The 144,179-nt window shown below is 34.7% G+C and overlaps 1 long non-coding RNA gene and 1 pseudogene across 5 annotated transcripts; both read left to right on the top strand.

The window, feature by feature from the left end:
* The first annotated feature begins 54,892 nt into the window (after window positions 1-54,892).
* LOC144302248 (uncharacterized) lies at window positions 54,893-124,077 on the top strand. Of its 5 annotated transcripts, none has more exons than XR_013369084.1 (9): window positions 54,893-54,994; window positions 58,524-58,624; window positions 61,500-61,585; window positions 66,569-66,724; window positions 67,790-67,856; window positions 69,241-69,387; window positions 98,636-98,804; window positions 121,998-122,153; window positions 123,956-124,077. It is a non-coding gene; the product is annotated as an uncharacterized LOC144302248 (long non-coding RNA). The 5 variants fall into 5 exon arrangements; XR_013369085.1 differs by having other exon boundaries at window positions 58,524-59,327; window positions 66,656-66,724; XR_013369081.1 differs by having other exon boundaries at window positions 58,524-59,327.
* LOC144302247 (anaphase-promoting complex subunit 13 pseudogene) lies at window positions 82,793-82,989 on the top strand (annotated as a pseudogene).
* Window positions 124,078-144,179: the final 20,102 nt, after the last annotated feature.

The following is a 144,179-nucleotide window of genomic DNA, read 5'->3' as shown; positions in this document are numbered from 1 at the left end:
TGTATTTATTCTCAATAATAAGTGAGGATAATAATGGTTGCAACACAGAATGTTTGTTTTGACAGTTCTGAGTGGGGACAATTAAACGAGACTTTTCCTTATCTAAAGGGATATTGTCTTAACCTGTTTGAACTGCCATAATGAAATACTGTAGACCTGGTGGCTTTAGCAACAAAAATGCATTTCTCTCATTTCTGGAGGCTGGGAATCCCAGATCAAGGTCTAGCAGAGTTCAGTTTCTGGTGAGAGCTTCCTTCCTGGCTTACAGAGGGCTCCTTCTTGTGCCCTCTTATGGGCCTTTTTCTCTGAGTGCATAGGAAGAGAAGGGGAGAGCTCCACTGTGTCTCTTCTATCAGAATACCAATCCCGCTGAATCTTGACCCCACCCTAATGCCCTTGTTTAACTTTAATTATCTCCTTTTAGGCCCTATTTCGAAGTAAGTCACATTGAGGGACTAGAGCTTCAACATAGGCATTTAGAAATACACAATTCAGTTAAAAACAGATACTTTTCTATGAGAAGTAATATCATGGCTAAAATCTGACATACTAACTCTATTATAGAGCTTACAACATTGTGGCATAGAGAGCTTGACTAACAGTTCCAAAGTTACATAGGTAGTTCGCGGAAGAAAAAAAATTATAATCAAATAGATTATTTGGCTTCCATTCTCTGGTAATTGGTACTTTAAAAATTATGCCACTCTGAATGGTGTGATCAAGCATATCAATATATATTGTTCATTGACCAGACTGCACTAATACATAAAGGAAAGGAATTCTACTCTAGCTAACATAGCTTTTTCCGGTAAATGTCTTGAAAAGCACTTTGAGTCAGGTAATGTTATAGAAAAAGGGTCATCAAAGTTAACTTCTAACATACTTCAAATTTTGTCTTCTGATTCAGAAATACATGTCCACTCTTAAGGGATTTATTGTCCATAACTCCATGTACCAGCTGAGTTTCTATTTGATATGGCATTTGAGCAGATGGGTCCTACTAGACGAATAAGCATTAGCTGATTGAGAAGCTAAGGGCAAGGCAATGTGGTATTAATGCCACATGCTCTCTTGTCTTCCATTTTTAGATCTCAGAAGAAGTATCTATCATCTCCCAGATATTGATTGAAAAGCTGAGGGTGAACTAACTTTTAAAAGTTCCCCAAAACAAAGAACCTGCAAATATCTAATGTTAAATCAAGATTTGTGGAAAAGCTTTTCCAACTAGTCCATTCCAAAATAGGCTTAAATCAAACTCAAGGATGAGTAAAAAGGAAACATGAATATATTAATAATTAAATAAGAATAATATTTTTAAAGGTTGACATGAAAATGCAATAGTTGAAAGATAAAATATCCTTGAAGCAATTACTTATTTAACAAATACATTTGAGTATCCTCTGCAAAACAGCAAATATGTTAAGTCCTGGGATATAGTGAAGAAAAACACTGAGTTAAGAGTCCAGTGGAAGATTAAGAGAGATACATGAACAATTATAATAAAAGGATAGAAGGGCTATAATGGAGGATATTTATTGTGCTGAGAAGTGTTTGTTGTTGGTTTTTAATTTTTTTTTTTCCAGAACAATCCAGCTAGACTTGCTAGAGTCTCTAGTCAGGAATACTAACCTGATACCCTGAAAGAAGTGTTATCTAGGCTGAGACCTGAGCATGAATGGGATTTATACATTTGAGATGCTTCTTTCAGTCTGACAGAAAAGCATTTATGAAATAGACTCTAAAGTAAGAAAATATAAGGAATTCAAAGATTAAAAATATTTCATTTTATATGGTTAGACCATAACATTTGAGGAAAAGAGTAGCAAAACTAATACCATTTATTACATTATGTTTTGGTTGTAAAGTCTGTGGATTTAACTCGGATAATTATTGTGAGTACAATCTAATATGTTCAATTCTTATTTTTATGGTTTCTGAATATTCTGGTATGTATAGCTTTAAATAAAAGACATTATCCAAAAAGCAATAAAGAGCCCTTAAAGGGCTTTATATGGGTGTGTCCTAATAATATTTTCTTTTTGGAGCACTTTAGATGCAAAGTGGATAATAGATTGTAGCAGAGAAAGACTGGAGGGAAGGATCTCAGCTAGGAAACTCAATGGGAAAAATAATGAGGCTGAAATGAGATGGTGGCTGGATAGTAAGGCAAAGAGGGTAGATTGTGGAAAATTTTAGAAAACAAAATAGACATGAGTTGGTGATTGATTAAAAGATGACCAAAGTTTGATGTCTTGGTTTCCTGGTTTGGGTAGCTGGGTTATTAAAAATAGAGAAGATGAATAAGAAGTAAATTTGTAAGTAAATACTTACAGAATTTAGTTTTGTACATGCTTGTTTTTGAGTGATCTATGCTTAATCCAGTAACAAATACAGTATTGAAGGTTAAACAAATTTGGATTAAAAAATAACTCTCAATATGAAAATTCTATTATAGTACATAACCCTTTAGTTTAAGTATTAAGCTGGTAGATTGTTTACAAAATATATATATTTTTAAATATGGGCAGCCCTAATCTGCCTCTCCTTATATTACACACCCACAATTCAGTTTACTCTTCTTTCTAACCAAAATAGAGGACCATCACTTCTAAAAAAATGCCCAGTGAATTTTGAGAAATCTTCTTTTTCAAAGCCTAGGTCAACATTTACTGGACATGTTCATGTCTGAATCCCAGTGTAATGCAAACTACGACATTTCTTAAACTGACAAATGAATATTTTGAGAAATCAGATAAAAGAACTTTGAGTTATAATCCTCTGCTTCTCAAAGTCTTAAATTATCTGCTACATGCTGAGCTACCTTCTACTTTCTTTAAGCATTTATAACTTTTCTTTATTCCCCTCTATTTCAGTGAGGTCATTCACATTAAGATCACTAGTAATCAAATCTTGGAAACACAATTCTCCCAGATTAATTCTTCTTGCTCAAGATTGCTTTAACTCTTCAAGATCTTTAGTGATTCTATACAAATTTTAGGATTTTAAAAAGATTTCCGTGAAAAATGCCATTGGAATTTCGGTAGGGATTGCATTGTATCTGTAGATTACTTTGGGCATTTTAACAATATTAATTCTTCCAATCTGCAAATACAGGATATCTTTCCACTTGTTCATGTCTTCTTTGATTGGTTTATTTTTGATTGTTTAAATAAAAATGCTTTACTGATTTAGCAAAAGAAATGCATATTCTGAAATTTTCTTTTTATATCTCTGTGTGAACTTTTGATGGTTTCATGGCTTAACAAATTATTTGAGGACAACCTACTTTAAAGGAATACCAGATAAAATACTAATTCTGGACACATTCCCAAATGTTAAAAATGTTTAAAAGAAAAACAAACTCTACCTTTTCTTGTTGACGTTTTGATAGATGACATACTAGAAAACCTCTGGTCATAGAATTTAAGATACTGCAATGAGTGACAGTTTCTACTCAGCTAATTGACAACCAGGGACAAAAATAAATCAAAAGAAGTGCATTATGATATCACTCAACATGACCTGTTAGGAAATGTTACAGTGTTTGTTTTTTGAAAGTGAGGCTGAATTTTTGTATTACAACATTGAATAGTTGGTTACCTCTTGTAAAGAAAAATATCAAGTAAGTCTTTCCTTGAAGTATTTAACATGTTTCTGTTTAAACGATTTAGCATAATTCCATGCATTTTCATCTTCCTCTTTTTAAAAAATATATTATTTATTTATTTATTTATTTATTCGAGAGAGAGATAGACAGAATGTGAAGCAAACTCTGTGCCAAGCACAGAGCCCAACATGGGACCCAATCCCACAACCACAAGATCATGACTGAGCCGAAACCAAGAGTTCAGAGGCTCAACCAACTTAGCCACCCAGATACCCTAAGAATTGTAAGCATTATATTCAAAGAGATCTTAAAAATTATAGTCAATATTATTGTATAATTTTATAGTTTCAATATTTCTATTAAAGTATAATAATTACCAAATTTCAAAGTCCCATAAATATGAGTATCATGATTTCCACCCTCATTGTTTTTCCTTATAAATGATAGAGATTCAAAAATAAATTGCATTTGCTCAAACAAAAATTGTCTGAGGAGACGCTGAATATTAACAAAGGACTCACCTTTGAGTCTCATTATGTGATATAGGAAATGTAATAAGAATAAAAATAAGTGCTTATATCTGTACTGGCCTAAAGAGTGAGTAAAAACATTTAATCTTTAGCAAAGTAAAATAATTTTTCTCCTGAAATTTTCTAGCTAATTGCACCATTAGAAAGGAGAACTAATCAGCCTTGAACACCTGCTCTATGGTTTATATTATGCTGCACGCACATGGTTCAGTTCATGATAAAATATTCAAAAGTCCAAGGTTAAATGAGAACCATGTAAATTAGAGGGTTTTTTAAAGGTGAAATATGTTTTAAGTTTATAAGATCCTATTTTTTTAATGCTGAGTTTATATAATTTCTTAGTGTTAAAATGATTTCATTTTATTAAATGATAGAACCTGATAGATGTGGAGTTTGCTTTCACAGTTATTTGGAAGAATGTAGAAACCCTCCATGAGTTGATAGTGGTTTGAGAAAGTGCTATAGTTTCATGGAATGTGAAATTATGGAAACTATGATTGAAACTTACAAGATACCTTCACAGTATTTACTATTATTCTAATAGAATGGATGATAAATGGAGGAAAAAAAAAACAAAAACAATAGAATGTTCCAGGTCATCAGACAAATAATGAAGAGGTGATGGCAAATTCAAAGAGAAACAAACGGAAATCAGTTGAGTGTTGATGTATTAATGTATTGACTACCATTGATTGAACTATTACTGTGTATTCTTTCCTCTCTTAGACGGCTTTAAAACCATCTTTAAAGCTGATACGTTGAATAATTACTTTTGTCATATTTCTTACAGTCAGTCTACCACATTTAAATGTGGCTTTTTGCATGCTCTTCCTGTAATGTCTCTTCTTATTTCTTTCCTAGATGGATTTAATGGCTTGACAATAATGTGGATCTAAATAACAAAAGATGCAAAGAGAGGTTTAGAAGAGGCTGTTGTTGAGAGGAATGGATTGTCCTTCTTTGGGAGAAAGACCAGAAGTAAGTTTTAAAATTAAAAATAAATTATTAAAATATGGAAAATCATGGTACCAAATGAGAAGGTTTGCATGCAAGGTAATTCGCTAAAGTTTAAGCTAAATCTCAAAACTATAGTGACCGTCACAGTGGGAGAAAAATAGTTATCAGTGAAAATCTAAGCAGGAGGTAAGTGTAGTGAGGCCGCAGCTCATGATGGATAGGACGGGCTTATTTGTCTGAGAAGTTGTGGTTTAGGGAAAAAAAAAAAAAAAAAAATCCAGTCTTGAGAGGCTAAAGGTTCAATATGGAAATCAGTCACAAAGTATAGCAATGGAAATCATTGAGCCAATTGGATAGTCACTGTCTAATTCCTATCTATAGAAAAAGACTTTTCTGATTTGGAGGTAAAACTGGATGATGAAAGAAGGTGGGCTGATGAAAGGGCCCCTTGCAAAAGATTTATTTAGTTCCTAATTTGGAGTACTGGTTCTTAGCTGATTTGCACTTTAGCCTTAGTTAGATTCTCTTTCCTTCTCTCTCACTTTCTTCAAAATGTGCATGCCTAGAAAACAAGACTGATGGAGTACCTAGCTATGTTTTAGTGTGTTTTTTTGTTTTGTTTTGTTTTCTGTATCTTTGGCATCCTTTATGAAATACAACACGTACAAACAGAAGGGAGCATTTCTAGAAATGGGTATTGATCATGCAGAGTGTATGATCATCCTCAACTCTTGCTTTTAGAGGGTGTCGCTCACTTATGCTGTGTCCCAGGGATGCATGCTCTTCCTGATGCATGTTCTTCTGGAAGGAAGCTTTTGTAAAGAGGCAGGATGCTGTGCTGGTAGATTTTCCACTAGAGGTTAAAAATGTCTGGAGCTGGTTGGCCAAACTGGAGCTGTCCTCCAAAACTGAGCCAGTCTGGAGGTTGTACTTGTAGTTCAATGGCTTCGTGGCCTCCCCAAAAGTGGACTACCTTCACAGTCGAACCGAATCGTTGGAAAGCAGGGCTGTAGGTGTACACTGTGTTACTACTCAAGTTATAGATGAGTGGTAAATGCTTGTGGATGTGTGCCTTCAACCAGCTACTGAAGAAGCTATTCAATAAGCCTTGATCTGCCTCATCAAAGCTTGTACTTTTAGATGCACTTCCATCTGATTAAAATCTTGGTGTAGAGGGCAGTTATTAGCAATTAGAACCAGAATGTGATTCTGATGTATAACCATTGCTAAGAATCCTGAGAATGTTGCAGGCCTAGGGAACTCAGTAACCCTGTAAAAAATAAAGACATTTTGGAGTTCAATATATACAGATTCAAACACACAAGTATAGTTACATTGATCATTTTATTATTATGTTCTTGGATTAAAGACTTCTGGTAAACAAGATGCAACCTATAAGACAGTTGACCCTTGAACAACATAGTGGTTCCAGGGGCTGACCACCTCCCCATCACACACAATTGAAAATCTATGTATAACTTTTGACTTCCTCAAATCTTTTCTAATAAACACTATTGACCTGTATCAGCCTTACTGATAATATAAACAGTCAATCAACACACATTTTGTATGTTACTTGTATAATATACTGTGTTCTCATAACAAAGTATGCTAGAGAGAAGAAAATATTATGAAGAAAATCATAAAGAAGAGAAAATACATTTATAGTATAGTTCTTTATTGAAAAAAATCTGTGTTGGGGATCCCTGGGTGGCTCAGTGGTTTAGCGCCTACCTTTAGCCCAGGGCGTGATCCTGGAGTCCCGAGTGCTGCATCGGGCTCCTGGCATGGAGCCTGCTTCTTCCTCTTCCTGTGTCTCTGCCTCTCTCTCTCTCTCTCTCTAGGTCTATCATAAATAAATGAATAAATAAAACCTTAAAAAAATCTGTGTATAAGTAGACTGACGCAATTCAGACTAGTGTTGTTCAAAGGTCAACTATATTTTCAAAATTACTTAAGAAACAGAAAGATATTGGAAAGTGACAACAGTGAAATAAAAAAGGAAATTACCTACATGGTACTATGTTAAATATGAGTTCATAATGAACTTCCATGTATTTAAAGTAAAATAATGAGATTTAAAGCTGGCATTGCACATTAAAAAGTCCATCAATTTGGGTTATACATAAATAGAGTGTGGTGAAGAATAGGATAATAGTATTTATGAATGAAGTAATTTTTATTTATGTATTGCTTGTATTGTATATATTGTTTATATATTATATATTATTTGTAGATAGTATATTTTGACTAGAAAGTCTCTAGGCTAGCAAATTAAGAGATAAGTGGGTTTATAGTTCAGCAGGGAAAGGAAAAGATATTTATTTTATGGTTTTAATTTTTTTAATTTGAAATCAATTAATTCAGATATGGTGTATATTAGTTTATGCTTTTAATTTCTAATAATATTAGTGACCTACTCCTTTCCCAGGTTATTTTCAGATATTGGGGACAGATTATGTGAGGCACAGATGACAATATATTATTAATATATTATTATATATATTAATATGCTTGATGAATCTAAACCTGATGGTCTTCTGTAAAAGGTATACTAAGTAACCAGTACTCAATTTTAAAAACATATGGAGACATTTAATAATAGAAATTTCAGAATAATCTTTTTTTTATTTCTTTCTTTTTTAATTTTTATTTATTTATGATAGTCACACACACACAGAGAGAGAGAGAGAGGCAGAGACATAGGCAGAGGGAGAAGCAGGCTCCATGCACTGGGAGCCCGACGTGGGATTCGATCCCGGGTCTCCAGGATCGCGCCCTGGGCCAAAGGCAGGCGCTAAACCACTGCACCACCCAGGGATCCCCAGAATAATCTTTTAAAGAAATTTATGACAGCAAATTATATTTCATGAATTAATTTTGCCATCTTCCAGCTTGAAACTTGAGACTTTATTAATCAAAATGCTAGTTATAAAAAAATGGTACAATTTGACTTGTGTGTTGGGAGTGTGGGTATAGAATAATCTGAACATTTTTGGAACACATTTTCCAGCTTAAGTCAAAACTGCATTTACTGTAGCAAGCCAAAAATCATGGGATTCATAATTATCAATAACTAATAGTTAATTAATGGTTAATCATTTCTGTTTGCTCCAAGGATTCTGCTATGAAAAAAATCTCAAATTTGTTTCAGAACAAATTTACATAAATCTTGGAAGGCTGGAATTAGATGATCCATGATTTGTAATAGTTTGACACCATTTACTTCAAAATGTGAAAGCAAGACTCATTCAATAAAAAAACTGTACGTTGAATTTTGAATGTTGAATTTTGGTCTTTCCCCAGACTACTGATATGTGGTATGATACTCTCTTCTGATGCTGGGCAGGGACAGTGAGCAGCAGTTCCCAGTCAGCCATATAATCATGACAATAAAGAACTGACCAACTTTCTATACCCATACAACCATTCTGTTTTTTACTTTCATTACTTTGCTTAATAAATTATATGAGATAACACTTTCATTACTTTGCTTAATGAATTATATGAGATAACACTTTATTATCAAATAGGCTTTGCGTTGTTTGATTTTGCTCAACCATAGGCTAATATATGTGTCTTGCACATGTTTGAAGTAGGCTAGGCTAAACTATGATGTTCAGTATTTTAGATGTATTAAATGCATTTCGACTTGATATTTTCAACTTATGATGGTTTCTTTTTGGGCCATAACTCATGGCAAATCAAGAAGATCTGTATTCTAAGAGCTGTACCTATCTAATAATTAGGACGTATTATTGCCTGTACTCATGGGAAGGGGTGCAGTGGTAGAACCTGCAAAACAAACATATGAATACTTGCAAAAAGTTTTATAAAATCCAAAGAAACCATGTCTATAAAACGTCTGTGTGACACCAGAAGTGCAAGGTGTGAACATTAGTCCCAGCATGAATGGTGGGACTAAGATTGGCAGCAGATTCAGCAGAATGGTAGTCAGTGCATTGACAACCAAATAGTAACACTGGCTGTGATTACAGCTATTTTTCACCACCTTAACATTGGAAATTGATACCCTTAACCCACTCTTTTAAGACTTCGGCATCTACAGATTTGGAATAGATGGTAGAGGCACAAACTCATTGGTGCCTTTAGGGTATCTTGACATCATATGTTCTACTTTTAATATCAGCAGAAATCAGAAACTTCCTAATCCAGAGCAAGGGCAATAGAATATAAAAGTAGAAGTCCTATCTTTAGAGGACTCATTTTTGGAGCCCAATCCCTCTAGATTGACAAAACTACTTTGGAGGAACTTCAAGGATCTGGTTTTCCTACAAGTGGAAGAGATAGAGCCACAGAAGTGCTTTGTAGCTGACACTGATCTAAATGGAAGACCTATGAAACATATATAACATCCTTTTTAAAAAGTCTATTTACAAAAATGTACTTTATATATGCTTTATTAAACTTTTATCATTAAGTAATATCCCAGAAACTTAAAAATCTTAAATGAGAAGGGAGTGGGGAAATTTAAAGAATCTGCCAGAGTGATGAATCCCAAAAGCTAAAGCATGGAAATAGCTACTTTTGGTTTGGAACTCACTTCTGGAAATTAATATTATGGCATTTTTAAGGACAAATGGGAATATTTTAGAATCATGTGACAATTTCTTTTCTATAATTACAGAGTATTTACACTAACTAGACATCTGAATACATTTTTATGGTTTATTTCCACTTTGTTTAATTATGCTACTAAAATTATAATTTGTTGATGGAGGTGAGAGCTACAGCAAACAGAAAACTGAAGATACAATGTAAGAATTCCCCATCAGCTAGATTTTCCTTAGACTTAAATATTATGCCATCTAAGTCACTGATAATAATTAATCATTTATGGAATGCTTAATGTTTTCCAATGTCATCATCAACATTAAAAAGAAGTTATTAACTTGCTCCTAATGCTTTTAAATTAGAATTATTGACAAAGAGAATAATGGATCTGGCCTTGCCATTACTTTCATGTTTTGGTAGAAGATACATATCTTTCTCAAGGATAAGCTAGGAGCTCAGCTGAGCTGGGAGAGAGAGAGCTGAACTCTAAGATGTGAGTGACTACTATAGCAACAAACCAAAAATGAAAGTTAAATCTTTCATTACTTGCTCTGATGGTAAGCCAAGAGTCTAACACTGAAGGAAGCACTGACCACCACCACCCCTCACCCTGTTCCATCTTCCCCCAGGAACAATGAAATTGGCTAAGAGCAGTTGAAGCAGCTCAGTGGTCATTTTACTCTTTAGGAACCCCTGAAAAAAGGCTCTGGGGTAGAGGTGAGAGCGAGAGGGAAAAGTTTAGAATGTAAAAGGACTGAAGACGGAGTTGTAGTGGAAAAAAAAATGTCTTTAGGATTTCTCCCTCCTCCTTGAGGTTTCAGCAGAGGCAGGTGAGGAAGATCTCTACCCAAAGCCTCATAATCGTGAATGTCTACTTCTTCTACTTCAGAGAAGGAGAGATATAGAATGGTAAGTTTATACACTCTCTAACCATCAACATTCAGAATTTCTCCCTTTCCTTAATGTTTGCTTACAAATCTCATCTTTTGAGGTACCTGGGTAGCTCAGTCAGTTAAATTTATGATTCTTGAGTACAGCTCAGGTTGTGTGATGGAGCCTCCACACTTGGCAAGGATTCTTTCTCTCCCTCTTCCTCTGCCCACGCCCCTCTCTAAAAAACAACACACAAAAAAATCTCATCTTTCATGTTTACTCAAAAAAGAACTTAGCTTTTTGTTTTACTTCCATTTCTGTAATCATCTAATGAATAAAATATATTCACAAACATAATTATGTAAATTTTACTTATTTTCTACTATAATTTCCCAGTATGTTCTAAATTTTTAAAAAAGATTTTATTTATTGATTTATACAATTTAAACTATTAATAGTTATAATCACAAAAAGCAAAACATTGAAACACATATGGAAGATGAATGTTTTCTTGAATCTTTTTTACCTGTCTCAGTAATTTCTATGTGAGTATTTTCCACAAAGAATAGATTTATGGAGGGGATACAGTCTGTTTGATTCTATTACATTGGCACAAACAGAGTAATTATATCTTTCAAAGGTTAACTAACCAAGACAATAAAACCAGGATCTTGAAGGAGCAAATTGATGTGAATAGATTTCACTCACTGGCTGCCTTCAGGAAAATGTAGTAACCAACTCTACCCTGACTGGATAATGATGCCACACAGATTAGACAATATAAGAAGAGACTGTAGGCCTAAAATCCTAGGGGAAAGCTGAATGCAGGATAAAAATCTGTGATATTATTCCAGTAAGAAAATGTCAAAACTCCATTGACAAATTTGATGACAAGATACAAAAATATACATATTTTTTGGATCAAATTTAAAGTTCAATACATATTATATATTTTATAATTGTTTCTAATGATTTCCTAAAAAAACCCATGATTGATGTAGAATAACAGCAGATAGTTGGCAATTACTGTAAAAGATAAGTAGATAAAATCTGAGTAAATTAAATAATCTGTTTCATTATTTTTCTCATCATTTATTGGTTCTTGAGGAACTGAAAATTAAACCCAAAATTTAATTGACCATAAAAAGTAAGCACAGTATTAAAAGATATAAAAGGCCGATTTTGCACACAGTGTATTCAGGCTTTCTTGTTGTTTTTTGTTTTTTTATGACAATCCACATTACAACCAAAGTTATTATTTCTATTTAAAAGTAATTTTTTTTAGTGGTTAGAATTTTAGTTACTCTGCAATGTGTACCTCTGAGAGAATTCTTCCTTTGCCAGTTGTATTAATTGCTCCTTTTCCTTTGGTAAAACTTATTTAACATGGCTTTGACATTTGGTTCTTACTTAAGCCAACTCACTTTATAAGAGAAAAAAATATCCAGTAAGTTCATCCTTCCTTTTCCAAAAAGGAATATTTAAAAATTGGATAGATTTCTAAGTCCTTCAATGATACAAAGGTGAATTTGATATAATCCTCTAATTTTATAAAATATCCCATCCTTTATTATTAAAAACATTGTTTATCAAGGTAAGAGTCATAGCTATGATTGGAAATGTAGTTCTATTTTCAAATCAATATAAAGATATTCTGGGAAAAATCACATTATCACAGAAAATATTTGACTTTATATCACTTACCTATCTATTTATCTAGATATAGATTTATAATTTTGAGCCATTATTTAGCTAACTCAGACAAAATCTAATCTTGGGGTTGCATAAAATATGATATAGACATATGTGTTTGATAGTTCTTAACAACTTTGGAATACCAAATAAGATATTACATTACTTGTCACCACTTTGAGAATTGTCCTTTGGGGGTTATTTTCACCATACATTTCCAAGGATCTCTGGTATTTTCTTACTCAATCCAAAGTAATTAAGTGTAGATTTCTGTGGCTGAAAGTAGAAAGTGAAAAGACCTGTTCTTAATTCGTTTTTTGCTGCTATTACCCTCTCCAGCCTCAGTCATCCAGGGAAGTACTCTCCCCCTGACTGTATCCCAGCTTTTGAAAATAGCAATATCCCTATCCAAACCTAGACCAATTAAATCTGAGATTCAGGGGATGTGGTTAAGCATCTGGTTTTTAAAAACTCACCAGGTGACTCAAATTTGCATCTAGAGTTTAGGCCTACCAGTCCAGGACATGGTACTGCTTAATAATACTATGACAGTTGCATGAGAGCTGGCTCAAGTCCTAATACAAGGAAGATTCTCTTATATTAAACCTAATATTTTGGTTTCCTGGGATAACAGTTAATGAAAGACATTATGGTTCAGATAAGGTAGTCAGTTTAGTCCATAGCACATTCTCCAATAGACATGGCCTCCATCATTCGATTTTTTAAAAAATGCATGTTTGGGAGCAGGAATGGGGGGTATTCTACACTATTATCTCCTTACTACTCCCTATGCCCCCCACCCCACAGAAACTACTTTTTTTATGGTAAGAAAGTTCTCTCCACTTTTTTCTAAATTGTAATCAGGATGATACATGCATCCTGAATCATTAGCATGCACATCTAGCCCACTGCACCTGCACCTAGATTTAAAATGACCTCACAGGTTTTTCTCAGAGCACTGTGCAGGCAAGCAATAAACATTTGTTTTTACTGAGGTACTTATGTAGAGGATTTTTCTAAAGCAAGTCTGCTTCATGAAACTATCACTTTAAAACAAAGCAAACACTGAAACTGAACAGTGACTAACACCAGGCATGGCTCTAAATGCTTGTGTTGACTCATTTATTCTTCAAAAGAACACTGTAATGTAGGCTTTCCGAGGATCTTTGCAGGTAAGGAAATACAGGCATAAAGATATTAATAACTTCCCAAGGTTGTAGAGGTAAGGAAGGGCAGACTCTGATATTTAACCTGGCAGTCTGGCTGCAAATCCAGGCCTTACCCACTGTGTTCCAGTCTCTTCTGAGCCTTCCCTTGCGTGAACTACTACCAGCAGCTTCCCAAACAAGTGCCTCTGTCCTGGCACTGAGCATTTCACTAGTTGGAACTGAAATTCCAGGGAAATTAAATACACATAGTTAAATGCAGATAAGAGTTTTAAATTTTGGCTAAATAGCCTTTCATACGCATTTAAAAAATGGAGCCCATGACTCCATGGGCTGATCCCACTGCTGAATGACTAAAAGATAATTTGTGCTTGGTTATTGCATAATTCTGCTATCAAAATATCTGATATATTTCCTTCTCTCTTCCTTTACAAATTGCCTTTATGTTTTATTAATAATATCTCATCTTATTGTGTTACATTTTTATGGTACCTCCACTCATTTGCTCTTTGAAGGTAGATGGAATATAAATAAGCAAATACCTTGATTTATACAAAAAATTACCTTGAATTATAAATTACTTTGATTTATAAAAAATTAAGTCAATTATGTAGAAGCATTTTCTACATTATGACAAACAACTAAAAGTAGAGAAAAACTTCCTGATGATGGAATTTTTTATTAGTTTTTTAAGTGGCTTGGTGTCAATTTGCCATTGACTAATTTGGTTCCTGTGATTGAGCAGGGCTTTTTATATTTGCAAAGAATATAATTATATTTATGATGACACATTAATGTGGAAAAATGTATTATTTATCTCATTTTACTAGGGAAGGAACTAAATTTCAGGAGTTTAGTCGATGTCAGTTCCCACAGCTTCTAAGTAGCAAAATTAGTGGTTGGGACAAGATATTTTGATTCTAGACTGAATACAATTTTCATATCAGGAGTAAGGATAAATGACTCAGCTATTTCTTTCTGTGACATTTAATTTCTGAGTAGTGGTAGAGTACAGGAGAAATTTCAAGCAGGGAAATCCAGAAAAGTCTAGGAAATAAATAATAGGTCAGAATTTGTACACATGATGAGTACAAATCAGGCAATGGTGGAATTGTGGACTGGTGAATTATACGGATGGAAATTTAGGCAAATCCCGATTACTCAAAGGTATCTAGTTATCATTGCCAAGAGGGTAACCTACATGATACATAAATGGCAAAAATAATGCATGTAGATTATGACAGTTCATTTCAAGGAAACAAAATCAACAAATACCATCCTTCCTTGCTCCCACTCAGTATTTGAGAATTCTCAGTTTTGAAAATTACTAATGTATAGTTAGTGAGGTGATGGCTATATTCAATGTCACAATTGTTGTTCTCACTCTCCTAGAAAAGTCTTTTCCCTTCTTGATCTGAAATATCATGAACATAACAGTAAGCACTTTGCACATATAATAAATATGATTAAGGTGTTAATGTCTGCTCCCAGGCTGGTCCAGATTGTCTTCCCATAGTTTTATGTTTGTCTCTCACGTTGCTGATGTCTCACGTTGTTCAATTGTGCATCTATAACCTTTCGGATCATGCACAATTCTAAAATCAGAGGTGAAACAATAAGCAAAATTAAGTGAAGTCATCACTCAGCTTCAAACTGCTTGGTCTATTACTGAGAGTCCAGGAACTTCCTGTTTTATACAAATATTTGGTAAAGTGATAGCCAGTATTGGTATTTTGCCCCATAATAGATGAAGACACATTCTCCTAGGGAAGTTCTCAGTGACTAGTTTGGATTTTATTTTGTTAAGAATATGCTCAGATTAGTAATCTTAGAATAAGAACACACAGATTAGGTCAATGAAATTCATAATAGAATCAGTTAAAAATTGCCTGAAGTATCAAAGTGCACATTGGGAATGATAAGAATCATTTTAATGGAAATGGGATTCTTTTTTTTTTTTTTTTTCTAGCTGGCTAGGATGTCCTCTTCCCTACTAACACTGATAGGGCTGCTATTTATCTCAATTTTCCAACCCTGGTTTTATGGTAGTCCACTTCCTCTCTCCTTTATAAATCCATTCTTTCTAAAGATGAATTAGAAGTTCAGTGGCATTGCAGTTCCCTTGGGAGGTATTTGGACTCCCTCAGGTGACTGCATTTCTTTGCTTCAGTTCATTATACCCAAATTATACCTAGTAATTTCACTTTATTTTTTTCTTTTTCTTTTCTTTTCTTTTTTGTAATTGTTAGAAGAGAAGAGAGACATATAATAGCTCCTGAATTCTGACAAAACTAATAATGGCAAATATAACTTTTTGTTTAGTTAGTTCAGTTTCATGATATTTTCTGCTTTCCTCCAAGAAAAATTGTCTATAGCCCCCATTATATTCTGAGATCCTTGAAGAGAGACCCTACCAGTAATCATCTTTGTATACCCACTGTCCAGCATGGCATGTCATGGTAGGCAACCAAAACACATGCACTGAAAAAATATCTACATTTTATATATATACACACAAACACACACTCATACTATTAATCATTTTTTATCTGCATTGCTGTTAGTTTGTGTATATGTGTGTGTGTGAATAGTTCTACTTTTCCAGAAGTGATTATATATCAGATGAACAAAATGTAAAGTAAAAACAAGAGTGATCTGAAACAACAAAAGGAAATACCTTTTCCAGAAGAACAGATGGCATCACTTCTGATACTTCCAGATACTTATATAGCAGCTGGCCAGATTTGCAGCAGTAAAGGGAAACATTTATCTATAAATAAGGATACGGCACTACACACTGGAACTTCCTATAATTGCTACATACATTAATTAGGAATTGAAAGTAAAAACAGCCATTGAAATGTGTTTTGCAGATTTTAGCAAATAATTTAGAATTTGGTGCAATATTTTCTTCCCAAAGTAGTTTATTAACAATTGTATTTCTTTCTGAAACTCAATCTCTCAAATATGTATTTACCCAGAATGGTGAGCACATCGTATTATGACACCGTCCAACAACATTTAATATTACAGGATAGCTTGTGTATCATATTTTATCAAGTTAGATTTTTGTTATGATGTGCATTCACATAATTAAATTACACTCATGTCTACTCTTAAAAATAACCAGTAAGAAACATCTTATGATTCCTAGTATCAGATACTGTAACATCATGCTCATATATTTTGATGAGATTAGTATTATTTAATATACGATGAGACATCCAATAATGCCAGATGGACTAGGGCAGATCAACAAGTCCTGAGGGTATATTACAATCATGTAGAGGAAGAAATATAATTACAAATTATAATTATATTTAACTTGAGTTTCTCAAGGAAATGAATAAAACATAATTGCTGTTTAAGTATATACTTGTAGTTAATGAAAGCGGGTTCATGAAAGGAGAAAATGTGAAGGGATATTTTACAATGAGCACCAAAGGCAAGAAAGTGTGAATTAAAATAAGGAAGCAAATGTGTGGCAACAAATAAGATCTTAGATTACAGCTACTCATAGAAATGCCAGTGATGATGCAGACAATGGTTTACCTCTAGATTCTGAATAAGATCCTGGGTACAAAAGCAGTTATATAAATGAAACACAATGCTTCAGTGAATTGATTATTGAGCAGCCGACAGATTACCCAAATGTTTGGGTACGTCTCCTATCATACCAATGGATCATTGTTCTGTTGAATTTCTTGGGACTTCTCACAAGCACAATCAAATGCCCACAGGTTGTGATAAAATCTTCAAATTGTGATGGTGCTACGTGTTCTGGTATTCCTCAAATCAAAAAATATAAACATTTTTAAGTTATAGAAGAATGACAATCACAAAAAAAAATCTGTTACAAGAATTTTGTTTAGGGAGAATTATGAGAAAGTTTTTCCTCCTGGTGCTGACCTGGAAAGACAGTGGCAGCTCTGAACTCATCTCTCTTATTTCCACTATTGAAAAACAAGCCACGATGTCAAGGGGGAGGGGCTACAGTTTTTGTCCTTTTATTAACGCCCTAAGGGCAACAAAACCTGCAAGATGGCCAACCTCCATATAGATTTGTGTAAGATGTTAGCCATCTGTAGTTCCTAACCTTATAACTATTCTGAAATTGATCTAACTTCTGACTTTGCTATAATTATCTGCAAAATTTATCTCTGGGTATTTGATCTTTGTTCTGTAATTCCTTCCTTTCTTCCTCTCTTCTTTCCTTCCTGTCCTTTTTTACCTTCCCAATTCCTCTAAAGGACAAATTTTATTTAATTCTTTGCTTTTACTTATGAAGGAGTTCAGTGTTTATGGCAAAGAATACTTCAAGGGCTTGGGGACCCTGCTGCTATTTTCTTTAGCTGTTTAAAAGCAAAAACAGACAATTTGAGGGAAAGTACAGTATTATAGATGGTGGATTCCAGCTTAACAAGCACAATTTCTGCCAGAACAGTTGCATGATAATCCTTCACGTCCTCTGGAGAGGATCTAGAGATCCAGATTCTGAAGATCTAGAATCTGAAGAAGCTTTGAAAAAACTAAAATTGGCTATAGCCCCTCCTTTAGCTTTGAAAATCCCAAGTTTTGAAAAATCTGGCCATATCTATCTGATATCCCTATTCATGTTGCATATTTGATAATGTTAGTGATTGGTCATATACCTAAAATACGTATTATGTAATATATATATATATATATATATATATATATATATATATATATAATGTAAGTTTGATGTCTAATGCAACAGAAAGAAAAGTTAAATAGAAACTTACCTACTTAAAATGAAAACTTAATATCCAATGAAAAATTTATGGCTGCTTTGCCAGAAACTTTACAACTGCCTGTAAGTCACTGTAAAGCTCACAGGTCAGAAGCACTAAGTTTCTAAATCAGTGATTTTGCTGATACAGCTGCAAAAGCTGTTGCTTAAACATGGCAAACTTCAAACTTAGAAACTCCACTTTTAATACATTGAGAAACCATTGTTCCTTTTTAAAAGTATGCTTCATGAAAGAAAATATATTATTAAAGGGACTAGAAGGAATTTGGCCAAACTGTGGGCATTACTGAACAAAATAATTTCTACACTACAGTCTGTATTTGCTTGGTTAGTGTTTTTGTGTCATCAACAAATAATCTGAATAAAAGAAGGATCTTGAAGACAATAGACTTTAATTATGTTTACTGAAAAATAACCCTTAAAATATATTAAAGAGATCTGTGATTTATTAGAATTTTTACAGAATTTTTGTTGCAGAATCTTTACTCTCAAGGTAAGCACAGGAGGTTTTCCCTAATCAACTTTACCAGAAAGTTCTAAATCATTGAACTAATGCTTGTAAAGTTAAGAGAGACTGTCTAATTTTGATGTGTATTATGGCTGAATAGTCTGAGGTCTTCCCTTCTTCAAAAAGTGATACTACTCAGTGGTAAAGGGTCTTTTAATCATTTCCACTTTGGGGCACCAGAACACTTGAATCAGACAGAAAATTACCTTGTGTCTTCTATTCTATTTGAATCCTGCAAATGTTTACAGATTCCTATCCTAAGTAGTGCCCATCTAGAATTCAAATTTCAGCCCAAATGTCACCAATTTGCAACCCTCTTTACAGATTTTAGGACAATGTATCTTTTCTTCATAGTGTTACAGTTAAATTCTCGTATATGTGTATTGGTATTTTTGTGTATATTAATGTTTATGTATGTAAGTAGATTATATATACTTAAAATCTAAATTATACATAATTGGAGTTTATAAGTCTCTAGACTAAAACTTAAACTTCCATAAGAGCAGAAATCAATTTTGGTTAATACAATGCCCAGCAAAAATAAATGCTTAATGAATATTTAATAAAGAATGGGTTTATGAATGAATAATTTACTCTTTCTGTTTTTACCACTAAACTTACTTATTTGACAGAGGGGCTAGGACTACAGATACAACTCAGCTTCAAATTCAACAACTGGGTGTGTCTTTAAGTAGACATTTTAAAAAGTGCATTAAGTTATTAATTCAAAATTGAGCATAAGAGCTCTCTTCATACTATTTACAAATTTAGAAATGCTGGTGAAGGTATTCCATTTAATTTAAATATACTGATATCTAATAAAGAAGCTCTCTTGCTGTTTTCGTAGTTAATACGTTACACATATCTACTTCAGGTGGCAAATAACCAGATAGAAAGAAAACTTCCACTCGTGGAATATTTTTAAATACTCGCAGAGATTTGTGGGCTGCTTTATGTTTACTGTGCTATAAATTCTTCCATAATTCAATGCCTTTTTTTCTCTATAAGTACTAGCAACTCTGATTTCTATACTGTTCTCCTGTTCCAATATTTCAGTATATGTAATTCCCTGGTTTCCTGCTTCACAGTTTTCCTCTTCAAGCATACATGCTCTCTTGTTCACTCAAATGAACATTTGAAATAGGAAAAAAAAAAAAAAAGTCCCAGCAATGCTACCTGACTTGTTTCCTCTGGCTGAAATAGAAATTGACTCTTTAAACTTCTACTTAACAGTGAAAGCAAAGCATACCTCTGTCAAGTTGGAGGTGGAGGAGGCTAAAGGGGCTTTTATCCTTATAAGTTCTGGGACATTTTTTTCTGATGAGAAATCAACCTCTATTGTGGGGAAAAGGAGCTACATGAGGCTTTTGTACTTCTAGGCATAAGGACTGAGATGGAAGTGCCCTAGATGTAGAACAGAAAAAGAAAGGAAAAGTCACTGGGCTGTGGATCCTTAAGGCTGCCAGAGTCAAAGATCTTCCTGAGCTAAGTTTCAGGCTGGTCCAATGACTGGCAGTTTGGGGCCCCTTGGAGAGTTTAAAGGATCAGTATGTGTCAGCGCTGCAGAGACCAGAGGTGGCTGCTGCCCAGGGGAGTCCATCTGAGCTTTGAGTGCAGGCGATTATCAGCCCTTGAACACTTGCCAGGATTTCACTTCCAATTCATCACAATCTGTTATAAGTCAGTATCTGAGGAAGTCTTTCCCAAATTTGCCCTCTGTGTACACCAACTACCAATCTGATTATAGGAGCTCTTAGGGTAAAAAGTAAACAGTGGGAGTTTGTGTGTAAATAAATAATTTCTAAAATGTCCAGAATTAATGAAAGAACCTGCGTATTTTAAGTACCTACCAATTGTCCAGCCTCCAAGCATTTAAGAAACAAAGACGAAGGGAAGGAAGGAAGGAAAGTAGAAGGAGTCAGGCTAAGGCACAGCATCAAAAATGTTAAACCATCTGAAATAAAGAAAATATCCTAAACTATTTCAGAGGTTATACAATAAACAAAATAAGCAAAAATAAATGGGTCATATTAAAAGAAATTGCAGTGGTGTCTTCAGTCTCAGTGTCAGAAAGACAATGGAGTAATGTCTTACAAATTCCATAAATAGGCCATGTCACTCCCACTAAATCCCATCAGTGGGAACACACATACACATGCACACATGCACACGCGTGCGCACACACACACTCATGTCCTCCCTCCCTCACCCCCCGCTGCACACACTGGGAAGATGATATGAAGGTTACGGGATTAGTATAAACTAAATCCTCAGCCATAAAACAATAGTATCAATACCATTTTTTAAATTGACAAATTTTTCTGATAGTATAATTTTAAAAATAGAGATAAATATGAAAAAGAACACATCAAAGTAAAATAATAAATTTTGGAACAATAGCACTGTGAAGAGGTACAGTCTTGTTTTTCTTATAAATCTGTAATGCTGTTCATCCTTCAAAATTATATTTGTGAATTATTTGATAATAATAAATATATTTCAAGGAGCTTAAAATTTGGGGAGCATGGCAATCAATCACTGTTTAACTAGTTATATTAAGAATTTTCTAATATAACACTTAGGGGGCTATTTTGTTTTGAAAAGAAAATATTTGTTTATTTGTTATCATTTGGCATAGAGGTAAGGGTGCAAATTCCCTTTACTGCCCTTTTTAGTTAACTAAATAATCTATTTCTGGTTATTAAAAATGATGCCAATGCTGTTTACAATTTATAAAATTATAATAATGCATACATGTAAATTTAAAATGGGCTATAATTTCATAACTTGCTAAATAATCATTGATTTATTTTATAGTATATTCCTCTATTTTTCACAACCATTCTTATTTGTCTTTATATTTTTACACTTACATTCATATATAAACATTCAGGTATAAGTGTGCTACAAATGTACCACACTAAACATAATGACTTGTTGCTGGTTTTGTGTTTTCTTTTCTCTTTTTTTTTTTAATTTATTTTTTATTGGTGTTCAATTTACTAACATACAGAATAACCCCCAGTGCCCGTCACCCATTCACTCCCACCCCCCGCCCTTCTCCCCTTCCACCACCCTAGTTCGTTTCCCAGAGTTAGCAGTCTTTACGTTCTGTCTCCCTTTCTGATATTTCCCACACATTTCTTCTCCCTTCCCTTATATTCCCTTTCACTATTATTTATATTCCCCAAATGAATGAGAACATATAATGTTTGTCCTTCTCCGATTGACTTATTTCACTCAGCATAATACCCTCCAGTTCCATCCACGTTGAAGCAAATGGTGGGTATTTGTCATTTCTAATAGCTGAGTAATATTCCATTGTATACATAAACCACATCTTCTTTATCCATTCATCTTTCGTTGGACACCGAGGCTCCTTCCACAGTTTGGCTATCGTGGCCATTGCTGCTAGAAACATCGGGGTGCAGGTGTCCCGGCGTTTCATTGCATTTGTATCTTTGGGGTAAATCCCCAACAGTGCAATTGCTGGATCGTAGGGCAGGTATATTTTTAACTGTTTGAGGAACCTCCACACAGTTTTCCAGAGTGGCTGCACCAGTTCACATTCCCACCAACAGTGTAAGAGGGTTCCCTTTTCTCCGCATCCTCTCCAACATTTGTTGTTTCCTGCCTTGTTAATTTGCCCCATTCTCACTGGTGTGTGAGGTGGTATCTCATTGTGGTTTTGATTTGTATTTCCCTGATGGCAAGTGATGCAGAGCATTTTCTCATATGCGTGTTGGCCATGTTGTGTTTTATTTTCTATTCTTTGGTAAATTTTACTTCTAAAGTTTAAAGTATTTATAATTCTATGGCTCCAAGTATTAAAGAGTAGTTTATTGAAATCACTGTTAATGCATGACAAAATTCCCAACTGGTGAACATTTGCTTCCTTTAAATATTTTGCTATTATCAACAATATTGAAATGAACATTTTGTAATTATTGCAAGTGCTTCCATGTGACACTTTTTAAATGCAGAAATGCTTGATTTGATTATGAATGCTTTAGATCTTGATATATAATTGCTAAATTGTTCTAAATGGTTATATCATACTGCGTATCCTCCAGAAATGAGATTGCTTTTTTCGCCAAACTCTGCCACACTTGTTTTTAATTTTTTGTTGATGTTCACAAACCTGATCAGCTAAAATAATATATTTTAATTATTTAATTGTGATTATTTAGTTAGATACATATCTATATCTTTATCTACTATTGTATTTTTTTAAATATAAATTGGCCACTTTTATATCTAGTCATTCAATTTTCCTTGATTTGTTGGAGTTCTTTTTTTTCTAGAAAATTAGCATTTTGTCTTTTTAAAATATTTTCCTCAATATGTTAACTCTTTCAAATTTATTCATAGCCTCTTTTAAAGTTTAAAAATGTTTAAATATAATATTTTCCTTTATGTTTCAATCTAGAGTGAAGCAAAGAAAACCGTTCCATGATTCTAGTCATAAAAATAGCCTTGCTTATCTTTTTTTCATAGAACTCTTTTTGTTTGTTTTGTGGTGGATTTTTGTTTGTTAGTTGTTTTGGTTATTAGTAGAGGCCTAAATTAAAATCAGTGTTCTTCAAGTTAGAAATTGAAGAAATAAAAATAAAGGTGCAAAGAATGGATCTAATTTTCCTTTCTCTCCTATAGTAATATTATGAATCTAACTAATTTAAAACCCAATTTATGGGACACATGGGTGGCTCAGCGGTTGAGCATCTGCCTTTGGCTCAGGGCTTGATCTCATGTCCAAGGATCAAGTCCCACATCAGGCTTCCTGCGAGGAGCCTGCTTCTCTCTCTGCCTATGTCTCAGCCTCTCTCTCTCATGAATAAATAAATAAAACTTTAAAAAAATAAATAATAAAACCCAATTTAAACTTTTTATAACACAGAGAACATTGACTTATAACACTTAAGAGTCCAGTGATGGGTCTCATCTAGTTTGACCTTCATCTCAGAGCTTCAATGGCCTCCATTCTCAGGATTCAAATGATGCTGTTAGAAAAGTCTTTTTAAAATTTTTCATCACTTGAATGTTTCATGTGTCTTGTTTATTTCTAGTACGTTTTATAACTACAAAATGGTTATTACATTTTTATCAATTTGAAACTGAAGTTGTTAGCATCCTTTGGCTGCTGTGCCAGTTAAAATTCATAGACTCTTGTTAAATTTAAGTACACTGAGAACATCAAATGTGGAGGAAACAGCCCGATAAAAATAGTGGCCCAGTAGTAAAAAGAGTGATACTCTGCATCTGGGCTTGACCATTGTCACCCGACTGGACCCGCCCTGGGGTTTAGGCCTTGAAGGCTGGACTCCTGGCATTTAATAACTGTTCATCTAAGACAGCCAGTAACTTGTTTATTTTTTGTTTTAGAAATAACCATGTTTCAAAAAATACACAAAAGCAAAGGAAAGAATATTTAATCACTGCACAGATATTAAATACTGTTGATATTTTGGTGCATGACCAGTCTCATGTTTTCTATAAATAATTTTTTTATCAAAAGTGAAGCCATCCTCCACTCATACTTATAAGCAGCTTGTTTTGCAACATGTTATTTTCCTGTGACATTAAATAATTACATAAAAAATAAGATAAAATTTTCATGTCTTAGTTTTGCCTTGGCTTCACTTCAGACTCCCGTCAAATTGGCTAATGAATCCTAAGTTTACAGCTTCTAGTTTCACACCCAAAGGAAAAGAAATGATCATTTCTATACCTTGAACGAAAGTCCCAGGATTAATTCTCATTGACTCATACTAAGTCTAAAGCTTATTCTTAAAGCAAACATGGTCTGGCTCAGGAGATGTTGCTGAGTGGACATCTCCCCCTTAAAAACTGCATGCACTACCCCTAGAGTGCATGAGACTAAAGTTGGGAGAAATTTTGAGTAATTTTACAAGAGAAAAGAAAATGAATTTGAACAGCAAGAAAAATAATTATTCACTACCAGAAACTAATTATCCTTTCACCCTTTTAAAATGCAATGAACCATTTCTAACACTGATTTGAAATGACATTTAGCACAAAGACTAAATTTCTATGTGTTGGACTTCTTTCCCCAAGCTCAGAAAAGTTGTTCTCCTTGGTGGGAATGTTGTTGATCTGCTGGGTACCTTGAAAATGAGAGATATGACTACACTGTTTGAAATGTAAATACCAACAAAATAACCTTATATAGTATGGATAATAGATGCTGTCAATGTCCTGTTCATATTCTTCAGCAGACACTGATCTTTTACATCTTGTCCTTTATATATCATGTAAAATTATGTTCTTTACAGGTCAATGGCTTCTACTGAAAGTTATCCGAAGGAAACTTATCGGAAAGTTATCTGATAAAGTTATCCGAAGGCACCAGGTGTTAATGAAGAGCATTTCTCAAAAATCAGAGATAGGCGTTATTAGATAAATACTTCAAATGCCTTGCCCGAGGGTGGGACAACTCAAAGTAAGATTATACTCACTTTCTCAGAAATCCCTAGTGGGATTGAGTCTTTGCTGCCCACAGCAGAATCTGTTCATGAACCGCATGTATTGCCTTCCTTCACTTCTCTGTCTCACTTCGGCACTATCCCACTAGTGCTTCCAAGGAGTCACTTGGCAGATCAATTGTGTGAACTCACATAATTATCAGCTTCTCTGAAAATCCAACCTAAAACTGCGAGATTTTATTTATTCAGTCGAAATTGCACCACACAATGTGCTGCATGAACTTGGAAGTTTGCGTAACCCGTAGTACATAAAGCCCAACATTTAGTGTTCAAATTTTACACTTTCAATGTTATCTGCTGAAGCATGAATTTATATGTGAGTGACTTCCCTTCCCCATGCAATAGTTAATGACAGCTGTGGACCGCATAGTGTAATATTTCCCATTTCCCTTTAGTTTTCCTTGAGCAGAATGTCAAAAAGGCACATACATAATTTGGAAGTTGATAAAACAGTTCTTAATGCCGAAACTTGTAATTTTAAATGTGTCCAATACAAAGGCTAATCCTCATGTAAAATACATTTGTTAGAGCTCCCATTTCAACCGCAAGCTTTTGGAAGTCCCATTTTGTTGGTTTTTTTTTTTTTTTTTTTGGTCTTTTAGTCTATTCTTGCACTGTAGCTCCCAAATCAATTGCTTTAACTACTGAAATTTTATTTTATTTTATTGATTGATTTGAGAGGGAGGAAGGAAGAACCACAGAGGAAGGGGGAAGAATCTTAAGCAGGCTCTTCCCAGGGCTTTATCTCACAACCCCAAGATCATGACCTGAGTGGAAATCAAGAGTCGGACGCATAACCGCCTGAGCCACCCAGACGCTCCTGACTATTGAAATTTTAAAATTAATTGGAATACACAGCATGTGTGTATTCTTTTTCAACACTTTGGCTACTTTAAACATCCATCACTCTATTTTAATCTTATTACAAATTCATCAAGTTAAAACAACAATAACAAATAACAAAAGCAACAGTATAAAGATTCTGAATGAAAATGTATTAATCTTGAGGTAAAATGGTGGGCTTATGGTAAGCAGCTAACAGGGATGAAAACAAGTTATGCATGGCAGCAGATTTTAAAATCAGGTTTTCCTCAAATTATCTTTTTTTTTTTCGCACCATCTGATAAGCATCTTGATTCACCATGGCGTTAGCAGCAGTAAAATGGGCAATTTCAAACAGGACTCTCTGGAAACATTTATTTCAAGATTTAATTCAAGATGGAGTTTTATTTGTGTTTGTCATAAATCTATGTATTCTCATCTAGCAGATGACTATAGTTATTAAGTGCAGTTCTTAAGATTACAGAGGAAAATTTCAGGGGTTTGAAGGTGCATATGCATTTTCTTTGGTTCATTCATTCCAGTTGCGAATTCACCCTTACAAGTATCTCAGCTCCACAACATTCTCATCAGTGGGTCCACTAAGGAAAGGAGTTTGAGCAGTGTGAGAGAAGCATTTGGGGTCTGATTTTTACTGTGAGCAGGACTCTCCACGTAGAGGAAAACAAATGTCAGCTGCTGAAATGTCAGGTTGTTTTGATTTTGTGATAAATACGGAGAGAAAACCATGATTACAACAGTGAGTGACCAAGAGCTTAACAAGGTCAGGGCGTCCACCTCAGGCTGTCCTGTGTCTTTGGCTGTTAGGCGGGATTTGCTAATAGGGAGAGCAGCATCTTGGAGACCAAGATCAGTGACTGCTGTATTCCAGAGTACTGTCTTTGACAGGGGAATTTTTATAACTTATCACTGGGGATGGGCACACAAGATATATATTTGTCCAAATATGACCAAATGGGTCAGAAATCTGATACCCAAGCAGCTATGGAAGGGCTCCATCAATCCTTTGTTAGCTACTTTGGGGATTGTTTAGGATATAAATTCTAGCAATGTTCTCTCTTATTCCTTGAAATAAAAGGTTCTTTGATCCATTCGATTACTTCCTATAGATATGAGCATTACTGAATATAGTCTGAATTTTTATAAGATACTTTACTGCAAGGAAGGATGCATTTCTAAATAAAACTGAATGACTTGAGTGCCTTTTAGGTGGCTTAAAATCAAATTGCGGTGATTTTAAGAGCCTCTCTCCTCTCCCTTGATACCTAGAACCCTGCATTAAATTTATAATATTTACTATTTCACACACATAAAACCACAAGCCCCACTCCTTGTGGACTTGGGCTAGCTGGATGCAGGTACAGCTTGAGGACAGCTTGTCTCAGGCCCAGGCCCCGTGCCTGTCTCACTCCTGGGTTTGTGAGTTGATCTCCACTCTGGATATGGATTTGCCTTCTCTGAATGTGCTATTTCTGCCAGCATCTCTATCTTGCTCTCCTAGGTCACAAGGGAGTCTAACATATTGACATAGTACCGTGTACAACACTGTCTCCTGCCAGAAGATATAGTTTTATGGCAAAGGAGGTGATCATAGGCTCCATTCGCTTTTTTTTTTTTTTTTTCCCCAAAAAGAGATGCAGCTAATCTAGTAGAACATGAGGTCCAGGATTAGAGCTTCCTCTTCAAGGGAGTGCAAAAAAGGTTTTACTGAATGTGAAGCCACAACTAACACCTGGTCATGTTGAGGTTCTTAATGCTGATAATCCAGCAGGCACAGAAAAAAGTTACTATATTGGCAGGAATACTTGATCCCTGATTTCCATCAGGAGACAGGATTGCTGAAAGACAGCAGGAGCTTGGAAAACTATGTTCTAACATAGAGGAATAAGTGACAAATGTGTAATTAAAGCAATCACCATTTGACAGGGTAAAGCACATAAAAACCCAGATCCTTTGGAGATAAAGACAAAGAAACATGGGACAGTAGGGATGCTGGCTGAGGGTGTAAGCAAATACAAATGGGTGGTGGAAAAGAAAGAAAGATGAATATCTTCACAAACAAATATAGCAATGAAGATTTGTTCCCATAGCAACTTTAAATTTTTTCAGGAACTGACCCTGGACCTTTCCCTTTGCAGCAATCCTGTGATGAATTAGACTCAATAGAGCATATGAGTGTATCTGAGTTACATCAGAGTAGTTGATATGGAAGCTCTCTTGTGAGCAATTTAAGATGCTCTTGGCCTCACAGTATTCTTTCTTCAGGAAGAAGAAAGAACACTCCTGTAACCAGTTGATATGATCCATGTTGCAAAATTTCTCTTGCTTCCCCCCTGGGACTTTGCTGTGCAGCTCTTGGATTTCCTCCACTGGTGATGTTTATGCCCCATGAGGACAATGTTGACCAACAGTGTATAATTTTCTTTTTTATTTCTCTGAGAGTCAGTCTTAAGATGCATTTTATATAGCTCTTGAGAAGGTCCTTTTAGAACGAGCAAGCAATTATTGGCCAACTGCATTGTGCATCTTTGTACTGGCTCCCTCCTTTCTTATACCACATATCTTCCTCACTTTTGTTCCCTGGACTACATTTTGTATTAAAGTTCTTTCAAACTGTGTTTCCTGGAGAAATCAGCCTCCCACAGACTCCAAGACATACCTCGTTTGATTGATTTTTAAAGTTGTGTGTTGTTCTCCAGTCCAGGAAAGATAGTGCTGAGTTGCTCACTGCTTGGTCTTTGTGGTGTATCTGGGATTAGCTGGTTCCATGGCTCAAGGAATCCACTTCCTTCACATGCCAAGCTTAGAACCAGCATTTTCATCACAATTTTGAGGGTGCTTAATGACCAATCACCAACAATCATTGCCTTTACCTCAGCTTTCAGGCCAGCATCCTCTGTGGTAATGGCATATGTTTTCAGCCACTCATCACCTTGTCTAGGAGGATTCAACTGTCTCTGAGATCTGGCTCCTTGCTCTCCTTCAATTCTTGGCAGCACTCAAGGATAAGTTGGAGCAATTGCCATAAACATAGCCCTTAAATATGTAAGAACTTTCCAGTAGATCTTGGGATAAAAGTCAAATTTCTCAAGTCTTCAAGCTTTGACTACTTTTATTCTCTCCTAAGGACCTTAACCTGAAGAAATAAGACAGTTAATTTCTCATCTTTCTTACTTCACAAAGTTTCAAGGTAAAACAATATCTATTTATTTTTGGTGAGGTGAGAAGAGTGTTAGACTTTGAAACTAGATATGATATAACTTTTATGTCTATCTCTTTCTAAGTATATGTCTCTAAACAAGAATGAATCTTAGTTTTCTCACCTTTAATTCAGGAATAATATCTATAATATAGGATGGATCTGGGGATAATAAACAGTAATATTTGTGGTAACACTTTGTTGATAATTTATAGAAATGTAGGAAGTTTTCATTATTATGGTTATATAATATTCATGTTGGCAGAGTGTTGACTCAATTTTTTTTTTCCCAAAGAAGGAATGCTGTATATTAAATAGCATTATTGTAGTGGCTCAGTCTGTTAAGCATCCGCCTTCAGCTCAGGTCAGGATCCCAGGGTCCCAGAATCAAGTCCTGAAGTGGGCTCTCTGTTTAGCAGGGAGTCGGCTTCTCCCTCCAACCCTCCCCACTGCTTGTGATCTCTCTCTCTCTCTCTCATGCTCCCTCTCTCAAGTAAATGAACAAAATCTTTTAAAAATGCATTTTAACATAACACAATAACAGAATCTATCTCTGACTCACTCAAAATGATGAAAAATGTACATCCACATCTCACTAAACAAGGGCCAGTAGAAGGTGTCATTGAAAAAGTTAGGGGTAGTTTTTCTAGGTAATTGAAGATTATCCAAAGTATCCACAGCACACATTATGCTATATAGCGTCAGTATGTAGTCCTACAGTGCCAATATAAAAGGAAATGGACATGCATTAAAACAAAGAAAATTAGAAGTATTGCTCTCTATATTAAAAATCATCATTGTACTATCTGATTAGACTTTAATATTTACTCTTAGATTTACTTATCTATAAAATTGGAATGGAAACATCTACCTCAGAAGGATTGATTTCTTCTAAATAATTTCTCACATGGCAAAATGTAATACATGTTCAAGAAATGCTTCCTGAAGGGGTTTATGATGAAATGTTGGAAGACCTCAACATACCAAGAAAATGTAAAATATCATTATCTTTTAATGTATTGTAGTAATCCTTAATGTATTCTCCATGGTCAAAAATATTTAAGTGGGATTATTAAATAATTGGACTATATAAAATGAATTTAGAACATCATTTTTTTTTTACTTTCACATATATTTCTTTGATACACCACATTTTCATTACATTTCATCAGTAAAGAGGATAGAGGAACAACATAAGTAAAATGGATTCATCTCATTTCATTACTACCCACTCCCGACCAACCTCACTACTTGAATGTAGGCTTTCATTCTCATTTTCTTTAATAGCTTTAAGGGCAATCCAGATATTCATGGATGAGAAATGAAGTGGACTGCACTTTTGAACTCCATGAAAGCATCTAGAATTCCAAATGATTTGTAGATTGTAGACAGGAAAGCTTGAAAGGCAACTTTCTGCACCAGTTTGGGGAGACAGAGTATGCCTTGTATTTTGTCAACAGCATAATTAAATTTGACTCCTATTTACAATGCTCATATCAGTGTAGAGAAAGAAGGAGCAGATTTTTAAAAAGCACATGTTATGTTCCTTGAATGTCATCATTCTACATGGTCTAAATAGATTATACTTTCTCTTTTATCAGCATTTTTCAAAAAGGCAAACAGGCTTTCCTATAACCCTAGAGAAATTGCACATTGCATAGATAACCACAGAAGTTAAGAGAGATTATTTTGCCCTGAAAATGTACATTACATATTGTATCTGGATTATTTGGGGAAAAAAACTATCAAAGATAACTTTAAAAAATAAAGTTGCGCTGTTTCAAACATTAATGATTTTGCCTCTTTTTTGATAATACAATCCACTAGTGAAAAGACATTTTTACCTTAAAAATATACAAACTTACAGAAAGGATTCAAGAATAATACAGATAACTCCCATCTACCCTTATCTAGATTCATCAGTTGTTATCATGTTGTTACGTTTTATCTCTCCTGAACACAGGCACACACACACACAATCATTATTCCTTCAGAATCATGTGAGTACTTGTTGCCATGATCTAAATTGTAGCAAAAATATTTCTCTGTGCATGAAAATTTGATCTTGCATGAACTCCCTAGCCCTGTTCTTCTGGTTACCTGATAAATGTTGAAATGTCAATAGTGTTACTGGATGCTTATGGCAAAGAATGATTTCTAATTGATACGCTGCATGCATCCTTGATAGTAAGCCATATCTCAAATTTCCCTGAGTGTGTTCACTCTTATGACTGGCACATCCTTTCCAGGGCCCCTGGAATCACTGCTAATGGAGTTTTTATTAGAGATAAGGGGCCTGCGGAGCTAGACGCTTTGAGGCTAGATCAGCTCCTGCAACCACCTTGATTTGGAGTATGTCTCAGCCTTTGCAATGTTGGGCTGCAGTGAGGAGCTCCGGGAAAAAGCAATGTCAGCCTCTTCCCTTCCAGCAGCCTGTGATTCCTGTCCTGTGGCTTCTGATTACAGTGGTGCCAAGTGTGGCCTGTGAGGCTCTTGTGAGTCTGACTGATTAGCTGAGTCGAAGAAGAGCTTCAGGTTCCATGTGTTGTGCCCCTTGATCCTTAAATGTTTCAGTGCATATTTCCTACAAACAAGGAAAATATTTGCATAACTACAGTATACTTACCAAGTTCAGGAATTTAAAAAGTGATACAATAGTCTTCTTTTTTTTTTTTTTTAGAAGATTTTATTTATTTATTCATGAGAGACACAGAGAGAGAAGCAGAGGGAGAAGCAGGCTCCATGCAGGGAGCCCGATGTGGGACTTGATCCCAGGACTCCGGGATCACAACCTGAGCTGAAGGCAGATGTTCAACCACTAAGCCACCAAGGTGCCCCTAAAAGTTATATAATAGTTTTATCTAATTTATAGTCTATATTCCAACTTTTTCTATTATCTCAGTAATATTCTTTTTATAATTTTTTTTTCCTTTGATGAAGTTCAGGATCATGTGTTGCACCTGGATGTCATTTTATTTATTTTTCTTTCATCTGGAACAGGAACAATTATTTTTTGGTGTTTCTCACCACTGACACTTTTGAAGAATGCATACCAGTTGTGGTATAGAATATTCTTTAGGCTGGAATTGTCTGATTCCTCCTCAGGGTTAGGTTCTGGTCAAATATCCTAAACCAGAAAATTTAAAAAGTTATATGATATCTTTTTCAGGGTATCACTCATAACACAACCCTGTTCTTCATTGGTGATGTTAATTCTGATCACTCAGTCAGGTGGTTGTTTTCCTCATTGTATAGTTACTCTTTTTCTCCTAACTAATAAGTAGTTTCTAGGGATGTACTAGGAGACCGTGCAAACACCCTACTATCCATGAAAATCTCAACCCTCAGAGATTTAGCATCCACTGATTGTTTTTCCTAAATTTACTTAGATGGTTGTAAACTATCTAAATGTATGTACATATGTATGTATTTATTTGTCATCTGCTTCTTATGGACTTCAATATGTTACGTTCCCTCAATATTCATATATTGAAATTCTAACTCCCAATGTGACTATATTTAGATATAGAGCTTTTAAAGAGATAATTAAGGTTAAATGAGGCTCTAAGAGTGGGACCTTAAGCTAATATGACTGCTGTCTTTATAAGAAAAGAGACACAAAGACCTTACATGCACAGAGAAAAAGTCCATGTGAACACACATCAAGAAGATGGCTGTTTACAAGCCAACAAGAGAGGCCTCAGAAGAAGCTGTCTAGGTCTTGATTTTAGACATCTGGCCTCCAGAACTATGAGAAAATTAATTTCTGTTGTCTAAGCCACCCAGCTTGGGGTATTATGTTTTGGAAGCCGTAGTGACTAATACTTTATCTCTCTATATTTTCTATCTATTTAATATCAGTGTGGACTTATGAATTGCTATTATACTACAGGGTTATAATTACTACTATTAAAACTATTACTATCTTGATTAGTTTGAATTAACTAATTATAGTTTCTACTTACTATTGCCCCTGTTTACTGCTGTCTTCATACAATTTGTTACTGTCCTTCCTCAATTTGAAGCTAAGACAGTTGCAGGTTTGGCATTAGCTATGAACTCCCAAGAAGAAAAATGTAAAGAAAACCATACTTGGACATAGCTTAGTAAATATATTGAAGACTAAAGACAAATAGAAAATGTTTAAAGTTTAAAGAAAATAACTTTCCCCCAAAAAAAACTTCAAACAGAATTTTATATTGAATGAAAAGAGTTATAAAAGTAAAGCCAAAATAAAGATAAATCCAGATACACAGCACCTTTCTCCCACTGAACTCCAGTCTCATCTTTGTCATAAATTGAGTGAGGATATCTTTCTATATTCTCTTAGTCTGGTCATTTGATCTAATTGTATTTGCACTAAAGCACAAAGTCTTTTTTTTTTTTAATTTTTGAAGATTTCGCTTATTTATTCACGAAAGACAAAGAGAGAGAGGCAGAGACATAGGCAGAGGGAGAAGCAAGTTCCCTGCAGGCTCAATCCAGGACTGCAGTATCTCCACCTGGGCTAAAGGCAGACACTCAACCACTGAGCCACCCATGCACTCGGGTGGCATTTTTTAAATGTAACAATTGATAACTAATGTACCATAGCTGTTCCTGACCCTTTGCATTTCCAAATAAATTTTAGATTCACCTTATCAGTCTCCACCAAACAAACAAACAAACAAACAAACAAAAAAATCACTAAACTGGGTTTAGGATTGCATTTAATCTTTACAATATTAAAACACTGAAAATTTCACAATTTTGGCTAATATCCATATTTCCCAAACAGTGTTTCACTAAAGATTATTACTCTTGTTAAATGCTCTAGTTCTCAAGGAAGAAACAAAAAACATAAATATGGTAAAACAAATGTGAAAAATCCTGGATGCCGTATATAAAATATTATAGGCACATTAAGATATTACAGATCTTGGAAGTTTATGTGAGAATAAGGAAAACAGGTTTACCCAGCATAATGGAACATTCCTGAAGTTGGGTCCTGCAGGAGGGAATATATATATATATATATATATATATATATATATATATTTTTTTTTTCTGGAGGAACTGGGAGCTTTGAAACAGAGTTTGAAAAACCTTCCTCATATATTAATTCATGTTGTTCCTATGACAAATGTTCAAAGTAGCTGTGTGTATATTGTTAAAGGTCATAGAAGTACTTAGATATGAAGTAAAAGATTTGTTATTCATGATCTAAAATTTTTAAACAAAAAATTCAAACTTTTGAAGTCAGAGAGAAAAATAGAAAGGAGGTAAAAAGCAAGTACATGAATTCAAAGGTTTAAGCTTGTGAAGACTTAGAGATACCTGGGCAGTCCATTGCCTATTTCAGTGTTGCCTGTCTTTGGCTGCTTATTATACTGTTTCTCCATAAATATAAATAATATTTCTGAGATAAATTAACTATAGATGTAACTTTCTAGCCAAAACCTTTGGGGATTCTAATTCCAGTGTAAAAGTCTCTAAAGCAGCATTTCCCAAACTTTTTCATATTATCGTGCATGTAAAAAATAATCACATTTATATGGTAGAGGAGCAAATGAGGTTCCCTGGGGCTGGTAGTGACTATACTGGGACATTTGACCATCACAGGACCTGCTTGGCTTCCCTGGGGGGAATTTGTGTACATAATTTATGTACACTGATTGTACAAATTGTTCTTTTCTCTTCATTAGGAGAAAATAAATTAACTTTCCTTAGCCTAGAATTAGGTGATTTATACTTTCACAGTTATATTTTTAAACAGAATTTTTCTTTAGTTTTTTAACAATATCTGTATAGGAAATAGCTGTTTTGGCACTTCTTGAGAGAAGAACTTTTTCTGCATCATCTTAATACATGGATCCTAGCAGGTTGCCTTGAACTTGATACACACTCAATGAATATATGTTGAATGAATTAATGATTAACTCTTTTGGAATACTGTAAATAAAAATGCCTTGCAAAAGAAAATTGAAAGTATTCCTGTAATTTCTTTTCTTGTCTCTGTCAAGAATTAAAAGAAAAATTTCACTGCATGTATTAGTGCAAATATAATGGTATTTTTCAGTTTATCCTGGACCTTTCAACTAGCATACTCAATATAGTGATATTATGTATGCATCTAAAATCACCTTTTAAATTATTTTCACAGCTCCTTGAATGATGCCTGCAAATAATAAGTACTCAGTACATCTTTGTTGACATATTGAATCAAATCTGATCTTAATTGTTAAAGTCTAATAAGACTGAAAGTTCATGATCTTTCCAAAATGAGCCTAGAGGGGACTTATTAGTATTCAAATCATCAGTAGACAGCTTGAGTCAATTAAAGCATATCTTTCACAATCTGCAAAGAGATTAAAATTCACACTACTTTAGAAAGTCATTAATAAATCAAAAACATGTTTGAAATTTCTTATCCTCTAACACAAACTGATGGTAAATATCAATTTACCCATATTTAGAAAATTTATATTAAGCACTTACTATGTGCCAAGCTCTCATCTCTACAATATGGAGCCTATAAAAGTTTGGAAAGCATGGTACTTTAAACAATGCTAATTTTGTATTTGAAAATTTAGTGTTTTCCATTTATATAGACATAAGTATAGATTTAGCATTTTCTACATATATTGAAAATACATATATATCCACTTATTTATTTAATTATTCATTATACAAACATTTATTGAATGTCACCATGTGTCAAGCATTGAGTTAAGTTCCAGGGATATAAGAGAAAACAAAGCAGACCACGTCCTTGCCCCCATGTTAGTAACATTTTTGTAGGAAGAAAATAAAATAAAATATGAAATATATTGTATGTCCAGATGATCAGCTTTAACTGTTAGGTTGTGATAATAATTCTGAAATCACTGTGCCTCATATCAACTCAGGTCAGATGCAGTTCTACTCTAACAATCTGGGATGAAGCATTCTCATAGCAGACCAAAAAGTGCAAGGAACTAAACAAAATTATAAGCTGAGTAGTATAACCTTTGATCAAACTAGAATATTACCACATCTGTTCTCATTTCATTGGTCAAACAAGTCATATAGCAAAGTGTGATTTCAATGAAGCCGAAAGTATATTCTTTCTGCAGGATGGTACTATAAATCACATGGCAGCAGGTAGGACCATATAATCCTCTTATACCTAATTGGAGTGAATAATTGGAAAAAAAAAAAAAACAACAATTCATCTCCTACTTACTGTGTAAGAGGAACTTATGCCAAGAACGAGGGTGTGAGTGGATAGAATTATTGTTATGTATCATCTCTAAGGAAGGCCTCAGTCATAAGGTAACTTATGAGGAGAAATGTGGAGAAAATAAGAGATTGAGCTGTGCCAATACTTAAATTAAAAATTTCCAGGCTGATGAAGAGAATGAATAAGGAAGAAGAACAGAAGGTGATGGGATCAGAGATGTGGGAAGGTGGTTAGTTTTCATAAATGCTTTAAAAAGTTAACTGGACACTGGAAAGGAACAACAGTAAAACCATGGAGACAAGTTAAGAAGCTAATTCAACCATTTAAATAAGAGACCAAGAAGGTTTAAGTCAAAGTATAGAGATGAAAGTTGTGAGAAGTCAAAAGTTTAAGAATGTACTTTGAAAGTAGAACCAACACATTTGGTTGGTATATTGGCTCTAAGAGGGGACAGAAAGGGAAGAAAGAGCTTGTCCCCAAAATCTGTGATCTGAGCAAGTGGAAAGGGGAAGTTGGCATTTATTTGGATGAGCAAGCTGTGGGAGGAACACATTTGAGGAGAGTAGGTCAGGGATTGAGTTGTTGACTTTGGGATGTCTACCAAAGTCCTAATCCCAAGTATTTAAAGGAGTCTGACATTCATGGCCATGCTAAGGTGAAGATTGCAATGGTACAGAGGTGATTTAAATTCACTGTCCTGGATAAGGACAGAACCCTCACATGGTCAAGTACTAGTAGTTCATTAGGTTCAGTGAGTGAAATGATCTAAACATATCAATATTACAGATGAGATAAGTATTATAAAGGTTAATCAACTTTTTCTAGTTGAACAAGGCTGAAAATAAGAAATGCTATAACCCAGCAGAGAGGCCAGGAATTAGTGTAGGAAGAAGAATGGATTTAGAACAATCAGTTCTACTATATACATGGATACATACACACACACATACACACACATATATGTGTGTGTATATATACATGTGTATAGTCATGAGAGACACAAAGAAAGAGAGGCAGAGACATAGGCAGAGGGACAAGCAGGCTCCCCGTGGGGAGCCCAATGCTCCACTCAATCCCAGGACCCCAGGATCACAACCTGAGCCAAAGGCAGATGCACAATCACTGAGTCACCCAGGCATTCCTGATATTTAGATGTTAAAAATCAATGACACCAAAAGGTGACTCTTTGAAAAGAAAAATATCAATAAGCTTCTAGCCCGATTAAATGAAAGAACACAAGTTATTTAAACAGAAACCAAGGAGGAAACATCTCTACAGACCCCACAGACAATACAACACAATATTGACATAGAAAAAAAAGAAAACTTGGAAAACGGATACTAACCAACTTCAAGACTTTCTAAAGAGTTGCAGTCATCAAGACTTTAGTAAAAGAATAGACAAACAAATGAATGGAAGAGACTAGAGAGCCCAGAAATATACCACAGAAATATAGTGAGCTGATCTGTGACAAATAAAAATTAAAAAAAAATAAAAAAGCAAAAGTAATACAGTGGAGCCAAATGCTGCTGAAACAATTGGGCATCCACAGGCAAAAAAAAAAAAAAAAAAAAAAAAGGATCATAGACCTAAATGCAAAATGCAGAACTATAAAACTCTTAGAAGATAACAAGATAACATAGGGGAAAACCTACATGACCTTGGATATGGAGATGACTTTTTAGATATGATACAAGAAGCACAATGAACAAAAGAAATAATTGATGAACTGGATTCAATTAAAATTAAAACTTTTGCTCTATAAAAGACAAGATCAAGAGAATAAAAAGACAAGCCAAAGGCTGGAAGGAAAGATTAATAAAAAATATATCTGATAACAGGATTATCTAAATATACAAAGAGTTCTCAAAACTCAAGAACAAGAAAATGATATGCTTTAAGAACTAGGCCAAAAAAAAAAAAAAAGAAAAGAAAAGGAATTAGGCCAAAGACCTTAAAAAATTCCTCACCAAAGAAGATACACAGATGCAAAATAAGCTAATGGAAAGATGCTCCACATTACATATTTTGAGGGAAATACAAATTAAAGCAACGAGATACTCTTTACACAGCTATTAGATAATTAAAATACAAACACTGACAATACCAAATACTAGTGAGGATATGGAGCAACAGGAGCTTTCCTTTTTTTTTTAGGTGGAAATGCAAAGTGATGAATACAACCACTTTGAAAAACAGTTTGACAGATTCTTACAAAACTAAACACATTCTTGCCATATGATCCAGTAACTGTACTCCTTAGTATTTAGCCAAAAGTGTTAAAAACTTCTGCCTCCACAAAAGCTACACACAGATGTTTATAACTTTATTAATAATTGCCAAAACCTGGAAACAACCAAGATGCGCTCCAGTAGGTAAATGGGTAAATAAACTGGTACATCCAGACCAAAGAATATTAATTGGTACTAAAAAGAAATGAGCTATGAAGCCGTGAAAGACGTGGAGGAACCTGAAATGTGTATTACTAAGTGAAAGAAGCCATTTTGAAAAGCCTTCATACTACATGATTTCAACTCTATAACATCATGTTAAACACAAAACTATGGAGATAATAAAAAAAAATCACTGGTTCTCTGGGGTTGGGGAATGGGGGACAGATAATAGGCAGAATGCAGAGAATTTTGAGGGCAATGAATATACTCTGTATGATCTGATAATGATGGGTACGTGTCATTATACATTTATCCAAACCTATAAAGTGTACAATACCAAGACTAAACTGGAATGAAAAATATGGATTTGGGTGATTATGATGTGTTAATGTACATTTATTGATGGTAACACATGTACCCCTGTGGTGGGGAATGTTGATAATGGGGGAAGCAATGCATATGTGTGGGCAGGGGGTGCATGGAAAAAATCTCTCTAGCTTCTTAATTTTGCTGTGACTCTAACTGCCCTAAAAATATGCTCTAAAAATGATATTTAAAAAAAGTCAATATAAAAAATTATACAATTGTCAAAGTGCTCATGGGACATTTACCAAGATGGAATATATTCCATGATGTAAAACAACCTCAGCACATCTAAAAAGATTAAAATCAAGCAAAGTGCATTCTCAAATCACCAGGAATTAAATTAAAATCAATAACAGAACGACATTCACGACGTATTAAAATATTTGCAGACCAAATTTTACACTACTAAATAACCCACGGGTTAAAGAAGAAATAAAATGAGGAGTTAGAATGCATTATGAACTTAATAAAAATTAAAACACACTATTTCAAAAAGCACGGGGAGGAATTTAAATAGTTCATGCCACACAGAAAACTGTATATGGGGGCCCCTGGGTGGCTCAGTGGGTTAAACATCTGCATATGCCTTCAGGTTGGATCATGATCCAGGAGTCTAGGGATGGGTCGCACATCTGGCTCCCTGCTGGGTGGGAAGTCTGCTTCTCCCTCTGGACCCCTCTCCCACTCATGCTCACATTCTATCTCTCAAATAAATAAATATTTAAAAGAAAAACAAAGGAAACCTGTATTAGAAGAGAGGGAAGCCAAAGATCATTGATCTAGCTTTAATGGTAAGAAAAATTACAGAAAGATCAATTTATATTCAAAATAAGCATAAAAAGGGCTCATAAAGATAAAACCAGAAGTAACTGAAATAAGTGGAAGAAAGACAATAAATAAAATCAATTAAATAAAAATACAGGTTTTTAGAAAAGACAAAGAAAATTGGAAAACTTCACAATGATCAAGAAAAAAAAAAGGGAATCCTAATACTTGGGATGACAGAGGTGAAGTCATTTCGGGTTCCAGACAGGAAAATGATAATAAGGGAGTCATATAAATAACTTCATGTCGATAAATTCAACTTCAATTAATCAAACATATTCTCTGAAGGACAAAGCTGCTAAAGTGCATTTAAGAATAAATTAGTCACCTGAAAATACCCAATTCAGAGATGGGGAAAAATTTTGAACTACTTTGTCTAAAAAGATATACAAATGGAGAATATGCACATGCAAATATTTCCAAGGTTGTCACTCATTAGGGAAATGGAAATTAAAATTATTATGAGATACCATAAGACAAAAAAATAATGTCTAAAAATATATATATCCATATATATATTCATTTTGCCAAGTATCGATATGATGTAGAACAACTAGAATGTTCTTATGCTGCTTATGGGGAAGTGACACAACCACTTTGGAAAATAATTTGGCAGTTTCATGAAATATTATACATACATATACCATATGACCCAGTATTTCACTCATGGTCACAGCATAGGTACACATTAAAACTGGAAAGAGCCTCAATGTCCATTAACAGCTAAATGGATAAAACATTTTTGGTATTATTCACATTATTCAAAAACTGAAAGGAATATACTACTGACATAGCAACAACATGGATAAATCTTGAAATAATTATGTGGAGTCAAAAAAAATAAAAAAAAGAATACGTACTCTATACAGTCCTTTACATAAAATTCTAGAAGATGAAAACAAACCTATAGTAACAGAAAGCAAATCATTGCCTGCTTGGAGATTGGATGAGTGTGTGGGGATTATCAGGAAGGAGGAGTTAAAAAAAGGTTTAGAAACTTTGGGGGCATAATGAATATATGCATTATCTTCATTTTGGTGCTTTCATGGAGGTAGACATTTATTAAAATGTATCATATTGCCTTTTAATATGGGCAATTTCTTCTAGGTCAAAAATAGGACTGTAAAATTTGTTAAAAATTAAAATTCCATTACTAAAAAAATAAATAAATAAAATTCCATTACTAAGAGAAAAATAATAATGTATTTTTTCGTCATATATATTTCATATCATGTGCTATTTAAAATGTTAACATTTTCAATAAAATAGCTTATACAGATCTTTATTCCTCAGACCTTTACCTTGCATTATCAATACATATTTGAGAGCTAACTAGTAGTTTATCTATGTCAAGTATCTGAGCACAATAGTATCTTAAGGAAAAAAATATTTTAATATTCAAATGACTACTTAAATTAAACTCATGACTCTCTTTGTCATGTCCTGGTTCTAACTGAATTTTGCCTATTTTAAGATACATAATTAATTTGCCCTGCCTTTCAGCTTGTTACTCCAATGCTTCATTTACCTACATCTGGGGCACTATTTACACATTCTGCCCTATACCATCATTGAGGATCACTCTCTCACCTCTCACTTTTGTCCTATGGATTTAGAATCACGTGTCTGAGCTCAGATCCTGTGGTACCTCTTCTCTCTTGCTGCCTAACAACTGAGTCTGCTTCTTGCTTCCTTCTAGACTTCCTGTTGCTGGGACCCATTAGCCTCTCTTGTAAGAATTTGTCATGTCTTGCTAGCCATCCCTTATTGTCTGGATTTCCACCCATTTTATGGCACTATCCTTTCTAGACATTGAGTTATGTCTAACTAGGAAGATGATTCCAGTTCCCAATAATATATGCCCCTCAGGAAATATGGAATTCTGGGTCTTAGAGATTTCTAAGTGACCTCATTATCTCATATCACAATAGATAACATGTGTCTACTAATAAACTTACTGAAGAGGACTCAAAAATGGGTAAAATGAAATTAAAATGGATCAAAAGAATGTTACTCATTGGCTTTGCTGGGTTTCTCATCCTTAATTTTGAATAAAAAACAATTTCAGTGTTTGGGATGTTTTACCTATATTCCATGAAGAAAAAATAATAAATGCTCAGTTCTGCAAACACACAGTGTAATTTTAAGAACTCACCCTTCATCTCTTCAAATTTAAATTAAGGCGATGATGCCCTAAAGAATTTGATAGAATATAAATTCCCTGTGGAAACAGTATGACCAAGAAGCAGATTTTAGTCTGAATTTCCTTTAGGCATTATTTTCTTAATTTAAACTTGGAATAATGAAGGATGATTTTTAAATTGATTATGTAGGTTTCTTGTTTTCACATCAGCATTTCAAAATTCCAAATGACACCTGCACAGTCAGCATAAGTTTAGATAAATACAGTGGTGTGCTGTAAGTCTGAATAACCCATTTATTTAAATCTGCTAAAGGAAAGGAGCCAGGTATAGAAAAAGATTCTACACAAATACTCTTCTGAGAGCAAGTGCTCTCTTGGTGGCTCATGATTGTGAGATTTGAAAATTATCATAGAACTTATTAAATTTATACAATCAGTAAATAGTACTTGCAAAATCCTCCCATTGGGCATGCTATTTTATAGATCTTTATATCGTAAAAGGAAAGAAGGGGTCTGACTTTTTGAATATCAGTTAAACTTTTAGGTAATATATGCTAACATCATCTAATTGACCTATGTGAAGGATAGTATAAGAAAAAAAAAACTTTAGAAATCTTATTAGGTTTACATTAACTTAAGTGTAAATTCCATGATAAACAGATTTTTCAAATGCATATCTCCTTAAGAAGCAGGCAAGTGAGTTGGTTTAAAGATATTTTTGAGGCATTTTTTTAAGAAAAAAAGTAAAACTTCAAAGAGTTGGGGCTTAGGCCAGAGGTAGTAGTCAAATTAAAAGTATGTAAATCAGTGTGTTGGAAAATAGCATCAAAATGTTTTATATATTCTTAGGGATTCATAAATATTAGCACAAGTGTAGTGGAAATCATTCCTCTCTTAAGTTGTCCTCATTGAAAAGCTGATATGTGAATTAAAGATGCCCACCAGAAGTGAATCCCTTGCCATGAAAGTACTGTAGACAGTATTCTTTTTTTTTTTTTTTTTTAAGATTTTATGTATTTATTCATGAGAGACACACATAGAGAAAGGCAGAGACATGGGCAGATTGAGAAGTAGGCTCCCTGCAGGGCTGGTCCCAGGACCCCGGAATCACACTCTGAACCAAAGGCAGGTGCTCAACCACTGAGCCACCCAGGTGCCCCCATAGGAAGTGTTCTTATAGATATCAACCTTGAAGGTACAAGATGAAGTCTGCTCCTTAGGAAATTAAATATGAGTAGTTAAGGTTTCATTTGACCTGAAACCCTAAATTACCACAGCAACCTGAGGATGTATGCCAGAAAACAAAACAAAACAATGGTCATATGGATAAATCAGTTGTAGGAACAAAACCAGCAGATAATTGCTATTTGCTGATCTAAACTATAAGGAAATAAGCAGCAGTGTCAATGGCTCCTGGTAGTCAAAAAAAAAAAAAAAAAGTCACCGGAGAATAGAAATCCCTGGTTACCATTTAATAAAATGGTGGAGACAGAAGCCAAGAAACAAAGGTTTTAGAAGTAAATGGATACTGAGTAATTTTAGCCAACAAACCTCAATAACTCACTTATGTTGGCAAAACTTAAAGAAAAATTGTAAATTGGAGAGGATTTGGTGGATGAATAAAAAAAACATGCAAAAGGAAAAGGAGATTATTAATAAATTCAGAAGAAATGGAATTCACACTTCCTAAAAAGTGAGGGAAAAATCCTTCTTGTGAGAAGAAGGATGGAAATAAATTTTGAAGTGGAATCACTTGTCATCAGGGAAATACAAATCAAAACCACAGTAAGATACTACTTTACACCAGTGAGAATGACTAAAATTAACAAGACAGGAAACAACAAATATTGGCAAGGATATGGAGTCAGGGGAACCCTCTTGCACTGTTGGTGGGAATACAAGCTGGGGCAGCCACTCTGGAAAACAGTTTGGAGTTTCCTTAAAAAGTTAAAAATACAGCTACCTTATGACCCAGCAATTGCACTACTGGGCATTTACCCCAAAGATACTGATGTAGTAAAACAGTGGGGCACCTGCGCCCCAATGTTAATAGCAGCAATGTCCACAATAGCCAAACTGTGGAAGGAGCCGCAATGTCCTTCAACAGATGAATGGATAAAGATGTGGTCTATATATAAAATGAAATATTACTCAGCCATCCCAAACGATGAATATCTACCATTTACATCAATGTGGATAGAACGGGAGGGTATTATGCTGAGTGAAATAAGTCAATTGGAGAAAGACTATTGTTATAGGATCTCATTCATATGTGGAGTATAAGAAATAGTGAAAGAGACCATAAGGGAAAGGGGGAAACTGAGTGGTGAAAAATTAGAGAGGAAGACAAACCATGAGAGACTCCTAACTCTGGGAAACAAACAAAGGGTTGCAGAAGGGGAGTAGGTGGGGCCTGGGGTAACTGGTTGACAGGCATTAAGGAAGGTATGTGATGAGATGAGCGCTGGGTGTTATACTATATGTTGGCAAAATGGATTTAAAATAAAAGAAAAAGAAATTTTGAAGTGGTAGGGAAAAAATTGAGAGAACTTACATGAATTTCCTGATTTCATTAATGTAGTAAACCACTGTCCTCTTAATTTAACAAAGACTGTTGGAAAGTGGAAAATGAATTAAATAAGTCTCAGAAAATATAATGGGTAATTCATTAGAAATCAAGGCAAAATTGATTGAGCGGTACATTGAGCATCACTGATTGTGATTTTACTTTGATACTCATAGTGTTGATGTTTTTTAGTTGGTCCTTAACTCTTGTTAATGAAACTTGATTATAATTAGTAACAATATCAATATATTCAACTTCCTTATAATGGACTCCCTCAAGTGACTCATACTGTGCTGTGAAAAATGTACAGACCTGACTACTGAACATCACATCAGAAATATGACACACTATCTGGTCAACCTTCAGTATATCAGAGGGGGGCACCCAATAGAGCAGTACTTAAAGCCTTATGGTTTAAATAGTATAGATGAAAGTTTGATGTAACAATTTAATAAGATAAGGCCAAGGTCACCCTAGGTCAGTTTTTGAAGCAAAAGACATACAGTGTTCTTGATGAAAAGAAATCACCTCAGCAAATTTCTTATATGGCTGAATGCTACATCGGCGTAGTGTTAAGCAAAAGGTAAAAAAGTCAAGAAAACTGACTTTGTAAAAGCACAAAAATCTTTTCAAAGGGGCATTGTAGCACAACAGTTCTAATGTATTGGAATGAAATTTTCAGGTGCTTATAAAATGAGAGTGTGATCTAAGCAGGAAAGTGTGGAGGGTTAATGGGATTTGCAGTAATCTACAGCAAAAGCAAAGATCCTACAAAGGATAAGGCTTGCCAGTGGTCCATATACTCAGAAGACAGTTGCCTCAGAATAGGTAATTTGGTTCATGGGTCTTTGACAGAGAATTAACCAATGAACTATTTTGTTCAGAGGATTTGAAAATACTGAGAGAGGGCTATAACTGGAGTATTTATGGGAATTTATTTATTTTTCTACCACAGTCATAACTTTGATCCAATAACTTTTTTTGAAAGTGTAATCAGTAAAATTAAGAGTCTTTACTCCCACTCCCTCACTTAATATGCCACTTTTGTCTGTGTTAAGTTTGGAGCAATAAGGTAGTGTGACAACAAGGAAGTAGAAAGTGTTGTTAATTGACTGATACAATCTTAAGCTGATTTCTGACTCCTTGGATTCAGCTAGTGTTTCCTGCTAAACCTTTGCTCTTATGTCTGCTGCTAACTGTTCTTTGAAGACACCCCGCCACTGGTCATTTCTCACCTGCAGTTTTGTTTTTAATGTGGAAAGACACAATTTCTCCATCTGGTCACTTACAATTGCTTCCTCTGGCATCCGGCTCCTTTTTATGGAGTTCCTTGACCTCTGGGTAGCCAGCTTGGTCAGAATCCAAAAGAACCTCCTGCCAGCTCTGTCTGGAGTGCTCCACATATAATCCACAGGAAACAACAACAACAACTCATATATACTTTTTTTCCCTTTTCTCCCCACTGCCCACAAAAAAAGCATTGGCGGTTGCCAATTCAACAACCCCTCTTTATCATTAGACCATTGGCCAGCCACAGTTCCCAATCCTTTAGATTTCATAAGCATAAATCAGAAGCTCCAAGATACAAATAATTTTCTCAGACTGCTACATTAGAACATCTTTCCAAGAGTTGAGCTGAAAGTAAAAATATATCTTTTCTTCATAGGGATGGAATGGAAGGAGATTCAGAGAATACCAAAGCTTTCCTTAAAAATATCCTTCTAAATTACATGTAGACTATCTAATTAGAGCATAATATTATATTAAATAATAATGTTATAAAATAGTATTGTATCAATCAAAATAAACAGTTAAAAACAAAGAAACTTAAAGGTTGGGCAGCCTGGGTGGCTCAGCAGTTTAGCACCACCTTCAGCACAGGGCGTGATCCTGGAGACCCAGGATCGAGTCCCACATCAGGCTCCCTGCATGAAGCCTGCTTCTCCTTCTGCCTGTATCTCTGCCTCTCTGTGTGTCTCTCTCTGTGTGTCTCATGAATAAATAAAGAAAATCTTAAAAAAAAAAAAAAAGAAATGGAAAGGAATTGGTTACAAGAAAATAAAAGAGCAATGCAAGATCAAATAAGAAGTACTTAATTAAATGCCAGTTTCATATTAAATTTAGTATTCATTATATTTTCCATACATCTGGAAATAGTACTTGGCACTTGGAAGTATTTACCACATATTTTTCTTGGCTTCAGCCAAAACTATTTCATTTTCCATATTAAAAAGAGTGCAACTATTTGGTATATTTGAACACTATTTTCCTACTATCTTTATAAAATTTAAATATATAAAGATTGATAAAATAATTGGTTTTGTTGAATAGTGATCTAAGAAACATGTCACAGAAAATAAATATTGCTTAACCAGTTATTTTTTAATGAAATAGCACCATATATATTTTTATTTGTATAGGCAGGTTTTGTTTGGTTTTGCTTTGTTTGTAGGTTCAAGTTGGTTTTTTAAATTAAGTTTTTTATTTATTTATCCATGAGAGACAGAGAGAGAGAGAGAGAGAATTTAAGTTTTTATTTAAATTCCAGTTAGTTAACATACAGCATAATATTAGTTTCAGGTGTAGAATTTAGCGATCCATCACTAACATACAACACCCAGGAAATAGTGCTATTTCAATGTTTAGCATCAAATAGGAAGACTTCTTGTCTGAGTTTGATTTTCTTAAAATACCTTTAAATGTTTTGTTCACCCTACTTTAAATTGGATAATTACTATAAATAATCCTTTGATGTTTACTCTTTCTCCTGCCACTTCCATCATACTTTTCAGCCCATACAGAGTATTTTTTATTTCAGATACTGTAATTTGCTGTTCTAAAATATCTATTTGGTTGTTTTTGTATTTTCCAATTTTCTGCTAACATTTTCAATCCTTATGATCATCGTGACCATGTTTTTCTTTCATTTTCGAGTACTTATACTGTAGGCTTTAAGAGTCTTATTTGCTGAGTCTATGTTATCTTGGGGTTGGTCTGTGTTGAGTATTTTATCTCTTAAGAATAGGTCACATTTTCCTGGCTCTTCCTATGTTGTAAATTCTTTTTTTTTTTTTTTTTTTTTTTCAGTTCCCTCCTGGACATTGACAATGTGATATTATTGAGACTCTGGATTCTACTATATTACTTTGAAGTATGTTGATATGTTGTTCATTTGTTTTAACCAGCGATTAATCACAAACTGCAAACTTTGTCTCTTGGGCAACAGCTCAAATTGCAGCTCCTTTTTCTATGCTTATCTAGGCTTCTTTGAGTTATCCAGATATGTTTATTCTATTTGTCATCCAGAGACTCTGAGTTTATACAGAGAGCTTGAAGCTCTGTCTTTCCAGTTCCTTCTTTGGATTCTTCCTGCATTTTTTAGCAATTCTAGGCAATACCAATTGTGACTTTTTCTCAAGATGGATAACTCACCCTATCTTATTTCATTCTTCCAAAGTTGGATTATCAATAGAAAATACCCCTTTCTGTTTATTTTCCAGAACCTTCAACTAATTAAAAAAATTAAGTCAGTTTATAGCTATTATCTGATATTCGATAAAATAAAAGCTTTTCTGGCCATATCGGAAACAACGTTCACAGTTCATTCTTACATGATTATCTTAGTTAGAAGATTTGTTATCCCTGTGCCTACGCAATGATTATGAAGGTAATACTCTGACAATAAAAACAAGTATAGTCAACTGAATTTGAAGTGTTTACTTCTTGAAATTTTCTAGCATCACTGAATTAGCCCCTATGGCTTCTAAAGCTTTGTTAACAAAACAGTACTTGATTTTAAGTAGTCCAAAACCCTTACCAATTATCATTTACAACACCACCAAATTAGTCCCCATTCTCAGCGCTATGAAAATCCATATTCCATAATAAGTTATGTGGCACTATACTAAGAAAAGGAATAAATTTAGTTGTTTTAGTTGTTTTCATATGTTAATATCTCTCTATTTTGAGCTTTACTAGACTTTGAAAAGCCGTCCCAACCAATGAGTCCTAACTTTGGTATATTGTCCAAGTACTGCTCAAGCACTTTTAGAAGATATGCTAAAGATGATATCCTGGTTTGAGAGCTCTCTATAGTAAATAAGTAGAATGTAACAAATTTCTATTTTAAGTATTTTTTCAAAGATTTTATTCATTTATTCATGAAAGGCACAGATAGAGAGAGAGACACACAGGCAGAAGGAGAAGCAGGCTCCATGCAGGGAGCCCGATGTGGGACTGGATCCTGGGACTCCAGGATCAGGCCCCGGGCTGAAGGCAGCACTAAACTACTGAGCCACCCAGAGATCCCTAAGTTTCTAAAGCTTAGAGATATCCTCAAGATACTGTACAAGCAAGGGAAATCCAGATGTTTAAGAAGAGAATGTTATGTTTATTAAACATCACAAAACACCTCATGGATAAGACAATGGTCATCCTGAAAATAGTGTAAAGGAAGAGGAATATAGGTCCAAACATCAACTTCAAATTCTTAGAGGCAGGGACTGGTGAACTCTAATTAACTTTATCTTTTTAAGCAATCCTGAGATTTGGTAAATAAAATACTACCAACATAATAAGATAAAGTATAATACTATTGTCAGCAGGTAGTAAAATTATGATAGTCTTTCTGGAGCCATGAAATATGTGGAATAATCCAATGCTAATCCAAAGATAAAATTGGCAAATATTCTACCGTAACTGATGATGGGTTTTGTATCTTTTTTAAACCTAAATTTTCTGAAGTGATGTATTCATCATCCCTTTAAATAATGATTTTTAGCTTTGGTTTGTGACTTTGAAAGACCATCTGAGAACTATTACTATATTTCTTAGCAAATGCAAAGATAAAGTGATTTGACCAATAAGTAGTGATTTTTTTTTAAGATTTATTTATTTATTTATTTATTTATTTATTTATTTATTTATTCATTCATTCATGATAGACATAGAGAGAGAGAGAGAGAGAGAGAGGCAGAGACACAGGAGGAGGGAGAAGCAGGCTCCATCCAGGGAGCCCGACGTGGGACCCGATCCCAGGACTCCAGCCAAGATCGCCCCCGGGGCCAAAGGCTGGCACCAAACCGCTGAGCCACCCAGGGATCCCATAAGTAGTGATTTTAAATCAATATGAAAAATTAATATTCTTTACATTATAATTATTTAAAATATAATAATGAAATAAAACCATAATATAATTAATTTGGAAGCCTGGGTTTCTAAAAATTGCCTAATAAATTCCTACAAATACAGTTCTCATCTAGATTTAAAGTTCAACAAATGATTTGAATTCTGTGAACATCACCATTATAAAAATCAATTTAGAGTTTTAATAATATCATGAAATATCCAAATAGGCAATTAAGAGATGAGGTAGTTTATTAACTAGATAAACTATATAGGACAAGGGAGTTAGTTACTGAGGCTTCTTTTCTCGGTTCTCACTGATTTTAATACTAGATTAAACAACACTGAACCTGTGAACCTAGTCAGCATATGAATCTTACTTCCTCTTTTTTCGTAAATCTCATTTTCAATATTAAAAAAATACCTTTTTTGGTCATACTAAAACTTTTTTTGTATAATTTAAGTAATTTTTCATTCTTAATTCTATTACCCCTATAGTTATTATAATGTCGATATGTGCTCTTATAGTTTTTACAATTTGTATCCAATAAAGTCTTCTAGCACTTGATTGTGCATTTATATACATACTTATCTAAATTTCTCTTTGGGGATGATAAAAAGTTTATAATCAAGATGAAATAAATAATTGCCTTTTCATTTCTATCCATTACAGGTCTTATTTTCTAGTATTGTGGATTTCCAAAATGGGGAACTTGTAAACTTTAAAGCAACGCTGGTATTAATGGTAATGATGACATGTCCTGAATCACAGTGTGCATTGGAGTCCTGATATTCATAGATCCTAGAGAAATGAATCTCCTCATTTAAATATCTTAAAGATATTTTTTCTTAGTTTGTCACTCAGACATATTTTTGTTATTGTCAAGTAACTGATGAGAAAGTTATGATATGTATGGTTTAAAGAGAAAATATTATGTTAGAAGTTACTATACACCAAGCAATTTTGCTGTGATTTTTCTTAAGAAATACCTTAACTTAGTTTCTGATCTTATTGTCAAAAAACGTCTATTAACAGCCTAACTAGACAAAGTTTTGGGTACAGACACATCTGTAAAAAAGAACTGTGTAGACAAGTATTTATCCATGGTTTTATTAGGCGAAAGCATATAAGATTTACAGCTTTTGTGGGTCAAAAATAGTTGAGAACCAACAATTTTGGATGGCCCAGCCTAATTAAATTATAATTAAAGTCTGAATTATGTGCAACACTCTGAATTATGTATGAGAAGTCTTCTTTCTAGTCCACCTTTAGAGACCTGTGAACTTCATTTCATATAGGCTGTCTTTACACTACAATTTGGTAGTACCAGGGATATCCTGAATCCTTAAGTCACAAAGAATCTAGAGTTCTAAAATATCTGCTTGTCCTACTTTCATGGTTTTCTTCCTGTATGATTAAAATGTGACTAATTATATGGAGAATTTAAAATTATAATTAATATGTAGCTTGAAGACTTTGTGATATTAGGCCAAATTTTCAACTCATTTTTCTCCAAATAACTGTCCCTCCTGTAAAGTCTCACTTAGTATGGTAAATTCTGCTAATAATTTCACAAGGAACAATATAAAATATCTGGAAAGGCTTATGAAGCATACTGTACCACTCCCAAGGAAACAAGGTGTTCCATTAAATTTGAGAGGCAGCATGACACACATTCCAGATTATATTCAGACCAGACATATTGTCAAAATGAATCAAGATCCATTATTCTTGTAAACTATATGATGCTGAATAACTTGATGTAATCTGACATTGGCAACAGCAAGGTTTATCTCCATTCAGCCCAGAAATCTCCTAAATAATTGCTTTCTTCACAATTCAAATAAATAGGTATACAACAAATTCTATTGCTGAGTAACCAGAAAGGAGATAGGTATAAAAGAAACTAGTTTGGGATTTAAAAACTAATAGCTCCACCATAAAATAAGAAATCTTATGTCAGAAATAATCTTATGTACATGAATAGGAATACATGTGTACTGCCTTAGTTTTACAACTTCATTTAATATTTCTTATTGAACATTAATTTAATAACAATTAATTTAATGAGATAGAAACAATTAAAAAATGAATAAAAGTGCAATTTTATGCCATTGTGACTTAATTCTCTACCAAAGCACTTCAGAGTGGAAATTTTCAAGCACTGTTTACCTATAAACACTTGATCATTCTTGCAAACTAGATTTCTTTAGCCAAAACATGTTCTATGTAATTAGATCCATTACACCCAAGCGTTCACTTTATTTGAAACATGGACAAGCATTCACAGTAATAGATCAGTGTATAATGATGAAGAGGAAGTTTTTGCTGACATGGTATTTCTGTAGGATAAAACAGGTGAGTCAGTCAGGACTATATTCTAAATTTGATCTTATAACTAAAAATGGATCTGAAAACATCATTGTAGAATGTCACAGAGAATTTTTTATATATTTATTAGTTCTACTAGAAGTTGTTCTCCCATAATAATAAATTCAACTAAAATATATGAACTCAACTTTCAAATAAAGTTTTGGGAAAGTTAGGAACTGTATTAAGCAAATAGTTGCATAGCAGAATTGATACAAATCCTTTCTCCTGCTATACAATTTAAGACAAAATTGAGTTTCAGAAATAATCTTTGGTAAATTGAGAAGTGATATTGTGCAATAGATCCTTTTTTAATTCAAAACAAAAATACAGCCAAACTATGCCATTTGGAGATTTTATTTTTTATTTTATATTTTTTTCCATTTTGAAAATTTATAAAGCTTTGTGGTTATTGCTTAATCAGTAAGATACAGATACTGACTATACTTCCACTCATTACTTAATTTTAGGATAACTGAAGCAAAGGAATAACTTGAACTTTAGCCTTTGTGCTTGGCTTCTAGAAGATAATTTCAAAGTTCTTGGAATGTCCTGTCTGATAATAGTGTCTTTGTTCACCTGGTGGCCTTTGACCATGTCTTATTATCTATGCTAACAGTGCAGTGGGGACCTTGGACAATTCAGTATCAGTTCAACATCTGCAAGGGTTGGAGACTAAGGTCAGTCATGCTGGGGATCAATAATGTCTATATGATTAAGCCCCAGTAAAAGTTCTGCTTCCCATAGTTCAGATGAGTTTTCTTGGTTGACAATACTTCATGCATATTGCTGCACATCTATTGCTGGGAGAAATAGATGCTGTCTGCACTCCTCCACTGGGAGAGAGCAATTGGAAGTTCTATGCCTTGGTGTCTCCTGGACCCTGCCTTATGGACTCCTGATTTTAATGTGTATCCTTTAATTACCATAAGCCCTAACAATAAGTAAAAATACCTTTCCTGAGTTCCCTGAGTCTTTCTAGGAAATTATTGAACATAAAAGTGATTTGGAGGACCTTGAAAATTGCAATTGGTGTCAGATGTCAAGGTGATCTTGAGATTCCCACACTGTACCAACAGATGTCACTTGACCTCTTAACCACACCAATTATAAATTAAAGTCATTTGCTGGGAATAATAATTTCCTTACTTCCTTTTTAGGGGATTGAGGGAAGCTGCTTACCTTCTATCAACTTAAATTTTCTCATCTGGGTAATGAGAATAAAAATACCTGTCACATAAAAATAACTGTAATAATTAAATTTTTATAAGTATGTAAATGTCTATGAAATAAGTCAGGCTGGTGGTATAGATTCAGTAAATGTTAAAAACCAGCTCTTCTTTCTGTCTGAAATAATAGACTAATTTATTAAACTTTATAATTAATTCACTTTGATTTATACTTTATACATTTAAAATATTTTCTGTCATTGAAGTTGAAAATCAATGTGTGTGTACTAAATTATATAGAAATATAACTAAAACACTTTTGTCATTTTGAATATTCTGTTTGCATAACTTTGGGATAAGTCTATGCATCTGCATGACAGCATTCTGTTGCTTTTTCTTTTGAAAGGCTTTAAAGTTGTATAAAGAAAAAATATCTATAACTCTGTACAGTGCTGAGACCTGCCATGATTGTGCTGGGAGTTATTTACGGAAGATCTATTTCTTCTGTTGGGAATACATAACACAAGTTTTCCTTATTGTTCTGGACATCTCACCCACTAAACCATTCGTTTTCTCTAAGGACAGAAGTAAATAGCACAATTTGTTCTCAAAGACGACTAGCTGTTTCTGAAATGTGAGGAAGCTCATGGTAAATGGGCAGAGTGTTAGAAATAAATAAGAAAAATGGGGCAGCAGAAATAAATCTTTTATGATGCCTTCTCTCATTCATTTATATGGAAGCAGTCTTTTGCCACAGCTACAGGTGACGAGAAACAACAGAGATTGCTAGTGTGAAATATTCCTTTGAAAATAATTTTAGCATCAAAGTTATTTCATCATCAGCCTCAAAAGGCACCTACGTAAACCTCTTTAAAAAAGTGCAAACTAAAGACTGATTTACAGAGAATAATGATTTATCTACTTAACAATCCTGGGAATGTGACTTTATTATTACTGAATTTAATTTTTATGTCCTTTATTTTTTATAATAAATAATGTTATTCAGACATTAGAAATGAATGAAAGAAATATTGAATTTCCAAAAATATATAATAGTTTTCTACAACTGAGTATGACCACTTAGAAGATGTAGCTTTATTAGGTGATAGACAACAAATAGTTTTATCATCAGTTTCCCAGGGAAAAAGTTTCTTCTCACCCAGAGTAATTGGAACAAGATGAATTTCCTTCTACCTACTGCATGATCAAAAATAAGGCAAATAGCCACAACAACATAATATGGACAGGCAAAATTAGGATAGATCAGTACTTATTGAAGCTAGAGAGACTGTGGCAAATTATTTTTTCCAAACATGGCTACATTCATTTGTACACCCCCTAACATGTTCTTGTAATATAAAGCCTACTTCCTCTCCCCTTAAATATGGGTTAGGCTTTGTAACTTGCTTCTAATAAGTAAACTACAGCAGAAATGGCACTTTATGACTTTTAAGGATAGGTCATAAAAGACTATACAGCTACCACATAGTTATCTTTCTCTTGTGAGGCTCCCCCTTGGATCCTAGCCACCATGCTGTGAAGAAGCCATGTGGTACAAAGAAAGATGTGGGTTTTTTGGTGGCACTCTGGCTGATAAATAGCTTTCAGAAATGTGAGTAAGTGAGCCTCTAATGAGTCCAACCCTCAGTCTCTGAGCCTCTAATGACAAGTGGAACAAAAATGAGCTGTTTCTCTGGAAGCCTGTTCAAATTGCAGATTCTTAAGCAAAATAAATGTCATTACTTTAAGATATTATATTTCGGCTTTTTTTTAATCTAACAGTACATAATAGGAACTCTAAATTTGAGGAAAAAGTTTCAAAACAAGATTAGTCTTGTGTGCTATTCAAATAGTCAAGGCAATATAGTCAGAGGGAAATTATGATTACTTTTACTGACTTTAAGTCATGATCTTCATACATATTTGGGCATAACCGTCTTAAGTCTATAAAACCCCATATAAGTAAACAACATATACACAAGTAACTTGAAATAAAATAGTCACATATCTGATAATTATTAGGTAGCCAGTATTTTAAAATAAACGGGGCTAAATATAGCACAGCCCTAATATCTATAAGTATCTAGAATGGTGTGAAAACTGAACGTTTATTCCTTTGTGTTGACTGGTGGACTGCTTTATTTTAATAACTTGTTTTGAAAGAAGTAACTTATTTAATTGCTTTGTGTCCTTGAAAATGTGGAAGATAATGTTTTCTATTCTTCATCATAATTATAGTATTTACTCTAACGTGCAAATCAGCCCTATTGTTGAAGTAATTTCAAACATTTAATGTCTCTCCTATTTTACATCAATCATGTAAACCCTAAAGGTATGATATATGTGAGATAATATGACTTTTCTTCTTCAAGTGTTCTTTTTTAAATATTTGTACTAAAAACAATCACCTATTTTAATAAGGAAAGTAAGCTTGATTGTGCCTTTATATAATCATGACTTGAATCCCTTCCATAAAATTGAGAGAAATATCTATGGATGGTATAGGAAGCGAGTCTTAAATAAATGAAGATAAACCTTTTGTTACCCATTTATCCATAGGCTATCACTTTTTTGAACCACTTTTTGGTTCATTTCCCCTTTTTGTAATCTTATTAGGATACAGTTGAACAGCAGGGGCTTTTACTAATCTTATTCTAGCCTACTAAAACAAAAAATAAAGAGACAGAAGTAGTTTGATACTCTGCATACATATTTAAATCTTGCATAAAGTTCTATATCTCAGGGAGGAAGCCTCAGAAGGGCACAGTACAATTCAGTCCAGAGAACCAAACCAAACCAAACCACTTGCCTCTGTGTTCAGTAAGGGTGCACGGCATGGTGCCAGTGGTGGGCTGCCTATGTGCCAGGACATAATATCAAAGCTTGTTTTATTTTTCTTTTCCATCCCAATCCAAGAAGATTCATTTTGTAAAACATTCTGCTTACAAGCGAAAAGTTTTCATTATATTCTATTACATTTCAAGCAGAATGAACAACTTCAGAAGATTTTATTTATATAGTCCCTTAAGTTCCCTGACAAAAATAATTATAACACTAACAGTATCACTGGCTCCAAATTTAGATAAGACCTTCCAGTGAGCTCAAAATAATTTTATTTTCCTCTTGAATATCTTTAGACATTTCTGAAAAATAAGAAAAATTATTATTTTTTTCTTATTTTAAATATGGAAAAATGAAATAAAGAATTAAAATGAACTCTTGGAGGGCACATATAGCAGTAAAACACAAAGATTAACTGAGAATGCTGTGTATCATGAAGAGCTGGGCTTGTGAAGAATGAACTACTCATTTCCCATCCTAGCTTCTTCCCTGTCTCTCCCTCCCTCTTAGCTTCCCTTCCCTCACAGATGTTAAATGAATATGTACTATGTGAATACGTGAGTATGCTATGGGAATATCAAAATTATTTATCTTTGATCTATGCTTTCAAAGTGATGACTGTAGATTTTCAGAAAAAGGAGACTAATCATATAGCAAGTTAAGAGTTATTCTAAGAGATATGAGTGAGGTGCTGTGACACATATAGGAAAGACTCGCTAATTTGACAAGGGGCTGAAAGAAGAGCAAGAAGCAGAGAATCGGGGAAGAATGAGTGGAAGTCATGAAGAGAAGTTGATCCTCATTATTTGCTAATTTGATATTTGTAAACTGCCTACTCACTAAAATCTATTTGTAATCCCAAAATTAAAAATGATGATTTTTTGTCATTTAAGAACATGTATAGAGTGACAAAAATGTGACATGCCTGGCACCCATTTTCCCAGCCAAGGTCAAAGAAGGTGATGCTCTACCTTCTAGTTGCAGCTTTCACATTGTAAACAAGTTTCTTTTTCACAGTCTATTTAGAGCCACAATTTCTACATTTTGTGCTTTTTTTGTTGGTGATTTCACTGTTTAAAATGGCCCCCCAGGCAAATGTTGAAGTGTTTTCTAGTGTACTGAAGTGCAAGAAGGCTTTGATGTGCTTCAGGAGAAAACTATGTATTTTGATTAGTTTCATTCAGGGAAAGTTATAGTCCTGTTTGTTGTAAGTATATTAAATAAAGTATTTAAACAGAAACACAAATAAAACAAGGTTATGTATTGATTAGTTGGTGAAAATGTTGTGACCCAAGGCTCACAGGGAACTAAATTTGCATTTCCCCTCAGAGCAACTGTTCAGTATTTACTAATCCGGTGTTTGCAGAGACATTATAGAATACGACTACTATGAATAACAAGAATCAACTGTGGAATCCTAGGCAACGATTAGAGAAGAGAAGAAAGGCATTCCCAGCAAAGAGAATAACCTCAACAGATCTTTTAAGTATGAGAGAGTGTTTTATATTAAGGAAATTCAGGACACACTTGCTTATTTTCTGTGGAGTTCTCCTTTTCTGTCAGACTGGGGAAGGTGTCTCTCTTACCTGGATCCTGAAGTTCCTCTTTTTCTGGATCGTTTCAAACTGTATTGTCAGTATGTCTAGGAAGCATGCTATGTTTCATCTGATACGACACTCTTATCATGAGGAAAATGAATTAGAGAAGGAATCAACATCTAGGCAAAGACAGCCAACAATAGGCTCAACAGAGAGAGAGAAATGATATTTCATATTGTATAGTAAGTGACTGACCCAATCAAATCTTAAGCTCTTGGGAAAATTGAATGGAGGATACTTAGAGAGGAAGTGACAAAATAGGGACAAAGTAAGAGAATTGAGGTTAAAAAGCAGAGTCATGATTGTGGGGTGTCAAGGGAGTAGAAAATAAGACTTATTGCCCAAAGGATGATAAAAAGCCAATTCCCCCCAATTGCTACTAGATCACTGGATTTCTTCTATATCCATTGTTTCTGGTCCATAAGGCTGAGCTGTGTTTTGCTGAGATAGCTTTATACACACACACACACACACACACACACATATATATATTTGTATATATACATATATAATTATATAATATATACATATAATACATATAATTATTATATTAATATATGGTTATATTATATACTTGATGTCATAAAAATAAATTTAAATCAATAATCAATTACTTCTCATTCATCTGTATACTGGCTGAGCCAGTCTTTGCTCCAGGCTTTAGGTCAAGTTCAAATTTGTTCCTTTTACTTCTAATTCCAGGTTCCAGGATGAAGATTCACTAGCTTCACTAGCTAGCTTATCATAATCTTCTCAGATGGATGGAAGGAGACCAAGAAATCAAGCTGAAATACATAGCATATGTAATAATCACCATACCTAAAAGTCAAAGGTCCAGCATGTTGTAGGAACAGTATCTGAGAATGTTATATAGTTTATTAGGAGCTAAAACTGTCAACTTAAACTTATGAAATGCCAGCAAACATCATATATAAAAGTTAATTTAATAACAATATAATATTCAAATACCATTTAAAAATTGTCATCAAGGCTTTTAAAAGTCAACAATGTTTTTAAAAGTTTAAACATTTTGTTTTGTTTTCCACTGTAAAAGTAAACAAACTGTATCATATGATAGCTAAATACTATCTAAAATAGTAATATGTACATCAGACAATAATAACTAGATGAATAAAGATTCAAAAGGCAATATATTATAGCACGTGAGTCATTAGGCTTTGCTAAAAGCCAAACATGTCTAACACTGTCCCACCTGATGACCTTTTTCCTTGGTATTCCCTCTACCAGGAGCCCTCTACCCAGATATCTGCATGGTTCTTTTCTTATTTCATTCAGGTCTTTGTTCAATGTCATTTTGTCAGAGGGATCTTCTCTAAAAATTTTTTTTTATATGTTGGCAATTGAACACCAATAAAAAATAAATTTATTTTTTAAAAAAGAACCCTCTAAACCCAACATTAACAGAACAAGAAAGGGAAAAAAAATGGATCTCTCTAATCACCTTCACTAAAATAGTGCACTTTTAGAGCTCTGCTTTCAGGAAATGTAAGTTGAATAAATGAATTGTACCTTCAAGTGTTAAATATTGATAAATGCACATTGAAAATTAGAAGTCAGAAACATTGGAATGAATGTGACAATTTGTATCTCACTTTTTTCTGTGATTTCTACTTATCTCAACATTAGTTCCCTGAGCGAACTATACCTATACTAATTAATTACTCTTTTGACCAGTACTCTTCTTAATGTAAATTATTCTAATAATATTTGAATTAAGACAGATTTGCCCTCAAGGAATGTATTGCCTAAGGATAAAGAATGTATTCTAAAAAAAAAAAAAAAAGAATGTATTCTAGACATATTTAAATTAGCATATCAACAATTGATATGTGTTATGGGAAAATGATATGTGATATGGGAAAATGTGTTAGCGTAATGTTTACCACAGTCTATGAATTAAAACCTAAGACTTTCGGGATCCCTGGGTGGCGCAGTGGTTTGGCGCCTGCCTTTGGCCCAGGGCGTGATCCTGGAGACCCGGGATCGAATCCCACGTCGGGCTCCCTTCATGGAGCCTGCTTTTCCCTCTGCCTGTGTCTCTGCCTCTCTCTCTGCCTCTCTCTCTCTCTCTGTGTGACTATCATAAATAAATAAAGAAAAAAATATTAAAAAAAAAAAAAAAACCTAAGACTTTCTATTTAATAGCATTTTAAAGATATGTATTATTTTATTGCATTGTGGCTTCAAAAAATCTCTTTTTAAATTTAGTGTTAAGTTATATACATATATACATCATATATTAGACTAAATAGATATATACTATGCATTTTAACATTATTTGATTAGATTAGATATAATTTCAGAAATAAGGTAAGGCTAAACATATAAGTCATTCTGCTAGTAAAAGTTAATATTTCCATTTGGCTGAATGGATTGTTAGGCTGAAATTTTGAAGATTACTGATAATTCTGTTTAATTTACTAAATATAATTACACAAAATTATAGTAATTTTTAGTAGTTAGGCCTTTGCACAAAGATTATGAAATTAGAAAAAATATATACTATCAATTGTTCATAAAAATCTATACTTCTGTGTATGTGTGCCTTTATTGCATAAGGCCAAGAGGCTCCCATGCATAATAGTATTAATCAAGAAAATGAAAGGATATGCACTGAGTGTTCAGAGTTACAATTAAGGATGGGTTCTGCCATTTAGAATCCAACTGTTATTGGTAAAGATTTGCATCAATACATACATTCATCAAGAATAAAAAGCTGAGGACACCTGAGTGGCTCAGCGGTTGAGTGTCGGCCTTCGGCCCAGGGCGTGATCCTGGAGTCCCGGGATGGAGTCTCATATCACGTTCCCTGTGAGGAGCCTGCTTCTCCCTCTGCCTATGTCTCTGCCTTCTCTCTGTGTCTCTCATTAATAAATAAATAAAACCTTAAAATAAAGAATAAAAAGTTGTAATTTTCAAGGACAGTACAATATTCAAGGTACAAGAACATCTAAAAGGAAACATAGGCATCATTATCTACAGTCAGGAAAACCATGTCTATTATTTTGCAGAACAGGTAAGTTCTTTGTTTTGTCCCTACACAGATTTTCTGCTTTCACTTTGAAAAAATTAAAATGTCCATTGAGGAAATTTTTTCATGGAACCATATATTTTCACCAGAGTAATAAGCTCTTGTTTCCTGGTAACAAGAAGGTTGCTAGACCTCTAGATGCTGTTTCCCTTTAACACTGATTTTCAGTGGGAAGGGATGCTCTCTTTCTCCAGTTATTTATCAATAATTAATAAGTTCAATGTCCAGAATTCCACTATAGTTGGACCGTTTTAGGCCAGAACCAATCACTATAGTCAATTTGAGGAAATATACCTCAAGTAAGAGCTCTGATTAATATCTGCTCTTGAAGAGCTTCTTGGATAGGCTTTTCTACTACAGTTGGCAAGAATGGGGAACCCAGTCCCAATGGTAATATGACAGAAAACACATATTTTTTTTTCTACAAGGAGCCTTTCACTTTTACATTTATAATACATGCATTTTACATTTATGTACATGTATGCATGAAATGTTCTTAAGACACATATAGAAAGAGAAAAATTATATGGAACAATATATGCATTGCTCAGAACAAAAAAATAAATTTGATATCTTCACAATGGGTTCACAATTTATATGTTCTTTTATAATGTCACTTTTTCTAGGTACTGGATTCCTTTAAGAATCAAGCCAATAAGAAGCTTATTTGGGAAAATATCACCCATCGCCTTAAAAAATAGTAAGCCAAGAGGTAAGAGTTCTAGTTTTATGCTTTTTTTCTTAATTAACATATTTTACTAAAGGAAAACATTGAATTCAGAGTTTATATAGCTAATTTTTTTTAAAAGATTTTATTCATTTATTCATGAGGAAACACAGAGAGAGAGAGGCAGAGACACAGGCAGAGGGAGAAGCAGGCTCCATGCAGGGAGCCTGACGTGGGACTCGATCCCAGGACTTGACTGATCATGCCCTGGGCCGAAGGCAGGCACCAAACCGCTGAGCCACCCAGGGATCCCCTTATATAGCTAAATCTAAGGAAGATGAAATATCTCAGAATAAATTTTTATGCTTTTGTTTGAATGCTTACACTACCTTATTTTTTTGGAACAATGATTTTGTCGCCTGTAAGACCATATATTTTGTTCTACTGAGGAAAAAAAAAAATCTACTAATTATAATAGCAAAATGCCCTGACTGTTAAACACATTTTTATTTCAGAGATGTCAAATTATGAAAACAAGAGTTACTTAGAATTAAAGAAATATAATTTCATCATTTTGAGGGGAAGCTATGTGAAAATATTATACAAAGAGATAAATGAACTAACCTATTAATAAAAAAACCCACAAATGACAAATGACTCATATCAAGACTTATCTTAGACAAGAATTATTTGTTTCTAACTAAATTTTTCAGAATACTTATATGTAAGCTTTGAATATGGATAATATACTTCAACAGAAAATCAAGATTTTTCAAATAAAACTGTTATTGTTTTATATGATAATTTAAAAGGATATTTATTCTTCGAATGTTTTAATCTTATTAAATGCTATCTTTGGTAGTGTTGAAAACTAGATGGTAAAGATAATTAAAAATAAATCAGCCAGTCCATATCTTGAACAATGATTACGGGCATATTTTAACAAGAGTATTACAACATAAAAGAATCAACATTAAATTAACATTCAAAATCTTAACATAGATTTAATGAGTGTGGAAAGGAAGAAAGCAATCCATTCTCCAAATAAACATTATATTGTGGATATTGTAGTTCTTATTTATCTCCCCTCTGGTGTTGAGCAGTCTCCAGGATATGCTCATCAAATCAAACATTAATTTAATTTATTTCAGTGAACTATATTTGCATGAATTTATTTCTTCTATTTATTTTCATTTAAGTAGTGATTGTTTAATAAAAATATTTTGTACAAGTCTGAGTGCCTTTTAACAATCATCATGGAAATAGTCAATTATACCACAAGAAGTACATTATTTTTCAAAAGCTCTTCTAAAGCTAGTTAGCAATAATACAATAAGACTCATGGAGAATTACTTTCATAATTTTGCTACCAGATGAGTGCATCAAAATTAGAACCTTAAGTAATACTCCTAATTACAGCAAAGATACAATAATCCAAATCTCTAATCAAACTGGTAGAACTAGGGAGGAAGAAAGAGCTGGTAGAAAGGAAATGAGATAGCTGCACACTTCCTTTCTCTAAAATATCTCAAATTGATTTCAGAAGACTGAAGAAGGAAATGAGAGCAGTGTTAAAAATATTGGTCCAGATGGTTCTCACTTACTCTCAATTATCCCCTTATGAAATCTTACTTTATTATAGCTATTGATACCAAACATTAGAATTGACTTTGTTAGTACACCATTGTGTTAATAATTTTCTTATCATAAAATAAGAAACATCATTATTGATATAGAAGATTTTCAGTTGCAACTTTGGTAACGTTTTAAAGTTTGACTTGTGCAATCCATTTTTTAACTTGGTTGAAAAAGTATTCATATCTGGGCACCTGAGTGGCTCAGTCTGCTAAGCAACTGACTCTTGATTTCAGCTCAGATCATGATCTTAGGGTCATGAGATCAAGCCCCATGTCTGCTCCATACCCAGTGGGGCATCTGCTTGAGATTTGCTCCCTCTCCTTCTGCCCCTCCTCCCCACTCATGCACACATATGTGCACATGCACTATCTCTCTCTCTCTCTCAAACAAATAAATAAAATCCTTTTAAAAAGATTTATTTATTTGAGGGGAGGGGAGGAGAGAGAATCTGAAGCAGGTTCGGCACTGAGCACAGAGCACAAATTAGGGCTCAGTCTCAGGACCGGGAGATCATGACCTAAGCCAAAAACAGGATTTTCACATTTAAAACTGACTAAGCCATACAGGTGCCTCAATAAATAAATCTTTAAAAAGATATTCGTATCAACATTTTAACTTTCTATGGTCAAGAAATGTTCTATAGTTTTCTTGAGTATGGATATTAAAATAAAAGAACACCAAAATGCAACTAAAACTTACCTTCCTTTTGTAAGTTCCCATCAGTAATGTAAGGACTATATGAGCTAATTACTCTTTCCTGCCTTCATATCATTCTTAATTTAAACTCTGTCTTAAGCATTCAAATGATACATTAGAGAATTCAGATGTGATTTATACATTCAAATATCTAGCATTTTATTTGGAAGGGTTAAATATTTCATGTAAAATAATAAGCAAAAATATATAAGACACAAAATAAAAGACTAAAAAATATGATAGAAAAGTAAGTGAGGCCAAATGACAAATATGCTGGAAGATAAAAGGTTCCCTGAGGAAGTAGCATGTTGACTTGGAACATGCAAGTCAACTTCCAGAATGCACATGATCATTCCTCAGATCTACCACTATAGATCCAAAGAGGTCTTCATGTGATGGTAAGATCTGTTAAGTCATGGAGCACTGAGAGGAAGTATACAGAGAACAATAAATCATTCTGAGTAGGTTTGGCTTAAGGAGGAGCAGAAGAATTCCATCCTGTATGATGCCACAGCTCCTGCAATGGTTACTTCTGTACAAATAGCAGGCTGTGGGCAGAAGGAACTGCACTGGTTTATGGGCACATTGATACATTATTAGCTTACTATGATCTCAAGTCTCTCTCCTTCTATTGATAAGAAAATTGACAAGGACTGTCCCCAGTGAAAAGGTAGAAACCAGAGATGATTTGGGGCCTGCCAACGACTTGGCATGGGCAATAGTCTTGTTGTGGGTAAAATCTATAATATTAATAATAGTTTATCATGGTTATTATGAGTTTGCAAAACAGCTGAGAAGCTCCAACATCTGGTTTTATATATATATATATATATATATATATATATATATATATATAAAACCTCATCTCATTGAAAGCAAAAGATAAATAATCCTTTCAACTTTCTGTGTTGCCCCATTTTCATTTACTTTTTGGAAATGTCTGATTAGCAAGAAAAAAAATACATGACTTCTAGTTTAGTCTAGAATACAGTGCAAAGGAAGCAAGAAAAGCAAAATCAAAAGAAAAACAACAAGCAAAGCAAAAGCTTATCATATTTTTTGTCATTAGCCCAAGGAAACATGTCTACTTGTCAATCTAAATCGAGCAGTTGTCTATCTAATGCTGTCAAAATGTAGGTAGATTTCCCATTCCTGCCGGATTCAAACTCAAAAGATTGATAGTTCGCTAGCTTCGTTGTTGTTACTACTTCAGAAATGTGCCTCTTCTACTCATTTTGAAATGGAACTTTTGAGAATGAGGGGCACCTGTGTGGCTCAATGATTGAGCATCTGTCTTCGGCTTAGGACATAATCCCCGGGTCTGGGATTGAGTCCTGCAACTCCCACAGAGAGCCTGCTTCTCCCTCTGCCTATGTCTCTGCCTCTCTCTGTATCTCTCATGAATAAATAAATATTTTTTTTAAAAGAACTTTTGGGAATTTACCATCCTGAAAAAAATTTGAAAGGTAGGAAAAAGCAAAATTGTGTGTTCCTACAAAGAGAAGAGTTCTACCATCAAGGTCTAAGATTGTGTTCTCCCAGCATTAGATTCAGGGTATTGACCTTTGATACTTCAATATCAAGCTATGAATATAGTGGATGTCTAGCAAATATTACCAAGTAGATGTTAACCTGCTGGAATTCTAAGGAGATGTGGACAGCTTCAGATATATCTTGATTCCAGGTCATTGATCTTCGTTTCTAGATTCCTTGTTAGTGTTGTTCTCAGGAAAACTCTCTGCATCATCACCAGCAAGACTAACAGTGGTAGGAAGAACAATTCCTCTATCGTTCTTACAGATCTTTTCTGAAAGTAGTTGTTTGGCAAATGTTCCAGGAATATAGATTGGTCCATTTGGTTTCAAGTGTCCATCAGCAAACCAATAACTAGGGGTGAGGATTAGAGTAATAATTAGCCAGACACAGGCAACTGACTGCATTTTGGTCTGGAATGGTAATGAGGGAAAGCTTCTCAAGTGAACCAGAAATTAATTAACTTTGTATACGTTCCTTTAATGAGGGAAAGAGATTATGGTAAATCTCACCTTTACATATTGAAAGATACAGAGAAAAAAAATTTGGAAACTATGCCAAGTGAGTGTTATAAATTCCTGACCTGCTTAAGAAATGTGATGTTGAGATTGTTTTTCTGCCTCTAAAGAATTTCCAGTCTTTCCTGTCTTGCCTCAGCTTCATCCAACATTGGAATCTGACAGAGCAGAATGCCTGTGACCAATTAGCAAATGACGTGGCACACGGCAAAGGAAATGGAGTGGTGAAAGTGATTGATGGACTACAAGGGAGAGTAAAAGGAAGAAAGTGTCCTAAATAGAAATTCCCCAGACAGTTACAAGAGTTGGTCTTTTGGGAAAACCTCAAGAGATGGTGTAATATTTAAGAAAGCTGGATCTGGAAACAAACTTCTTGAGTTCACATTCCAATTTTGCCACTGATCGTCTCCAGCACTTCAGAAAACTTAACTTCTTTTTGTTTTGGTCTCCTTATCTGCAGATGGGGCCTCTAACTTCATTTGATTGCCATGAGCAGTAATTGTGATAACAGATACAGTACTTTAAGAACAGTTTCTAGCATTGTATTAATCAGAGAATGCTGATTTCTAAACAATTCCAAAATTCCAATGGCCACTAGTAACTTAATAATTAAAGTTTATTTCTCAATTCCACTTCAATGCAGAAGGAGTAAGTGGCTTATAGAAGGTGGCTCGCTACCTCATAGGACTCACTGGCTCAGAGTTCTATTGTGTCACTTTGCCTACCTCAGTGTCATGAAAATCCACAAACAGATGAGGCAAGAGATTGAGGATACATCCATTATCAATCTTTTATAAATGTAAGTCATTATTTTCTCTATTAGAACCAAGGTCTTATGCCAATTCATTTGAGTATGGTGAAGACCCATGACTGTATTTACCAACTATAGACTATCCAAGGTCTTAAACTTTTAAATCAACTCTAAAATTAAGGACAATTTTTCACGTTCTCCTGGATTTCTCGATTTGACTATATAACAGTAAAGATCAATGTTTATGAATTGTACCATCCATACCTTCCACTATCAAGGGTCGAATAAAGGAAATATACTTAGCATTTTGTGGTGGATTCCTCCTATCAGAGCTAATAAGGAAAAATATATATGTATACAGACTTCAGAGAGTGTTAAGTGCCAGTACAAAAATATGGAGATCTTGAATAATGGTAGCAAAGTGTGCAGACAGAAGAAATCTCTACCAAAGGGAGTATAGAGGAGGAAAAAGAACCCATGAGGCCTTGATAGTGAGCATCTGTGTATTTATAAGCCACTTAATTAAACTCTGGTATTTGTTGGTGCTAAGGGTTTTTATTGAGAGCACCACTGACTTTGATCAAGTAGCCAACAGAAGATGCTTTTCACAATTAGAACTACATTAAAATTACAAAGCTTGAATATTGGTAATTTTAACATCCAAAATGTAGAAAAGAGTTTGTTTGGTGACACTATACTGGTATTTATATGGAAAGCCTGTACTTTAGATTATTAATGATGAGTATGGCTTATATGGCATTTCTCTTCTCCGTGTTATCTGAAGCCATATTTATGGTAAAGATCAATACTGGGTGATCATGTACAATTTCACAGATTTGGCCACATTTTCTAGAGTGTAACCTTAAGAAACCTGGATTGGCAAACATCTACTTATTTTCATCTGGTTCTTCTCTTTGGCTATTGTGATATGGATTTATCTCATCATATGAGACAGAAACTATGTAAGATTAGGACTTAGGCTTCATGTAAAGTGGGCAATATAGGCTGTTTTCCCTGAGTGGCAGTTAACTAAGGTTAAGTTCAAGGTTAAGTTCATTCAAAAAGAATGAAAAAAAAATATGCAATGGCTTTTGTCATTTATGTTCACTCCAGGACCCAAGCTAAAAATAGGAACCGTCTCTTAAACACTGTCAATCTTGGGAAAAGAAAGAAGACTGTGGTAAGCTATACGTTGGCCTTTAACATTTCTGCATTGAAGTAATATAGGTCATCCCTGCTTACCTTTTCTTAACTGAAGCAAGTCACATGCCCAAGCTTGATATTAAAGGGTGGATATATATAATCCTCCTTTAGAATGATGAAGAAAATGATTTTGAACAATATAATCAGGACATCAGCCAGATGGTGATATTGGAGGCCCCATTCTCATATGCCCCATGGCAACAATAATTTGGCAGCCGTCCACAGATAAAGGTGGCTTGTAGGATCTTTGGGATCCAAGTAGGAGGTTATGAAGTCCTGAACGAGCCTGAGACTGAGGAGGGCGGTTTTAATGGGACTGGGAGAAGTCACGCCTGTTGGTGCCTTGGTTATCATGCTTGCTGACCTCAGCACCTCTGTGGACCCTGAAGAAACCTGTGAGCTAATACGGAAGAGCCATTGCTTTAGTCTGTTTTTAATTGAACCATTCTGTACAATAGAAGAGATCTATTAAGCTCAAGCTTAAATGATTCAAACATCTTTTCTACAAATTAAATTGACCTTTCTTGCTCAGAGATCTCAGTTTTATCTATTACTGGATGAGAGAGGAATCAGTTCACCTTCCAACTTTCTATATTTCTGTAATTTCTAGAATCCTCCTAATTTCCTTTTATCTTAATTTCCTTTTATATTTTCTCACAATTATTTTCGAAGTTCATTTCTTTCTAGTAACACTATGTCAAATGATACCCATGGCAACTTAGAAGCACTCCTTATATCTCGTTTCCCAGTCTCCTTGAGTATAGTTAAAAGCTTATTCAAGAATGTTGCCTGCCTTCCAAATTATCACAAGTGATACTTTTTAAAAAATGTTTTAGCACTGAGTAATATAAATTACTGCTCTTTCTGCCTCTAATAACAATTTCTTCACTGTCCAATATAAAGCCTGAAGCCAAACCTGTGTACATTTAATTTGAGCCACTTTTTGTCCTAATTAGTCCACATATGTAACAGAGTCATAGCTTTTTTTAATACAGAAGCTTCTCCAGACTACATAAAAGCAGTTTTCACATTGTCCTACATAAATCTATAATTCTATAGGTGGCTTGCCTGTTTTTGTTTTTGTTTTTTGTTTTTTTTTCTTCTTAGTCATGTGTCCCACAGAGTTCTTTAACACTGGGTGGTCAAGGACATGGCTTAATATCATCTTAATCCCAAACCAGAATTCCCAAGGAGATTCAGATACTAGTGAATTGTCAGTGACTCTTGGGGGGAAATATTTAAAACTATAAATACAATTTTGAAAAATGTCACTCATTTGATTCTGAAAACTTAAAATTAATTTTGGAAATATTTTAATTTCATTTTTATTCATTTATTTTAATGTTAATTTTTATTTTCAGAGAGGAAGGGAAGGCAGCTACAAAGGGAGAGGGAGAGAGAAAATCTTCAGGAGGCTCCATGCCCAGCACAGGGCTCGATGTCACAGCCCTGAGGTCACGACCTGGGCCAAGATCAAGAGCTGGGTGCTTAATCAACTGAGCCACCAGGTGCTCCTTAATTTCAATTTTATATTGAAGTTTAAAATGAGACTGTAGGAACCATCTACTCTGTTAAATAATTCATACTAAATAAGACAATTGCTTAGTGTTTTAGACATTTGCAATTGTAAAGAATGCCCCACATTTTCTTCTTTTGATACTTAGAAAATATTTACCTTATCTATTCTCACTGTGTATAGTAACAGAAAAATATACCAATATTAAAACTTATTTTTCACAATAATCTTAGAGTTAGGTATCATTATTACCATTCTAGTTTGACAGATGAATAAAGTACAGAACATCTTGATGTCTTGCACAAGGATAACAGGAAGAGAATATTTTGTCTTCAGAATTCTGGAAACAAACTCTTAATTAATCCATTACATTGGACTGCTTTTTAAATATATTAATGAATACCTATTATTTTCTCATAATCATCAGAAAATTAGATAAGTGTTACTGCAAGTAACTATTATACATACTCGATAGATATTAAATTTATATCAACTACATAGCCCAACGTTTAACAGTATAATTTAGTTCTTGTTTAGTAAAGGTACATTACACAAATGGATGGACCAGTGATTACAATCTGACCCAGCAAATATATTAAACATGTTTAGCATTTTTTCGTTTAACAGATAATAAATGTTCTTATATATATTTTTAAGGATTTATTTATTTTTTAAAAGATTTTATTTATTCATTAATGGTATATATATATATATATATATATATATATAGAGAGAGAGAGAGAGAGAGAGAGAGAGAGAAGCAGAGACACAGGCAGAGGGAGAAGCTGGCCCCATTCTGGGAGCCCGACGTGGGACTCCATCCCGGGATCCCAGGATTGCGCCCTGGACCAAAGGCAGGCGCCAAACCGCTGAGCCACCCAGGGATCCCCGGATTTGTTTATTTTTTGAGGGGGGGTGGAGGAAAAGTGGGAGAGGAAGAGAGAGAATCTCAAGCACACTCCCCATGAGCTCAGAACCCCACTTGGGGCTCAATGTCACAACCCTTAGGTGATGACCTGAGCCAAAATCAAGAGTTGGGAGCTTAACTGATTGAGCCACTCAAGTGGTCCAAAATGTCCTTATATTTTGAGAAAAACTTTTTTGTTGGTAAAAGACTTGTTTGCATTAAAGTAAATGAGACATTAAAAAATGAAAATATAATTTGTTGTGAAATGAATGGGAAAAATAATTGAAAATTATCTATTGTTTTAAAAATTAATTTAAAGGTGTTTTGGAATTTACATAACTAATAGCCTTGAAATAGCTATAAATCATTTTGTTAGCCTTCTGAGAATTTAATACTTTAGACTTACTAAAATTATCATCTTATTTGTTTTACTCATCCAGTTATTTGACTGATAATGGCTTTTTTTTCAGATTGAGAAATATCTGTGGGTGACAACAATGAATGTCAGATTGATATAATGTGGAGGAACTAAATGATTTCAAGAGACTCTGCTTTGCCTTGAATCATTCATATGTGGTGCCACACTATTCAAAAATTAATGCTATTCCATAAATGAATAATGATTTAAATGTACTCAATAATTGTTAATGCACAAGCTTTTTTCCTATCATATAATCAAAAAAAATGATGCGGCTTTGGCTAGTCTCATGTTCTTTTTTAAAGTTATTCAAAATAGATACTGACAAAGAAACAAAAAAGCTATTTCTAATATACAATACATCATGTAAATTAAGTGGCAATATGCATATTTTCCAATCCTGATGTCCTGAGATTAATAAAAGGAACATTTTTAATATTAGGGTCTGTAAAGATGTTTGTCTCTGGGGAAAGCCACTGTTAAAAATGATGAAATTGATTATGTTGAATGCAATATATAATTCATACAATAAGTGATTTTAACAAGTACAAAATTAGTTCTTTCCATTGTTCAATAGAAGACAAAACTCAAATGGAAAGTCAGATCCCAATTAAGTACAATTTAAGAGAGGAACATGGTGCAGATGCTATGATTTTAGCACTTATTTATTTATCAAACATTTGTGCAATGCCTCTTTTTTTTCCTAGTCTGTAGAATGAAACCAGAGACCAGCAATGACAAGAGATCCAGAGGAGGACCCTTCTGATGACAATTTTAATTCCCTAAATTAATCCATGGAAGTAACTGGGCAGAAGCGAGCTGTGCCAAAAAGATAGAGAAACAAGTTCCTTAAAACTTGAGCTCTGCATTCAACTCCAATCTGTTTTTTAAAACTAGTTCATGTTTCTACTTATAATTGAAAGTGTCTTGCTATTATTATGGATGAGGATAAAAAGATGGAACTTTCTTAGAGGTATAGATATTTAAGCTAAAAATTGAAGGATGCAGGTATGTGTATGCTTGATAACTGAACACAGGTGACCAGTTTATATAAATTATTAAATAAGAAAGAAGCACATTTGGAAAATTATGTGTGTTGGGGCATTCTATAAAAGATAGGCAGGATCTAGTTCTTGAAAGAATGTCTATAATTTTTTTAAGGATTTTATTTATTTATTCATGAGAGACACAGAGAGAGGCAGAGACATAGAGGGAGAAGCAGGCTCCTCGACTACAGGGGCCCAATGTGGGATGGAACCAGGATCATACCCTGAGCCTAGGACAGATGCTCAACCGCTGAGTCACCCAGGCAGGCAGTCCGAGTTCTGGTAATATGTTGAGAATTTGAAATTTTTATTGAAATTATTAGAAAGATCTTCAAGGATTTGAGGAAGGGACCAAAATTATTGACAATTGGTTTTTCACAATGATCTCACTGGAGCATGATAGAGGAAAGAGAGGCAAAAAAGCTATTCAAAATTGTGTTGAATTGCAATGCACACAGGAATTAACAAAGGCTTAAATGAGAGCATTTGCCAAGACATTTTAGTAGGTAGGATCTATAGTATCTGGTGTTAGCACTGGGCGTGGAGCTTAACTTAACAATGACTATCAGTTTTCTGATTGTCTGTTGGGGAATATGGCAGCTGATGGTGTCATTCATTGAGATAAGGGTATCAAGAGGAAACCATATATGTAAAAAAAATAAATTGTATATTCCAAGTGATATACCTATCAGTGTAAGCTGAAACCTGTATTTCAGTTGCTCTTTTAGCCACCACCTACCATAGCAATCTCCATGAAGTCCCAATCTAAATGCATTTGGCATTTCTCAGATATCCCCAACAACTATCGCATGTTTGCAGCTCATTTTCTTCTGCAATCTCTCCCTTTGGCCTCTTCCATTGAATATTCCATAAATGCCACGTGTGGTTTCCTTTTTGGGATACAGCAATAACCCAAGAGATACAGCTACTCTGACTTCTGCCACAAATAACTTTCTCCACTCATCTGTTTGGCTTCCTCTGGACCATGCTGAATCTCTCAACAATGGCCAAACTGCTCTGAACACTCCTGTTACTACCAATGTTCTGGAGTCCTTCAGTATAGATTGGAGCAGTGTTTTTTGTACAAAAGCCATGTTCTATTTGACGCAAAAGTGAAAAGGCAGGGCTTTCTCCCTTGAGAACCTGGTTCTTCCACTTGAGCACAAAAGGATTGCTCACAGCACCAAAGACTCACAAAGGTTTAGTGAAAAGCCTTTTTCCATTTTACTTAGCAGCTCTACGCGCTCCAAGGCTGGGCCTGGGCTGTGCACAATTGTGAACCACAGTCACCACGTTGCACCCTTGTGATATTAGGCACTGTCATTTAATTGGCTTGCCTGCTTTGATTTCGCTGCCTTAAAGACTAATTTTTACAGAGGACCCTCCATCCAATGGACTTACCTTGCCATTTGCCAGAGAAGCTCACAGCTCTCCCATTGAATTACTGAATCCTTAGACTCCAGAGCCTACGACTGACTTGAACATGCTTACATGCTCCACGGTATCATACAAAGTTTTTTCCCCCAAGGGACGGGGATGGATTCCCAACCAAGGAGTTAAAGACCATCTTAATACTCCCATTAGACCAATTCTTAGATCTTCAAAGATAGGACTGCGGTTTTTGTAAGTTGACATGTTCTATAAAATCATAAATAGCATTCTTCCCAGAAGACGTCTGAATAAATCCCTGATAAAGCGGTTTTTCTCTGTTTTGCCAAAATAATCATGTTGTCTTAAAATATTTTAGATGGGAGTTTGTATGGATTTCTTCTCTAAAGGATTTCAGTTATATTTTTTCACCATCAAATGCAACTACACGGTAAGAGGATTTCATTTTGAAAATTTCTGAGGATGATAGGAATAAGCCAGTTCTATGTAGTCTGCTCAGGTTGATTCAATTTTAACTAACATACTGTGTTCCAGGAATTCCTCAAAGCACTGGCGATGCAGCAAAATGTTGACAAAGAATGGCTTAGGTCCTGGTGGACTTATGTGACACTCACATTCTACAAACATACCAAGCCTAGGCAGGGTTCAAAGAAAACTTGCTCATGCTTAGATGATGTAAAAAGTTATTTAAATTCCAATTTGGGAAATGACCAATTCTTTTCTGCACTTTCAGCATACAGGTAGGCTCGATTTACAGGTAGGCAAAAATGATTTTCATTGTTATCTCTGATATCTAGCTATGCACTTTCCAGAATAAACTCAATTACAGGTCCATTGCTTTATTGTCACTCATAGATAAGTGGAAATTACATCTCTCTAATATTTTTTTAGAAGTAAAAATTTCAGGGGGCCTGGATGGTTCAGTCGGTTGAGCATCTACCATCGGCTCAGGTTGTGATCCTGGGGTCCTGGGATGGAGCCCCACATTTGGCTCCCTGCTCAGTGGGAAGTCTGCCTCTCTCTCTCCCTCTATCCCTCTCCCTGCTCATGCTCTCTCTCAAATAAATAAAGAAAATCTTTAAAAATAAATAAATAAAATTAAAATCCATTCTCAGGGCACCTATAAGCTAGGCTTAGTTGGTTAAGCATCCACTTTTGATTTCATCTCAGATCATGATCTCAGGATCATGAGATAGAGCCCCAAATCAGGCTCCAGGCTGAGCTGGAGCCTAGTTAGGATTCTCTCTCTCCCTCCCTCTTGCCCCTCCCCACCCCCACTTATACACTGTATCTCTCTGAAAACAAAGTTAAAAATAAGAATAAAAAATTTAAAAAATTCTCATCCTATTGAAAGCTTTTCTCCACTTGCAGATTAGGCCTGTTTCTGTAATTGGTTCTTTCACTCCTCCTTCCCTGTTCACAGGCTGAATCTGGCCGCTCTAAAGCTTGAACAAGTAGTAAAGAAGAGAGGCACAAGAGAAAAATCCTACATGACTGGAACAGTTGTCGTTTGCTTTTGGTGCCCTGAAGATAAAGTGTATTCTAAAATTCTACATGCTTATTCTTTACTTCCTGAGGTGCTTTTGAGAGTTTTATTTTATACCTCGTCTAGTATGGGAATCTTTCAACTATAGTTTCCTTGAAGTGAGAGATCTCTTCCTTTGTAACAAACAAAATATGGGTTGGACATGGTCATATTTCTGCCTTCCCATTTCAATGGCTTCCTGTTACTCTTAGATAAAATAAAAATCTCTCACTGCTGCCTCTAACACCAGTGTTACCTGCCCTGAGCAACCTCGCCCTGCAATAACTGCCACCTTGTTCACATTGCTTGTGGGGTATGAAGACACATTGCTTTTTTTCAGCCTAGTACTGTTGTCCCATGCATGGTTCCCTTGGTCTGCTATAATCTCCCTCTGTATTTTTCTATCTTTCAATGATCAGTTTAAATCCTAGCAAGTTAAATAAGACTTTTTATGAAAGCATCATCTAAGTCAGCATAACCCTTTATTTTTTTAGTTCAGCACATTAATTTGCTAATGGATTTTATTTATTTGCTTTTTGTTTCCTAGCTCATTTCCCCACACTATAACCTTCGACGTGTCGTAAGATTTGTGTTTATTTGTTAATTAGCAATTATTCATTATTAGGAATACATCATTGATATTTCAGAAGAATATTTAGCTGTGTCTAGTAGAAAATATTACAATATGTTAAGTGAAAACATGGAAAGATGAAATATTTACCTGTACTTAAACATTTTATATGTTGCCAAGTAATGCACGTGTTCTCTGGAAATGGAGCTAAAAAGTATAGTTGTAATCTTAACATGCCACAATACTCTCAGACATGTTTAGCATGTACCAAAATAATAGACTATCCTATTTTGTTAGTTTCTCATGGTTCTCTCTCTTAAAAAAAAAAAAAAAATATTTATTTATTTATTTATTTGAGAGAGAGAGAGAGAGAGAGAGAATAAGTGCAAGCATGTGTATTCATGCAAGCTAGGGGTAGGATGGGGGAGACATGGGAAGGGAGAAAGGCTCCACACTGAGCTACCCAGGCACCCCCAGCTTGAAGAACATTTAAAGAAACCTGAGAGTCAACTGTGGACAGGCAGGGTACTTCTCTGATGAATTCAGATTTTCAAAAGAAAACTCTGGAATGAGGCATATAGCCAATGCCCTATCTAAATAGGAAGGGTTATTTGTATGTGGGTAGTGTCAAGACTAATGTTCAGAATTAACTGAGGATTGCAAAAATTTACAAGGAGAGAAATGACTTGGATTTAGCTTAGATTTCTGATTGAGGCTTTTTATATATTTAATAAATAATTTTTATGGTTTCTTAGCTGTGATGGTTAATTTTATGTGTCAATTTGACAGGCTACGAGGTTCCCAGATTAAAAGTTATTTCTCAGTGTGCCTGTGAGGGAGTTTCTTGATGAGATCAGCATTTGAATCAGTATGTATCAGTAGATTGCCCTCCTCAACATAGATGGGCATCATTCAATCCACTGAAGGTCTAAATTTTAAAAAAGGTAGAGGAAAGAGGATTTCCCCCCTGCCACCCCCATCTTATTGTTTGGACATATCTTATCAATCTACTCTGGCCCTCAGACTGAGATTTACACAATTTTACAAAAATTGGAAATACTACTTTATACAGTTGCATTAGTTTTTATCCCTACTTTGAAACAAATTTGACTTCTTTGTTGTTAGAAGCTTGAAGAATATCAAACATTTTCATGGTGGTAGGCAGAGTACTTATTCTAAGGTAACAATGTGTAATGCACATTTCTTTTCAATAATTCAGTTTTTACCTTGGGAAACAATTTTGAAACCAACTGAGATGTTGATTTCAATATGAGGTCAGTTGGAAATGGAGTAAAGTTCAGAGCCTCTTAATTAAACATCAGGAGTCTCTATCAGGAACTGCTCCTGTATTAAAGGAGAATGCCATCTTCTACACTCCAGTTTCTGATTTATGAAACCAAGCTACCATGTGACAATTGATATTTTATTTTATTTTATTTTATTATTTTATTTTATTATTTTATTTTATTTTATTATTTTATTTATTTTATAAGAATTTACTTATTTATTCATGAGAGACACAGAGAAAGGGGCAGGGATATAGGCAGAGGGAGAAGCAGTATCCCTGTAGGGAGCCCAATTCAGGACTCCATCCTAGGACCCCGAGATCATGCCCTGAGCAGAAGGCAGACGCTCAACTGCTAAGCCACCCAGGGGTCCCCTTTGCTCATTTTTAAACTGGGTTTTTGTTTTGTTTGCTGTTAAGTTGTATGAGTTCCCTATACATTGGATAGTAATCCCTTATCAAAGGTGTAGGTAGCAAATTTTTTTTGCCCATTTTTAAGCTTGTCTTTTCATTTGTTGACTGTTCTGTTTGCTTAGAGGAAGGCTTTTAGTTGATGGAGTCCAACTTGTTTATTCTTCATTTTGTTGCCTTTGTTTTTGGCATCATATACAAAAAATTGCCAAGACTAATGTGAAGGTACTTATTTCCTGTGTTTTCTTCTATGGTTCCAGGAGTTTTATGGTTCTAGATCTTATGTTCAAGCCTTTTTTTTTTTGAAACTATTTTTTTTAAGTTTTATTTATTTATGATAGTCACAGAGAGAGAGAGAGAGAGAGAGAGAGAGGCAGAGACATAGGCAGAGGGAGAAGCAGGCTCCATGCACCAGGAGCCTGACGTGGGATTCGATCCCGGGTCTCCAGGATCACGCCCTGGGCCAAAGGCAGGCACCAAACCGCTGCGCCACCCAGGGATCCCATGTTCAAGCCTTTAATCCATTTTGAATGGATTTTTGTGTCCATATAGTGTAAGATAGGGGTCCAGTTTTGTTTTTTGTTTTTTTCTACATATCACTATCCAATTTTTCCAACACTATTTATTGAAGAGACTATCCTTTCTCCATTGTGTATTCTTGGCTCTTCTGTCTATAATTAATCAAACATATTTTGATTTATTTCTGGACTCTATTATGTTCCATTTATCTACAAGTCTGTCTTTATGTCAATTCTATACTATTTTGATCACTATAGCTTTGTAATATAGTTTGAAATCAGGAAGTGTGATACTTCCAGCTTTGTTCTTGCTCAAAACTGGTATTCATTCTTCTTTTGTAAAGAAATGAAACCATCTAGTCCTGAGCTTTTCTCAATTGGAACATTCTTGACTGCTGATTCAGTCTCCTTACTAGTATTTGATGTGTTGAGACTTTCTATATTTTTATGATTCAGTCTTGATAGGTTGTATGTTTCTAGGAATTAATCCATTTTTTCTAGTTATTCAGTTTGGATATATAATTGTGCATAGTAGTCTCTTATGATCCTCTGTATCTGTGTTAGTCATAATGGCTCTTCTTTCATTTATAATTCAATTTATTCAAATCCTCTCTCTTTTTCCTGATAAATCTAGCTAAAGAATGAACTATGTTATCATTTTAAAAAATAAGTTCTTAATTTCATTGATCTTTCCTATTTTGCTTTTGGTTTTTATTTCACTTATTTCACTGTTATGCTATTTCCTTCCTACTACTAACTTTGGGCTTAGTTTGCTCTTTTTTATGTGGTTCCTTGAATTGTATAGTTAAGATTTTTTTTTCTCCTTAATTACTGCTGTAAAATTCCATTTTCAAACTGTTTTTACTGAATCCCATAAATTTTGGCTGTGTATCCTTTTTGTCTTTTGTTTCAAGATATATTTTTAATTTATTTTATTTTTTTTGACTCATTAAAGAAGATGTGATTTATGTATACAATGGAATATGACTCATTGATTGTTCTTGATTGTTCAGTGTGTTAGCATATCTTGAATTGTTGACTGGTGGGATTGTCAAGTATACATATCTATTTATGAAAATACCAGTGTTCATAAAAGCAATAGAAACCCAGATCTGATTCAATTCAGTACATAGAAAGCTTCCCTGAATTCTGTCTAGATATATGTGTCTTAATCTACAATGATTGATAAGTGATTCCCACTCCCTTTTATCAAAAGGTCATTTATTTATGATGTGACTCTCTCTCCATTCACTTCTATCTGTACATCATCTCCTTACCAAAAGCTGCATTTGGAATTTACATTCCCATCAGCAGGCAATGCTGGTCAACCAGCAAAAATGGTCATGTTGGTGATTCAATCTCCTTTGCTTTTCTCCTGTTTTCTAGCAAACAGAATGAGTTGTGTTTTCTCCATTTACTTTGATATCTTTACTCACTTTAAATTCTGATAATCTGATGGATACAATTTTATACTTCATTACATATGTCTTTGTCAAAAAACTTCAAATTTGAAATAGAGTTTGGCATATTATTGACCATGTCCTATCCCACAAAATGGCTTCATGAGGATAAAAGCATCTCCCAAATTACTCTACGCAAAAAAAAAAAAAAAAAAAAAAAAAGTTTCATCTTAAAGTTTCCCTGGGACGATGTTCTCAAAGTGACATTTCTGGAGCAGAAGCATCAACATCTATGTAAATACAAAATACAGAGCCCTAAGTGAGATGTATGGGAGCAGAATTGGGGAGGTGGGACCCAACTTTCAGAGCTATATAACAAGCCCTCCAGATGATTCTGGTTCAAGCCAAATCTGAGAATTTCTGTATTAGAATATCAGAGACAATTCTAATACAAACAGCATCAATAAATAAGATAAATTAATGGAGTTAAATTTTAATCATTATAGTAAGTGGGAAATGTCAGTACTTACCAGAGTCTAGGGAAAAGAAGACCGTGACTTATTCATTCATTTAAAGATATCTATTACACATCTGTGATGTTTAAGTCACTGGGGCTACATGCTAACTCTATAGATGTGACAAAAGCTATACACTTCAAGATTACAATATAAAACAAATGGAGAATAGCAACACTAAACACAAAAACCACACAAGAAATATATAATTACACATTTTATTAATTTTATATAAAAATACTCTATATAAAAAGTATAGGTTGCTATGAAAGAGTTTAAAAGAAAGAAGTAATTTAGACTCAGGGATCAGAGAAAATCATTCTGAGGAATTTATACCTTTTTAAATGCCCTAAAAATAATCCAAAACTTCCAGACAATAGTGGTAAGGTGATGGAGGAAAGGAGTATTCCAGACCATAAGAACAGAAAAACATGTGAAAAACCCCTCCGTACGGAAGATGTTCATCTGTTCAGAAAAACCAGAGTCAGAACTATGAGGCACTACCTAGATGTCTCCCTCAGAATGGAGGCACAAGCCTGCGCCCCTTGTCTCAATATGGGATCACTCTCAATATGGGATCAACCTTTCAAGTTGTAGAGATCCCTGTGTGACCAACCTAGGCTTTGGTTTTAAATGAATCCCTGTTCAACTTCTTTTGCCTAACTTTTTGCTTCCTTTACTTCCTTTCAGCTCCAATAAACCTCTGAAGCACATGTCTCTGTCTCCAGAGTCTATTTCCAGGAAACCTGACCCAAGACAAGAAAAAGTTTCTTTTAACCAGAGGGTGGTTAGAAAGGGTTAGAGCAGTGGGAGATGTGGGTGCAGACAGGCAAAGACAGATGCAAGTCCATACTTAACGCATTTTGTTCTAAGTGGAATAGAAGAGGCCATTTTGAAGGGTTTTTAAGAGGACTTACCAAATATGATTTAAAATTATCACTCTGGACACTGTATGGAAATAAAATGGGCAAAGCTTTTTCTCCCACATATGGATGGAAAATAAAGGAATTGGCACTCCCTTCCTGTCATGAAGATATTATAATTTTAACACCGTGTGGTCCTTCATACTCAGACTTCTCAGTCATTGCCTTTCTTAGAACAAGAATCATATTATTTCATAAATGAGGTTTCACATTCCTTGAAAAAAAGCTCAAATTTTCTAACTCTGAATTCTCAGGAGCTATTTTTATCTTATTTTATTTATTTATTTAAGAGAGTGCACACAGTGAGCAGAGGAGGCTGAGGGAGAGGAAAAAGCAGACTCCCTACTGAGCGGGGAACCTGATATGGGACTAGATCCCAAGACCCCGGAATCAGGACCTGAGCCAAAGGCAGGCGCTTAACCAACTGAGCCACACAGGTGTCCCTGAATTCTCAGGAGCTATTATCACATTTCTGAAAACATAGCAAATGCTTGTTACTAAAGTTAAAATAAAAGTTGCTTTGGGCACATGAGTGGCCAGGAAGGCATTGGCTCTCTCCAGGATGAGGATCTGCCCTCATCATCTGAGAGTTCACTGCAGCTGCCTGGAGTCAGTTCCTTAGCTGTGGGAAGCATAAGGACTGGATGTATCAACACTCTAAGAATAGATTTGTCTCATGAGAGCAGGCTCATATTAAGCAGGCCCCCAGAGACAGATGTTTAATGCCCGAACTTAAAGGTAAATCAGCACATTTTCTCCCCTTCAGCACGCTATACTAAAGGCCCAAATATGACTAAGATGCTATCTGTACATGTGCCAGTCTACAAGTCAAATTATAATCAGAAATGTGTTTGGTAAGCACAGAATCAGAGAAAAGGAAAGTCACTGTGATCTGAATGTGTAAAAGCATCATTCTACTGAGATAACCTGATTCATTCATATCCAAAATATGGATTTTTCCGCTTATTAAGACCAGACAACAAATATCTTGGTGCTTACCTAAAAATGCGCAGAATATGCTTTCCTGATGTTTCCAGATTCAAGCAGAGTTCTCATTAAAGAAATACACTTTTTCTTAATTATGTTAATTACTTTAATGAGGTTTTAGTCAATTCTTGCTAGAGTAATTTCAAGCCTTTAGAATGATTTTCCCCTATCTCTAACATGACTCTGTTTATGATAATTTAATAATGTAGCTCAAGATGTTTATGTTATTTCTGTCATTTCAGGGAAGGGAAATTATTATTTGGGTAGAAGCTAATTTTTGTCATTTTTTTTTACCACTGTGTAGTGATTAAACTCATACTCGAGTGACAATTCTATTGCATAGCAGCCAATATCTTTTGAAATCCTTGTGTTAGGAGCAATATTGGATAACAATATTAATTACTCAAATAGATGAAGAGAGGGAAGGAACTTCTCTATAGAGTAGCACATTATTTATTGAACATTAGTTGTCTCAATTTGTTAATAATTTAGAAAGCACAGAACTACCTATGCAAAGACTTAGAGACATACGTAGGTTAAAAATATGGCTTCCAGAAAACCTCCTGAAAATTATGCAGTTGATCCTCTTTGCTTCTCAATTTCCCCATCACAAGAGTGAGAATAGTGATGAGGCTATATTATAGTTTATGCATTTATGCAGGATAATAATTAAATTATCTAATGTGGTTCTTTTATTACCAAGTTGAAAATAAAATAGCATTTCATCCTGTGAGCTTAGACAAAATGTTTTATTCTCAAAAGGTCGGTCATGAATTTGGACAAGTTCTGTATTTCGGTGATAAATTTTAATTTTGGCCAGAGATTAAAGAAAAAAAGAACTACATAGTGAAGAAAGTAGCAGAACGAATAGCAGCATGGTGGAGGAAAAGAAGTAGGACATAAAAGACTGTAGTTCTATAATGACTGGGTGACCTGCCATTATCTAGTATTTCTGATTAGTAGATTCCCCAATATAAAAGAAAGATTCTAATATGTGCACCATCCAAATACTTGCCTATTGTGACTAGTTGAAATAATAAATGTGAAAATAAAGACTTATACAAATGTTAGTGAAATGCATTACTAATATTCATTTTATAATGGAGCTATTATACATTATTATGGTAACAAAGATAAATTGTTGCTAATATAATAATAGTATTCACAATAGTTTTACTTATAATAATGATAATAAAATCAGGACATCTTAATTATCACAACTCCACACTTATTTAGCAAAAGGAAAATGAGATGTAACTAGAATAAGTAGAAAGTAATTATTAACTTTTTCTTAATCATTGAAACTTATATTTGATAATGAAGCCACTTGCTTTTTGATGTTTTCAAAATCAGAATCTATGTTGAAAAGCATATTCATAATGAAAGTGAAGAATATTTGTTTTATTATTTTTGTCATTTGTCTTGGTTTCATTTTTGTTCATTTTAAGACTAAAGTTCAAGAGCAGGGTAGAACATTCGGCAGTGCTGATCTGACCAGATTAGCTGCAGAAGAATGGCCAGTGCAGTACTGAGACATGGAGGGATCTTGGATTTGATTGATGACGCTTGCCAAGAAGACAGGCTGCCATATGAGGATGTTGCAATACCACTGAATGAGCTTCCTGAACCTGAAGAGTACAATGGCCCCATAGAATCTGTTAAAGAGCAAAAAATGAAGTGGACTGACTTAGCCTCATAGTAACTCCATGAGAATGTTCCCCACCATAAAAAGTGAACAGGTGGCTCCTTTTTCATGCATGGAGATTTTTAAAATATTTTCTTCTAGTATCCCAATTCAGATCTTTCAGTGATAAATTCACATCGAAAAATAGACACCCACTGAATTTGTGGTGGAAAAGTGCAATGTAAAAATAATCGCCAGAATGAGAAAAGGTTTAAGATTTCTCAGGAATGCAGAATATTTGGCCCCTGGAACCCAAATTTCTTTATTCATTAGCTTGTGTTTGAATGGAACTGGTTAAACATTTGCCTTACCTCTGATTTTGTTTTACTATCAGAGTTTAACACTTCCCAACTACTTATCCATGTCCTATGACATGGATGATTGAAGATACGAGACAGAGGGCCAAGATGCATGATGGTTAATTTCTCATATGCCGCCACTCTGAGAAGCATCATGCGTGACAGTGTATAGGACCCACAGGATTATGGATAACCCATTCACTGATTGCTGGGCTTCCTAAGATTTCCCATGGTATTTCAAACTTTGGATAATTCCACAGATTAAAAGTTACCTGGCAGTTACCTCTGCTCTCCCTGCAAGTTAATTTGGTGCCACTGGAAAGGATCTTTGGCTAGCTGTGCCACCAGTTTATCCAATAACAAGATTTTATATTTCTTTTTTTAAATGATTTTTAAAAAGATTTTATTTATTTATTCAGGATAGATATATAGAGAGAGAGGCAGAGACACAGGCAGATGGAGAAGCAGGCTCCACGCAGGGAGCCTGATGTGGGACTCGATCCTGGGTCTCTAGGATCAGGCCCTGGGCTGAAGGCAGTGCTAAACTGCTGAGCCACCAGGGCTGCCCAAGATTTCATATTTCTTAAAGCCCTTTCAGATATAAGGGAAACACCACAACATCAGTATTTAGTTACATTTGTACCAGAACCTGTATTTTGGAAAACACATTCATGGACATTTATCTCCTGGAATTCTTTACCTCTGTTAAGTGGTATCTCTTGTTTTCTTATTACGTTGTGAACTTGGAGAGAAGTCCCGGCTTATCATTCTGCATCCTTCATTAAAAAACTAGACACACGGAAAAACAAATAAATAAAATAAAATTCGAGAGCAAACACCTTTTCTTTTTCAGCCCTCTGTTTTCTGCAGGCAGAGGCATACTGGTGTCAACTTTAATACAAACGTAGAAGGGATTTGTTTTATATAGCTTTGCTGCCAAATGTAGTGGATACAAAGCCTTTCCTTCTTGGTTCACTGCTTATGCATAATGCAAATGCTATGATAGCTCAGCAAGATATCATAAGGCATAACTGTCAGGTTGATTCAATTGATAGTATTTGTAATGTTGGATTTTCTTGCATTTGAAAGCATAGATGATGAGATGTTCAAAACATGGCTGAGTCAAGCAATCTCCCATAGAAATGGCTCCGTCAACGGTACCATGTGATTATTCCTCTAGTGTCACCTCACATAACCACCACCAAAATAAGCTTTCTAAACACATTTCATCCTGCCACTCTGCTGTTTAAGGAGCTGCAATTGATCCATACTGCCTACCACTTCAAGTTATGAACCCATATTCCATTTATTTCTTGAGTCAAGAAATATTTATTGAGCTCCTACTACAGAGCAAAACCATCCTAGGGGCTAGAAATGCAGTGGTGAATAACACAAAAATATTTAACAGCCTTACATTCTATTTATCTCATTCTCTAGATTTTATACCTAGTATACCTATCTCAAATCAATTATAGTTGTTTCACTGATTCTTTGTATATCCTGACTGCTCTCCACTTAGAAACTGTAGTTTGTTTTTTCAGTTCTCTGACTTTCAATAGCTTTTTTTTTTTTTTTTTCCAGCTTTATTGAGGGTGAAGGAAGGAAAAATTCTGCAATGACCCTTCAAGGCCTTCCAACTGGTCTAATAGTTAAATTTGTATAAGGTAGATTAACATGAGGAAAAAACCCAAAGTTTTATTACGTGAGCACAGAGACCCAATAACGAAATTGAGAACTAAAGAAGTTGCCAAGGCAGGCAGTTTTTGTACATTTTAGACAAAGAGACAATAAATCTGTAAAGCTTTAATGGGACAAAGAAAACTCAACTTTACAAACATTGTATGGTCTCATTCATTTGGGGAATATAAATAATAGTGAAAGGGAATAAAGGGGAAAGGAGAAAAAATAAGTGGTAAATATCAGAAAGGGAGACAGAACATGAAGATTCCTAACTCTGGGAAACGAACTAGGGGTGGTGGAAGGGGATGAGGGCAGGGGGTGTGTGGGGGTGACTGGGTGGCAGGCACTGAGGTGGGCACTTGACGGGAGGAGCACTGGGTGTTATTCTGTATGTTGGCGAATTGAACACCAATAAAAAATAAATTTATTATTAAAAAAAGAAATAAAACTCAACTTTATGAACTTCAATTACCAAGGATTTCTAAACAGAATTCGGGCTGGGGTGGTTAATTAGTAAAAAGTAGGAAGGTTGTTTATACAGCTTCTCGCCCTGAATTTCCTGTCTCTGGTGATAAGGTCTTTGTACCTCATTGTAAAGGAAAAGTACCTTCCACAAATGGAGATGATTTCTTGTTCTCCTGGGGATTGAGGGCATTCTGAGTGTCTTTCTTGCACAGGCTACCTCTTAAGTAACTTTCATTTAAAATAATCTATATGCGCACATTTTGGGACATGCTAGGGCAGCACATTTTGCCCCTTGGCCCCTTCAAAGTATAACGGACAAGATTGTAAGATATTTAATATGTATATCATGAGTTAATATGTATATCATGATTATTTAATACCTCTCCATTAAGTTAATTAACACATCCGTCACCTCACGTATTTGTGTGTGAGAGAACACTTAAGTTCTCCTCTCTTAGCAAATTCCAAATATATGATAAATGTTATCAACTATAGTCACCATGTTATACATAAGATGAGACCTTATTCATCTTATAGCTGAAAGTGCGGCCTTTTTACCAATCTCTCTCTATTATCCCACCACCCCTCAGCCCCTGGCAACCACCTTCTACTTCCTGTTTCTGTGAATTTGATTTTTTTTTTTTTTTTAAGATTCTACATAGAAGTCATACCATGCAGTATTTGTCTTTCTGTGTCTGGGTTATTTCGCTTACCTCAATGCTCTCAAGGTGCATCTGTGTTGCTGCAAAGAGAGGATGTCTTCCTTTCACATGGCTGAACGATATCTCATAGGAAGTTGGGTTTTGTTGTCATTAATCTTAGAGTTTTTGTTTGCTTCTTTTTAGTAAAGATTGAAAATCAGACTCATAGGCGCCTATCCTAAATTACTGAACATAGAATAATGAGGGTGTAACTCAACCTTGTTAAAGCACATATGAATTTGTTTATTATGTTTCACTTATAAACATTACCTTCTCACAAAAATTGCGCAGTGCACAGTTGTTTTAACCTAAATGCATGGGGATTTTTGTTTTTAAAATAGAGTATAGAAATGTGTAAATACTCTTAATAAGAATGACTATAGGAAACAACTTCTTTTTCAGAGTTTTGAATATGTCATTTTGGCATTTGGAAAAAAACAACAAGCAATTGTTTTGAAAAATGGAGTTCTGACCTAGTTCTGATATTTATGTTTTAGGAAAATTATTAAAGTATATTGCCACACAAAAATGAACATTTGCTTCTAGGCAACTTCAAAATACCCTTGAATTCCTAATGATAAAGTGAATTTTAAAATAGTCCTGGTGAATTCTGAATATAGTGCTATATTGAAAAGACCACATTTTCCAGTGTGATTAATGACCATTTTATAATCTTCATTGCATTTCTTTCTTTATGAGTAACATCTATTTCAAACTATGGCATAACTGGAACTTTCCTGTTGAATTCAGTCACTAGCTAGATATGAGCTGCAAAGGAAAGTAGAAAAGAGGCAAGAAAATAAAGAATGTTGTGGAGTTAATTTCCCATAGAATTCTTTATCGGTAGAAGATTGCCAGCCTAAAAGACATACTAACTTTCCTAATGCTCTGGTTCAAGAGTTTTATTCTATTGTGCTTTTAAAAACTTTCCTTGGAGCATTTATAGTACATTCCATCTTCAAAATAGTTTAAAACTGTCAACTAGCTAGTCCTCACAACACCCCTTTGAGGCAGGTAACCATTATTATTCCCATTTTACACTTGGGAAAAAAAGAGTAAAATGGTTAAAAAAGAAGAGTGACTCAGCCAGAACCCTGAAGCTGAGTTCTAGCCTATTACACAGACCTATCCTCAATCAAAGTTTTCTTTTAATAGCTACCCTTATAATCATGTAGGCTTAGTTAATTCAAATATTCACTAAGTAGTAGCTGAGCAACACCCTAATACAACACTTAATTTCTGGATACATTTGAGCTCACATCCACAAAGTAATTTTAAGGTAATACACACTGGTGTGTTTGTGTAGGAGCAGAGGTATGTAGGTGTGCATGTGTGTGTGCAACCCTGTGTCTGGAAGATGGTCATGGTGCAAAATGCACACAAATGATCATTCATAGCAATATGTCTTAAGGTGGTGCATAAACAATATGAAATGATTCAAGAGGAGATCTCTTCTACCTAAAAATGATCAATGAAATTCTCAAAGAGCTGGTGCCATTCGGACACCTCATAGTTAAAATCTTCCCTTTTTATCTTCAGTCCTACAACTGAAGATGCCTAACTCACTTCTCCCAACTATTCCATCTGCTGCTGAAGTCAATACCCCCTCAGTCCTTCTGATAAATCTGCCCCCAAATTTTCTGACATCCGAACTTGGTCATATAGTTTTCCTTGTTTAAAATTCTTCAAAGGCCCATCAACACGGAATCTTTGTGAAAGACATATCTTCTTAAATAGCCTTGGTGATGTTTCTTATCACTTAGATTTAGAAAAATGAGCCTTGAAAGATACAGTCCAACTTATTTTTATCGAAGCAAGCTCCCCATATTCTTTTTCTTTCTCTCCGGGTTTACTGGTCCTTGTCCACCTAACAGCAATGGTGCTTTTATGCTGTGCTTTTACATACTTTTATGATTCACTGGCCATGCTCTGCCAAAATCACTTGTTTATGGGTTCATTTCCCTACTAAGCTGTCAGCCACAGAATATAGTACTATCCTTTCAAATAGTAACTTAATAAATACCTATTTAATGTTACTAAAAGAATGAATGACCCAGTTGAATATAGCAGTACTGTGCACTCAAAAGTACAGGAAATGTCTCAAATAAATGTCCTTAGAGATGACAAGTTCATGACATAATTATAAAACAGCACGTAATTCTGTTTGGCAGGAGCCAAGTAAAGAATAAGGACAGGGCACCAAGGGTTGTTTGGGATCAGATTACAGGGAATTTTGCAAAGTAATATCCAAACCCAGTTTCCCATTTTTCCTGTCACTCACTCTCTTTTTTACTTTGGCCTACGCATTCTCCACCTCTTTTTTTGAATTCAATAAAACATCTGTTATTCCTTCTAATCCAGTCTGTCTGTACAGATCAGGTCATTCTGTTATTGTCACAAAATTACTTCTTAACTGATATCTATTAACTGATTCTCATTCGTTTATCCTGTATACACGGACTGCTAGACTAATCTCCCCATAGTACATCTCTTATCTTATCGTTCTTTGCTTTAAAGAACCCTAATGATTCTCTATTATCTGCACGATACAAGCTGGGTTAATTGATTTCTACTTTTCCTTTTCTTTTATCTACATTTGTCTGAATAAAAATGAACTGCAAAAAATTATTGGACTGGGAGAAATATAATGTAATATTTTAAAAGAGTGATTTTTTTATCCTTCAGGTATATTTATTACTTCTGTCAAACTAGCTGAAGACATATCATGAAGAGGGAAGAATTTGTAAAGAAAAAAAAGGTATTACAAACCCAAGATTTGAAAGGCTTATCAACAGAACATTTAACTTCCTTAAACGTCTTTGGGATTAAGGCTCATTATTAGGTCTTTTCCTTCTTGGCACAAATAATAGAGTATTTTCAGTTAACCTATTTTACGACTTTCATTTACATTTAAAAAGATCAGTTAATAGTTTATCTGCATATAAAATCTTTAATAACTGTTAATCACTTCCTATTCCCTTATACATAATGAAGTTTCTTTTTTCTTTTTCTTTTTCTTTTTCTTTTCCTTTTGCTGCTATCAAAATTTTATCTTTGTCATTCACCCGTTTGAATATAATTGTCAGGATGTGGTGATGTGTCACCGTGTCCTAACTGGAAGTTTTTGAGATGTTTGGATCTGTAGATCATTTTTTTCCTCTACTTTAAAATGAACTTTTAATTTTAGACCAGTTTCAGTTTGAAAAAAAAAAAATACTGGGAAGATAGTACAGAGAATTCTCAAATAGCCCTATAGGCACCAAGGGCAGGCCACTCCAAAATGTGCCACCTTGACATATCTATTATTTTAATAAAAATTACTTAAGAAACCATCAATGCAAGAACACTCAGACCTCCCTCTGTCCCTGTGAAAGCAGGAAATAAACCTCTCAGATGAAAAATACCCCCCATGTCCTAAGAAGTAAAAAGAGATCCTTATTACCAGAGATGGAAAATTCAAAGCCAAGAAAGCTGTAGAGACAAAATTTGTTTCTAATCTACCACCTCAGCTAAAATTCTGCCTAGAATTCCCTAATTAAAGCTCCCAAACACCTATTTTCTTTAGCCTGTCAGTTTCTCACAAATGTTTTGTCTCATTGACTCAACACTGTCTTGCTCATTCCTTGAGGTCTCAATTTCATTATTGAGCCTCTGTGTGCACATAATAAAACATTGGGGATTTTTCTTCTGTTAATCTGTCTCATTTAAATTTAATTAGTAGTCCAGTTGGAAGACCTGGAAGGATAGAGGAAAGATTTTTCTTTCCCTCCAGCCCACACTCAGTTTCCCTTATTGTTAACATCTTACATAAGGATGGTACAGTTGTCACAATTAATGAACCAATATTGACACATTATTAACTAAAGGTCAAACTTTATTCAGAATTTCCTTAAAAGTTCTTTGGTTATCTCAAGGTCCTATTCAAGATACTTTATTACATTTAGCAGTTATGTCTCCTTCGGACCTTCTGGACTTGACAATTTTTTTAGGCTTTTCTTGGTTTTGATGATTGACGTTTTCAAGAGCTACTGATCAGATATTTTGTAAAATGTCCTTCAATTGAGATTTATCTAATTTTTTTCCCCATGATTAGACTGGGATAATATAGCTTGAGGAGAAAGATTACAGAGATAAATAACCATTCTTATCACATCGTGTTAAGGGTATAGATTATCGATACGATTTATCATTGTTGATATTAATCTTGACCACCTGGCTTTAGGTAATTTTTGCAAAGTTTCTCCACTGTCAAATTACAATATTTCCCCCCTCCCTTTGCATGCTTTGCAAGAACGTCGCTACAGGTAGTCTCCACTTAAGGCAGGAGGAGTTATTTTCCACCTCCCTGAGAGTCAGAGAGCTTACAGGAATTATTTGGAATAATATGCTTTCAAAGCCAAATTCAGGAAGTCTTTAGCCATCATTTATTCAAATAGTCTCTTAGGTCCCTTTTTCTCTCTACATTCCTCCAAGGATTCCCATCACATCTGTGTCATAATGCTTACCATTGTTACACGGGTCACTGAAGTTTTGTTGATTTTACTTCAATCCTTTTTCTCTCTGTTTTATGAACTGACTAATTTCTATTGATCAATCTACAAGTACACTGATTGCTGTTCTGCAGTATTACGTCTCCTGCTGAGTCAATCTTCTGAGTCTTTCAGTTTCATTTTTGTCTTTTTAACTCTAGAATTCCCATTTGGTTTTCTTCACAGTTTTTTTTTCCTCTGTTGAAATTTCCTTTTTGTTGAGTTATTATCATTATAACTTGCTTTATTTCACTGAGTACATTTTTAATAACTTCTTTAAGGTCTTTGACAACTAAACCCAACATCTGTGTCGGCACAGGGTCAGTTTCTTTTTTTTTTTTTTTAATTTTTATTTATTTATGATAGTCACACAAAGAGAGAGAGAGAGAGGCAGAGACACAGGCAGAAGGAGAAGCAGGCTCCATGCACCAGGAGCCCGACATGAGATTCGATCCTGGGTCTCCAGGATCGTGCCCTGGGCCAAAGGCAGGCGCTAAACCACTGCGCCACCCAGGGATCCCAGGGTCAGTTTCTATTGGCCAAATTTATTCTTGAATATGGGTCACAATTTTGAATTTCCTTACACATCTCATAATCTTTAATTGAAAGATCTTAAAATTGAAATTTTAGATAATATAATGCACATAATATATCTGTATTCTGGGGTTTTGTTCTTTTTTTTTTCCCTAGACTGGAACTGTAGAATGTGTCCTCCTTATGGTGTAGAGTTGCTGATGTCTCTGCTCAGTGTTGTTTTTCTTTTTAATATAATTTTTAGTTTCTAGATGGAAAAGATGACAAAAATAATTTTACAGAATAGAATAAAAAGCTTTAGTGAAAATGTTACTATGAACATGTATAGACTTTTAGCATTTTATATGAAATGCATACATACTAATATGTTATTAAATGTTCAGTACGCTTCCAATATTTATTTATTTATTTTTTGGGCAGAATGTCTCATATTATTTCAATAGTATTAAGTCAATAATAAAATATCCCTTGATAAGCAAATTTGGAAATATGTATGAATATATTTGATTTATATCAGTTTATGGAAGAAAAATATTTTCTATGCCACAAATTTTATGTTCAATTACTAACCTGTATCAACTTAAAAAACTAATAACCAAATTACCAGCTGTTTTTTAATCAGAAATTTTAAAATTACAACTACTTCATTACCACACTGTTAACACTCTGAAAACAAAACAAAATACCCTTCATGAAAACTGTATAGCTTTAAATTTGGTCATCAGTGGAGTAGGAGTCTTAAAGCTTTTCTTTGTACCCTAAGAGAGACTTTGCTAATTTTTTTATATAAACTAAATTAAATATAAAGACATTTAAATTGTTATTCGTCAATTAGATGGTTATGGTGAAAAATTTCTTATTTTAGTCAAGAGTAGAAAAATCTCTCTGAAAAGGTATTTTATATGGAAAAATAATAGTATAAATCATTTACAGTGTTTCATTGATGCTAAAATTAGTATTTTTCCTACTTTAAAATCAAAAGAGTTTTTACAGTTTAAGAGGTCTTAAAGTTATAAATTGGTGGCCCCAGTATCCTTAAAGTGCCCTGTGATTCATTTTTCTCTGTAGGCCAGACCTTACAGTGAAAACTGTAGTCACTCAGTTGGAAAACTTCAATGCAATGGGAGTAAGTGCATCTCAGAGTGGCAGGGGCCAAGTGGAGACACTCAATCACCAAAGGCAAGGTGACTTGGTTATAATAACGAGCAGCAAAGTCAAATCAGGTCCTTTGACATGTGCAGACTTTCGGCTTTGGCTAGTTAATCGTATTGTTCCTAGAAGTAAAACAGAGAGGAAACTTACTAAATTCTTACTTGATCTGTATAAGCAGAAAAGTTCTAGCCAAAGAAAGAAAGTCTAACTTGAATCATAAAAACAGAGAGCCATGGCCCCTCAATCAGTTCTCAAACTTGAACCGGTTTACAATTGCAGATCCCTTGTATGATGGGGAGGCCAGACTCCCTTGAGGAAGGACTCCAGTTTACTACAGAGAATTTGTACCACTAATCTTCCAGCCTTCCCCAAAGGAACCTGTGGCCTTGGACCCGTGTACCTGTGCATTGGACAAAAGGAAATAATTTGACACTTAGGGGACTACTGGACATTGGCTCTGATCTGACACTGATTCCAGGAGACCCAATGTCACTGTGGACCTCCAGTCAGAGTAGGAGCTTATGTGTCATGTGGTCAAGGAATTTTAGCTCAGGTCTATCTCACAGTGGACTCAGTGGGTGTCTGGACCCATCCTGTGGTTATTCTTCGGTTCTAGAGTGCATAATTGGCACAGATGTACTTAACAGCTGGCGGAATTCCTACATTGGTTCCCTGACCTGTGGAGTGAAGGCTATTATAATGCGAAAGGCCAAGTGGAGCCATTATAACTGCCTCTACCTAGGGAAATAATCAATCAAAAGCAACACCGTCTCCCTGATGGGATTGCAGAGATTAGTGCCACCATTAAATACTCGAAAATTACAGGCGTGGTGATTCCTACTGCATTCCCATTCAGCTCACCTATTTAGCCTGTGCAGAAGACAGATGGATCCTGGAGAATGACAGTAGACCATCATAAGCTTAACCAGGTGGTGACTCCAAGTACAGCTGCTACAGCAGATGTGATTTCATTGATTGAGCAAATTAATACATCCCTTGGTGCCTGGTATACAGTTAAATAAGCTGTCATTTTTTTCTCCATACCTGTCCAGAAGGTCTACCAGAAGCCGTTTGCTTGAAGTTGGCAAGCCCACTAATTTATCTCCCCTAAGTTACTTCAAGGAATATCAACTCTTGACCCCTGTCATAATTTAGTTTGTGGGAATTTCGATTGTCTTTTTTCCTCCTCTGTAAAATATCACATTGGTCCATTACACTGATGACATTATGTGGACTTGACCTAGTAAGAGGGAAGGAGCAACTACTTGACTTTGGGTGGTAAGAAATTTGTGTGTCAGAGGGTGGGGTATAAATACAGCTAAAATTCAGGGGCCTTCTACTACAGTGAAATTTCTAGGGGTCTGTGGTATGGGGCATGTTGGAAATACCTTTTCTAATGTGAAGGAAAATTTGTTGCACTGAATCCCTGAACAACCAAGAAAGAGGAAGCACAATGTCTAGTAGGCCTTTTCAGATTTTGGAGCCAACATATTTCTCATTTAGGTGAGTTACCCCAACTCCACTACCAAGCAACCTAAAAACCGGCTAGTTTTGAATGGTGCCCAGAGAAGAGATGATTCTGCAACAGGTCCAGGTTGCTATGCGTGCTCCTCTATCCCTTGGGCTAGATGATCCAGCAGACCCAATGGTGCTTGAAATACCAGTAACAGAGAGAGATGCTGCTGGATCCTTGGGGAGGTCCCTACAGGTGAATTTTAGTATAGGCCTTTAGGATTTTAGAACCGGGTCCCGCCATCATGTGCAGATAAATATTCTTCTCTTTAGAGACAGCTCTTGGCCTCTACCAGGCTTTAGTAGAGACTGAATGCTTGTCTCTATGCCACCAAGTTACTATGAGACCTGAAGTACTCATCATAAACTGGGTGTTATCTGACTTAAAAGGTCATAAAGTTGGGCATGCACAGTAAGACTCCATGAACAAAATGAAATGATACATGCATAATCGGGTTGAGTAAGCTCTGAAGGCAAGAGCAAGTGACATGAAGAAGTGGCTCAAATATCCATAGTACCCACTCCTGTTACACTTCTTTCTTACTCCCAGCCTGTATGTATGGCCTCATTGGGAGTTGACAGAGGGAGATAGGACTTAGATGTGATTTAAAGATGGCTCTGCACGATATACAAACGCCACCTGGAAGCGGACAGCTGCAGCACTACAGCCTTTTCTGGGACAGTCCTAAAGGACAGTGATGAAGGGAAATCCTCCCACTGAACAGATCTTCAGGCAGTGCACCTGATTGTTCCCTATGGCCAAACAGGGCATTAAATACCAGTTTGTGAGCTGTGGCCGATGGTTTAACTAGATGGTCAGGGAATTGGAAAACATAAAAACTGATGACAAAGGCATCTGGGAAAGATATATGTGAATCAACTTCTCTGAGTGGGCAAAAAAAAATGTTAAGATGTGTGAGCTCCATGTAAGTACTCACTAAAGGGTGACCTTAGCAGGGGAGGATCTTAATAATCAATTGAATGGAATGATCTGCCCTATGGATATCAGTCTTTTTTCCCAGTCATTTCTATTATCATTCAATGGGGTCATGAAAAAATGGTGATGGTGGCAAAGATGGAGGTTATGCATGGGCTCAATGATGCAGTCTTTCACTCACCACATATGATCTGGCCCCTGAAATAATACAATTTATTGGGGGTGATTAACCAACTATCTGGTAACGGGTTTGATTATATTGGCAGATAGTTACTCTGGATACGGATATGCTTTCCCACATCAAGTGCTTCTATCAAAACTACAGAATGTCTTATCCACCATTATAATATTCCTTACAACATTGCTCTGATCAAGACTTCGCTTTGCAGCAAATGAAATGTGACAATGGACCTGTGCTCATGGAATCCACCGTTCTTACCATGCTCCCCACCATTCTGTAGCAGCTGGATTGATAGAAAGGCAAAATGGCCTTTTAAAGAATCAGTTACAGGGACTCCTGGGTGGCTCAGTGGTTGAGTGTCTCTCTGGCTCAGGTCATGATCTCGGGGTCCTGGGATTGAGTCCTGCATTAGGCTCTCCGCAGGGAACCTGCTTCTCCCTCCCTTATGTCTTTGCCTCTGTGTGTGGGTCTCTCATGAGTAAATAGATAAAATCTTTAAAAATAAATAAATAAATAAATAAATAAATAAATAAATAAGATTCAGATAGAACACCAGCTGGATGGCAATGCCTTCCTCACAGGGCTGAGGCAAGTTTCTCCGGAAGGCTTGTATGCTCTTACTCAGCATCCACAATATGGAGCTATTTCTCTGATAGCCATGTTATAGATCGAGGGATCAAGGCCTGGAAATGGGAGTGACACCACTCACTATTACCCCAAAATATTAATGTATAATATATATATTATTAGCTAAGTTTAAAAAGCACACATGAATTAATAAAACATATCACTAAAGGTTTTGAATAAAAGATTCTAAATTTGCTGAGGTAGAGAGCACTAGAATAGAGCATTTCTGATTTTTCAGAAAATATTCATTTATTTATTTAGAGAGAGAGCACAAGTAGGAGGGACGGGGAGAAGGAACGAGAATCTCAAGCTGAATGCAGAGCCCAATGTGGGGCTGGATCTCATGACCCTGAGATCACCATCTGAGCTGACACCAAGAGTCAACTGGACACTCAAACAACTGTGCCACCCAGGTGCCCCAAGTATTTCTGATTTCTAGATCTCTACCATTTCTATTACAATAGGCTATCTCCTATTCAGAAATTCATCCTATCATACCTTAAAACTTATACATGATTAATTGGAAAAAAAAAATAGCTACTCTATGGTAATAGTCATAGTAGTTGAATCTCTAAGACCCATTCCATCCCAAATGATTATTCTAAGTCATTTGTGATGATCTTTCTCTTTCTTTCTGCTACTACTTGGGTTAGGAATAGCAATGTAAACCATTTCTTGACAATTAAAAGTGAAACAAAGTGCACTGGTTGTCTCCTGGGAAAATTTTCTTTGCTCCAAAGTAAGAAATATGAGAAAAAGAGAACCATGTTATTTTTTCCACCTGAAAATTATTAAGGCATATGAAATGCATATCTGATCAACAAGTTAAAAGAGGAGTAGGCTTAACAAAGTGCAAAAGCAAACAATAAAGATAGCACAATTGAGACATGGAGTCTATATACCTTTGATAAAATCACTAGTTTATCAATTAAGCCAACTTTGGATCACAGCCAAAACCCTGGACTCTTGTCAAGCGATACAATAGATTATTGTATTTTAAGCCAACTTGACTCATGATTTTGCTTACTCATAAGCGAAATTATGTAAACTTATATAATTATTTTAATAGCTATCTGTTTATATTTTGCTCTATCCCATACAGTATGGGACTACATATAGTACACTTTATACCAAAAATAAAGACTGAGTAAATTAAATATAAAAATATGCTTATAAAACTACACATTGGAAAAATACATTTTCAATTGAGCTTAATTTTGATTTTGTCCTCTTGGCATACATAGATGAATAGGTCAGATTTAAAAAAAAAATAAGTCACTGGAAATCGTGACTGCCAGAAAAAGTAGGTTGCTTTAGGTCATGTACAAGTGATTCACTGGCAAAGAACCAAGAAAATTGGACTCTTTTAAGGCTATAATTATCTCATATTAGTATTACAAATGTTTTGATAAAAATAAGAATTAAGTGCCTGTAAAATATCTGAATGTATTACATGTCAAATTTTTTAAAAGATAATGTTTAACACTATACACTCAAGGCCTTACCAAAATTGCCACAATCTTTTAGAACAGTTGTCACTTAGACAACTCAAAAGCCTACAGAAATAAGTCAATATATATACCAGAGAAGTGAGCTGGGTGATGACAAAGAAATTTTAGAGAATGCAAGGCCCATTTAAAGGGATCGGCTTCTATTTCATTTAAGTAGAGATTCCAGTTTTCCCAAAGACTGCCTGTAGACTACTTTGGTGGCCTCCAAATAATCACACTTTCTATTATTCATGTCATTATGAAATCACCTTCCATAGTAATTCTGGAAATTTCCATGTGATTAGCTTTGCCCAATGGGATATTTTTAAGTGTGTCACAAGTAGAGTACTGATAAATAAAAAATTCGTGTACTTAGGGGCAATTCTCTTACAGAATGATGGGTTTCATGATGGGTTTCATGATGGGTTTCTTGGCCCAAACAGCCAAGTGGAGAGCTCCACCCACAGAAACCAAGATACGCAGTCAATAGCCCCCAGCTGAGTTCCTAATTCTTCCTCTAGACTTAGCCTCTCAGTCTATATAGCACCTGCGAGAACAAACACTTATTCAACGACAGAATTATAGAATGTAATAAATTGTTCTAATTCACTAAACTTTGGGGTGGTTTATTACATAAAAAATATGTAATTGACATACTCCTTATTTCGGATTTTATGTTACCTCTTAATTTAAAAAAAAATGTTCTCACAAAATGAGTGAAAGACAGGATAAATGTAGAATTTATGTCTTCTAATCTAGCTCAAACTTCCCATTTTCCCGAAGAAACTGTTGTCCTGGAGGCCAAGAGGTGGGTTCTCAAAATTAGTGATAGAGCCAGGTTATAGTATTAGTCTCAACAAGTATGTGAGTGCCTCGCTGATGTTTAATGCTATATTTAGACTAGATGGATTCACAGGTCAGTCACAGATCGGTGTTCCAAGTAAGTCTGGTGAAGTTAAAAAATACATAAACAATTCTTGTGCACCACTGTATATACCATACTAAACCATTTTCAGTATTCTTCCCATTATCCAATCCTACTCACTTAAGAAAATGTTTTTCTCAGCTTGTATAAAAGTAAGAAGAAGAAAGTTGGCTGATGAGAAGCTAGAGTCAGGTCTAGAGTAGCAGAAGGATGATTTCTTTAAATTGTTTTATGTAAGACTTAAAAAACCCATGATTAGCAATTTAAAACCCATCCCTTCCCCTTCATGAGGTATGCCATATTTGTGTTCCTTAAATGCCGAAAAAAGATTCTATATGTGTACAGTGTTTTAAAGAAAAAAAATCCCCTTCAGAATACCAATTCGAAAGCCTACCCTAGCATCTTACCATATGCACATTTCATTTTCAACATCCTTCTTGTCAACTAAGTGTAAATAATTCTAAAGTCTTCTCCTCACTGGATAGTGAGCAGTGGCTTAGAATAGTCTGACAGTCAGCAAAAACTGTTATAAAAGCTTGTGTTATGGGACACAAGAGGAGATTAAAGCACAGCCCTGTCAGTCTGCAGAAAAAGAACATGTTGCTCATGGCTGGTTATTCTCTTTTCAGAGCGCTGAACTTGGCAGTAAAATCAGTAGAAGTAAAGGGCAGAGGCATGGGACTGGCAGGGATACCGCAGCCCCTGCGGAGAGGCTGTCTGCACATGACATAACAGTCACCACGGGATCCGCAGGGCTACTGCTTGCGCATTGGTGTCACTGGAGAAACTAATCAAGTGGTAAGAATCAAGTTTACGTTTTCAAAATATGGGTGCTTGGTTGCTCAGAAGTGGGGGGGGCGGTGATTACAGGCAGGATATTTAATAAAATGCTTAGAGATGTGTATCTGAGAGCAAATAACATGAGAGGGGGAGAAACACTCTTACAGACCAAAAAGCCATTCCATTTTAATTACAGAAACTGCTTACAGGGTGATGAGAGCTCCTGTTCTCTCTCTCTCACTAGATGATGTATGGTGATCACCAGGCCTTTTATTCTTTGTTGTAGTTATTGTTTGAGACATTTTTAGCACTTATCTTTTCATATTTGTTATTTTTTTTTCAATTAGGCTTATTTGGAATAGTCTTCATATAAATATTTAGTTGTGATATGACTTAAAGAATTATTTTACCAGGGCTTCTGGCCACCAAATACCACTTCCATCAAAATGTATCTACACCATAACGTTTAGTCTACCACATACGTAGGAAAACTAGGATTTAGTGCTAGAGCATGAACATCTGTACTCTACAGAACAGGGGACAGAACTGGCTTTTGCTCCAAAGCTCTACTTATTATCGTTATATTTTATTTGTGCAAGAGTTACACTTGCACTTTCAAATATCTTCTGAATAAGAAGTAATATCTCATTTTAAAGACGATTTACTCATTTCCTAAATCACCTATAATTAATTTTGAATTTGGCACAAGCTGTGAAATTTTAATATAACCTCATTTACCTTTCAGTGTTTGGCCTACTATGTCATGGTATTTCACTGCTCAGTTGTAAGATGTATAAAGAGAATAATGCAGCATGACCAAGTGGGGTTTATCCCAGGGGCTTATCCCATGCACAGCTGGTCTAACATTTGAAAACTAATTAACGAATTTTTCCATGTTATCAGACAAAACAAGAAAAACCACATGAGGATATCAATAGGTTCAGAAAAAAAAACATTTGAGAAAATTAAAATTCATTTATAATAAAGTCTCTTCACAAACTTGAAATAGAAGGAAGCATTTTCAATATAATAAAAGGAAAGCATAAAACATCATATGTCATGTTGAAAGATTAAATACTTTCCCCATAAGACTATGAACAAAGCAATGATTTCCAGTCTACCACTTCTATTGAACAATCTAGCTGGGGTAATAAAACAAGAGACATAAATACAAGACATTTAAGTTAGAAAGGACAAACCGAAATTCCTTATTTATAGATGGCTTAGTCATCAATGCAGAGTCTACAAACAAAACTACTAGATCAAATAAGTGAATTTAGCAATGTTGCAGGTTATGAGATCAGTTGCAAAACAATTATATTTCTATACACACTAGCAATAAATAACTGGAAATTGGTTTCAAAATACCATTTATTAAAAATGCCGTTTAAAATAGCATCAAAAATATTAGTTAATTAAGGATAACTCTGGGAAGAAATATTAAATACCTATACACTGAAATTATAAATTATAAAACACTAGTAAGAGGGACTCCTGGGTGGCTCAGCAGTTAAGCATCTGCCTTCAGCCTAGGGTGTGATCCAGGATCGAGTCCCACATTGGGCTCCCTGCATGGAGCCTGCTTCTCCCACTGTCTGTGTCTCTGCCTCTCTCTGTGTGTGTCTCTCATGAATAAATAAACAAAATATTTTTTAAAAAATTATAAAACATTGTTAAGAAACATTGTTAAGACCTAAATAAAGAAAGAAATATATCCTGCCCATGGGTAAAAAGACTCAATATTGCTAAATTGTCAATATTCTAAATGGATAGATATTGGTTCAATATAATCCTTATCACAATTCCAGTAATCTCTATTTTTTTCCAGTAGCCTCTATTTTTATGGGTAGAGACAAGAAAATTCTAAAATTGATATAGAAATTTAAAGGTCCCCAGTTGAGGCACCTGGGTAGCTCAGTTGGTTGGGCATTTGCCTTTGGCTCAGGTTTAAATAAATAAATAAATAGTCCTCAATAACCAAAATGACTGAAAAGAAAATCAAATGTTGAGGACTTACACTGCCTGATTTTAAGATTTGTTATAAAGCTATATAATTTAGACACTAGAATATTGGTATAAATTAAGATAAATAGAGCAGTGAAACAAAGGAAGTTCACCACACCTGTATGGTCTTTTGACTGTTTTTAAAACCTTCAAAACAGTTTAACTGGGAAAGGACAATCTTTTAAACAAGAAGTGATAGAAAAATTGCATATCTTTGTAATATCTTTAAAATAAAGGAAAAAATCTCTGTTCCTAATCTCATACAATATATAAAAATGTACTCAAAATGAATCTTGAATATAAATGTAAGAGTTGAAATTATAAAACATTATATATTGGCAAAAATGTTAGTGCCTTGGTTTCACAAAGATGTATAACAAAGATGTATAACAAAGATGTATACAAAGATGTATAATATAAAAGAAATAGTTAATTATAATTTATCAAATTTTAAAATTATTCTTCATAATCCACTGCTTTGACAATGACAAGGCAAACCATAGACCTGAAAGAAAACATTTCTAATAAATTAATATAAAATATACCTGATAAAAGACTTATGTCCAGCATATGTAAAGAACTTTTACAATTCAATAATAAAAAATCTAAGGTCCCAATTATAAATGATCTAGATTTTGATGAACATTTCAATGAAGAATAAATATAAATGATAAGCATATGAGATGTTCAACATCCCTAATTATTAAGAAATCTAAGCATAAATTATACTGAAATACCACAACACACACACCAGAATGGATGAAATTATAAAGATTAATCATACCAAGTTCTGACAAGCATGTAGAACAACTGGGACTTTTATATATTTCTAGTAGGAATGCAATATGTACAAACAATATGAAAAAAAAACAGTTTTTACAGTGTCTTAAAAAGCTAAACATATATTTGCCATAGAAACCAGCAGATTTATAAATGGATATTTATAGCAAATTTACATCTTTAAGAAAGGAAATGCTAATACCTATTGATGTATGGATAAGCAAATTGTAGTACAAAGGAACAAATAGAAAGATTGACAAAACAGAGGATTGATGAAGATGTAGAGCAATAGGTACTTATACATTTCTTGTGATTTGGAAACTTTATCCAAACACTTCCATATTGATGGTACTTTTTCCTTCTCTTCCCTTCTCTTCCCTTCTCTCTTCTCTTCTCTTCTCTTCTCTTCTCTTCTCTTCTCTTCTCTTCTCTTCTCTTCTCTTCTCTCTCTTCTCTTCTCTTCTCTTCTCTCTCTTCTCTTCTCTTCCCTTCTCTCTTCTCTTCTCTTCTCTTCTCTTCTCTTCTCTTCTCTTCTCTTCTCTTCTCTTCTCTTCTCTTCTCTCCTCTCCTCTCCTCTCCTCTTCTCTTCTCCTCTTCTCTTCCTCTCCTCTCCTCTCCTCTCCTCTCCTCTCCTCTCCTCTCCTCTCCCCTCCCCTCCCCTCCCCTCCCCTCCCCTTCCCTTCCCTTCCCTTCCCTTCCCTTCCCTTCCCTTCCCTTCCCTTCCCTTCCCTTTCCTTCCCTTTCCTTCCCTTCCTTTCCCTTCTCTTTCCTCTCCTCTCCTCTCCTCTCCTCTCCTCTCCTCTCCTCTCCTCTCCTCTCCTCTCCTCCCCTCCCCTCCCCTCTCCTCTTCTCTTCTTTCCTGTCCTTTCCTTTTCTTTTTCCCCTTCCTTTCCTTTTTTTTTTTTTTAATATTTATTTATTCATGAGAGACACAGAGAGAGGCAGAGACGTAAGGCAGAGGGAGGAGCAGGCTCCATGCAGACAGCCCAATGTGGGACTCCATCCCAGGACCGCAGGATCATACCCCGAGCCAAAGGCGGATGTTCAACTGCTGAGCCACCCAGGTGTCCCATCTTTTTTCCAAATTATTAAAGTATAGTTGGCACAGACAGTATTTCTTTAAGGTAAATATACAGCTACCTTGTAAACCATGCATTTACCCACTGATCATTGATTAGTATACAAAGTTTTTGTAATAATGCTCATTTCAGTTTTATATATGATAGCCAAAAACTGAGAGTGAGGAGAGGAGAAATCTGGCTGAAATAGAGTCCACTTGCTGAGATTCAACTTCAAGCAAAGGCTTTCTCCTGATCTTTGAAATCTGTCTCAGCTTTTAGACTGATTGTCACACTCTCCTCAGGGTGGCTCTGGCAATTAACTGAGTAAAGTTACAGTGTCTGAGGTCTTTGAGCAGTATCCAGTCAATGTATGAGCAAGGCAATAATAGCCAAGGCAATAGGCAATCTTTTAGGATTAACTTCCAACTAATGAATTACTAGCTGTCTCTTGACAATACAGGGTTCTTCTACTGGACTGCCTTTGTTTGAACCTCTGTTTTGTGCTGCTTAAGATTACAGTCCAATGACTCTTCTTTCCCTTTTCTTTCAGAGGTTATTTAACAAAAATTTTTTTGCACATCTAATTCTATCTCAGTACTTGCTTCCCAGAGAACTCAGCAAGTACAAACCCATCCATCAGTTAGCAAATGATTAATAGATAGTAATTTATTCACATAATGGAATACTCCACAACACTAAAAACAAACCACTAACACACAAACCAACATGGATGAATCTTACAAATACTTTAATGAGCAAATACAACCAGACACAAAAGAATATATAACATTTAACTCCATTAATAGAAAGTTTAAGAAGTGACAAATCTAATCAATGGTGAAAGAAGCTAGAATAATGATCACTGATGGGCTGGGAAGAAGCACAACAGAGATTCATGGGTTATTAAGATGTTCTTTATGTGTTCTTTATGAACCATCTAGGTGATGGTTCATGGGAATAAACCCATGTAAAAAAACACTGAGTTGCACATTTGAGATTTATTCACTTTATGTACCTAATTGAATGCTTTTTATATTTCATTTTATTCTCCCATAGCACATACACAAAATACTTTTTTGAATTAATAAATTTTGAATTAATGTTGGTCCAACTTTGCCTTGGTTTATATGTGGGACAGCTGAACACTGTTGGAAAACTTTTCACAAGTACACATTTCAGTAGAAAAATAAATTCATGATCTTTATCTTCCACTAGACTTTAAATTCTGCCCTGAAATTCTTTTATAGTTCTCTATTCACTTCTTTTAGCAACTTTTTGTAATGACTACTTAACACATTCTTCAGGTCTCTATCTTAAAACTATGATTCTATCAGCCCTCTCTCACACTTCCTACGAGTATATAAGTCACTTCCCATCCCAAAGAGAAAATAAAATTGAATAGAATATAATTTGCCTGCATTAACAGCATAATTTTAAAAAATAAGAAGTATAAGAATCAGAAAAAGCTGCAACTAATCGCAGATGATATTACTAATATGAAAATACACAGAAAATATTAAAATTCAAAGTGGGTTTTACCACATTTCTAGACATGAGATCAATACAAAAATATCAGTTGCATTTTTTTAAAAAAATATTTTATTTATTCATGAGAAACACAGAGAAAGAGGCAGAGACACAGGCAGAAGGAGAAGCAGGCTCCCTGTGGAGCCTGATTCGAGACTCAATCCCAGGACCCCAGGATCACAACATAAGCCAAAGGCAGACGCTCAACCAATGAGCAACTCAGTTGCATTTTTAATGCCAGCAAAAATTAGTCAAAACTAATTTTTAAGTAAGTGACATCAAAGAAAGTAACTGAGCAAGGTGTTTGAAGAATCATTCCTTTCACAGAGGGAAAAAAAATAACATAAGGAGTCAAAGACTGGCAAAATAAACTTTGGATTTCTGACATCTAATTCAAAGCACACAGTAACCAAGTGACTGCTGAATGAAGATTAGGACAGGTAAGTCTCAGTGAGAGTGCTATGGCATTTTTACCCAGCAGCTTACCATTCCATTCCCCCATGTACTGGTAGCCATGTGGATGGTGGCGCTCATGCTCAGAGGTGTCTTGCTGCTACCAGAAGACTAATATGGACCTCACACATAAAATTCTGTAGTTGTGCATTTTGACCTGTCTGGTGGTTTCCTGAAGGACAGGCAAAAAAAGCTGATCTTTGGTTTATTATCCCCTCATCCTCCATCTTGGACTGCTGTGGATTTCTAGGTGCTGGTGGTGATGTCTGTTGAAAAATTTAAAGATGTGCATTAAGGAAGGGGACAGCAGATGAGGTAAGCAGAAGACGATCCAAAAGCCCAGGAAATGTGGAGTCTGAGGAAGAAGTCTCCTGATAAGGGCTCAGAAGGGGCAACACGTATAACAGGACACAGAGTGCAGTGCGCGTGCACAGAGCTGGATGCAGGCTCAGAAACAACTCAGAACCCTAATCCTGCATCCCTGGGCGATCTGCAGGCTCCACAGAGCAGGTGGGGAACTCTAAGGCAGAGATGCATGCAGTCTGGCTTGTCACTGAAGGAGTACCCTGAGTTCAAACCCAAGCTACAAAGACTGGGAAAGCAGTGTTTTTTTTCCTTTTTTTTTTTTTTTTTTTTTTTGGCTCCAGGCATTTAAGTAAGCCTGTGACACATGACTGGGTGACCGCTGAGATAGCAGAGCACACTACAGTGACCTTACATGGCAAGGAATGTAACTTTTGAAAAACAGTTTGGAAAAGTTACTAAACAAATGGACAACTCTAGTCTTAAAAATCAGCAATAACATATCCTGGAGAAGGGAGAGAATCTGATTTCTTGATCTACCACTTTATAGTATGAAATATCCAATTTTCTAAAATAAATTGACAAAAGTCCCCATGATGCTGATATTGGGCTTAGTAGACAAATACTTTAAATAAACTGTCTTAAACCTGACTGAAGTTCTAATAGCAAAAGAAGACCATGGACAAAGGATGAAAGAAAACCAGTAAAACTATTTGTGAACAGAATTAGCATACCAGTAAAGAGATACAAATTATAAAAAGGAACCAAATAAAAATTCCAGAGCAGAAAATTACACTAAGGGAAATGAAAAATTCACTGGAATGGCTAATAGCATGTTGGAGATAGCAGAAGGAAGAATCAGCAAACTTGGAATAGATCAGTAGAATTTAGGCAATCTGAAATATGCAAAAGAAAAGAATGAAGACAAACAGAACCTCAGAGAAATGTGGGACACATTAAGTGTCCCAACAAACCCATAATGAGCTTATTACAAGGAAAAGAGGAGGAAAAAGTAAGAAACACAAAATACACCAAAATAATGGCTAAAACATTATAAGTTTCTTAACATTTTCTGCATTTCCAAGTAGCTCAAAAAACTCCATAATGCATGCATGCAAAGAGCTACTACCTAGACACATCATAGTGCAAGGGGTGAAAGCCAAAGATAGACACAATCTTGAAAGCATCAAGAGAATAATGACTTGCTTGACACATACAAGGTCACTCAGGAGAATAAACACATGATTTACCATCAGAAACATTGAACATTAAAAGGCATCTGAATGACATTTTCAAAGTGCTGAAAAAAAGGGAAAAAAATCCTGTTAACCAAGAAATCAATGTCCAGCAAAACTCTTTCAAAAATGAAAGAGAATGAATGAAAAAAAAAGACATTCTAGATGAAAATGCTGAAGGAATTTTTTGCTGTCATACATGTGCATTAAGAAATATCCCCCCCCCCCAAAAAAAAAAAGAAAAGAAATATTCCAAACAAGTTTTTCAGGCTGAAAAAAGTGACATCAATGACAAATCAAACCCACATGAAATACCAAAAAGCATCAGTAAAAGCAATTATCTAGGTGATATGAGACACAGTAAAATTACATATCTCTTCTCCTTCCTTTTCTTATGCAATTTAAAAAGTAATTACATAAACAGTAACTATAAAATTGTTGGACCTTTACATTATAAAAATGAGCTATTCTTGACAAGAGAGGATGAGACTGATACTACGTTAGAATGTGGAAATAACATTACATGGTAAATCAAGTCCATAGGAAAAAAAATGAAAACCCAAAATAATAAATACAAACGTTAACACAAAAATTCTGTAAATATGTACTTGTTCTCCTTTATTCTCTTAGCTTTTTCAAAAGATGTAAGATTTCATGAAACAGTACTTATAACTATGTATCATTAAATTTGTAATAGTAATGGTTGAACAACTTCATAAATCTACTTTAAATATTTGAATTTTGTGGTACGTAAAAAGTATTTTTTTTAAGTAAATAAGGAGATAGTTTGGAAGACTGATTTTTCTGGGACAGGAAACAAACCACAGATATTTTAGAGATAGCTTTAAAAATCTAAAGAATTGACAAATGGAAAATAAAACTTTTAAAATTTGTTGTTCAATTCATTCATCTTTTAAAATACTTTATTTATTTATTTATTTATTCATGAGAAACATCGAGAGAGAGAGAGAGAGAGAGAGAGAGAGAGAGGCAGAGACACAGGCAGAGGGAGAAGCAGGCCCCATGCAGGGAGCCCAACGTGAGACTCCATCCCAGGTCTCCAGGATCACACCCTGGGCTGAAGGCGGCGCTAAACCGCTGGGCCACCCAGGCTGCCCTAATTCCTTTATTTCTATCTGCTAATTTACCTTCCCCATTTTAGAATTTCTCTGAGTTATGTTGTTAGAAACAGAGCATGGAGAAATTAAGTGAGAGGGATTTATTGCTGCTCCTGTTGCCATGTAGTAATTTTTTTCTAGATTAAAATCCTTATGAATTTAGCATAACATGATTTAAATGTGCATGTTATTTTTTTTTTAATTTTAAATGTGCATGTTAATAAAGAAAAAAAAAACTTAAGATTTTTTTTTTTCCAAACCATAGGCAAAATACCCATCAGATAGCTAAATAAAAACAATAAAATCACTACTGCTCTTTCTGGTGTTACTCACTATTGACCCTCTACCCTGGTCCTGGAGCGTGCCATGTACAAATCGACTTTTTGAAAACCCCATTCATCATGTTTATTTTGAGAGTAAAAGATGAGTTACATAACAGCTAGAGGAGGTTCCAATTAATATTTGTAGAGTATATCAGTCTCTTCAAATTAAAAAAAAAAAAGACGATTGTTATTTTAAGGATCTCTTCTAAGTAAAGGAAATACAGGAGCCAAATTATAATGCTATGCCTAATTGATTAGTAAACCCAAACAAGCAGCTCCTGTTAGTGTCCCAACTCACTATTCTGTTATTATAGGTGAGCTTTAAAAGGGTGAAGTGGTATTCATTATATGCTCATTCCAACTTTGCTGCTACCGCAGCAAGTATGTTATTTATATGAGAATGAGGCTAATGAAGAAGAAAAAGGAAAAATTGTATCTGTGGATATATGCCTCATGGTAATCTCTGTTCCCCTAAAATAGATACACCTTAGTGGTAGCTCTGATTTCTTAATACTGGTAAGACCATTTCCAGCTAGTTCTCTACATCTGTAGAAGTTGCCAAGTGAGGGGACCCTTGAATTTGGACATAGACCATTGATACTTTTAGAATAGCTGATATTTCATATGGATTAGGTTCTTCCTTGCATTCCTTTCTCTCAAGTCCCTAATGCCCATAGATAGCTTGATTAAGAGGAATTCCAATGAACCCTTTGGTGCTGAGCTTAGCAGAAATACTAGAGGAGTCGCAAAAGAAAGTGTGTTATCATAACAACAACAATAATAATACTGATTATAAGTTTCCACTTACTGCTTTTTTGTCAGATGAATTACTTACACTATCTCATTAGTTCCTCAAATGAGACAGGCAAAGTAGGTATTGTTAAGGGTGAATAAATGGAAAATTTAAGTTTTCTCAAATTCACACAGGAAATAAATGTAGAAGACAGACTCAGTTCACTATTTCCCTGAATCCACTTCAATTTGTGACTTCCAAAGTTGTTTTAGAATTGTCATCGCTCTCCCTTCACACACACATGCACCTACATACAGTACCACAGTTACATTTGTTAGTCAGATATCTTTGTCTCTTCAAATAATAAGTTATGTTTGTTGATGTTAACTCTTTGCATTGGAATGGGGAAAATGAGCTTTATCTTTTATCCTGATACAGTTAAGAAACACTGTTTAGATAAGAGAGAAGACCCTTTATATAAACTGATGTTTTGGGGCAGAGTTTTGTTCTGATTTTTTATCTTTTTTAGCTTTTTCTATTTTTAAAATTTAAGCTCAGACAATGACCTAGATTTTGGCTGTGATCACCTAGGAAATTTTAAGTGACTAGCTATTTCTAAGCTGATCTATTCTGGAATCGATACATGCAAAGGAAATCCACAATTTTATTTAAGAATTTTTAAAAATCTAAGTTCAGTGGTCACAGTAGAAAATGATGTTGGCAGTGAAATATATTCTCCTTTATTTTATTGTAAATCAGCCTCAGGAAAATATTAGAGATGAATGAAGAAAAACATTAGAATAACTAACAACACTGAGAAAAACACAGTGGTTGTTCTTGTACCACATCATTTGACAAAATGACATGTTGCAAGGATAACATATCTTAATGATTTATTGATAAACATTCTAACTGTAAAGCATAAGCAACCAATTATTCCACATTTAACTTTAAGATGAAAAAGTTTCTTTTCTGGAGTAGTTTCCCCTAAATGGTCAATTTTTAAGTTCTGCAAATTTGCTTATCCACTGACTTGTAAGCCTAGAAAACAGTTAAAGTGGGGATTTCTTTCACTTTCATGGCTGGGTCATTCAAGTTATTGTCTGAAGACTCCAATTGAATCTGGAGTAATGGGTGTAGATGGTAAGAGTTGGATACTCAATGATAAAGTATAGTAGCGATAGCTCAATTCACAATAGAAGATCTGGGACCTCAGATCTGGGGAGCGTCTCACTGGTTTCTAGCAATATTGGCACAGCCTAAGTCACTGCAGTAGGGATTATTCAGAAGTAGTGCAAGGTACATCTTTACTTATCCCCTTGCCCTCTTTTTATCTGTTTATCTATCTACCTATCTATTTATTCATTTTTAAAGCTTTATGTATTTATTTGAGAGAGAGAGAGAGAGAGAGAGAGCATGACCAGGAGGGGCAGAGGGAGAGAGAGAGTCTCAAGCAGCAGAGCCTGATGTGGTTCTCAACCTCAGACCCTGAGAACATGACCTGAGCCAAAATCAAGAGTCAGACACTTAACCGACTGAGCCACCCAGGTGCCTCTCCGCCCATTCTTTTTAATTGTCCTAGTGGGCTCAGGTCCTATCACTATCTTTCTGACTTTAAATCTCAGGGATGATACTCAGGCCATCTCTACCTAACCAATCTTTTTTGTTTCAGAATTATCCTTCTATCTTGTTCCAAAATCAGATGATTTTTTTTCCTTTTTTTTTTTTTTTTTAATTCTCTACTAAGCAGAAGTGATAAATTAACCCATCCTAATTGATGCTATGGAGCTAGTATGATCTCTCTCTTTCAGTCTGATTCTCTCTCTCTCTCTCATTTAGTCTCCTACTCAATCAAACATTTGATGAATCTTTTTTTTTTTTTTTTTTACATTTGATGAATCTATAGGGTATACCTGCTTTCTGCTAGATGCAAGATACATTCTAGGGATTTAATTACCTAGAAGGAAGTTCAGATCTAGTAAGATGCAACAGTTATATATAAACAAATAATTGGAAGATGAACGAATGATTATTATGATCATGGTATGTGTCAAAGTATTTAGAAAAAAAAAAGGATTTTTTTGGTCATGGAAACAAAGAAGAAAAACAAATTTTATTTCCAAACAATTGGAGCTTCTTTTTTTTTTTTTCAGGAAATTGTCATTAGACATTTAAAAAAATTAAAAAGTAAATGGAAAGAAAATCAAGGTTAGGTAATGGAAGCAATAAGAAGCATGGAGACATAAATGTTTAAAGAAACTATTCTCAGATTGTGCCCTGAGGATCAGAAACATCAACAGCATCTAATAAATTCTTAGGAATGCAAATTCTTGGGCCCCATCCAGACCTATTGAATGAAAAACTCTAGCAGTGGGGACTAGTAATCTAACTAAGCATGCCTCCCAGATGATTCTGAAGTATCCTTTGAGAACTACAGAGCAAGACTTAAAAAGAGTAACTATTTGGTATGGTTCCAATGTAGGTCACACAGCTATACGTTGAAAACAGGTTCGGATTTTATTCAGTAGGCAATGGGGAGAGATGTGCTGTCTTAAGAATAAGATTGACATGTTCATAAAAATTTTAAAATAATAACTCTGATGGTATAGTTGGCATTTAATCAGGCTGATGGAGACTGTAGACCATCAGTAGGATATGAATAAAGCTTTGGCACCAATAGTGGCAAGAAGGATGTAAGGGAGGGGATAGGTATAAGAGAAACTGGAGATGTAGAATTTCTCAGATAACTTGTATGTGTTTCAACAGGATTTTCTGGAAACAAGTTTTGCTAAAGCAATTCCAATATAGGAAATTGTAAGCACTGGACATTCTCATAGCGGGGATAAGGTCACTTGAAGGAGCTTTGTGCTACCCTGCAAACAACACTGACCTTCTTTTACTTAGAGCGACATGCAATATTCACCATGGAGAAAACAAAGCAGAGTCACTATTTTGTGCTCCCTGTGTTCTTCAAGTCGATTAGGTAGGTCTGTGCATCTCTAAACTCCAACTGTGGGTTCGATTTGAGTCAGCTCCCAGACATCATGTAAGCTCACATGCCTCTCTAACTCAGGTTATTGGTAACAATTAAGCAGGTTTCTGGCAACGTTTGAAAAGCGAATTCTTTTTTTTTTTTTAAGATTGTTTATTTATTTATTCATGAGAGACACAGAGAGAGAGAGAAAGGGGCAGAGACACAGGCAGAGGGAGAAGCAGGCTCTGTGCAGGGAGCCCGACGTGGGACTCGATCCTGGGTCTCCAGGACCATGCCCTGGGCTGAAGGCAGCACTAAACTGCTGAGCCACCTGGGCTGCCCGAAAAGCGAATTCTTAAATTTGCCTACAGAATTCAAAGAAAGGAGCTGGCTTTCGAGTTGAATTTTTGATATTTCATAGATGTACATTACCAGAAGAGGAAGTAGAATATTCTAGAGAGAAAAGCTACATGAACAAGGTTGTAAAATGGGTAGGTTTTTGGCTACTTGCTGAAAAATGATTCTTAGGTTGAGAGGTGCTCACGCCTGTATCTTGACCAGCCTGGCTTCCCTGTGTATCATATTCGGGGGGAATACATTTAGAGGAAAGAAGGACAATAAACGAATGTTCTCAACACTCTAAGTAGGGGATGAATGATGATGGAAGGGAGTACCAGTGGGGATTATAGAGTTATTGCATTCAGAATATTTGGGTTCAAAATCTGGGACAGTTAGCATCTAGCCAGCAGCAAGCAGCCCTGAGCTGTTCACTTTTCTACCCTCAGAGGATTTACCTGGGTCTCTTGAAAGCAACTGCCGCTCAAAAATGTCTGTCACGTAAATTTCTTTTATTATTTCACTTTGCTTTGTAGAGAAAGCTGTCATTCTAATCTGCGAGGATTTTATTTATTCTAAGACCATCATGCACACAAATAACAGAGACCCCATTATTATACCTTCTTATGGGGAACTTGGTTTGAAGCTTTATTTTGGCTCCCAGCTTCCTCTGGGCTCCCCTCCAAATGCAGTAGTAGGGCAATGTTATTTAGTTGTCTTATCATCCCAGAAGAGTATTGTCAGGGAGAGCAAGCCAGAAGCTTGCCATGAGGCTGCTCTATGCTCAGCCTTCCTCAATCGGCCTCTCCCTTCCTACCTTACTCCCAACCACAAGATAGTTTGACTAGTGAAGGTAAGGGGCAGAACTTAAAACAAAGCCCAACTGTTTCAGCTCCAAACACATACTCTTTCTGTGAAATACCTAGTGACAGAAAAGCATATATGCAAGTAATAGCATATTGTGTTAAGTGTAAAGAAAGCCACCATTAAGGGTTGATTTGTAGCCCCCCCCCCCCCCCCCCCCCCCAGGAAAAAGATATGTTTGAGTTCTAACTCTTGGTACCTCAGAATAGGACTTCATTTTGAAAAAACAAAAAAAAAAGGTCATTACAGAGATAAGCAAGTTAAAAAGAGGCCATTCAGGTAAGCCTTAGTCCCACATGACTGATGTTCTTACAAAAAGGGGCAATTTGGCCACAGAGACAGAGACTCATGCAGGGAGAACAGCATCTGAAGACTGGTCACACAGCAAGGAGCTACCACCACTAGAAGAAAGGCCCACAACAGATATTTCGTTAGTGCCTTCAGAGAGAACATGCTGTCGTGTTTACCTTAGATTTCTAGCCTCTTGAATTGGGAGATGATGAATTTCTGTTGTTTAAGCCCCTCAGCCTGTGAACTCTGCTTTGGTAGCTGTAGCAAGCTAATACAGGCACCCGACTCTTCCTTAGTCTTACTGTAAACTTTTTGAGTTTACCTCTTTCGTTGATCCTACTTATGCCATGCATCCCTTTCATTGTTAACATGCTGCCAATGTGGCAATCGTTTCAAATCAATTCCAATAAAAATGAATAATGCCACAAAATCAGTTTTTTTTCCCCATTGGACAGAATAATCTCTTGAGATACTAACTTGTATTGGCTCTACTTCTAACTTATTATAGGACAAAAGCCAGAAATATTGTATTTTCTTGTCTCAAGGGAATGGGTGGCATAGGGTTTAAGGAGATATATAAAACCCAGACTAACTTGAATTACATCTCTAAGAGTGTTTATACTAGCCTCGTCTTACTGAGACGATTATGTCTGGTAAGCCAGAAAGGAAGGAAAAGGGGAGAAAGGAGAGATTTCTCGCAGACTTGGGATAATAAGAAGTTTTAGTGGATTATCAGAGACTTTCATCTGTTTGAAGAGCTCTTGAGGAGGGCAAAACCTCATTGTGAAATAGTTGTGCATGTGAGTGGGTTAAATAAAGCCTAAACATAAAGGTTCTCAACCTCATTCACTGTTGCTCACCAATGATAAAATTCTAAAGATGTCCAGGAACATTCTTGTTCCCTGGTTACTGAACCCAACAACTATAGTAGGTACTGCTGTGAAGTGACTTTGCAGATGTATTTAAGGTACCCACCTTAAAATAGGAAGATTATTCGGGTTAACTGGGTGAGTCCATCTAATCACATGAGACCTTAAAACCCGAAGCAAAACAAAACAAAAACCTCTGGCTGGGGTCTTCTGTGGCAGAAGACAGCAGCAGAAGTAAAGGTGAAAAACAGAATCTGTGTGAGAAGGATTTTTATACTTTCAGTGGCATTCAGATTCAGGGCCTATTACCTAAAAGACACCCCCAAGAGCTAAGGGGAGCCACCAGCTGACAGCCAGCAAGGAAACTAGCCCTCAGTCTTTAACTGCATGGTACTGGATTTTGCCAATAACCTGAACTTGCTTGGACATATCATTACTGAGCGTTCCAGAAGTCCAGCCTATTGACACCTGGCTTTCCATCTTTCAAAACCTGAAGTAGGAAAACCAATGAAGTCACTTGAGACAATACGTACACAGTATTTTGGCTCTCATTTGTGGTACTTTGTTATGGAGTATGGGATACCCCGTGCTTCAAGGGTGGCTGAGAGGCACAGGTGCCTCTACTCAAGGCACCAAGGGATCTCGGACCAAAGAGGACATCATCGCTGGTCACAACAGAATGATCACTGAAAGTAATCTCCTATTTGTGGAGCAAAACCCAAGCCTCCAAAACTCTTGTACAACCTCAAGAATTAAGAGAGGGCTCCAATAATTATGAGCTGGGCTTCAATTTAAACAAAACAGGGAAATGTTATCTTCTGCGTGTTTAATTTTACCTTTTCTTCCACAGCCCCGGGATAAAATGTGAACTGAATTTATTCAGTACTTTTCATCTTTTTTTGTGCTAATATGTCATATGTCATGGACTTCTATATTTATACCATGCGATCCACAGGCTCTACCTGGTTCCATCATGCTCACTTCCTATGCCCTCCTAAATGCTGCTTCCCAGAGCTTCATGTGCTGAACATCACCAGCATTTTTTTTTTCACCAGCATTTGTTAAAGTGATTCAACTAATATATTTGACCACCTACTACATTCGACAAGTTCTTCTGGTTCTTCAGTATGACAGCATTTAATTGTTTCATTCATTCTATAAAAATGACTATTCTGTTTCTAGTGTCTATCATGAAACTTAAACTAAGCTAAAGATGAATCTTACCCAGGAAGCTATATTTAGTAAGAATAAGAGCAGAGATTCAAATTTATGTCTGCTTGTTTCCCCTTCCAAGCATCTGCAGGAAAGTAACTATTAGCAAGAAATTCTATAGAAAAAGTGATTGCGGACCACTTAATGCAGTACCCTTCTCTGTGGTCTTCTCATTTTAACAAGGCACAAGACCTTAAATTACATGAATGGAAATCCAAGAAGAGTAAATTCACCCAAGCAGTTGAAAGCAGGAGTGCTATCCAAACATTATCCCAACTGCAGTATCATGCTACCAAAGATTATGTAGAGTGAGATGGGCTCGATTTCATTTTTGTTTGATATCTCTTTCCCCCAGAGATAATACTGCTTGTGACTTGGGTTCCTGTGGTTATTATCATACCTTCTGCATTGTTTTTTCTTCTTCCTTCCCTCTTCTCCATGCATCTCTCTCTATTAGCCTTTATGTGCAAGCAGAAGGGTAGCCAGCCCAGGCATGGTCTTCAGCACCTCTGGAAGAAAACGTCATACACTGTATGACAGCTGACTGTGCTGCTCAGACATTAGCCCTCGGGTGAAGACTGGCCATATCATTGTGAGCTAGCTCTGAGATATTGGGTGTGTGCCCTAACTACCCTATTTTTTTCCTGGCAATAAAGAACAACAATGAAATCTTCATGGTTTCAAACTAAAATGAACAGTCTGATTTATTTTAATTTATTTTATTTTATTCTTTTTTTTAAAATTTTTTTAAAATTTTTTTTATTTATTTGTGATACTCACAGAGAGAGAGAGAGAGGCAGAGACACAGGCAGAGGGAGAAGCAGGCTCCATGCACCGGGAGCCCGACGTGGGATTCGATCCCGGGTCTCCAGGATCGCGCCCCGGGCCAAAGGCAGGCACCAAACCGCTGCGCCACCCAGGGACCCCTATTTTATTTTATTTTATTTTATTTTATTTTATTTTATTTTATTTTATTTTATTTTATTATTTTATTTTATTTTATTATTTTATTTTATTTATTTTAATTTAATTTTATTTTATTTTATTTTATATTTTATATTTTATTTTTATTTATTTTATTTTATTTTATATTTTATTTTATTTTAATTTTTTTAGACATTGTATTTATTTATTTATGAAAGACAGAGACAGAAGGAAGCAGAGGGAGAGGCAGGCTCCCCGTGGAGCCGGGAGCCTGAGATGGGGCTGAATCGCAGGATCCTGGGATCATGATCTGAGCCTAAGGCAGACGCTCAACCAACTGAGCCCCTCCAGCACCCCAACAGTCTGATTTTAAACAGGCTAATACTTTTAACTGTCTTAAAACTGCAACTTCAATAAACTTCATTAACAGAGTGACTCCTGCTTGCAGTTTGAATTACAGTTGAATCATCTGCCACTTTGATATGAAAAGGTGTATCATTAAAAGTTGCTGGTCTGGGCCTTTAAAAGTTGGTGGGAAATTAAAAAAAAATTCCTGTCATCAAAGTGCAAATTTATTCAAATATTGAACTTTTAGCTTTAAAATCAAAGAAATTATCTTTTGGAAAAAAAAGGAAGTGGCAAAGTTGCATTGTAAAACTGCAAGTGAAATGGAGCTTTACAAAGCTGATAAAATATAGCATTTCTAGTTTGCTCAAATAATTAAATAACCCTTTAAAAAAAAAAACTTGACATGAAGCAGAACAAAATTTCTCAAATGTTGAGTATTTTGAATGTTAACCTGGGTAAGTTGACTATTGTACCCTTTGTTTCTGAAGCTGCTTGCGGCACCTCCTAGGAAGCGAGTATTTTAAACAGTGTTGGTTCAGTACAGTTACAAAAATCAAATGCCTTCTGATGATCAGAATATGTCCTTTGAAGGGCATTAGTTCCCAGCTGGTAATTTTCCTATAAAACTTTTAGCAGTGTGAAATCCTCAGAGAACTATGTGATACATCGTTAGATATTAGGAACCATTATTTCTTTATGGAATATTTGAAGCCAAACTTTATTCCTGAATAAATTCCCATCCGAGTAGTTAAAGAAATATTGGATTACAGTGTTCTGAATTTGTATTTTGGATCGACAATATATTAATTTTTAAAGATAGACTTAAAAAATGTGTTTGTGGCTTTCTTCTCAAACCTTAAAGATTTTACTGTGATCAAAGTACAGAAGTGACTAATGTTGGATAATTTTAAGTTTCTATTGCCACAGAACTCCCATTTTTTGTCCTCTATACTATGTTTCAAAGTAATTACTCCAAATTTAATAATGTTAGCGTTCAAACTCAATCAAGGCAGCCATTCAAATATTGCTTATTTCAGGAAATGGGCACAGGTGGTTGAGCTAGAGTCCTAAATGATCTCCTTGGCTCTGGTCTTTAACTAGTCTTTTGGCTTCTATCCTTCTGTGCCTTGTAATCCATTCTCCAGCAGTCAGAAAGGTTTTTAAAAAACTGTAACCAAATCATGTCATTTCCAAGTTAAAACTTTCAAGTGATTCCTATTGCATTTAAATATCATCCAAACTCTTTCCCTTGACTTTCGAGGCCCTGCATGATTTGTCTTCCTTTCCAACCTCTTTTTTTTGGCAAGTTATTTATTTTATTTTATTTTATTTTATTTTATTTTATTTTATTTTATTTTATTTTATTATTTTTTATTTTTTTATTTTATTATTTTATTTTATTTCATTATTTTATTTTATTTTATTTTATTTTATTTTATTTTATTTGATCATGTTGTGGTAAGAACACTTAATATGAGATTTATCCTTTTCACAAATTTTTAAGTTTATAACACATTATTTTGATGATAGTAGATTACAGCAGATATCTAGAGTTTATTCTTCTTGCATAACTGTAACTTTATACCTATCAATTAGTAACTTACATTCTTATAACACTGGCCTGGTTCCTTTCCTATATTAGAGCTAGACTTCATTCTGTTTTATTTCTGAAAAGCCCCAAGTTTGTTTTAAATTGAAGACCTTTGGACTTACTGTCTACTCTGTCCCTGCCTTAAAACTGAGTATGGTTATATCCTACTTGTCATTAAATCCAGTTTAAATATCACCCTCTCAGAGAGACCTTCCCTGCCCACTCAACATTAACATATCATATGTTATTGATATGTTTTAATATTAACTTTATCATATTACTTTATTTTTCCCCCTAACTTTGTTTGTTCATTAATTATCCACTCATTCTTTCATTCATTTTACTTCTCAGGTTCTCCGTTGCAATGTAGGTGGCAAGAAAGCAGGAAACTCTCTTTCAAACTCACAAATACATCTCTGATATAAAAAATACTTTCTGGTATATAGTAGATGCTTAATAAATATTTGTTGATTGAATGAATGGATGGATAAATAGATGGATGACAGTAACTATAAGTCTGTATTATTCAGAAGAAACATTTTTGAACTTTACTCTCTAAATATTTTAAAGTATATTCCCTAAAAAACTTATACAATATTATACCTCAAAAAACAAATATGAGCATTTTGTTTGACTTTAGATTTTAAAAATTAATGTGAACTGAAAAACCGATGGACTATTTTATAAGCCAAAAGAGAAGCAAATACTATATCTATATACCAAAATTATATAAATGTATATAATATACCTTCATTTATATTTTTAAAAATTACTAAAAAAATCAATGGGGAGATTAAAATATAAGATAGTAAATAATTTTTAATTCAAATAATAACTTCTGTCTGTTATTAGCTCTGCAAAACAATATTATGTACTTTTTCCCTCCTTTCCTCATTATTTAAAAAAAATATAGATACACAACTGTGTCTACACAATGTTAAAATCATCTTTGGGGGCAGCCCGGGCGGCTCAGTGGTTTAGTGCCTGCCTTCAGCCCAGGTTGTGATCCTGGAGACCCAGGATGGAGTCCCATGTCAGGCTCCCTGCATGGAGCCTGCTTCTCCCTCTGCCTGTCTCTGCCTCTCTGTCTCTCTCTCTCTGTCTCTCATGAATAAATAAAAATAAAATCCTTAAAAAAAATCTTTGGTTTAGCTTTTCTTTACCATATAATCCAATATTCTTAGGATAAACATTAAGAGGAATTAATATAATGTAGGTCTTTTGAGCAATTAACATATTTTAAACTATTTAAATAACTGATTTTTAGTACAATATGATAACAAATGTAAACGATAAGTTTACAATAGTCAATGCTTATATTATTCCTTTTATTCCTATTATTTGTATTCTTATTATTTGTAGAGCCCTGATTGAGTCAAGACAATCCCATTGTTCAAATGACAGGTTAAAAATCCACAATTTGTTCATTTGAACCTATGTTTAGTTGTTCCCTTTTACCTGTGATCAAAAGACAAACTGACCTTTTAACAGTCAATCTCATTATCCATGTGTAAACATTTCTATGGGCAGAATTCCTCACTGGTAGTGACTTAGATGCTTAGAAAGCCTATTAACTCTAAACCAATAGGGTAACACTTAATGAACTGCAGCAATAACAGTCCAAGTGTTCCCTTGTGAAATGAAGAGATTTGCTGCCCTAGATGTCGAAACACTACTGGGGAGGAATTTAGACACTTGGAAAAATACAAGGCACGGGAACAGTATCTCCATAAGTAAGGCGAAGTCAAGACTTAAGGCATTTTTTCCAGATCATTCAGAGTTAAAAAAAAAAAAAAAAAAGTGTTTGGTTATTGAGGAACACAGAATTTCTCTTCAAGTATTCTTCAAGGAGACAGATCTGTGATCTTTATTTCCCTAATGAATTGCAGTATGTAATACATACTAGGGTCTCAAACATCTATGAAGTGCATGATGCGAATAACTGCAGGAAGTATTCATTTCGTTTGACTCTTTTAAATTAAGCCTTGTTTAATCTTCCATTTTTTATAAACAAAAAAAACTAATAAGGATGCAATAACTTTTTGGCCATTATGTGTTTCATTTTCTAAATCAGCAAATCATGATAATTTATGTGTTATACATACGTTGTTTGATTTAATCTCATTTCACTTTTCCTATGAATGATTTGTGGCAGATTTGTAGAGTGAAAAATAAAATACATTGAGCCTGTTTTGAAAGCTCTACAATTTCATCAAAGACAGTTTGCATCCTGAGTTTTAAAACATAAAGAATGTTTCAAATTATTCTACTAGGCACAAAAAACATATTCCCAGAAAAGTTGCTTTTCCATACACAAAAGAATCAGTTTTATTTTGTTTTTCTTTTGTAAAACCTTTCTCATTCAAAACATTATTGTAATTCCTGAAGTCAGAAATTTTATAAACAAAATCCAATTTACACTATTGCTTTAGTTCCTGCTATTTTTCCATGTAATTTTATCTGAAACTTTTCTACTCTGTGTCATCCTGGACTGAAGAGTTCTCACATAATAGCCTTTTTCATATAACTTCTTTGTTGCTTTGATTGGTTAATATGTCTTTCTAGTTTGCTAATTTTAAATGAGAAAAAAAATTAAAAACAACCAGAAGCATTTCTTCATGATAGCCAGAATCCTGTGAAAAATCTATTGTTAAGTTTCCAGTATATGCCAATCATTAATTATGCTATTTTAGCTACAGAATTATAGGAGAATCATGTCTTCAAATAGCTAATAATTATCCTTGATTCTTGACTAGCAGTATAATTTAAAAGGTTATCTTATCCTGCAAGTGTAATTTGAATTATTATTTTTTCAAATTCCTTAACTGGAGGAAGTAATTTGAGAATCATGTCTACATACAGGAGTAACAGATTTTTTTTTTAATTTTATATTAATAGTGTTCCCCTAGCATACCCAAGGAAAGTGTACTATCTCAAAACCTAAAGAACTTCCAGAAAGTTTTCGTAAATATTAAGTGACATGACTAAAAGTATGTACCTTGGCATAGTAATTTTTATATTGCTGTTAACAAAAATATAATGCCCTATCTAATGGTAATTTTACAAAGTATTTTAGTAGAACTTTACTGAATACTAGAAGTATTAAAATTCTAAACAGATAAAGTTTGCAAAATGTAAGTCTTTTGCTTATGTTCTTATTTAAAAAAAAAAAGATTTTATTTATTTATTTCATGAGAGACAGAGAGAGAGAGGCAGAGACACAGGCAGAGGGAGAGGCAGGCTCCATACGGGGTAGCCCGATGTGGGACTTGACCCCGGGTCTCCAGGATCAGGCCCTGGGCTGAAGGTGGCGCTAAACCACTGGGCCACCGGGGCTGTCCTGCTTAAGTTCTTATTAATGCTTATTTGCTAAAAAGAATTTAGCTAACCTGATAGATTGTTACAATTTTAGAAAATATGCTTTCCTTACACTGATGCGTAAATGTTATACTATTCTGTACTTTAAGTGTGTTTAAGTGAATTAATCTGTATTTTAGGTTTTTTGTATATGCAGTTCCCAGGATATTTTGATATAAATTTCTCTATTAATATAAAACAAAGCTTTTTAAAAAACAAAACCATTAACGGGGGTCTGCTGAGAGGTTATGAATATGCATTTATACTTCCAAAGATACCAGATACCTTGAGTATTATTTCAAGCAGTCAGTTTATTGAAGTAAAGACTCATGCATTATCAGTTTGTACATATGGAACTATAATCACGATCAGTTTCAGAGAATTGAAGAATTTGTTAGGGTTAGAATTACAATAGATAACCCGTCATATTTTGCCTAAAATAAAACCACTGGGTATAGATTTAAGGACTAGGATTTTTCTTTGAAACAGCTTTTGTGTCTCCTTAACACACAGACAGGTGTGTGCTCACAGGTAGTATGAGTATATGATGTCTAGCACTCTTTAAATGAAATAAATAATTCTGAAAATATTTGTAATGTATGTCAAAGATATTTGAAAATTTAAAAACACTGCAGAAATATAAGGCAGTATTGAATATTGACTATATTTATAAACACAAATATGATATACTTTAAGTTATATTTTTATATATTTCAGAAGTACTCATCAGTCATGACATATTATATGTATTGTTGGGATGAAGCAAGTAAGTTTACTTATAAGTAAATGTACCTTTGCAAATTTTTGTAACTTATTATTTAATATGTCTAAATATTCATGTAAATCTATATGAAATTCTGACATTTACTCTTCAGACTTCTTAAGCTCTGAAATATCTTTTCCTCTAGAATCGTGTTGCCATGGTGATACCTCATCTAGTTTCGGACACAAAAGATTTAAGACACGTTCATTCCAGTGGAATTGTAGAATTGCTTAGAATATGGTTGAAATCTGAAAACTATTTGGGGGGACTTCGATGAATATTTTTCATCTTTTATAACCAGGTAAGAGTTTGCAACTTATTTTTAAGTGAAGATACTCAGACAAATGCTAGTTTTAAGTTTAGATGCCATTGATTTCAATGGGAAATTTCTTGATCCAAATGTGACACCATTGTACAATAATGCGACTTACAAAGTGTGTCATGACTTTATGCATGAAAAAAAGTTAATACGATTTAACCTTAGGCCAACGTTTGCTTTGGATATATTGCAGAACTTTAACCTTTTGGTAGTATCATATGTAAAATTTTCCATGGGTGTCTCAAAGCACAAATCTTTAACCTAAGGTAGAAGGAAGACCTTTTAAAGTTTAATTTTGAAATATGACAGTTGGGGCCAATCTTCTACTTATCCTTTCCTAACTTTGTACACGGCTGTTTGGGATGGAAAAAAAATCTTATTATTTGCCATAACAGTGAAGCTGAAAACATCCCAAACTGCAAGGACTCCTCTCCTTTCAGAGCATGGGGAATCTCAGAAGTACAAGTACAAGTCTGTTAAAAAGATCAAGAGATAATCAAATATTGTGTACTGTTTTATTGTTTGTTTTTAGATATAGTGAATTTGGATAAAGTAAATATTTTATGATTCATAAGTAGATGTTAAATAAATAACATTTCCCCAGTAATAACACACTTGATTGTTTAGTTTAGAATAACTTGTTTGGCGAAATAATTTATTTTCTATTTTTCTGTTTTAATTATTTTGTTTTATTTCATAAAACAGATTTGTTTCTGTTAAGTATATGTATTTGTAGATCATGTGAAATATAAACAGCTGACATTGAAATAACTAGTCATTGCCATGCTTGTCAAATCCAGGTTCTATGTCTAAATCTAGATTTTTTTCTTTTTTCTCTCTGCCAAACTTAATTTCTCAGTAAATGTCTAATATGTGATCTCTTCTTTCTGGAGGGAAGGTCATTCCTAAGAAAACTCTTAAAATAATACATGATATAATGCTAATTTTCCAAGACAATTTTCTTTTGAATTGTGTATGCTTACCTTGAGAAATTTTCCATTTTATCATTACAAAAACCTCTCAAGAGAGGCAAAATAACAGAGAGCTTACTGGCAAGTCTGAATTAATTATGAAGAAGGAAGATGAATATGATGGAAGCATAAAGAAACCTGTAAAATTTAATTTCCCCCAAATCCTAAGCATTACAAAGCAATTGCATTGAATAATATTTTTTGTATACTTCCATTAAAATGTCAGAGAAAAAGAAAAGTATAACTGTAGTGATAAGAAACAGGGCTTAGGTCTCTGTTTTCAGTAGTGATAAAAATCTTTTTTTCCCCCTACAAACTTTAAATGATTTTTACCATAGGAAGCAGTAAAAGTCTTGAATTTTGAATAAATAAGAAAATGTCACTTAGCTCAGAGTCTGCATTGGCCCAAGTGTTCGTTCTTAAATTATGGTAAGCAGAATCTCCTACTTGCCTGCTACATCTCTCAAAAATGTGACTCACACAGCCCCTCCCAAAAAAACAGTTCAAAAAGTTTCTTTGAACTTCATAAGTGAATGATTTCTTATATAACTGCAATAAAACCTCTGGGAAAGAGCCTATTATGAGCACTGTGTCAGCAATTTTAGCTTATTGCACATGACTTGTTCTCTTTTCCACATAACTATTTAATGAATTTAAAATTCAGATTGTATAATGCTATAGCTGATAGAAGCCCTGAGTTTTTTATTGGCATTTAAAGAATTAAGATTACCAATTACTTTGGGAAGAAGATTTAATGAATGAAATAATTCTTAAATGATGCTGAGTGGCATTTGCCTCTTGTCATTTCCCTAGGACTAGCACCGGACGATACCTGTCCAAAATGTGTTTATGGATTCCGAGGTCCTGGAGCTACAAGCATGTTTGTAATTGTTGGTCATGAATTAAAATTACTAGCCACCATATGCCAAAAAGGGAAATGGAATCACTGAGAGGGTCCAACATAGTATTCTAGGTTTGTTGTTGTCATGATTGCTAAGTATTCAGCAGAGGAGGACCTAAGGAAACAAAGAATTGTCTATTGCAGTTGAGCTGGAAAATAGGGTGAAAAGTGTTAATTGTCCAAACCAAGATATAGTTTTTACACAGAAAGAGAAGGGCTTACATTCTGTCGATGTAATGCAATCGAAGGGGAAAGTAGAGGAATTAAGAGTTTAAAATGGCTTAACATTGCTATTTACTGTTTACCTTTGACAAGACCTTTGCCTTTTTTGAAAGTACATTGACTTTTGGGAAATGGGAAATTGCTACCATCTTTCCATACAAGATAGTCCTGATAGTTAAAAGAAGGTGCACACACACACACACACACACAGCAAAATTATGAGTATTTTATTGTGTGAAAATAGCTATCAATACAAGCTATTTCACCCAGAGGAACTGTCAGGTATCAGGTATTTTCCCCACATTTAATTCTGGCATTAGGCATGTAACTGACAAAGGCAAGGAACTGATTCTTCCTTAGAGCCCCCAGAAGCTGTGTAGCCCTGCCAACACCGTGGTTTTAGCTCAGTGTGGCCCAAGTCAGGCTTGTAACTTCTACAGAACTGTAAGATAGAGAATTGCTCTTATAGGCTACTACGTTTGTGGTAGTTTGTTTTGGCAGCCACAGAAAAATAATACATACCTACACAGTGGCATATTTATTTATGTAGAAACTTAAAAGTTGAGAAGAATAAAAAATACAATGTAATGAAAGAGAAAACGAAGTGTAACAGAATCAAGTGAGCAAGAATTTAGAATTCTAATAATAAATAAGTGCCATTTTTTGTTTTCCATGTCACTGAGGTGTAATTTTGGTTTTTCCATTGCATTTCAGTTTTATCCCCAAAATATATTTCTAAGAATGTGTAACTCTTTCTTCCTTCTTCCTTCCTTTCTTCCTCCCTTCCTTTCTTTCTTTCTTTCTTTCTTTCTTTCTTTCTTTCTTCTCTTCTTTCTTTCTTTCTTTTTTCTTTCTTCTTTCTTTCTTCTTTCTTTCTTCTTTTTCTTTTTTTCTTTCTCTTTCTTTCTTTCTTTCTTTCTTTCTTTCTTTCTTTCTTTCTTTCTTCTTTCTTTCTTTTTCTTCTTTCTTCTTTCTTATTTTCTTTCTTTTTAAAGATTTTATTTATTCATGAGAGACACAGAGAAATAAAGAGGCAGAGAGACACAGGCAAAGGGAGAAGTAGGCTCCCCGCAAGGAGCCCAATGCAGGATTGATCCCAGCATCCCAGGTCACGCCCTGAGCCAAAGGCAGATGCTCAACCACTTGAGCCACCCAGGTGCCCAAGTCGTTCTTTATTTAAAACGGAGTTAGCTTCCTAAAGATTCAGTGAATAAAATATGCTGTTGTTTTAGTATAAAAGTGCATTGTCCATTAGAGTTGTCCATATAAAGAGCTCTATAAAGATTGTACTTTATGTTAGCCCAATTAAAAAATTAATTAAACATTATGATTCTGAAGGCTTTCATAAATTAGGTAAAATTCCAGAAAATATACTTCCTTCCAAACCTGTATAAATAAAAAGGATGAAATATATTTCAGTAGGTTGCCGGATCATGGCTAACTCGCAAGTAGGTACAAACTCTGACCACATTTCATTTATCATGAAAGTCATATATACTATATAAGGAAGAGTGAGAAATGTAGTTATCATTAGTCATCAAGTGTTGATCATTTCCACTTCTACCTTATTATATCAAACCACAATACATCAGATGACAAATGAGTCCATGTTAGTTCACAATTCATTGCAGTAATAATATGAATCATCACAATATTTATTATAGAAACTCTCTTTCATAGTTAATAGATTCTTGGTGCACCATTAAGTATGTAAATTCTGTCCACAGAGGGTGAGCATCTTGTTTCTTACCCAGTAAACTGAAGAATATCTGACACTAAAAGGGTGTTCAATTAATACAGGTTTAGTGAATAGAAAAATCTAATAAGCAGCTTTTGGTATTGTTTAAATTTTTAATCAATTCCCCATCACAGAAAAAGAAACTAAGACTTAAATAGTTGGAGGCCATTCTACCATTTTGCAATACAAGCAGTTATTTGACTTCAGTTAGTTGATTCCAGTGTCCAGGCTGCTAAGCACTTTTTTTTAAAATTTCAAAATCAATTTTATTACAGCCAAAAGAATTACTATACATAATAAACTATTATATATGTGCACACACATTTTAAGTTATAGAGAATAAAGTTTGTTTTCCAGATAGTATTAAACAGAATTAAAATTGCATATGTTAGCAACATAACATCCTTAATTCGGTATAAGTGTGACACATTTTCTTGCTTTCTTATGTTTTGATAAATCACCATAACCTAAACTGCTTTATAAAACTGATCTGCTGCCATTTAGCTTCTCTGTTTTTGCTTATGCTCTGATTTCAAATAAAACTTTTTATAAACTTCTTTTATCTCTGGGGCCATCACATCACCACTGTCATCCAAGTATGGATCACCAGCACCCAATAGATAGATTCAATTTTCTTCATTACCTGGGAAAAAGCCCTCTTTTTCTAACTTTGGTATTTCTTTTTTTTTTTTTTTAAGATTTTATTTACTTATTCATGAGAGACACACAGAGAGGCAGAGAGGTAGGCAGAGGGAGAAGCAGGCTTCATAGGGAGCCTGATGTGGGACTCGATCCCGGGACCCCAGGATCTCACCATGGGTCGAAGGCAGGCGCTTAACCGCTGAGCCACCCAGGTAACCCTAACTTTGGTATTTCTCTTGGTAATTTGGATCAGCTGCAATGAAAGAAACACCATCAGTAGTATAAAATATTGGTTCATTCATAAAATGACTGTTTCAGTCATAAAATACTGAATTTGATATCACTAAAGCTGGTTCAAGTGGAGTTTGCCTCTGAGCTTAATCCATGGTGCCTCACATTCCTGTGCTATATCTGGGAAGTGTCTAAGTCTCTTCACTTTAGTACTTTAAGATTATTTAGTATTTGGCTTGTTGTTTCTAGAATAGGGTCAACTTCAAGTGAAATTTTCTCAAATCACATTTTCGTACCCATTTGAATTATTTAGCTCCTCAACCCAAATTAACCCTGAAGTCCCAAACTCCTACTTCACTTTTTAGATATTTGAATAATTATGCCACTCAGAATTTGGATCTATAAAATTTGAGAGGTGTATGCTTTGATTTTATCATGGGTGGCACAAAGACAAATGACAGTGGAGAAAATAACTTTTCTTCTTTCATCTTTGTCTTATTGTTACATTTCCCCTCTTTGTGTTTGCCTAGACTACCATGAAGAAGCTTTGAAATATTTTAATATCTGAATACCATACCCACTCATAATACTGCCTTAAACTGCTGCTATAGATCTTTTTAAAAAAAGATTTTATTTATTTATTCATGAGAGACACACACAGAGAGAGAGAGAGAGAGAGGCAGAAACATAGGCAGAGGGAGAAGCAGATTCCCTGCAGGGAGCCCAATGTGGGACTTGATCCCAGGACTCCAGGATCACGCCCTGAGCCGAAGGCAGATGCTCAACTGCTGAGCCACCCAGGTGTCCTAAATCTTAAGAGTAGGATGATTTTGTCAGCTTCCTTTTTCATTGTTTCTCTAGTAGTGAGGTCTGTGTGCTTTTCATTGCCATTATCATTTTGGTTCATATAGTAAAGCTGAATCATGAAACTATGAGTAATAACTTTTATTCCTGCTAGTGTATTTTACTCCATTAATATGTCAATACATAGAGACTTGATGATGAACTGATTTATTTTTATTATTTGAGGACTTGTCAAACTCCAAGAAAGGTTTACAAATAGCACTTAAAAATGTAAGAAACACATCAGAGTTTCCTTTCTTAACAGCCAGTTATTTCTATAGGAAGTTCAACACTGTGAATTCACAATCTCTATCTAGAGTGAATGTGCTAGAGAAGTCCACGTAAGAATGTAAAGTGATGATTAGACTCTGTGACTATTTGGATTATAGCCTTGTGCTCATTAGACCAAGATCACAAACTCAGTTTCCACAAGACCACCCAGCTAGTTATTGAAAAGAAACTCAGAGTTTTGCCAACTTGCTTATTCATACCAGGGTGTATCATGGGGCCAAAGGATACCTAGATGGCAGTATTTAGTACTTGTGACTAAAAAGGACAGTCAACTTTGAAAGGAAATGTTGGAAGTCAATAGATGTTTCCAGATATCCACTAGCATAGTTGCTACTTCTTTTATCTTTTCGGATCTGTGCTTTTTAAAGACAGGAAAAGAAGGTACAAAGAAGATATTTTCTTATAATAGTTAAGTAAATTAGCTTTCATAGCATAATTTGACTAGTTATCAGAACTAATATGTGCTGGTGACAGCAGGATCTCAATAATATAATCCTCATGAAAAGGTATCTTATGATTCATCAATAATTTTAAATTACAAATGCAAGTTGAGGATATGCCATTCACTCCAAGATTGGCAACTTTGTTTATAAAATCAACATGGTGCATAAGAGGACTCTAGTATGGATCCCACGAAAATATGTTAATATTGAAATGTGCTTGATTTGTCAAATGAATTTAAAGGTAAAATTCTGTCAAGAGCAGTAGAAGCCACATGTACAAAGAGAGCACACAGTAGTACTTTCATAATGTAGACTGCAGAAATTCACTACTTCAGTAGAAAATAATACTCACCTATTTATTTTTTTAAAGATTTATTTATTTATTTATTTATTTAATTATTTATTTTAGAGACAGCAAGCCGAGGGGGGAGGGGCAAAGGAGAGGGAGAGAATCCCAAGCAGACTCCCTGCTGAGTGTGGATATGACATGGGGCTCAATCTCATGAACCTGAGATCATGACCTGAGCTGAAACCAAGAGTCAGATGCCTAACCGACTGTGCCACCCAGGCACCCCAAAATTCATCTACTGAGTAAAGAGACATTTAATCTCTTAAGTGCAAAACTTCTCTGAATGTATATCTCCATATGGTTATGCATACTATTAAAATATAAAATCAAACAGGGCCCTATTTAATAAATGTACACTTTGGTTGGAAGAAAAAGAAGATATATTGCGGTGTTCCTATGAACATTCAATTTAGGCGTAAATTATAAGTCCGGTAATACAAAAACAATATTTCTAAGTCTCCAACTTCAAGTAATCTATCTTTGATCACATTCTACTAAGACACACATAACAATTAACTTTGTCTCATCTGTGCTCCATGACACTTGTTTTATTTTTTCTCTCCTGCATTAGTTCCTTATAATTTTTCCCCTTATTCTCCCATCGTTTATACATTTAGTTTTAAAAATATATACTCATCACCCACTTTGTACCTGTACTATGCTAGTTACTGGGTCTATGATAATTAATAAGTAGAAAAAAAAATCTGTACCTTCATGGAGCTTACTCTCAGATGGAGGGCATGTGGTTCAACATTAAAAAATATATATATTTAAAGATTTTTATTTAAAGATTCTTAAATGCACTGAAGGGATAAAGCAGAATGTTAAGAATAAGGGATTTATTCAGATCTTAAAAGACTTTAGAAAAATGATGTCCCCTGTAAGCCTCAAGTGCTCCATCCAGAAGGAGTCTCTGGCCATCAAGACTTTCCTGGAATGCTTGAAAGGTAAATACAGCACACTTTAATATCAAAAATTTGACAAAATGCTAAGTAAAAATACAAAAGCTAAATAATGCTACATCCATGTAATAAAGTAACATAACATAAAATAACATGGAGCAGTAGTATCTGATGGCCAAATCGGTTATTGGTTGTTAATACTCTGTTGTTATCTGAAAAAGATCCATTTTTCTTGGAGTGGTTAGAATAACCTCACCAAAAGATGTTTACATTTGGCTGGATGTGCACACTGTGGTGGCAGAAAAAAATATTATGGCACAAATAAAACACATTACTTTTTCAAACAAACAAAGCCAAACATAACAGCAAATAAAATGATGTACCAAAAGAAATTGACATTTTGGAAGCTAGGGGAACTTTTTCTGCTTTCTGAAGTTAAATTTCAAGCAATTACATCTGTTCTACTTGCTTGTCAGTTTTCTCATTTTCCAGCATCACATTATGTGTATGAGGCACCAAGTATGGTGATGGAAGAATGAAACTGAGAACGATTGGCAAAGTGATTTATGCATTACACTTAAACTATCAAAACAAACAAAATATTTCATACATCCTGTACAAAGAAAGGCTATTTTAGCTTCAAAACATACATAATATGGTAAGCAATAACACAGGGGATAATAAATTTGTGTCTGAACACTCTCACCTAAATATGCATTTCTTTTTTTTTTTTTTTTTCCCAATGGTTGGTGGAATCCTGCAAAAGCAAAATGAGCTTTTGTACCATTATGATCATGACTGAGCCTTCATATCACACAATCATGATAATCAGTTATTTGTACTTACTATTCTTACTGCCCCTGGTTATGTTGGGCCTGGTTTTAAAGGACTCACCCATGATATGGCATTTTTGTGTAGAAAAAGTTACCTGACATTTACCTTCATTTTATTTAATGGCTTTTGACGAATTAATTATTATGTGTCATAGTACACAGCTGATGAGAATTTGAAAATCTGGTATACTCAGGTACTGTTTACAATAGTGACAAAAAGGGGGAAATATTCTGCAATGGATGAATTATTTAATAAATTATAATAAACATGTGAAACTGCAAACATTGATGTAGAGTAATATCAAATGACATAGAAAGATGTTTATGATATAATGTTTAATGAAAAAGAAAGACACTATATAGAGTATGTAGAAACCAGAATATCCTACTGAGTATGATTTAAATAAGATAAAAGAGTAGAAAGGTGCCTGGATGGCTCAGTTGGTTAAGCAGTTGACTCTTGATTTCGGCTCAGGTCCTGATCTCAGGGTTGTGAGATCCGGCCCCACCCTTTGGGCTCCATTCTTAGCAGGGAGTCTGCTTGAGACTCTCACTCTCTCTTCCTCTTCTCCACCCCTGCTCATGCATGCTCACTTTCTCTCTCTCTCTCTCTCTTTAAAATAAACAAATAAAATCTTAAAAAAGAAGAAGAAAAAGAATAAAGAGTGGAAATAAATACATGGTCCAGAGATCTAATGGTTAATTTGAATGTATCCTAAGACTGTATGCCTGCATGTAATTGAAAATCCCAATAACTGTGGCTTAAATAATATTTTCTTCCCTTGTAAGAGGCTTGCTTGGACAATCCAGTGCTGGTGAGGAAGTGTCATATAATTAGGGCCCACTCAATTTCTGTCTTTACTTTTTATCATTATGATTTTTATCTTCACTGTAGTCTCATTTACCATATGGCTACTGAAGCTCCAGTCATTTTGTCCACATTTCAGCTAGAAACAGGAAAGGAAGGGGAAAAGGACACAACTTCCAGCTGAGGCAGCAACCTTTAAAGGATGTTCTTGAATCTCCTTATATGAGCAAATGTTTGTGAAGTGGGTAAGAAAAAATAAATGAAACTCAATCTTTTTTTTTGTGAAAAAATAGTTATATTGATGAAATGGAAATACGTCCTTAGATTATATGGTCCAAATACTGATAACGAATTTATTTGGATGGCACCAGCAAAATGTTTTATCAATGACTCACATAGCATGAAAATATTAAAGTGAGGTTAAAAAAGAAACTTTTTGTCTCTATTGGGTTAAATGTTGTCCAAAAAAAGTGATATTTTCTTTTAAAAAGGCATTTCAATAACACAACAGTCTATTAGATAGCAGAATAACGTACTTATATTTTGCTTCTCACCCACTTCGAATTACTACTTACATTACTGCTTTGGAGACCGTGTTTGAGTACTTTACATTTCTTGGTCAAATAGATGCATAATCATTGGTTTCCACTAAAAGAAAACAATGATATTGCATTTAGAATTACATGGACAAAAAATGAGGTGTGACATCACTAAAAGGAACCTCTATATATCATCAGTCCAGACTGGAAAATATCAGAGCACAAGACAGTGATTCTGATTTGTTATCTCCATATTACACAGTGCTATAAGTAGATGTCAGTTTTGCTTTGCAGGGTAGCACAAAACCCCTTTAAACAACCTTATCCTTGCATCAGACCACACCCAGGTTCTTATAATTTCCTGTATTTGATTTTCTTTAGTTTAAAGCCATCTCCAGAAAACCCTGTTGAAAGACTACACGTTATCTGGAAAATTCTATGTCTTTAGTTTCTCTTTTATCTACCCTTACCCTTCATCCTTCCTTCCTTTGTGTTCAAGCTTCATTCATTCCTCATTGAGTGGTCTTGTTTCTTCACCAGTCTGATTAAACATCCATGATGCTATCAAGGTTATGTGCCTGAAACTGTTACAAACATGTCAATCTTATGCATAAGACATAAAATGTCTTCTGGTTACCTGCTGGGTAAAACCCAAACCTGTCTTCAGCATACATCCTTACGGCCTGCCTTTGATTTGTAACTGCCCCCTCAGACCCAAGATCTTGCTTTCCACGTTTTTGTTAGAGGTCAACCTCAGTCAAGAAACAGATGATTGATTCTCCTCCTGACTTATCATCAGACAATTAATAGTTGCCTAATGCCATGTCCCAACACCTGTCATTCACCTCACTTCATCTCATCACATGGACAGTTTACCATCTCACATCATCACAAGAAGAGTGAGTACAGTACAATAAATATTGGAGTGAGAAACCACATTCACATAACTTTTATTACAGTATATTGTTAATAGTTCTATTCAATTATTATTATTGTTAATCTCTTCCTATGCTTAATTTGTAAAGTAAACTTTACCATAGGTAAGTATGTATAGCAAAAAACAAAACAAAACAAAAACAAAAATAGTACTCACAGGATTTGATACTATCCATGGTTTCAGGCATCCCCTCAGGGTCTTGGAACAAATTCCTCCAGATAAGGGGAGACTACTGTATTTGGAAATGGGACTTTTTAAAAGATTTGCTCTGTAGTTCTCAAATTTCCCCATGATTCATAATCACCCAGGGGTCATATTAATTTACAAATTACTCATCCTTGCTCCCAGAGTTTCTGAATCAGTAAGTCTGGACTGGCCCAAGAATCTACTTCCTAGGTTGCTATGTGATGTTGATGGCTCAGAACCAATTTGAGAACTGTTTCTCTAAACTTACACATCTCCACGCTGTGTCTTTGCTATTCTCTTTGTTTAGTATTGTCTTTCTTTCCCGTTATTGTTTCACTTTATAAAATGTCAAATGACGCTCCAGAAAGAAATCTTAATTCTTCTGGGCAAAATTTGTTTCTCCTTCACTTGTTTTCTTAACAAATGAATCTTTTTTTTTTTTTCCTTCGATAAATACTTTTGACATAATATTCACGATCTCATAATACAATTATTTGTTTATATAACTAATGCATCCTGCTGGATGTGAACTTCTCTTAGACATCTGATTCCCAGAGAGTATGCCTGAATGAACCTGGATTCCTGGAGAGAAAAGAGGTCCCTGTAATGGAAATTACCATGTGCGATCAAATGTGGCAAAGAGGCACAGTGGCTTGACTTTTTGACCTAGATGTTGCTTTTGAGATAAAGTGAAGCTGAACCTAACAACCTTCCTACCCCAACCATGCAACCTCCACCTCACTGTTACCCACATGTGTACATGCATGCAGACACACGGACTCGCTGCCACAAGAGTCTGCAAAGAGGAATCTGATACAAAGGAGAGAACTGGTCCCAAAAAACTGAATGAGAAATAAGATTAAAAGAATGTTTTCTGTGAATCAGATGGGATTAGAGGACCATTCTGGAGTATATACATGTTGGTCTGGTGCAACTTTGCAGTGAGGCCTGCAAGCATATCATCCAAGAACCTGTAGACAACAATTATATGGTATGTAGAGAGTATAGGGTTGGGGGATTAGGAGACAAAGATCATGAAATTGCCCAAATCAGAAGAAAATGTTGGTGATAGGGAAGCCATCAATTTATACTTGGTAATATTCATTTACTCTGCTCTGTGTTGGAGATTTCTTTCTCAGCAAAGTAGATATTAATATAAGTAGATATTAAAGTGCTTTAAAACATTAAATACATATATAAATATATCTTAACATTACAAGATTTCAGACCTAGATGGTACCTTAGGTATCAGATAGTATCTAAATTTGAATTAAATATCATGGAGAATCTAAAAACTCTTAGCGGTATAGAAGAGCATGGCAAAAATGAGTGTTACTATTTTTCAATGCATTTTCTGTTTCTCAGGAAAGAGAAATGTAATTGCAAAAAGAAGTATAATAGGGTTTTTGTTAGACATCCCTTACTTTAGCAATTTGCAGTAAAAATGGGGGCATAGACATTTAGCTGTGATTGCATGCTCCTCAAAGTTAAGAATTTAAAATTACTTGAAATGTAAACTATGGCAAGTGCAAATTTCAAGGAAATTTTGTAATACAGTATAAAAACAGCAGAAAGACTCACACATGAATTTTAAAAATATAGTTTTAAGTACATTAAAGAATTTAAAGAACGCATCTCTAAAATATAATTTTCCACATATGGTGTATGGATTTATAGATACAGTATTCAAGTCAGGTAGCTTTTTCACACCAATAGTTCCTGTGTTAATTTGGTAGCAAGCACATTTCTGTCTTTGTTATTCCTGCTTTGTTTTATGTTGGTTTCAGTTGTCTACATATGTTCACATATAGCTTTTCTCTTTTCTGTTTGTCAAGTTACATGTGTAGTTGCTTTTTAAACTGTTTTTTGTTATTCCCAGTGGTTACATATTGGAGTGCCAAGTGGTAAATTGAGGCTTCTTTTTCTGGGACTTTCAACTTCTTTCAAAACAATTTTTACAGGGGAGCATAAGTGTTATAATAAATACAAAATTGGAAATATACTTTCTACAGAGTAGAATGGAATCTTTAATATTTACATGAATTCATTTTTTAACTCGAACTTCAGATTCCTCCTTAAAACCAATAGGTATTCTGGGATTCTCCTACTAGATCCCTGGAGTATAATTCACTTTCCTCCATCATTTCTTCTTATGTGAATTTAATTTGTAGGTACAGTAACAAGGTTCCTCTCCTTTACTTACTCTCTTGATGTAAGTCCCCTGTAGACCCAGGCAATAATTGTTTTGTTGGTGTAGTTCTAGTTACAGAACTGTTGGCTATTTTCCTATGTCTGCATTAAAGAAGATATCTCTCTACACCTGGAAGTTAAATTTTTCTATCCTATGGCCCTTACTTGTTACTCACTTTATCCATTCATTTATTCGCATATTTTTTATTACCTACCTTTACCTACCTATCACTATATTAGGTATTTTACATTTTAAAGAAAAAGCAGATGACGTTCCTGACCATGTGGAGTTTAAACTCTACTGGAGGAAAATGACCATAAAGAAGATTATAACTTGCCATCAGGAAATGCCACAGAATTTTAAGTAGTTGAAGTGATAGTACTACTGGCTACCAGAGTTATTTTAGATAGAATTTTCAGAAGACTTTCTGAGTAGATGGCATTTAAGCTGAGACATAAATAAAATGAGGGAGTTAGCTGGGAAATGTTGAACTGTATTGTCTTACAATCAACTCAAATCTGAACTTTTAATTTACCTTTGAGAATTGCCCTGCCCAGCTTCTGGACTTTCCCTTCTTGGTGAATGGTACTGTTATTTACCAAATTTAAATTAGAATCTAAAGGTCATCTTTTATGCTTACCTATTCAACCCTCAAATACACTTATCTTGAGTCTGACCACCCTTCTGCAAATTCACTGTTGCAACTCTAGCATGTCCATCGTCATCTTGAGAAAAGGATATTGCAATAGCCCCTGATGGTAGATCTACCAGCACCCATTATATACCCTTTCTAGCTTTTCTCTGTTCTATATGCTTAACTTTATTACACTTTAATTAGGGCAGGTGAATTGCTCTTGTACAAAGATTGCCTATTTAAAAAAAAAGAAAAAAAGAAAAAAAAAAGAAAAAAAAGACTGCCTATTGCCCTTACATAAAGGATGCAACTCTTTGCCGGGCCCTACAAAGCCATGATGGCCTGACGCCAGCCTTTTTCTTCACTCTTGTCACACAAGCTCCTCTCACTCTACTCTTTCTAGCCAACCTAACCTCTTTTTTTTTTTTTTTTTTAATTTTTATTTATTTATGATAGTCACAGAGAGAGAGAGAGAGAGAGAGGCAGAGACACAGGCAGAGGGAGAAGCAGGCTCCATGCACTGGGAGCCTGACGTGGGATTCAATTCCGGGTCTCCAGGATCGCGCCCTGGGCCAAAGACAGGCGCTAAACCGCTGTGCCACCCAGGGATCCCTTCTTCTTTTTTTTTTTTTTTTTTAATTTTTATTTCTAACCTCTTTTTATTTCCTTGAGCTCCTGTATTTTCTTCCATTAAAGGTAATTGGCATGTGTCTTTATTCTTCTCTTTCAAATATGCTTTTATTTTGGCTTTCTCTTTTTTTTTTTTTTTTTTTTTTAAGATTTTATTTATTTATTCATGATAGTCACACAGAGAGAGACAAAGAAGCAGAGACACAGGCAGAGGGAGAAGCAGGCTCCATGCAGGGAACCCGACGTGGGATTCAATCCCGGGTCTCCAGGATCGCGCCCCGGGGCCAAAGGCAGGCGCCAAACTGCTGCGCCACCCAGGGATCCCTATTTTGGCTTTCTCATGTGAATTATACTATTTTTTAATATGTCAGCTCAATTTTCACTTCCCTATAGCTTTCCCTAACATGCCTGACTAAGTCAAATACTCCTATTGCAGGCCCCAAAGCAGCCTTTCCTTCATAAGGTCTGGTTATGGACTAGTTATATTCATAATTGTTTATGTGACTATGTGATCACTGCCTTTCTTTCCCATCATATTGTAAGCCTTTCAAAGATGTCTGTCAGACATGCTTTTCCAAAATTGGTTGAATAATGAATGAATAAATATTCATTAAGTGAAAGAACTAATCAACCAATTAATTAGTAGACATCCTTTCCACCACTCTCCCTTTACATACTACAATTTATATACGTTATCTTTTTTTCTGAAATATTCCAGGCTCTTCTCACTGCAGCACTTTTACACTTACTATTGCCTCTGTCTGGAGCAGTCTTGGCATTTTAGGTTTTCTTCATTATCATGCCTTGGCCTAATTAGCACTATCACAGAAAGGGCTTCCTGGTTCCACTTCTTCAAAGTATGATAGCTCTGTTTTACTCCTGTTATGCTCTTTCAAAAACTTTATTTATTTTACAATAGCACAAATAATGTTTCATTTCTCTTTCACCTTTGTTGTCCACTAGACATGAATTCTACAGAAGGGGAGGCCAAGCCTGATTTGGTTACCACTTGTGCATTTATAAAGAAGTGTGTATTCTTGAACATATGATTAGGCTCATCATTGTACATCAAACACTAGACATAGGAAATCATGGTGCCTAGAAAAGCATTTCTCTTCATATACTGTCTCAAGCATACTCATTTGCTAAACATGTTTTCTCAAAATTAACTATAAATCAATTCTTTTCAGGATACACTAAGTGATATGATGTTGGTCACAGTAATATTAGGCTACTCCAATTACTTTTCCATTATTGTTATATTCAGGTATAATCTATTGAACAGAAAGTATTCATAATCTCACTAATAACCATGAAAGATTGATTTAAAATACTAAGTAGATGTCATTGAAATTATTTTGAAAACACCACAACACCTGCATGGCCCCATGTAAATTATAAGCAGGACTTTTATTCTAGATTTGCACATTTCATATTGAATGATAATAGATGAAATTTGATGTAACTCAAGTAATTTCACAGCATACATTAATGTACCACATACCCATGCAAGCCAACATGGGTATTCTGTAGATGTATTGCTTTCTCTTATGCACCAAAAGCACATTCTGTTATTTACTCAAATGAAATTTTATATATACTGAAAAAAAATTTTATATATGCTGAAAAAAATGACAAAATAAAGAGGGAATGAACAAAAGCTGTCCCTATGTGGACATCACACATTTTATGTGGGCTAAGTAATTGAGTAAGACATCAATTGTTAACTAACTGAGTGTTAACTATAAAGTGTTAATATAATATTTACACTTATATTATATTATAATATATATATTATATAAATTATATATAAATATATATATAAATTATGTATTATATATTTATATATTATATAATTATACATAAATATATAATATTTACAATTATATAAGTATATGCTACACTTTAATGTTAATAAAGTTAGTATTAACTAATAAAGTGTTAACTAGTAGAGCACTATTCAGCCATAAACGGAGGTGACAAGCAAAATATAAGGAAGGGGGCCCATTTAATGTCTTAGTATGTGAGTTAGATCTTTTTATTCTTGACTCTTTATTTTAAAATAATTTTAGATTTAAAGAAGAACGGCAAAGAAAATACAGTTACTTGCTATATACACTTCACCCAGCTTTCTATGGAGGTAACATTATACATGACCATTTCCTTATTAAAACTAATCAACAATGGTACCACAGTATTAACAAAACTACAGACTTTATTCATATTTTACCAGTACTTCCACTAATGTCCTTTACTGGAGCCATGAACCAACTTGGCTATTGCATGTCATCATCATGTCTTCTTAATCTACTCTGTAAGAAGTTCTCAGTCTTTTCTTTCATAATTGAAGGTTACTAGTCAGATAAAATGCAAAATATCCCTCAGTTTGGGCTCTCCTGATGGCTTCCTATGATTAAATTGGGTTTGTAGATTTGGGGGAATAATGTCACATAGATGAAATGCCCTCTCATGATATCATATCAGAAAGTACATGATATCACCTTGACTACTGGTAATATTAAAGTCGATTAAGGTTGTGTCTGCCAGATTTCTCCACTGTTAAAGTTACTATTGTTTTCCTTTCCATACTCTGTGAATAAGAAGTAAGTCACTAAATCCAAACTACATGCAAGAGAATGAGAACTAAACTCTATCTTCAAGAGGGTGGAGGATCAAAGAATTTGTGGACATGTGTTAAAATTATTACAATAATTAATATGCCGGGAGAAATAGTTTAAGGGCATGTAAATATCCTGCCCTCCCTTAAAGTTTAATCCATTAATTTTAGCAGTTATAAGTGAATCTTGCCTGTGGCAATTATTGCCATGGTGTTTTCATGATGAATTTCCCTTTTCTTCATTCCTTCTACAATTATTATTTGAAATTTTTCTGTAGGGAAGATTTGTTATTTTTCCCATATTTATCTACGTATTGAATCATTTATTGATATGATTATGTACTCATGGATATTTATTTTACTCTTAGGGCTTTAATCCAAAACTCTTCTTATCTTATACTTAAATTGTTTCAGCTTTGGCCACAGGGAGCATTTTCAAATATACTTTTTTAGCATTTCCTTACCTTCTAGCTCTACAGTTTGCTATGGGCTCATCTTATATTTTCCCTACTTCAGCCCTAAATTAGTCATTTTCCTAGGAAGACTTTGTTCTTTTATTGAAGAATGATATGAAGAAATGAAGACTTTGTGCTATATAGAGTAGTATATGCTACTGAATCCTGAATCGTTGCTGGCATTTGGTATAGTTAGTGCTTTTTATTTTAGCTCTTTTTAATAAGGATGTAGTTATATCTTATGGTTTTAATTTGCTTAACTTAGTTAAAAAATCATATGACTAAGTACACTTTCAGGATATTTTGGCTACATGTTAGTTACTCCTAAATTAATTCTTTCAGATTGTCACTATATGAAGCACATTATAATTATCAGCTTAATGAATATAATGTTACTTCAAGATTTATGAATCTGTCCAAGAACAATATCTTTCTGTTGCTAGGTTACTATGGTTTCTGGCCCAAATTCTCTAATTTTGATTAATTCCTCATAATCTTTATGCTCTTTTCTATGCTATTGTTCAATCAAAAATAAACATGTAGCCCAACCATATATGTTATTTTATTATAAGTTGTGATTTGAACTTATATAACCAATATTTTAATATGGATTTTTATAATAAGACTTTATTTAGAGCAGTTTTAGCTTCATTGATGTGGATTTTGACAGATTGTTAAAGTTTAATGACAATATTTTTAAAAATCGCGTAACAGTCTATTGACCAATTTAATAATCCACTTAAGGTCTTTTTCTGAAAAGTTACTTTGTTCACAGCTTCATTTGAAATTGAAGTAGAAAAATTATGATGAAAATACCAAAATACCAAAACACCAAGGTAAACTTATTTCAGGTGTTTAGGATATAAAGCCAAATTCATTCATCCAGTTATTTTCTTATGCCTTTTAAAAGTCAGGATCTGAATTTAAAATTTGACTCTTTGTCTTGGGGTAGTTTGAGCTTTCTGCATCAAAGTTTTCTCAAGAATCATGACATTAACATCATTAATCTTCACTTAAAACGTGCACATTTTTAAATCAAAGAACAATTTCTCAACGCAAATAATTTTAGGCTCATAATCATTTTTTTTCTGACACTTTTTTGCTATACCCCTTGATTTCCAGTACTCTACTACAAGAATTTTTTTAATGTAATTTATATTCCTTTAACTCATGGAAAGCTATTAGAATATTCTCAAGTTTTGCCATCTGATATTTCCCCAGAAAATGTCTCTTGACTTGTAAATTCTTAAAGGATAAATTTTAAAATAACTGTGACTATGATTAATAAATAAATAAATAAACTTGTCAAATATTTTATTTAACTAATTATTGAGGAGACCAGTAAGATGTCAAAGCTGGTTCAAAAAGAATTCAGTTTTATGCACACACACGCACACACACACACACACACACATAAACATACAGAAACACACATAGGGAGAGAGATAAAGGATGCTAAAATGAATTTACAAGTAGATGCAAAATTGGGTTAAGGGAGAAATAATTTCCCACAAACAGAAATAACTAACTTCCATGCATATCAGAAAGAACAATTCAACTATCATTATTGCTATCATAATAATCTACAATTTAGAAAATGGTAAACTACCTCAGATAATGAAAGAAAGAATCTAGGTGGGTTTATGGGAAGGCTAGTCAGCATATCTACAAGATTATCAATCAATCAATCAATCAATCAATCAATCTCTGTCTCTCTTTTCATTTCAAAGTCTTTCAAAGATCCTGAAGTACATAAATAATAAATAAATATCTGGGCCTTTGTGACCTAGCTCTTAAATGAACTCACATTTAAATAAACAAAAGTCAACAAACTCCATTTTATCGAAAAACAAACAAACAAACAAACCAAAAAAAACCTCCATTTAAATTAATAAAGAATCTTCATTCTTTTACTTGTCTTTCTAGAAGACTTTTGAAGGGGATCCAAAGAAAATTCCATAGTATCCTTAAAAGGTCCTCTTTTCTCTCCCTCACTCTTGAAGCTTTGTGAGACTTCAGAATTTTTGACTTCAAGAACCAAAATGCCAAAAAAAAAAAAGAACCAAAATGCCTTTTTAAGTCTAGCCCTTGACCAAGAGAGTTAATGTTCCCTGCAGCTTGACTAACTTTATTGTCTTCCTGACAATAAGCTTCCTACATCCCTTCTTTGAGCATTTATTTTAGTAATTTGTGATTGTAAATTTTTCTCCGCCCCTTTAAGATGTAGATCTTCCAGTCTTCTGCCAAGACTACAACCCAAGAATGTCTTTCTCAAGATCCGGGGAGTCAGCCTTTTGAAATGTAACCAGCAAGAAAGATGTCTGTATCTCCCAGTTTCTGTGGGAATGTAGAAATCTAAATTCAATAAGCACCGTTTGGCAAAAAGATCCCACCTCCATACCACATTGATCAACCATCTGTCACCGTTGTCCAGCAATTTTCCACTAGCTCACCTTGAGGCTTAAAAATTCTCTCACTTTTTGTTTCAGTTGAGTTCAGTCCAATCCCTATTCTCCATAGCAATAATCTTGAATAATTCTTCCTTCCCCTATTTAACTTGCTCAGCAACATTTTCCTTTGCTCTTTTCAAGGATTTGTTTTTCCTCTTCCTCATCACCTACCTTTTGTTATGAAGATCATTATTTTTTTTACCTTAAATTCAGTCTGCTTTGACCCTGTGTACCAATTTTATATCACAAAACTGGTATAGACCTAGTCAGAGTTGGAAAGTGAAAAAGTTGAACAGGCAAGAACACAAGTTCTTCCAAGCAGGAAAAGAGAGGGATTAAGAATATGAACATTTACCATATATAATTTATTTTAGCTATTTTTAAATTTACATTTTTTATCATGTACACTCACAAAAGTATATTTTCCTTATTTTCTGCAAAAACGTGAAAAAATGGACATTCTTATCACATTTTATAGTGTATATATTTTCATTTTCTCTAGAATCTCACATTTATATTTACTACATTTTCATGGTAAATATGGACTTTTTTTTTTGTTTTGTTTTGTTTTTTTTTTGTAAATATGGATTTTGACACTAACTCTTTATATGGCACTCAACTTTTCAATTCCTGAGTTCAGATTTTGAAATGTTTGTGCTCCAGCAAATCGCTTCATTTAATTTTTTTCTGAATAATTTCTGTGGCATTTAGTTTGGCACATTTTCATACCTAAGAATATTCTTCTGCTCCTTCACACATAAATTAATAACTTATAAGGCTATGGACTTCTTAATTCTTAGCTTTTGCTTTTGGATCTCAGTATTTCTTGCTCTAGTTAGTTATTAGTATAATGAAGAGGAAGAACTAGAACAAATATGACATTTAATATTGTGTAGGTAAAATAAAAATTTATTTTCTTCTCTACTTATATGGACACGTGATGATAAACTTTAAATTTTATCACACTATTTATAAATGGAGATATATTTTTAATAATTTTACCTGAAATATAGTCACTTCTCAATTAGCTTTAAAATATCATTTTTTTAGCTCAAGTAAGTTATTTTTATGCTATATTTTTATAACTTTTATCCTCTGTTTATTCCATTCTCTCCTCTAAGTATAGTTCTAAACTTTTAGTTGAATATTTGGAATATCTTCTATATTTATGACTTTGAAAATCAACTTTTTTTGTTTTTCTTATTTTGCAGAATTGCTATAAAGTTTGTATTCATCATTTTAATTGTCTTTATTATCAGGTGTAGTATCTACAACTGCCAATTAATTTTTACATTCAGATGTCATATTTTATGTTTTAAATTATCTGTTTCTACACATAAAGACTAGAAATTGATTCAAAATGAGAATGAATTAAATATTCTTTTTTTAAAGATGGAGCTATTTTCCAAAAATTATATTCAATTGTATGTACTTATGTATATTTTTCTTTACATGCTCATTTTATGAAAATAAATGTCACCAACACAGTTTTGAAGCTGAAATGAGATTCAAGAGTAACCTTTAGCTTTTCCACAGATTGACTTATGGCTCCACTAATACCCTTTGTATATAGACATTTGTCTTTTCAAAGAAAAAAACTTAAATGATCTTTCAGTTGCTAATTTATAGATGAAATGCAAGTATGGAGGCAAGGTAGACTAAACCCTTTTCAAAAACATTCTAATTTTATTAATATGGCAGTCTACATACCATGAAAATGTTCTGATATTAAGCTTATAGAAAAGATGAACAAAATATGAAAAATTTACTGATATACTGAAAGCACCAAAAAAGAGGAAATTTCTGGAATTAAAACAAAGGGGATTTCCAGTTCAGCTCTGACAGATAAAGGGAGTTAGAGGTTGTCGCTTCTGTCCTCACACCCAGAAAAAGAAGGACAGGGTAAAAATATATTCTTTTGAATTTGCCAGGCAAACCATCCCCATGAAATCTAGAGATATAAGCTCTTGTAAAGGCCCAGCAAACATCTGCCTACTTGGAGCAGAAGCTGTGAGGAGCACTTCAGTGGTAATTTTGATTAAATTACTGAAGGCTGATTATAAACTAGCTTAAGAAGGCTAGTTTACATTCATGGGGACTATACTTTTAGGGCATTCCCCACACTTTGGTGGGCTTTACCCACAAGAACATTACTGTTTTCTCACTGGGAAGATTTGGAAAAGATCCTTTCATGT

The sequence above is a fragment of the Canis aureus genome, chromosome 31 (genome assembly GCF_053574225.1).
Source record: "Canis aureus isolate CA01 chromosome 31, VMU_Caureus_v.1.0, whole genome shotgun sequence".
Taxonomy (NCBI): Eukaryota; Metazoa; Chordata; class Mammalia; order Carnivora; family Canidae; genus Canis; species Canis aureus.
This window is presented reverse-complemented; position numbering and strand designations above follow the sequence as displayed.